Genomic DNA, 144179 nt, shown 5'->3' with positions numbered 1-144179 from the left:
AAATCAATACTTAGAAATATTACTGGGGGTGGAACCAAGAGAGAAGAGTGAAGTGAGAATTTTTTTCCAAGATCTCCCAACACATCTCTCTAAACAACTTTAAAAAGTATATCTAACCAAATCCTCAATGGAAAAAAAAAAAACCAACAGAAAGTCACAGTGAGTCATTTTTCCAGCCCAGGGCAACTTAGGAAGACAGAAAGTGAGATCTGCAGACACAGGGGTGGGGGCTGGTTGGGAGCATGGTGTGGCAGAATTGGGACAGACTGTGTGCCCTCAAGGTGGGCACTAAGAATACCCAGCACCCAATGCCCAGGGGCAGTAAAGGGACCAAACACCTAACCAGAAAGATATTCCATTGGACCCTGTGATAGCACTGGGTACAGGTTTCGGCTCTATCGCTCATTACAAAGTTCCAGAGTAAAGAGGAATGGCTGCAAATTTTGAGGAAGCAGGGGCTCTACCTGGATAAAAACCAGAGCTCAAATAAGGAGAGCAATGACCAGATCACTCACTGTACCTCACCACCTTAAAAGTGCTAAAAAAAAAAAAAAACTTAAGAGACATCTAGGCCTAGTTATGAAAGCAGTAGGACGTAAAAGTCAGAAGATAAGGCTACACATCCCTCCACCCAACCCCAAAGGTGAGCAAAACCTAACTATAACAGAAAGTCCAAAGTCAAGAAATAGGATGGTAAAGATGAGTAAACAATGAAAAAAAAAGAACCTTACTATAAAAAATCTACCATGGTGACAGAGAAGCTCAAGGCAAATTCAGTTGACAATTACTTGAAAATATTTACAAGCAAAGCCTCAAAGGGAAAAGCACAGATTGGAAACAAATCCAAGAAGGATTCCTTAGAAAAATATTTTTTTTAAAAAAAAGCGTAAAATATTATTTTAAAAATCAAGCAGTAGAAGAAAAATTGGGAAAAGAAATGACTTGGCAAAAAAGTCACTATAGAATAAGGAAATGGCAAACCATTCCAGTGTCCTTGCCAAGAAAAGTCCCAAAAAAGGTCACAAAGAATTGGACACAACCACAAATGACTAACCAATAACAACAATGAAACACAAAAAATACTGAATGTATCCTTAAAAATCAGAATTGGTCAAGCAGAAGGTAAAACACATTAAAACAAAGTTCAAAGATTGAAAAAAATAGAAGAAAATGTGAAATATAGGAAAAATTGACCTGAAAAATAAATTAAGGAGAAATATTTTAAGAATTATTGGACTACCTGAAAGTCATGATCATAAGAGCCTAGACATCATATTTCAAGAAAATTTAAAGGAAAACTGCCTAGATATCTTAGAATCAGAGGGCAAAATTGCTGTGTTTGTCCTTCATTTTCAAAAAGGACCATGACATCAGGAAAATGATGACATGACCTTGCTGTTGACTTTGATTTGAGTGAGGGAGGGCTGTGCAAGGTCACTTGCCTCACTTTCTGTTCCACAGCCAAATGGCCTGATATTCACCAGGATGACTGGAGGTGGCCCAGGATGCATTGGGAGACCCTGGTCCTTTCAGGCTAAGGTCTTTTCAGATTCTCACTTTGAGTGAGGTAATGCCCATTCAGTAAATAGGCCTCTTTAAGAAGTTAATCAAGGGATGGGTAAAACTCAAAAAAAAAAATCAAACTGGGAGGGAAAGACCCTCAGGGTTCCTGGCCAAAAGAGAAACAGTTACTATTTAGTGTTTACATTCACTCTGTGCTAGGAGGGCAGGGACCTATTATCCAATCTGTGAGCTCCTGAGTGAGTTGGGTTTAAGGCTTGGTTTTTGAGAAAGAAATCTAGCCAGTAAACCCAGAGTCAAGGAGGCAGCCTTCAGTCATAGAAATGTGCCTTTCTTTGGGCAGAACGCTAAGAGGAGAGACAGGGAGAGGGAAGAGGAGGGGGAGGAGGGGAGAGGGGGAGGACAAAATAGGAATTGAAAGAATCCCTGATCATTTCTGGAGATGCGAAAATGAAAACTCCCAGAAATATTACAGCTAAATTCCAGAGGGTCACAAATCAAGAAAATACTACAAGCAGTCAGAAAGAATCCAAAAGTGTTAAATATATATATATATATATGTATATATATATATATATATACATATATATATATATATATATGTAATGTTTGAGAATCAATATTTAGAGAAAAGGGAAATGGGATAAATTTGAGTCTGTGGGAATCCGATTATTTAGCCTTTAGGAATGTCTTTCTCCCCCTCCTTTAGATTTATAGATGTCACCTCAGCTGTGAATGGAATACAAGATTGTGAAAGCTTCCCTATGAATAACACAGGCAAGGCAATATTCAAATACAGATAGTACAAATTTGGTTAGGATGTGAACCTCACCAGGCCTAAGTTTCGTTTTCCTGTAAATCATATGTTTTTGGGGAAACCAGATGACATTCCCCTCTCCCCCTCCACTAGCCTACTTACAAACTGCCATCTTAGCATTAAAGTTTCCCTATAAGGTAATTCTGTAATTTCTGTGCTTGTATTGTAAAAACTTATTCCTGGTTAGATTGTGAGGCCACTCATCTCCGCAAATGGGGATGGGGGTCCAGCCTCTGGGGTGGGATTTCTTAGAATTGTTTGTACAAGGGCATATATCTCCCTGCTTGCCTTCCCCCCATGCCTCTCATCACTGCTATCTCTGCCCTGGTAGTGAAAGATGCCCAAATTCTCGCGCCACCTGATCAAATAAAGCTTCTGTTTTTTTTCTGCCTTGAGAAACTGAAACACTTTTGTTTTTTTTTAACTTGAGTCAGTGGCACACAATTCCAAAGAATCTCAATATGTTATAGCACCAAATTCATTTCTAAAGTATTTTTGCTTCAATAATAAACACCCAGGGCAAAGAACTGGAATCTTACCTCTGAAAGATTTGGTTAATGTGACTAGATATGTTTTTGCATCCTCTATCTCAGCCACACTGGCGTTAATAATTCATTTCACCAATCACAAGCTAAATTTAATATCTCATTGTCACCCCAGAAAGTAGTAATTTTGTTATTTATTCTGTGAATAGTTTTATATTTAAGTTAGAGTCCTTATGAGTTTTCAAGAACTTCTTTTGTGCCCTTTTATTACCTGATTCATTTTTCATTCAGTTCTGTTCAGTGACCAAGTAAGGTTTATTTGTAAAGGGAGATAAGTGTCCTATAGAGAAGCAGGTAAATGTCCTATGTAGTGAAAAGGTTCACCTGCTCCTTGACATCACCTTGCTTTCTGAAATTCTGAAATCCCCCTTAATGGGCCCTTTCTAATTACATCTGCAAAATAGATTTTCCCAAAGCACAGATCTACCCCAGGTACCTCTACCCTATGTAAACTCCAGAAGCTTCCTACTGCTTCCAGTATGTAATCTAAACTCCCCATTTGTTGTTTAAAGCCACTCACAACCTGACCTTGACTTACCCTTTCTGGGCTTACACGTTATGTGACAGTCTGTTTTCATTTTTACTCAAAAGTCCTCCATGCCTGGAATGTACTGCCTTCATATTGGTCTTTTAGGAACACCCATTTTCTTAAAGAGTTAGCTTAATGTAATGGAAAAGAGCAGTAGCTCTGGAGACAAGAGGCCCTGGTTTCAAATCCTGCTTCCAATACTTACTGTGCAGATACTGACCTTGTGCAAAGCACAAACTTATTAGGCAAGACAAGAAGCATTTATTAAGCACTTATTATTAAGCCAGGCACTATGCTAAGCACTAGTGATATCAGCATGTGGAAAAAGACAGTCCTTGCCCTCAAGGAACTCATGCTCTAATAGGGACAACACACAAAAGGGGGCTGCAAAGCTGGGGGATAGGGAAGGGAAGGCACCTGATATCATTGTATGGAGGGTAGTGGGGAGAGGACATTATAAAGAGTGTGGTGACATACTAACAAAATATGTACTATACTGTCAATGCTTATGTCAGGCTTCTTTTTAATGGGTGATCAACTGTAAGAAGGGATATTATGGTATCTTGTTTTGCTCCCACAGAAGTTATTCGGAGATAATCAATAGCTGTGGGGAAGCTGGCTTACTAAGACAATAAGTTAGAAAGGGAATGTAGGGAAATGAAGAATGTAAACTAACCCTAATTCAGGCAAAGAGGGTAGAACTGATTAACCTGCTTCTGTATCCTCACTACCATGCCTACAATGCAAACTACATAAGAGGGGAATATAGGGAAATGAAGAATGTAAACTGACCCTAACTCAGACAAGGAAGGTAGAACTCATTAACCTCACGCCTGCTTCTGTATTGGTGTGGGTGCTCCTAGTGACCACCACACCTGCTGTCTTCATAAGAAGTGTAATAAACACCTTCCTCTGCCCACTCTGTTTCTGAGTTCTTTGGGTGAGAGGGCTATCATATGGATTTTCCTAAGGTTATGCAACCAGAAAAGCAATGAGCTGCGGAAGCATGTCTCAGGCTTACTTCCTGAACCTGCCTAGGGAGTCCTGTGATCCCCACAGATTAAGGGGCTATAACATGGGTCTTCCTAAGGGTTTGACCCTGCCTATGAAGTCCTGTGATCCCCACAGCTGTGTTTCTCACATCACTATGGTTAGAAACAGGAAAAACAGAAGGTTGTGATCAATATATCTTTTTAAAACAACAATTAGAAGCCCCTCAAATTAAGCAGAGAAAAGTAGATATATAGGATGTTCCAAAAGTCTTGGAGCAATTTTAATCCAACAACAACAAAAATGTAAAACTGCACTAAGACTTTTGGGACTTTTGTATTTCACAACTTTGACTAGGGAGAATTCTTACCTAAATACAGAGATGATAAAAAAGATAATGTGGAAAACTTTAATTACATAAAATCAGAAAGCTTGTGATGAAGCAAAAAAATACAGTTAGAACAATTGGGGGGAAAGTTCATAGCAAATGAAGTTTACAGCATGTCAAATGTCCAAGATATTAAGTCTTCAAATCAATACATTTTATAGATACTTGGCTCTTAATCTTTTACTTTACCTAATTATTCAGGACTTTTACCCTGATGTCCCCAGAATTCATATTCCCTATTTTTTAATCATTCTGACATCATTTTAAGAGCTTCTAACTTAAATCTTAAGAGTTTAGTCTAACAAACCAGCCATCGAAGTCATTTCATATCTTTTATATAAGTAGAAACCACTTACTGACATTACAGTATTACAAAAAGATAATTCTGTGAGACTAATTCCAGAAGGAATTTTTATTATAAATGTAATAACTGCTTATGAAAACAATAAGCATACAAAACAAGGCATAAAATCTTACATAGACTTTTTTGCACTTAGGATAGTACCAAATAAATTCCATCAATCAATAAGCATTTACTAAGCATCTAGTATGTAGAGGGTACAAATACAAACAATGAAGTAGTCTATACATTTAAGGCACATCAAACAAAAAAGAAACAACAAAGTGCTTTTGCTCAGTGTCCCTTCAGAGATAGCTGGTGGTGCAGTAGACAGAGCTGGGCCTGGAGTTAGGAAGACCTGAGTTCAAATACAGACTTATTTACTTAAAATCTGTGTAACTCTGGGCAAGTAATTTAACCTGTTTACCTCAGTATCCTCAATTGTAAAACAGGGATAATAGCACCTGCTTTCCGGGGTTGTTGTGAGGATCAAATGAGATGTTTGTTGAAAGCATTTAGCACCTCCTAGGCACTATATAAACGCTTATGCCCTTTCTCCTTTCCCTTACAGGTAGCTTAGTTTCTGTTACCTCTAGATTTATTTTATTTTATGTATTTCCTGGTATACTTCATATTGCATCACTTGATAGAGATATTTCTATATTTTCTAGTATGCTTCACATTATACTTTTTTATACTACCATACTAAATCATTGTACAGGGTGTAAATGGTTGTAACTTGTAAATTGCACACGGACTTTATGGACAGCCTGTATTAACATCTGCACTTGTTGGATATGTATTTTTTCCTAAATTTTTGTGACTACAGAACTGTATATTGTACAAATGAGTGTTTTTTTCCTCTTTTTATGATGCTTTTGGGATAAAACTGGAATAGTTGGGTCCAAATGTGTTATTAGTTTTAAGACTTAATGAGTTTTGTTTTCCAAAATGTGCATCAATGTATTAGCATGCCTACTTCCCCACAGTCCCACCCACACTAGATTTTTTAAAATTTTTGCAATTTTTTTCTATTCAAATGAGTGGAAATTGATATGTAAGCTTTTCTTGACTTCAGTTTCAATATTAAAGATTCACATATCTTTTCATGTTTGTATTTCCTCATTCACAAATAGACTACCCTTCCTTTGGCCATTTTCACAACAGGCAGAGTCAATTGTCAGTTTTATAGATGTGTATAATTTCCTAACAGATTCTAAATGTAATACCTATATCTAATATATTTACTGCCAACTATTGTCCCCAACCTGTTTCTTTTCATTTTAGAGTTTTTTTGCTGTGTAAAATCTTTTTTTCTTCAGATAATAAAAGCCATTAAATTTGTCTCCAATTTCCATTTGTTTGATAAAAATATCCTTTCTATCAATGCGATGTTATTCCTTTTTATCCCCACATTTTTTTTTTACTGAGACCACTGAACTGATTAGGTTTTTTTGTGGTGTTTTGTTGTGAGGTATGGTTCCAAAACTAATTTTCTGGTTATAGGACTACCCAGTTTTCTTAGTTTTATTGATTTAATGTGATGAATCCCAAGTGTTTTTAAAAAACGAATTTATAAAAAAGTCAAAAATCTTTTATTTAGATTGGTTTCTATCTCTAGGTTCTCTACTGTGTTTCAGTTTTTTAAAAAAATGGATTTATAAAAAGACCAAAAATCTTTTCTTTAGATTGGCTTCAATCTCTAGGTTCTCTACTCTGTCTCATTAATCTATTTTCTCTATCCTTTTTCTAATACCAGTTTTAATAAATACTGCTTTGCTAGTGTTAGGACTCACTTTGGTGTCTTTCTTTTTTGGTGTTACTTAGTCTTGTCTGTATTTTCATGTGAATTTGGTTATAATTAACTTTAATTCTACGAAACAGCCTATTATTTTGTTTTGTAAGGTGGTGAGTCGTTGTTATCTTAGGAAGTATTTATAAGGAATTATTTGAATAAGGAATGGAGTATAATAATGGGTTCAAAAGTTATTGTCCCATTGGAAGAAAATTTTTTGAACAAAAATGCTGTTTTGGTAAGTTACGAAGATATTGCCTATTATGTCAATACTAATACAAATGTTATTAAAAATAGCATGTTTTTTTTAAAAAGTTGTATTAGTGACATTTTAAAACTTTTCCACTAAAATAAAATCATAAAGATGTTTCCTGATGTCGGTGTTTGGATAGTCAGGGGCTGTGATCTGGCTCAGAGAAATACCTGTATGGTACAACAAACTGATTTGTGGAGAATTTGGATCCTGAAATGATGCAGCATGCCTAACAATGCCTTCAATACACCGTAATTCACTTATTACTATACAACTTGTTTGGTTTAGCTAGGTAGATGATCGAAATACCCATAGAGAGAAAGAAACCTGCCGAGATGCTAAGTTCAAATACAATTAGAACCAACATGTAGGACTGTGTAGCATCTTAAGTAGAACTGTTATGGAACTAGCGATCTTTTTTTGAACTCTCCATTTCCCAATTCCTCAATTTGTTTTTGTTTGCAAATATATTAAACCTTTAATATGTGCTTTGTGCAAACAAAAAATGATTATGCATCTTCTGTACACTGTAGCAATAAGCTTTCATTATAACTTTTTTTACATTATATCACCTTAGAAATTTTTATAATTTTTCAAGCTCACTGAAATAGGATTCTGTTTATAGTAAGCAGTCTATTACTACAAAAAGATAAAAGAAAATTGACTTCTTGTTGAGGTATTAAAACAGAGGAATAGGATATAGCAAAAAAAAATTCATGGAAATCTTAAAGGAAAGAACAGAAATTATCCATCTAATGTGACAAACATTTACTAGCCTGAAAACAGGTAGGTTAGGCTTTATGATACATCTCCAACTCTATTATTTGGGTATGCAATGAAATTAGGGTGCAAAACAATGTCATTTTTACGAATTTTATTTTAAGGGAGCAGGATAATTTATGGCAATTACCTCTGAAAAAAACAAAAAAAATCCATTTTAGCCCATTTATGAACACTTTAAAAAGAAATCTCAATTTTTGCTGGTTAGACAGTTTTTTATGTCTTCATTTTTCCGTGATTGTATTAGGTTCGATTTGCCACGGGTATCTTCAACTAGTTCTCTCAGGCGAGACAAATGGTGCAAAGCCCTTTTTGAAAAAAATATAAAATATAATAAACTAATAGTATACAGTGAATATTCAGTACATAGAGGAAAAAACACATAGCACAGTTCTTATATAAAATAACTAAATAATAAGATAGACTACTGAATTTTGAGCATTTTCCCTCAAAGGAACTTTTTGTGTTTGTTTTAACTTAGTTCTTTAAAAAGGCATTTGAATACTATCTGGGAGTAATAAATAATTTATCTTAATTTCTATAAATGTTGTGATTAATTCCAAGTACATAAGTATTTTAATCTTTACAGCAAAAATGGTCCTGGTATTTAGGAAACATGCTTTTATATAGTTTCAGCAAATATAACTCTTTGGTGTGAGACAATGTGCAAATACTGTAACTTCTTGATCCTAGCTGCTGCCTCTTTAGTAAAAGAAATAATGTGAATCCCTTCTCTACTTAGCAAGGATATACTGAAGATTATTTAAGAAAATAAAAAATACTGTGCACTCCTCAAAACAAAGGTAATATAGAAAAATAATAAATGTGTTAAGTAGATATTCTCACTGAACCTCTACTTTTCTAGGCCTCTATTTTTCATCTGAATGCATAGTAGCATACAATCAATTATTTGAAAATATATCATACTTTCTAGGGCATTCATATGATGCTTACACCACCTATTATTACTGTCACATATGCCTAAGGTGTACAGATCATAGGTTTCTAGGATATTCTCCCAATGACAATTTCTTCAGTGACTTCAGTAGCTGGCTTACAAACTTCTCTCCCAAAACCTGCCATCATTTTCATGGATTTTAGTATTCATATTGAATACCCTTTTAACAGTTCCTTACTTCTTCAACTCCCATGGCCTCCATCTCCACTAAACTTCATCTGCACAAAGTGGTAACGACTTAAATCTCAATATCACCCCAAACTACTCTGCCTATACCTGCTCCTCATAACATTCTACCTTATCATGTATTTATTTATATGTATACATGTCCAATCCTCCCACTTCCCACACCCCATTGATAGCTCTGTTAGTTCAGGGATCAGGTTGATTTTCATTATATACCAGGTACTGTGCTAGGTGCTGGGGATTTACATTTTTAAAAAAGAGAAGCAGGCCCTTCTTTCAAGTAATTTACATTTTTATAGGGAGCGACAACACATACAAGGCCTTGGTGACCAAGGAAGGGGGTTTTGGTTTGGGCAGTCACAAGAATAGTGAATAGAGCCATAAGGTAATCAATTATCCTTTCCAGAAGTAATGATAATATTGTTTTGATAAGATGTCTGGGTAGCTTAACATAAGGCATGCTCTGGCACTGGCTAGATAGAATAAATGGGTTACACTTATTCACTCACCAATAATGACATTTCAGATTGATGGAGGAGAAATGACAATTGACACTGAGAGATAAGCCTCCCCCCAATCAGATTATAATAAGCAGACAAGAACTTGAAAAATCACAGTTGCTTGGAATTATTTTGCATAGGAACAAATAGCTCAAAACACTACTTAATCTACTGAAAATTGTTGTTTTATATTATAGCACAGTATAATTAGTGATATTGAAAATGATAACCTGAATCATCAAGAAAAAGATCGATTATGTCATATATGCTATCTATATGGTAAACACCTACGTAATACAGTGTTTAAAATTTTCTTTTTTAAATAAAAATTAGATTAGATTTTTAAAAAGATATTTCAGTATTTATAAGAGTTTAGTTTAGGGGATAGGACATTGGCCTCAAAGTCAGAACCACATGAGTCCACATTTACCTCAATACAAACTGGTTTTGTGACCTGCAAAAAATGTCAGATATGGTTCATCTTTAAAGAGATAATTAAAATAAAACCTGAAACAAAAAGCCCCATAAAGGTATTTATTTATATACCATATACATGCAAATGTTGTCTATATCTCAGATATATACATACCTTACCACCCCCTATTCAAGTTCTTTTTACCAACTCTTGTTGGTTCTATCTGGACAAGATCTCTCACAAAAATCCCAATGCTTCCTTTACATTGTAACCAGCCTAGTTCAGACCCTCATATTACATCTCACTTGGAAAATTATGATAGTCTACTAATTGTTTTCTGTCTCCAGTCTCTCCTTTCTCTATCCCATCCTTCACAAAGCTGCCAAAATAATCTTCCTTGTACATAGTAAGAACTTCATAAAAATCAGACTCACTGAATTTCCCAAGGTTTTCTATTTCATTCCCTTGCTCAAAATCTTCAACAGCTCCCTACTGCTTCTAAGACAAAACACAAACTTTAAGGCCCACCACAATCTTTCTAGCCATTATGCATACTCTTCTTCATAAACATTATGTTTCAGCCAAAATAGATTTTGAGCAGTTCCGAGACTCACCATATGATTCTAGCACTCATGGAGGCCATTTGGGGGCGCCTAAAATGCAACCTCCTCTTTGCATTTTAGAATCCTTCTCTTCCTTCAAGCTTCAGTTCAGCTACCACCTTCTCCATGAAGTCTTCCCCACTTACCCTCGAGTATAAGTATTCTGCCTCTCCTCAAATTTTCCTAGAGCACTTAGTCTGGATCCCATTACTCCCATTACGTATTATATTTTTCTATATGCATGTCCAATCTTCCCCCTTCCCAGTAAAATACAAGCTCCTAAAGTAAAGGACTATCTTAAAAAAATCTTTCTAGCTTTGGTAGCAAGCACAACCTTTACAAGTATTTTAACAAATGTTTGGTGAATGGAGAGGAGACATACATAAATGTAATGCATAAATTGCTGCCAGATTCCAATTAGTGCAAATAATGAATTCTGTGAAGTGGCCACACATACTCAAATTTTCACTTTTTAAAGTTATAATTATATAAATGTAAATTGTCCTTGTATGTACACATCAAAACATGCCATCTAAAAAAAATGTGTTACTCGGATATAAAAAAAGAATTTGCGATGATTTATTTATAGGATCCTTACATGGAGATACATGCCAGAAGAAGTATTAATAGCTTGCCCCAAAGAAAACTCTGTTAAGTCATCAATTAAAGACAAGTGCTCAAACACATTTAAATAAACAAGACAGATTTCTTGAAAATGTTCAATAATGTTACACTTAGGAATTTTTAATTTTTTTAGGCAAGGGAATAGCTGCTAAGTTAACTGCTAACATATTCATTAAATATTTTAACTAATATTAATATTTATAAATAAGAATATACTTACTTTTCAAGAGATTCAGTAATAGGAATTACATCTTCCTTTGTAGATCCTTCCTCCTCTGGACACTATCAATAGCAAGTCAAGTATTAAAATTTACAACATGTAACATATATATACATGCTTTTTATGTGTTTACACATATAAATATAATAAAAATTACAATGTATATTTCTAAACAATATGATATACATAATATTTTTGAGGAAACAGAACCTTCAAAAATATCTATTCTGAAGCAATAATACCAGCAGAATAGGTTCAATAGTACAACAAAAAGAATGTTTTTTAGATTATTCATTTTTCCACAGTCCTAAGACATTTTTGTAAATATCTGCATGCAATCTGATTACACTGGTAGATCCTTAATTTTGTAATGCGATTGTGTAATTGCCAATCTAAGGAAAATGATTCTATTAGAGTTAATAACTGGAAATAAAGAAAATGTGTTTCAAAGTAAATAGACTACATAATTTGAATATTATATTGATCCAAATATCGACCATAATTTTCCAAGACGCAGCTCGTTTATATAACTATAATCTTAGACAAGAGACCTAGTTATATGATTACAGGCAATGAATACTTATTTTCTGCAAACCTGTCCAACATTTTGAGCATGCCAAATCTAGAACAATTATTGCTGAATCCACAAGATAAGAAGTAAAACAGCAATAGAGGGAAAAGCCTCATGAAACAATACAAGAAACTAAGATACTTAATGCTTCCACTTACTCTCCCCACCCTCAGTCCACAAAGTAGTGGACAAAGCCAGTTTGAGCAATCTCCCAGGCTTGTATTTCCTATCTTAAATGTGAAGAACCCTGCCAGATTCCCCAATGGCAAGGATTCATGCTAAGTTCTCCTCCCCCCAACTCATAAGAGGTTGAAAATTTTGATGGTGCTCAGCCATGGGAATGAGGGAATATAACTTGGGTGGGGAGAGAGGAGAGGTGCAAAAGACAAAGTTTTATAGATCTGGCTCAACATGAAAGGGTTTTCATGTGAAAGGGAAAGAAGACCAGAAACCACCCAAGGATCAAGAGTTTACCCTGGGCAAAGATCCAACCAGGCAGGGTCCCACACCCCATAACCTGAGGAAGCTGACTGAGCCAATTTCAGGGGTCTGAGTGGGAGAAAGTACATCAGAGAAGTAGAGGCTGAAAGGGAAAAGAGGGAGGAGGGCTACCAGAGACAAACTATTTTGGACAAAAAAAAGGCTAAAGAACAAAAAGTCCAAGAGATAAAGGCTGTATAAGCATAGCTCCAGAACAGATAAAACAACAGCGAGACTCAAAGACAGGAAAAATTAGTAGAAACAAAAAGGACCATAAACATTGAACAAGTATTATACTACAAAGAAAAACCAAAAATACAAAATAGAAAAGAATCCTATAGATTTCTCAGAGATCACAGAAAAACAGCAAGAAACTCCAGAACTGGTCAAGAGAAATCAAATATTTAAAAGAAAGTATCAGGGTAGTAACTAGATAGTAATATAAAGTTCTCAATACAGAATTAAACAATACAAACAGCAAAGCAGAGAACCTAAAGCACATAATGGAGAAAGAATATCCTCAAAGTTGTAGAGGCTATGAAAAAACAAGTGAAATATTAGGAACTTTTCCACAAAAAAATGGAAATAAATTTTACAAAAGAAAAGCAAACAACAGTTTTGACCAAACTAATTGTGTACAAACCAAAGTGACAGACCATAAGAAAAGGATAAAGAGAAATAACTTTAAGGCTCACAGAATTCCCTAAAATACATACATTAAAAGACCTGAATACCACAAATACAGGAAACAACTCCAGAAAACTGTCCATAACTTTTGAATAAAGGCATTAAAATAACTGATGGATAGAATCTATGGATTGCCAACAGAGAAAAACCACACACTTGAAGCTCCAAGGCATGTAATTAGTTATATTTCAGAATTTCAATACCAAACAACAAATTTTATAAGCAGCCAGAATATTTGAATAATTTAGAAGAATTTTGTAGCCCAAAGATATCAGAAAAAAGAATAGGATATTCCAAAAAGCAAAGGACTAGAGTCACCCAAAAAGAAATAAAAAAAGGTCAAGAACATTTTAAACAAATGCACAGAAGACAACAGAAGGCAGGCAAGAAAATAGGACAGCTTTAAAAACTATATGTTGAATTTATTAAATACTTAAAGGAAAAGCAAGCTGTAAGTGTCATGGTTTCTTATTAAAAAAATCAAAGTAGTTCAAGTTGCAATCCCAATTTGCAAATCCCAAAGCTGAGCCTAATCATTACTGAAAAAGAGATGGACCTGCAACAATATGGATTTCTTGTTGTTCAGTTGTTTCAGTTGTGTCTGACTCTTCATGACCCCATGTCAGGTTTTCCTGGCAAAGATACTAGATGATTTGTCATTCCCTTTGGTTCATTTTACAGATGGGGAACTGAAGCAAATAGGGATTAAAAGTGATAGCTAGTGAAGTTGGGAACAAAATGGATGTATTTATCAAAAACAAAAACAGGGCTGCATATGTGAATAGCAAACAGGACAGCTATTAAGAGAGAAATGCACAAAGACAGAGAAAAAGGCAAGCATAGAGTTAACTCAAGAGAGAAGACATGCATAAGAAACAGTAAATGTAATTACAAAGAAAAGCCTAAGCAATGAAATAAACTCTCTTGTTTATGGGCAGTTGTTACCCCCAAAAAAGAAAAAAAAAGAAAGTTGGATTGAAGGGTAAAAGAAAAAAAAACATCAAGAGACAAAAAGAATACAGGTGTCTAAAAGATGAAAAGAATCTTAAACATCATATGGTAAGGATTAAGAGCAGTAGATATACTCAGTTGAGGGGAGGATCAGGATAGGTGGTTTAGAAAGTATGTCTCATGCTAGAAGAGCAAATAAAAGGCTTCCATTAAAGAATGTTCCCATGGCCATGGAGGGCATGGGTGGGGAAATGTAAGTCTGTGGTGAGAGTAAAGGGCTTTATAATGGATTTTGTACAGGAAGAATAGCCACAACACAAGACTACTTTTTCTAAGAGTTGTACTACCTAGGAAAAGGGATTATTTATTTATATGTTCCCAGGATGGGCCTGCAGTGCCAAGGTAACAGAGAAGACACAGACCTAGAGTTTAATTTTATCATGAATGAGAAAGACTACCCCCCAAAAAAGATGGGTCCATCAAAAACTAAATGAATATATACAAGGAGAAGGGAAAATGGAGTGAGATCTATAAAAACAGAAATATATAAATGAGAGTTAAAAATTTGTATCCTAAAAGCTCTACTTCTTACAACAGAAAATAAATAAGGAATAAATATGTCCAAGAATGGGAGAACAGGTTTCAGAATCAGAAGAGGAAAGAAATGAAGAGGGCAAAGTAAATGAAAACTTTTAAAAATTAATTTATTTTTAGTTTTCAACATTCACTTCCATAAGATTTTGAGCTCTAAATTTTCTCCCCCTCTCTCCCTCCCCTTTCCCTCCCCAAAGACAGCATACAATCTGATATAGGTTCTATAAATATTGAACATATTTTCACATTGGTCATGTTGTAAAGAAGGAAGGATTAGAACCAAAGGGAGGACCCCCGAGAAAGAAGAAACAAACAAACAAAAAAGAGAGCAAATAGTATGCATTGATCTGCATTGACTCCATGGTTCTTTTTCTGGACATGGATAGCATTTTCCATAAATGAATGTTTTGGAAAAAGGCATCACAATCAATCAAAAAACAAGTACTTATTGAGAGTCCACAATGTGCTCTGTGCACTCGGCTAAATGCTGGGAACAGAAATACAGAGGATGAAATAATCCCCACTCACAAGGACAGCTTACATTCTAATGAATGTTACTTAAGAATTATTACTTAAACAAAAAGGTTGGGGATAGAGATGGATGATTTTGATGATTTTGTATCACACGCTTACTTGGCAGGGAATGGCAAGGATGAAAAATAAGGATGACAAATAAATAGAAAGAATGCAAAATTAAAAATTTAAAGAAGTTTTAAAAACTTGGGATAGGGCAAATAAAAGAGAATGAGGTAGGGAAAACCTGGTGAGAATAGATGAGTACCAAATTAGTTTAAGTAGGGTCAAAGTACTGACTAATAAGGAGAAGATAAAATCATTACAAAAGAAATAAATGGCAGAAGACAAAAATCTCACAATCATAGCCTTAAATATGAATGCATTAAGTAACTCAATAAAATGAAAGAAAAACAGTGGAACACATGAGAAAAAATTCAACAATATATTAATATACCGTGCTTAAAAACACATGAAAAAATACACATGGAAGAAAAATAAGAAGCTAGAAGAAATTTAATATGCAACAGATGATTCCAAAGGAATCAGTCATAGTATCAGAAAAAGCAAAAATGAAAATTCAAAATGCTAAGACCAATAAAGACAGTTAGTTACATTATACTTTAGAGTAAATGTTCTTAACCTTTTGGGTCCCATGAATGTCTCTAGCAGTGTGGGGAAGCCTATGGATCCATTCTCAGAATTTTTTAAATGCAAAAAATAAAATACATAGAATTATGAAGGAAATTAATTATATTTAAAGTTAACAAACTATTTAAAAAACAAATTCATGGATTTCCCTGAAATCTATCTACAGACTCCTGGCTAAGAACCCCTCCTTAAAAGGAACCCTAGTCAATAAAACCAAAGCAACACTAACAAGTTGGTATAAAATATTATAATATCTAAATTCATAAAGTAAAAGTTAACTAAACTCAAAAAGACATTAACGATAACATAGTAACTAGAAACTTTTAATGTTTTTCAAAACTAGACAAATCTAACAAGTATAAGAAAAAGAAAAATAGAAAACTGAATGCACTGTTGGAGAAATCTTATTTGAAAGGTTTACAGTCTTCTAAATGAGAAGATTAAAGAATACAAAGATCTTTTCAGAATTATATACTTTTGCAAAAACAGACCATGTAGTAGTGCACAAAAATTAAAAATAAATGTAAAAAAGCACGACTACCAAATATATCCTTTATAGGCCGTAACACATTAAAATAAATGATAATTATAAATAATTAATAAAAATAATTAGAAATGGGGGTCATTATTGATTTCAACACAATAAAATGATCAATAATAATATAGGGAACACAAACAAAAGACTCAGATTCAGATATAAATGGAGATTTAAGAAATCCTGAATAATAAGAAAGTCAAAGAACAGTTTATGGAAAAAATTAACAACTTCATTACAAAAAATAGTAACAGTGAAACAACATACCAACATTTTGGGGATGCAGCTAAAGCTATCCCCAGAGTAAAAATTCTCTCTCTGAAAAGGTTAACAAAATAAGAAATGAGAAAATTAATGCATTCAGTATATAATTTTAAAAACTAGGAATAAATAACAAAAAACACAAAATACTGAAAATTCAAGGAGAAATAAATAAAATGGCAAACATACTATATAAATGTTTATCCCCTCCCTTTCCTTTCTCCCATAGATAATAAAGCTGTGTTTTGATTAAGTGGAAATTTCTGTGCTATGTGTTAATATTTTGATATTATAGTAAGCTCCAAATGGATATAGGACTTAGTTATAAAAGATCACAACAAAATAACTGGAGAAAAATTGATGAAAGTACTTTTCATGGCTTTGGCTAAGGGAAGAACTATTAACCAAATAAAGAGACAGAGGAGGGTACAAAGGATAAAAGAGAGGATTTCAATTATATGAAAATGGAAAGAAATCTTTCCATCAAGTACCTTTGGGTAAGGGTCTAATATCCAAGAAAGCTACTTGTATTAATTCCTTATATAGGATCAAGAGTTACTCTCTATAAGGAAGGGGTAAAAAGTTCTGATCAGGTCTTCTGGGTTACATGATCAACAAGATGGAGAAGCAGACACTTTTTTTTCTGAACCCCCTGACCTCTCAAACCTCTCCAAGCTAGAAATTATGTGCCACAGATAAAACAACTTCAATTGTCTCCATGATGTAGGACAGCCAGACAGCCAAAACAAGATTAAAAAAACCAGGAACTGCCACCTATCCTGACCTCCTGCCTAGAGGGGAGAGTCCAGAATGGGTACCTTATTGTGATTCCATGAGGAATACAGAGAATAGAGAGATACTAGATAATTATAGGGGTCATGAACCACAGAATGATGGTACAGTTTAGAAAGAAAGAGAAGATACATAATGAAGAAAGTAAGAGAAACCCTCTCTGGGAAAGGGGCACAAAAAAGTGAAATTTTAAAAACTAACGAACAGGACTAATTGAAAAAGAGATGAGAAAATCTACTTGGCTGAGAGAGAAAAGGAGGGAGGGAAAGAATTAAATAATCAGATAAAAGCAGTAAAGAACATCAATGTTGGTAATTAACTCATATGCTCCAAATGCTGAGCATCCTAACTTATCAGTGATGTATTAATTAATCTATAAGAAGACATAGACAATAACACAATAGTAACAGAGATTTATTTTGATATCCCTTTCTCAGTTTTGGATAAGTCTAAGAGAAAGGTCAACAAATTGTTGGAGAAACTGAAGTTAAAAGACTTATGGTGTATTCTAAATGGGACTGCAAAAGATTAAACATATTTCTCACCACCACCACATAGAACTTTTACAAAATTGACCTGTACTAGAGCACAGATATATTGAAAACAAATATAAAAAAGCAAGAAAAATTAATACATCTATCACAGACCATAACACAATAAAAATGGTTATTAGTTCAGGGACCACAAACAAACAAAAACCACAACAGACCTAAATAGAGATTTAATAATAGAATCCTAAGTAACAAATGGGTCAAAGAAAAACAACACAGAAATGATTAATAATTATTTGAAAGAAAATAATAATGAGGAAACAACATACAAAAATTTCTGAGATGCAGCTAAAGCAATCCTCAGGGGGAAAATCTTATCTCTGCAATCATACATTAACAAATAGAAAAAGGGAAGATTAATGAATTGGACACACATTTAAAAAATTGGAAAGCTAACAAATGAAAAATAAAATAAAACCCTAAAATAAGCACAAAAGATATTAAAAATTAGAGAAAAGGAAAAATTGAAAACAAAAAACTGAAATAACTAAAATTAAAAGCTCGTTTAAAAAGACCAACCTGGTTAAAAATAGGGCAGAAAATCAAATTAATAAAATAGCAAACATTTAAAATCACAACAAAATCAGAAGAAATAAAAATAATAATCAGAATATATGCAGTTATATACTAACAAAATTGCAAACACAAAATAGAGGAATGATTCCAAAAATACAAAATACTAATGCCATCAGAAGGCCAGATAGAGATCTCAAATAACTCAATCCCAAAAAGAGAAAAAGATTTAGCAGTAAAAAAAGCTACAAAAGAAAAAAAAAGGCTGGCCCTGATGGATTCACAGGAGAATTCTATCAAATTTTCAAAGAACAATTAGTGCCAATACTTCACAAATTATTCTCAAAAATTAAGAAAGAAAACACTCTACCAGAATCCTTTTATGAGATATAGTCCAAATACCTAAACCAGGGAAAGAAAAAATACAGAAGGAAACTACAGGCCAATATCGTTCATGAATATTAACTCACAAAATTTTAAATCCTGTCAGGCTACAATTTATTCAAGAAATCATTTATTATAACCAAGTGGAACCAGGGATGCAAGGGTTATTTTGTTAGTAATGTATACAGAAAGACTGGTGATTTAACTTTTTTATTCTGCTACTTTACTAATGCTAATATCACTATAAGATTTTTAAAAATTCTCTGGGGATCTCTAAGTAAACTATTATATCATCTGCAAATGAGATAACTGTCTCCACCCTTTCTGTGCTGATTCTCTAAACATCTTCCTACTCATGTTTAATAGTGGAAACATTTTAGTATCATTTTCAACTTTAATGGAAATGTCTCCAGTGTTTCTCCAAGTCGAAAAGCATGTTAGGTATCTACTATGTATCAGGAATTGTGCTAAATACTGGGCTTATAAAAAAAAAGGCAAAAACAGTCCCTGCTTTCAAGGAGCTCACAGTCTAATAGAGGAGACAAGATGGAAACAACTATGTACAAACAAGATATCCATCTATATGTGTGTGTGCATATACATATACACACATTTATGCATACATATATAAACATATATATGTATATTTATTTATATATGAGATAATTCGGTGATAATTAACAGAGGGAAGACACTAACATGAAGGAGGATAAAGAGACCAATGAAAGGCTTGTAAAAAGTGTGATTTTTAGCTGAGACTTGAGGGAAACCACGAAAACCAGGAGGAGGAAGTGAGGAGGGAGAGTTTAATTCATGAGTGACAAGCAAGGAAAATGTGTAAGTCCAGAGAGGGAGTGCCTTGCATGAGGAACAGAAAGGAAGCCAGTGTCACTAAACATATTTGGGGCAGAGGATGTGTTAGATTTCCTACTGGAAATGCAGGAAAGCGCAAGTTATGGGGGGCTTTATAAGCCAAACAGAGGTTTTTATATTTGATCCTGGAGGCAACAGGCAGCCATTAGAGTTCACTGAATAAGGGAAAGACATGGTCAGACCTGTGCTTTAGGAAGATCATATTGATAGCTGATAGCTGCAGCCTATCATATTGATAGCTGGAGGATAGGCTAAAATGGGGAGGGACTCAAGGCAGGGAGGCCAACCAGAAGGCTATTGGAATAGTCCATGTGTGAGGTAACAAGAGCCTGCATCAGAGTGGTAGCAATATCCACACAGAGAAGGGATTGTGAGTGAGATGTTCTCCATTATAAAAAATGCTAACTCTTGATTATAGGTTATATACTTTGATCATATTGAAGAACAGTAATTTTCATTATTTGCATTTTAGTGTTTTAAACACAAGAGATGTGTTTTTCCATAGGATTTTCTCTGTCTCTATTGACATAATCATGTTGTTTTTATTACTTATTATACAATTGTGGAAAAAATTTCCTATAATTGGAAAATCATTACATTCCTGGTAAAAATCCAACTGATAAAAGTATGTCTTTAAATAGTAGCTCTATGGTCTTTGTTAATATAGTTAATAGTGTGCAAAACAGAGATCATAGAGCTATTATTATATTTATTCATATTATTTATTGGTGATATTGACCTCTGCTTTGTTTCTCTGCCGTATCTCTCTCTGGTTGAGGTAATAACCATATTTGCCCCAAATAAGTAACTTGGAAAGTACCTTCTTTCTCATTTTTTTCAAATTTTTGTAGCATAAGAGTTAATTTTTCTTCAGATATCTGAGAAGACTTCCATTTTAAATCCATCTGGATCAGACTATTTAGGTTTTCCATTTCCTCTTGTTAAATCTGGTATTTTATACTTTTACATTCTTCTATTTCAGTGTGGCATAGTCGCACAGTCAGTCCTGAAGCCAGGAAGACCTGTGTTGGAGGCCTCCCTGCTTCCAATCTTCCTACCCACATATATACTGGCCATGTGCTCTTGAGTTTCTCAGTGATCTCTATTCAGGCTCTCCGTGTTGCTGGTAATTCTCTAAAGACTGTAACTTGGAGAGAAGGAGCTGACCTGCGATGGTAGAGGAAGTTTCCTCATCTAGTAGTTCCCTATAGTAATGAAACCATAGATACAATCCACCATCTCTATCATCATATCTGTAGTCTGTTTTCCTTTCCTCTCCAAACCCAGTCCTCCTCCTACAACCTGTTCTGTCCCAGTCTCCTACATACGTGAATGTATTTGTGCCACTATTTTTTTTGTTGTTTAACATACCCTTGCCTGGCTAGACAACTGTGAGGATCAAGAGAGCCCCACTCCCAACTCTATGTTGAAATAACCTTCTTCCAAGGTTAAGAAATAACTTCCTCTTTTCTTCTTCCCTGAAGTATTTCTTTATGAGGCCAAACACAAAGAGCCAAAATCTTTCTCCCTTTGTTCCTTACTGACACCAAAGGACCCACAATCTGTTCTCTTTTTAGAATCTAAGTCACTACAACTCTGAAGGACTTATAATGAAAAATGCCATTGCCAAAGAAAGAATTGATGGTGTCTGAATACAGACTGAAGCATACTATTTTGTTTTCTTTTTTACTTGAGGGTTTTTTGGTCTATGTTTTTCTTTCACAACATGACTAATATGCAAATGTTTTGCATGATGACACATGTATAACACATGTATAACATATATCAAACTGCTTGCCTTCTCAATGAGGGGGTGAAGAGGAAGGAAGGGTGAGAATTTGGAACTCAAAGTTTTAAAAAGAATGTTAAAAATTATTTTTACATGTAATGGGGGAAAATACTAAATAAATTCAAGAAAAAGAATCTAAGTCACTAGATCATAACACAGAACTTTTAAATTTTTCAAATTTATCTCTCATTCTTAAATTTCTTTTGCCTTCCTAAGATTGCCCACTTTTAGTTTTCCCAATAGAAAGGCTTGAAAATCAATTCCTTTAAAAGTCCTTCTTAACTTTTCAGGATAAGTTATTCTTCAGCGCAAATCATTGACTTTTACTTTTCAATATACCATATTCCAGTTTCTTTTCCTTGCTATACAATCCTACATAATTGTAGCTGACATGCCATGATACTATTTTTTCTTTGACAAACCTTTAAACCTGAATAGTCCCACCCCTGGGTATTATGACTAAGGATTCTCTCCAATGATGATATATGTATAATTCTATTAATTTAGACTTTGAATTCTTATTCTAATGCTTCTGGGAAGTTTTCTTTATGATTTCTTGAAATATGATTTTCTTCTTTCCACGCTATCCCACTGCTATGCTAAGATTTTCCACAATCTCTTCTAAGTTATCAATTCTCCCTGTGTTTCATTAACAGTTCTATTTTGTATCTCTTCTTTCATTATTTTGATTAGGCCATCTGACATCTCTGAGAATGATCATTCCTTTTTCTTTTCTCAGGTTCTATTTGTGTACATGTGAATCACAGTATGTGATTTCCAGAATCAGCATCTTGAAGTGTAGGATATCCTGGGAACTCTCTCCACTACCTATAAATCAGCAGTTAATTCTTAGAAAATTACCTGAAGCATTGAGAAGTTAAATGACTTGCCCATGGTGGTAGGAGTAACATCTACTAAGGTCCCTACCATATGGGCTGGGCTAGTTTTTTCCCTAAAAGACAAGAAAGCTGTCCACAAGCCTTGATTAGTCCAGTGTACTAGGGCTCATGCGGCTGAAGTGGCTTCCTGGTCTCCTGAGGCATACAAAGGCCTGTCCACAGGGTCAGTGATCTTTGGATTTAAAGGATGTTCCACTGCTATGCAAGTTTACATGCCCTTCTGACCAGACTTGTGTACTTGCTGAATATTCCTCCTATACTTTGTATAAGTAAACCTCAAACTGAATCAATTTGTTCCAATCCTGAACATGAACCAGCATGCTGGCCTGAGTAAAGCTAGGCCTACAACTGGCTATAGTTGGGAGGATTAAATTGCAACGAGTTTGTAGTTCTCAAAGTGGAGTAATAAAATGAGGAAGAAGCATCACAGGTGAGAGGATGGCCCAATACAATAGCTTGTAGGTGTTGCAAGTAAGCCTTAATAACAGCGGAAAACCACCCTCTCCCACCCAGCCTGCTGGATGCTAAAGGAAGCTAACAGAGGATAAAGCTATCCTGAGAGGGAGTATTCCAGAGTTACTGTTAATGGCCCTAAAAAATTAGAAGGTCCAAATAAGGATAATGAAAGTAATCTATCTTTGTGCAGCAACTAGACACTGCTCGTTTTTTAAACACTGTGTCCTAAGACAGAGAATGGCTAATGGATTTAATAATAGCAAGAATAAAAGGGGTAGGGGCAGTTAGGTGGTGCAGTGACTGCAGTACCGGCCCTGGAGTCAGGAGGACCTGAGTTTAAATCTAGCCTCTGACACTTGACACACTTTACTAGCTGTGTGACACTGGGCAAGTCACTTAACCCCAATTGCCCTGCCTTCCTCCCTCCCCCAAAAAAAGAATAAAAGGGGTAATATCAGTAACAGACAGGGATTATGGTCTCCAACCCAGAGATTGGACTGCAAAATGGAGTTCTGTTGAAATCAATACTGTAAGAATAGGAAAGAAAGTATTAGAACTGGGAATCCTCACTGGTGATAACAAAGCCTCAGGTTTAGCCAATTACTACCATCACTACTTCCCTCCACCCCACTTCCACCAACATGATTTTCTTCACAAAGAGACTGGAGAGTTGAATGAGCTTTTATTACCAAGAAACATGGACAGCCACAGAAGTTTAAATATCTGATGATCAATGGATTAATGGTTGCTGAGGGTGTGGTCTGAAGAAGCCAATTCAGCAGGGTTATATCAAACTGGGGAACTTAGAGAGGACTGGCTTTTGCACCAGTAAAATCAGTTAGAAGATGGGGACCATCCTTTGTCTTCTTTTAGGTAGGGAAAATGGGGAGCAATGCATACTTGGCTCCCCAAAATTAATTTCCTTTTGTAGCCGGTTCCCCAGTGGAATTCCCAGGGAGGAGATGTCTTGGACGGTGAACTGGAGAACAGTGAGAGGAGGGTGTTTCAAGGCAAGCTCAGTATATTCCCTGGCAAAGGGTTAGGCTACATGCAAAAGGGTAATGAGCTCTTAGCTACCCTTACTAAAGGCCTATAATTATAACTGGTGACTATGTCAGAAGCGTATTTATCTGTGCTGCGGCCCTGATATTCCAGGTACTAACTGTAATCATTTTACATAGGAATACTGAAAGATGCTGTGTCTACTTAAAAAAAACTGTATTCTTGAAGTATATCCCTTCCCTGCTAAGTAAATCTTCTTTTGTTAAGGAAAATGAAAAACCTGTGTGTATTCAGAAACTAGATACTACTTTTGCTTTTTAAGCGCTGTGGGCTAAAGGCAGAGAATGGCTGATAGATTTAGTAGTAATATTAAAATCAAAGGGGTAATACTGATAGGGTAGGAGGTGGGAGCCATCAGCGGCAAGGAGGAGGTATGGTCCCCAAACCAGAGATTGGACTGGAAATGGAATTCTATTGAAATCAGCACTACCGGAGAAGTGAATAGTCATTTAGCATTTATTAAGAGACTCCTATGTGCCAGGCACTATGCTGAGGATACAAAGAAAGGCAAAAAATAGTATCTGCTCTCAAGGAGCTCACAATCTGGTCAGAGGATTCGCAAATATTATAGTCTGAGGGAGCAAACAAAATGCTGACCCTATATATACATATATGTATATGTATATATAGGAAAGGGTCAAAGGTTGACAGCAATTGCAGGTCTCACAATGGAAAATTCTCAATGAGGCAAGATTTGGATGAAAACTGAGTCATCACTGTGGGATTTAATGCTACCAAAGGAAACTTTTACAAAACCAGACAAATAACAACATTCATCTGCAAGGGCAAAAAAGTCAAGAATTTCAAGGTCAATCATAGGAAAATAGCCATAAAAAAGGCATGTCTATCATCATCAGATCTCAAAATAAAGAGTAATAATCATCAAAACTACATCATAACAGTTAAATAGAAATTAGATCAATAGAACAGACTGAATAAAAGCAGAGGCAAACATATTAGCATAGTGTTTGAAAATCCAAGAACTCAAATTACTTGGAGGAAGACAACATATTCTTAAGCAAAACACAAATTAAAAGAACTTTCAGGTATTACCCCCCACAACCCTCAAATTGATAACAACAACAACAAACTGCCTACTACCACTTATGGCAGAAGCCGGATCTATAAAGAAGCCCAAGGCTACTGAATTTTAATAGTTGATTAGCTCAATTATTTCAGCAGCTAAACTGGCAGCTAAAAAAGCAATGCAATTTTACACTACGTTAAGAGAAGTAATATTAAAGACGCATGAGTCTAAGAGGGTTGCATTGTGTAGTCAATAGCGGTTTATATTTTTTTAAAAAAAAGCTTAAAAGGATCAGCCAGAAATTTTTTTTAAAAAAGATGGCTGGGATGGGGCAGAGACAAAATGGCAGCAGGAAAGCAGGGACTTGCTTAAGCTCCCCCTCCCAAATCCCTCCAAACACCTGTAAAAAAATGGCTCTGAACAAATTCTAGAGCTGCAGAACCCTCAAAATAGCAGAGGGAAACAGGTCTCCAGCCCAGGAGAGCCTGGATGATCACCGAGCGGAGCACAGCCCAGAGTGGGCTGCGCCAGGACAGACTAGACTGGTAGTCAGCCAGCCGGAAGAGGCCTTGGAGCCATGAAACAGTGAGTTGTGGCAGTTACCAGACTTCTCAACCCACAAATTCCAAAGAGGAGGTCAGGGGGAAACTGCAGAATTGAGTTCAGAGCGTCTGGCCGCCAGGTCTGGAGGTGGAGGAGGTGGTGCGGCGGTAGCAGCAGCAGGAAGCTCCTGAGGCTGCCTCCAGAGCGCCAGCAGCTTCCCGAGTCCCTGCCTCACATGGTGGGAGGACTTTAGCAGCAGATCAGAGTGGGAATGCAAGGAGCGCTCTGTGGGCACAAAGGCAGATTCTCTTGCTGTACCCTGCTTGGATCTGAATTGTGGTCCTGGTTGGAGGTTCTTGGGAGAGGAGGAGCACTGCTGTGACAGAGCCTAGGGTGACAGTGGAGTAGAATTAGCTCTGAAAAGAGCAGTGCTTGGACCCTAAAGCTTAGGAAAAAGTATTCTCTACTATATAAGCAGTCATATCCTGACAAAAAGCTCAAGGGTCAAGTAGTTGGCTGGGTACATGAAAAGACAGGGAAAACGAACTCAGACTCAAACTCAAAATCTAGATTCCTTTTTTGGTGACAAAGATCAAATCATACAGCCAGAAGAAGTCAACAAAGTCAAAGAGCCTACATCAAAAGCCTCCAAGAAAGATATGAATTGGGCTCAGGCCATGGAAGAGCTGAAAAAGCATCTGGAAAAGCAAGTAAGAGAAGTAGAGGAAAAATTGGGGTCAAGAAATGAGAGCGATGCAAGAAAACTATGAAAAACAAGTCAGTGACTTGCTAAAGGAGACCCTCGAAAATACTGAAGAAAATAACACCTTAAAGAACAGACTAACCCAAATGGCAAAAGAGCTCAAAAAAGCCAATGTGGAGAAGAATGCCTTGAAAGGCAGAATTAGCCAAATGGAAAAGGAGGTCCAAAAGACCACTGAAGAAAATACCACCTTAAAAATTAGACGGAGCAAGTGGAAGCTAGTGACTTTATGAGAAATCAAGATATTATAAAACAGAACCAAAGGAATGAAAAGACAATGTGAAATATCTCATTGGAAAAAGCCACTGATATGGAGAATAGATCCAGGAGAGATAATTTAAAAATTATTGGACTACCTGAAAGCCATGATCAAAAAAAGAGCCTAGACATCATCTTTCAAGAAATTATCAAAGAAAACTGCCCTGATATTCTAGAACCAGAGGGTAAAACAGAAATTGAAAGAATCCACTGATTGCCTCTTGAAAAAGATGCCAAAAAGAAAACTCCCAGGAATGTTGTCGCCAAATTCCAGAGTTTCCAGGTCAAGGAAAAAATACTGCAAGCAGCCAGAAAGAAACAATTTGAATATTGTGGAAACACATCAGAATAACACAAGATCATGACAGTCACAGCAATTCCATCCACCCTTCCAGATGTTGGGATGTTTCAAGATGTAGATTACAGGCTGGGTCTTATATAGCCACCATCTGTGGCCCTGCTAATATTTTCTATCTGTTCAGGCAATAGGGCCCCAGCACTTGGAGTCTATTTTATGGGGCATCTTCTATTTATAGCAACAGTAGAAATACGGTTTTAAATATCAACAAGTTAATATCTAAAGCAAATATGCTACAATTTTATAAAATTTTTGTTATATATTTCTATTTTTAAAAATTTTAGGCATAGTAAAATAAACTTAAAGCTAGGTACTTCTCATATTATTTCATTACATTTATTTCCTTATGGTCTTATCTCATATTATTTCATTACATTTATTTCCTTATGGTCTTATCTCCCTAATAAAAATATAAGATCAATGAAGTTAAGGATATGTCTTATCCACTTATTTTTTCTAACAACTGACACACTGCTCTAAACAGAGTAGGTGTTTAATAAATGTTTGTTAAGTTGAATTTACTGGATATAGGAATAAAAACTGGAGGAAAATTTTTTTAACACGTTCACAGATCTTAAAAAAATAAGTCAAATATTTGCTTACTTGTTTAATCTCTTCATCTTGCTCAGCATATGTATACCGATTAAAACTTTCTTGCACTGCTTGAAGGTTAAACAACATTTGTTTCAGAGCTTCAACAGGACCATGATGTTTACCTCCAGACAGCGTATTTGTCTAAAACCAAAACATATGCTTGAACTTCCAAAGTCATATAGCATTAATTAGAAAAATTCACTTACTAATTTTATCATAGAATTTTAGAGCTGGAGCAGGACTTCAAAAATCAACTCTTCCAACTCCCCTATTTCACCATTATTTATTATAATTAACAATAACAGCATATACTTAAATAATGTTTTACAGTCATAAAAGTGCATATTACCTGATTGTCACAACCACCCTGTAGGGCAGATAGGCAAAATATTATTACTCCCATTTTAGAGATGAGGAAATTGAAGTTCAAAGACTTGGTTCAAGGGTCACACAACCAGTTAGTGGCAGTCAGGACTAGAACATGGGTCATCTGACTTCCAAGTGCTCTATTATATTTAATACATCTGGATAAGACTTGTGTTAACAATATTTTAAAATTCACTCTCAATGCTGCTTAATCATACTGATGTCCCGATTCTTGATGCCTTCGCTAGTTGTAAAAACAAGACAGCTGCAAAACAGGACGGCCTCTGCAATCCCATATTTCATAAATTCCTTTTAAAAGTGTGTAATAATGATCAAGTCATTATTTTCTAACTTCCAGTGGAAGCGTTGAGTGCTCTAACCAGCTTGGTCAACAAAATGCTGAACAGGGCCAGAAGAAATGAAAGGACAAGAACGACTTAACAGCTCTTTTCCTTTCCCAGTCAGAATTTAGGTAGGTTCTGATTAACTGCCCTTTTGGCTTCTCAATAAACTGAGGAGGTACACAAAGAACGGAAAAGAAACCCTGAGTCATCCCTTACTAAACGTCTTGGAGTGGGAAAAACGTTATCAACATTTATTGTGCACCTACTACAGCACTTTGAGCATCAATTCAAACCTCCTCAAATAGTTTTGAGGCACAAATCTCCAAATAGTCATTTTTAATTTGAATATGAATCCTAATGTGTCAAGAAATGTGACTTAAATGTACTTGCAATGGCTAGCATAGTAGTTTCATTGTCATGTTGATCAAAGCTGAATTTTCATATTCTATATATAATTTTTGTTGTATACTCATTTTTCAAATAGTAACTGTGTACTATATATCATATACATATATATATGTATATATATGTATGTATCTATATATAAAACCACTTCATAAGACTGGACCACAATTTATGATTTGAAATTATTGTAAAGATTTAAAGAAACATGTCAGTAACATCTATGATTAATATGATGCCAAGTCCTTGGTCAGAAACAATCTCCTAATGATAACACTGTGACAATAAGAAAATAAAATTCAATTTACTTTCCAGCATTGTTTCCAGGAATTCAGTAAAAATGTAAAAAAGAGTCTGTTAGGAGAGTTACAGTCACAGTTCTTACACATTTTATAGTATATTAAATAGTCCCATTAGTTAAGTTGGGGTAAGTTTTGCTCTCTTTTGAAATTGGTATTGTCACAAAACCCCTTTCAAGTTAATAAAAATTCAACTTTACTTACCGGATGACCCTTATTACAATCCTCAAGGAACTCATGAACACGTTTCACTTTTACGATTTCCTGAGGTCTTTCACCACAATCCACAGGCACAGGGGATTTGCTAAATAGAAATACAGGGTAAACAGGTAATACCAGCATCTAGGAGTATAACTTTATTAGCCACAAATTGTGGTAAAGTCTTACGAATTTCAAACTAGAAACAATAATATAAAATACTGAAAAATATAAATTAGGCAAGGCCATTTTAAGAAGAAACACAGTTTTATTATTTCTAAAGATAGATGGTAGTTTAAACTAAGTTGACCAATCTTCGTGGATATTCTAACTGGGTAAATGGATACATGTGATGATCTTTTAAACAGTACTTCAGAAATCGAGTTTGTACAACTAGCACGCAATATAAAGATGGAGCTGCTTTAAGCAAAGTAACCTTGTTCGTCTCTGTTCGCCTATCAAAAAATTCAAGAGTGCAGTCTGAATTGATGAGTATACATGTTACTGAAAACATCTTCAAAAGCTCTGTAAATATGGAATAGAGTTAGAAAATCATATGGAAAAGAATGATGTGCTTCTTTCATATACTTAAAAAAACCTTATAGCTTTCAAATTCTAAAGGTATAAAGCAAATATACTGGTTTGATCTAAAGCAACTTGGATTCCGGAAGATAAGGACAACTTACTAGCTACATGGCCTTGGGCAAGTCAATGATAATAACAACAACTAGCATTTACATATAGATGTATATATATATATACACACGTATAAAACACATAATATATATAATTATATAATATTGTGTGTGTGTATGTACCAACTTAAGATTCTGCACAGAGCTTTAACTCAGCTATCTCGTTTGATCCTCACAAGAAGCCTGGGGCCTATGTGCTATTATTCTCTCCATTTTATAGATGTGGAAACTGAAGCTGAGAAGTTGGCTTAACCTCTAAAATCCTCAGTTTCCACATCTTTTTTTTTTCCAGTCTAATATCTTTTTTTTTTTAAAAGGTGTTTTATTTATTTTTAGTTTACCACACATGGTTCTACATAGTTTTGAGTTCCAGTTTTTCTCCCCTCCCTCCCAAATTATTTTATTTTGTTTTTTTGGAGGGGGGAAGGCAGGGCAATTGGGGTTAAGTGACTTGCCCAAGGTCACACAGCTAGTAAGTGTGTCAAGTGTCTGAGGCTGGATTTGAACTCAGGTCCTCCTGACTTCAGAGCCTGTGCTCTACTCACTGAGCCATCTAGCTGCCCCCGGTTTCCACATCTTTAAAAGGAAAGGGTTCAACTCTGTGGCATCTAAGGTCTCATCTAAATTCTAAAATTATAATAATATGATTTCTATGTCACAAATAAAAACAATTTCAACATTTTAGTGTCACATTGTTCATGTAAACAAAAATGGAGGAAGAAACACAAAAAAAAATACTTAAGTCAAAATTCTAAAGACCATCTAGAATCTGTAGAAAGAGTATCTGAAAACAAATGTCTAAAATAAGATAACTCTGTATTTTTTACATTATACTGGCAGACAAGTTAAATTTTAGATGTTAATACTAAATCTGTTAGACACAAGCAGACCCTCCTCTGTACCAGTCCCCAAACTGTATTCACATCTTATAGCCCAACACGTTAATTTCCCAGATACATTTTCCCAGAGTACCTGACCAGGCAAATTTCCTTGTTCCACATGAAAGCTGTCCTTTTCATAAAATTCCAAAGCCAACAGGGACTTTAAGAGGTGACTGAATTCAACCTCCTGCTTTCACATATTTCAATTACTAATCATTCCCTCATATCCTGTTTTCAAGACAATCATTCCATACTTCTTTAACCTTTATTTCAAAAATCAAACTGGTATTTATGGAGTGACTACTAAATGCTTAGAACTATACTGGGCCATGAATTAACCCTACAGAGTGGCCTACTTTCTATTCCCTCTCTCTCCTTGGGAACAGTTCTTGAACTTTCCCACTCTAATATTTGTCCACGCTGTTACCACTTCCCAGAATGCCCACCTCCCTCCTATTCTACCTATTCTTCAAGTCCTAGTTCAAATCTCACCTTCATAAAGCTTTCCCTTACCCCAAACGATAATAATCTCTCTTTTCTGCATTCTTACATCATTTATTGTCCAAACCACTTATTCATTTTCTGTGTAATGTTTGACTTTAAATTGTAAAGTCCTTGACAGCAACAAGTTTAAATCCCCCACAGCACATAACAGTTCTTACACATAGGTGCACAAAAAACTGATACTAACCAAAATGGAATGACATTCTGTTTTAAGTGTTCTTAACCTAGGGTCCATGAACCTGTTTTCCAAAACTATTTTGATAACTGTGTTTCAACATAAATGATTACCTTTGTAATCCCATGTATTTAAAAACATCATCCTGAGGAGTTCATATGCTTTATCAGAATGATATAAAGGTACATGACACAAAATAGGTTAAGAACCTGTTCTATTTGGAGAAGACAAACACAATGGAGAACTAAGTAGAAGTCAGCAGCCTTGTTGGGAAAAGCAAATGCATATACAACATCCTTTCTTATTCAGATTAACAATGACTTCTTCCTTCTCTATTTCCTTTATTCTTATCTATCCCTTATAGAATATAGGAGAACATACAGTAGAGTTGTACAATCTAAGTTCCAAGTCCACAACAAAGGAAATAATGAAGGAAAAGTTTATAGAATCAGATCAGAGATAGAAGGGTTCTTTCTGCCTTTACGATTGTTTCTGTACTTAAATTCCCTTCGAATGGAGTCATCAAGCTTGGCCTTTACAAAAAGAAGGCCCTCTTCCCTCCAAAATTATTAAATAGTTATAAGTCCTATTTTTCTTTATACCACTGTAATCTCTTCATACTCCTGATAATACATGAAACGTCACATAAAGGCATCTATAAAACAAAGTCTTTTGACTATTCGTTCAAAATAAGAATGGGCTTATTTTTGCACCTTTTGAAATAAAGAGGGAAAAATGTAGAAATTATGTTGTATGGAGTTATGAGCTATTACATCACCTTGTGGTACAAGAGAATCACAATTTAAAACACATAAGACTTAGCGCTAAAGGTATATGATGACCATTTTTGTGTTTATATACAGGGTGTCCTAAAAGTCTTAGTCTTAGACTTCTTGGTCATTCTGCATGAAGTCCTTTTATCCAAAAAACTGTTCCCAAGGCAAATTTCCTTAAGTGCAAATCTGACCACATGACTCCCCTACTCATTTCAGGGGCTTATTGCCTCTATGACAAAATACAAATTCCTCTTTAGCTTTTAAAGCCCTTCATAACCTTGCTCCACCATATTATTCCATCCTTACTACCCTCTGAAATGCAGCCAAAATGGCTTTTTCTCTGGTTCAACACACAGCATACACTATATTCCATCTCTCAGTCTCCATGTGTTTGCGCCGAGATGCCATGTCCCATACCTGGAATGCACTCCTTACTTCCACCTCATAGAGGCCATCTTTTCCTTTAAGATGAAGCCTAGGCCTTATCTTCTGGATGAAGGCTTTACTGATTCCTCAACTATAAGCACCTTACCTCTTAAATTAACTTGTATTTAACTACTTTATATGTGTATAAGTATCTATTAATTTTATATTTATGCTGTGTATCTACATATATATATATATATACACACATACACACATACTTGTGTCCCCCATTAGAAAGGCATTGTGAATATGACAGTATTCAGTCTGTCTCCCCATTAAGTGCTTAACAAAGACTAGTGGATTAATTTCTATTTTTTCCCATCCCAATGACATATTCCAATAATCATTATTGCTTACTCACAAAGTAACTGGAATATTTTCCCACGATCTTTCTGCTTCTAGTTTATCTACTGAGCAAGGACTGACATCATTTTTCAAGGTACTTGATAATCCTTCAGAAGAATGCTCTAGAGTTCTCCTGGCCTTCAGGATAAGCAATTCAATTTTGTCATCTATTTTTTTTTGAAAAATAAAATTAGATATTTAAGAAAAGCTAAATGCAATATTGTTACTCCAGAAAGATAAAATATCACTCAGATCAGATGCATACAATTTGAAATGTGTTACAAGCACTGATAATTTTTTAAAAACAAGCAATGTTAAAATGACATTTTAGGGAAACAAGAAAAAATGCATTCAAAAGAATATGTAAACTGAATTCCATAAAGGATTAAATATAAAAGTTCCTACATGTTATTGGCTTGTTTCTCAGTTTAGTAGCAAAATTGTAAAAGAAAAGAAAAGTTACCACTGAATGGCTTTTTGGATTTCCCTGAGAAAGGTATACGCTCATGAAATTGACCAAGTTCACAACTGTGTTTACAATTAACTATTTTGTCACTTGTGGAGTCTGAAATGCCACAATGCTCAAGTGAAGGTTCATAACAATCCAATTTATGAGCAAACTGAGTTTTTCTTTTCTCCATATAAATGTCTTGTTCTTTTTTTTGCATCCAAGAACTACTTTGACTGGATGAATTGGGTAACAGATCTTGATCGTGTAGCCAAAGAGGATAACTGTAATCAGGAATACTAGTTATCCCTGACACGTTAAGGTCAGACTTCTGGCTAGTAAGCCATCTTGGGTAATTTTTTCTACTATGGTCCTTTGAATTTTCTTTGGGCAATGGCATCTCTGAAGAATATTCTGATGATGCAGAAATATATTTGCAATGTTTATTTGAAGTATTTTTTATCACACCACAATGCTTTTCATTGGTATCTGAGAATAGAACGGGAGTAAATGGGTCCTCATTTCCCACAGGCTTGCAAGGATCTAGAAAACTGCGATTTCTTTCATTTTCTGATGAAGCTTTTTTAAGAAGTTTTCTGTCCTGTTTGTTATTTTGATGTAGTGATCCAACATAAGTATCGGTAGACAGTGATCCGTCTGGTGGAAAACGTACTAGATCATCAGTTGTTAGGCTAATAGAGTCTATGTCACCAATCATCTGGTTTCTACCAGATGACTTTGATCTTTTGCAGTCAAAGTCTAGAAAACCTAAAAAAAAAATCATATTGCATATTTGTGCTTATGCTTCTGTTTCATATTTATTATATTTATCAATTTCTCATATTATATTTATATATAATTTCAAAAACTAGTTATGATTAAAAAACCCGGGGTTTTTTTCCTTCTCTTCTCTCCCCAAAACTTTACAAGTAAAAATAAAGTTATCTATGCCTCAACTTTACAAGTAAAAATAAAGTTATCTATGCCTCACAATAACATTTCACCTTGTTTTCGTGGGCCACAGATCACTGTCATTCTCTTGCCTAGCATGTTTCCTTGTCTTACTTATTCCAGTTTTTCCTCTATTCTCTTTTCCGCTTCCCTAGGTTGTTTCTGTTTCCAGTTATTCTACTGGGCCTTTTTCTTTCACTCTCTGCCTTAAAGCCTGAGTATAAAGCCTCCCAGCCTTTAAATGTCCTCTCCCGTTCTCCTGTTGGTGCCAAATGAAGAAAAGTACCTTTGATTTTTCTGGAAGAGATTGATGGATCAGGCCAAGGATTTGGAAGAGCAATGTTTTTAATAATAGCAAAACACTATCATAGATTAATTGAGCTCTTAATTTTTATCTTATCAAAACTAGTGAGAGAGAATGGGAAAAAGCACAGAATCAAGCAATTATTGAATTAGAAAGGAATCAGAGGTCAAGTAATCCAAACTTTTTTAAAAGATGAGGAAATCAGGACCAAAGAAGGTAGGTTAAATGATTTATTAAAGGTTGTTATTAGTGACCAGGCCAACAACAAAATCCATTTCTAGTTCAGAATTTCTTCCTGTACACAGCAGGAAGATAATCAAATAGAAGACTTACTCCCCTAAATTATCCAATGCATTTTATCTTCTAGCTTCCTCTTCCTACTATCAATGAAATGAATCACAGAAATGTAAAAACTCAAAAAGTTAATTAGCATCGGAGTACAATGGACTCAAAAAGAATCTACAACTGAAAAAGCTTGGGAACCAAATAATTACATAGTGCTTTTATGTAAGATCAGGTTTTGTAAAATAATTCTTATCTAGCCTCTTCTCCCCACAAAAACTAATCCTCCAAAAGTACAATGCATAAAATTATTATACATAGTTAAAAACATAGCAAAGTATAATAAAAGCATACCATTTGGGGATTTAGAAAGAAATTTGGAGAACTTGGAATTCTGAGTAAGGTTAAACTTCCTAATACTTTTATCATGAGACATATAATTTAGCTCAAAATCATCAATGTAGGCCTGTAATGCCTGAGAAGCAGAGCTGTAAAGCTTGTCTTTATACTTTATAGAGGCACCGAAGTCAGAGGAATTACTGCTGTTCAAGCTGCAACTTGCTAGAAGAGAAGATACTGTAGATTTAGGAGGATAAATGCTGCATTTTTTAATTGGCTTTGCCATGGTTTTCTCAAAATGGGCTCCTATTTCATCTTTAAAACAAAACAGTAAACACACAAATAGGTACATGAGATTTGAGTTCAAATAACAAATGTAGCTACACTAATATAAACTATAAATGTTATCATTCCTTTAAAGCAGGAGTTCTTAATCTTTTTTGTGTCGTTGGCTTCTTTGGCATTCTGGTGAAGCCAGAATAATGTTTTTGAATGGTTAAAATAAAAAGGAAACCATGATTGAAACACAGTTATCAAAATATTAAAAAGACAAGTTCATGGACCCCAGGGTAATAACCCTGATGAAACAGTTATCCTTATTAAGATTCTCAAGTCTTATATAGAATGTCCCAAAAGATTTTTAGGATATCCCATATAGTAGCTAATCAATCAATGTTAACTTTATTGGTACGGATATCAGTAAATATTTTGGAAAGGGAATCAAGAACATAAGGCATATTTAATGATAAATAATAAACAGTTCTGATATATTTATGATACACTTTATTAAATTATTATAACTTGAATCTTTAGTTATCTTGATATAGTATGTTAAAACCTAGCTACTCTCCAGTGTTATGCTGTAGATCTCAATAGTCCTCAGGCAAGGATGGAGAAAAGGCCAGCTAGAAAGTAAGAATTATGGTGAAAGCCGGGGGGACCAGTGAAATCTGGGTACAAAGTTGAGTGAACTAACAAGAGCCAAAATGAAAACTAGTAGCAGATGGGGTGAGGAAAGTCTCCCATATATCTACTATTTTTTTCTACAGTACATAGGTGAGAATAACAGTGGTATTTCATAACCAGTACAGCATCAAGAAAATAAGCAGAAAACTGGGCCGAGGTTTCTGGCTTATCTGTCCTATGGCATCAGTATTTTGGCCAAAGGGTCAAACCTTATGCCTGAATACAATATGACCAGAATTATATGCCTATCCATTATAGCACTACTTTCAATCTAAAAGGTTTAAAGTCTTTATCAATGTATGTTGAAAAACAGCATTAATTTGATTTGGCACATAAAATAAGGGTACCAAATAGTACTCACTTTTTTAAGGTCCTACAAAATACAAGTGGATGCTCTGTTGTATTTTCATAGTGATGCATTCTATGACATCACAACAGAAAGCATTCCTTTCCAGCAATATTTTCCAACCTTTAAACGTTCCTCTAGAGAAAAAAAAAATGGAACTGGGAGAGGAAAAGAGGGAAAGGAATACATTTAAATGAGGGTGGGAGAGGAAACAATACTCAGAATACCTACTTGGCACAAAATCATAAAAACCGATTTCAAATAATCTGGGGTAACATACCGGCTGTGTGACCTGAGGAAATCACTTACCCTTTGTGCCCCAGGCAACTCTTAACAATTGAAGTCACAATTGATCTGCATAGGTAAAAAGAGTTCCCCACACTGGCATGAAAGCAGTTTTTGCCTGGGAAAAAATGTATTTGATGGTATGAAAGTTTCTAAAATCTTTCTCTCATATATTTTCGTAGCAGTAGATGCTTATTTTGAAAGTCCTTTGATTTTTACAGATTACTAGGTTTCAACATATATGTATTCACCCTCATTTTTATAGAGCGTGATACTGAGGTCAAAAAGCTTGTCCAGGATGGCTTAAAGGCCAAGCAGGCTGTGGAATCCAGGTCTCATTTCAGTATTGACCAAGCCCAGTGTCATGAGAAGCTATAAAAATAGTTCAAAGTTTCCATTTCCCTAGGTTTTATAAGTGGTCAATGAAAGGAATAGGGAGAGAAAGAAGTATTGTTATGTTATCACCTGTGCTAAGTAGTTTTTTCTCCATGATGACAAATTGCCATTGTTTAAAATTTATTTAATGTTCCATACATACCACAGTCTGTTTTTAACTTGAAGAATTATAAAAACATATGCTGTGTATTTGTGGAAACCATACCATTAAATAGTTGCCCTTTACATGAAACTAAATAGCCATGAAAAGAAATTTTTTAATATGACTTGTTTCTTTCTAGTTATCAGTCAGTAAACAAACATTTATTTGCTTGTATGTGCCAGAGACTGTGCTAATCAATGGAGATTAAAAAATATGGTCCCAGCCTTCTAGGAGCTCGCATTAGGAGGTAACATGAAAACAATTGTCTACACACAAAATATATACAGAGTGAATGGCAGGTAATCTCAGAAGGGACTAGCAATGAGACTACTCCCTTTATCTTTCATAGGTATCCTTTTAATCAATGTGAACAGCTCCAACTTTTTTAGTGCTTAAGTTAATGTTGGTGTTACCTACTTCCCTTCAAGGAAGCTTAAGTATTTTAGAAATAAAGTCATTTAACTCTTTTCCACTATTAAAATGAAGAGATGATCCCTGTCAACCTTACAGCACTAACAACAGTGCTTGTGGTACCTCAAAAAAATGAAGTTATCATGTCAGAGTTTAATGTTATTCTTATTCTATTTATAACATAGTAGTAATTAACAAATGTGCTATACTAAATGCAAAGGAACTTAATTTTTAGCATTTATATCCAATTGTGTTGTAAAATTAAAATAAATTTTATTTCCTTGTATTAATCGCTTATCAGCTAAAATGTTGCTTATAAATCTAATTTTATATAAAACTATATTAACGATCATTTACTTTTTATTAAATGTCCCAAGTCTATAACTGAGTAACAGGGTGAAAAAGCAAAATGTAGCTGCCTTAATGACAAAGATTATGGATATGACTGGCAATTAACGTGGCAGGCACCAAGGAAAGGATAAGATGGATGTAAATTATTCTCCCTCCAATTTTTCCTCTTCTTCCAACAAGCACAGAGCTGCAGGAGGAAGAGGTAAGGTATACTGTAAGTTACCTGACATCCCGATTCCCAGCATATTCTCCTACTGATACACAAGCGTGATTTTACCTGTTTCTCAAATGCTGCTTCCATACCCCATTGTTGCAACTCAGAAGCATCATCAAATGTTTTCTGGAGGGTCTGAACTAAGCGAGAGCTCACCAGACATCAAACAAAATTCAACTTTAGTAGTTGAATAGACCACCCTATGACACGCAAATGCCCAAGGAATGAAACAAAAACAGGCTTTCAGGTATTCCTTCAGTTTGGTTTCAGAAAATTATTTTTCATGGAATTACTCTTTTCAGAAAGTGCAAAAATATGTGGAGAGGCTCGCTAGCACTTTAGTAGGCAACCACCAGTATTTCTAGAGCTTTCTAGAGCAATTTCTTTTAACAGAGGTTACGTCGTGTATTAAACAACACGGATAAATACAATCCTCTATCGGGACAATACTAATTTGTACTTCCCAGTTTTTTCCTTAACTCCAGAGCATCCTCAAGACTCACAATTGCTACGCCTTCTCTTCAGGGTCTTGGATAACTAATCTCTCTTCCTGGAACTCCTCGCGCGAACTTACGAATACGTGTCTTTAATTTAATAACCACTTACTGAGAAGCCTCTGCATGTACACAGCTCTCGGACGAACTGATAAGCGAGGAGTCTCTGCACTCTGACCTACTCAAGCCCTTCTTCATCCTCCTAAACTAGACACTGGGGGCACCTCCCCCGCCCCTCCCTCCAAGCTCCAGCCGGACTCGTGGGAAGCCAAGCTCACAGCAGGTGCACCTCCCGCCCACGCCGTGCTACGTGCTACGGGCCCATCTCCTCCATCTCCCGCATCCTTTCTTTCTCTCCGTACGGGTTCTGCCCCTGCGGATGGTGCCTCCTTCCTCGCCCGCCCTGGGCGTGAATCTCGGGCCCCGCCCCCTCCTCTTCCTCCTCCCTCCGGGTCCCCGAGGGGCGTCAGCCGCCCCGCCCCCAGGAACCCCTCGAGCGGCGGCCTCGCGGGGAAGTCGTCGCCAGCCCACCTTCCCGGTTGCTCCCAGGCCCCAGCCACGGGACTACACCAAGCGGCACCCGCTTCCGCGACCCCGGCCCGATGCTCGGTGCATCCACGGGTCCGGGACCGGAGCGACGCATAACCTCCGCGATCGCCCCTCGTCTCGGCCCTTCCAGCTCCGTCACAGCGGAGGGAAGCGCGTCGCCCGCCCTTTCTTTCAAACCGACTTCCAAGTTGGAGCTCGGGCTGTACGCATGCGCGACATTCGTTCGCCTTGGGGGGCGAGAGGGTGGGAGTCTTGGAAGGAGGAGATGTGGGGTAGAGGAGGTGTATTAGGCGCGGCGCCTTCTGGGAGTTGTAGTTTATCCCCCCCCACTCCACCCCCACCCCCACCCCTCTTGCATTGGTGGGGGTGGTTCTGGACCACTACAACCTGCTCTGCCCTCCTCCCCACCTCCAGTTCATCATCTGCTCTCTTCCATCACGGCGGATCCTCATCCAGCTCGCGCTGGGGACAGGCCCTTCCTTCTTTTGCCAGATCCCAGAGTCTGTGTGAAAGGAAGAGGTGAGCGAGGGGTACTCTAGGGCTCTGTGTCTGCTGCTGCCGCTGCCGGGAGAGACCCAGCCCTGCAGCCCCAGTTCCTCCAGGTGAGCCTCAGTTTCCTCCTTACCCAGACCCCCTCCAAGAAAAAGAACCCCTCAATGAATGGAGACATCTCCACTTGGTCTCACCGACCCCCATTCTGTGGGATATCCAGAGATAGCCAACACCCTTCCCCATCTTCTCCCTCCTCCTCCCCACTCACCCCACCCTTTCCCTAGGCATCAAGCTCTTCGGCCTGAATCTTGCCTGACCAGGTGGGGCCAGCACTGAAGGAGAGTGGTCGGTGCTGGATTTTCCATAAACGCCTTCGAGAAGCTGACTCCCAGGAAAGGATGACAATGTCCCAAGCTCAGATTGGAGTCACCGGCATGTCAGAAGAGGGATTATGGCAAATGTTGATTCAAAAACTGCATTAAGAAAAAGTGTTTGCATGTTAAAGAGGGAAGGTGGGGGAGAGGTGCCTAGTTTCAAATGGTGTTGATATTTTAAAAAGCAGATGCTCTTTTTAAAATTTTTTCCACTTACTAAATGTGGAAAAATTACCCTTAATTTCAGATAAATATGGGTAAATTTCAGCTGATCTGACATAAATACCACCAGGTAAAACAATTTAGTTTTGCCCCTCCTCTCCTCTGACCTATACTAGAATCAAATAGCTGTGATTAAAAAAAATTTTTTTTGTCCTTTTATTCTCTTATTTTCTATTTGGCAAATCTCTCAAGTCCAAAGCTATAAAACTGTGATACCTCTTAATCTGGTGATTTCTAGATCAGTATTCAAGATCTGTATCAATATATATGCATATACGTTCTATTCGATATCTATTGGATGTATATGTATATAGACTTGTACCTATAGATACATATATATATATACACCTATACATATACATATATACACACACCCATTCTAAGACAACCACAAGCCAATGTTCAAATAACAAAGGTTGTCAAATATGTGAAAATATAAAAGTCAATGATGTGATTTTGAGAGGCTTATTTTGTTTTAATTTCAAATCAGATAACTTTTTAAAGAGATTGTATTAGGCATTTTATTATTTAAGGATTTTCCCCAAAAAAATCTTTCCTGTAAATTTTGTTTAAATATTTCCCCGTACACTATCTTTTTAGAATTCTTGATAAGATAGCTCTTCATTTAATTTTGCAGTCAGAAGGACTGCCATATTTCATATCCTTACTCTTCTTGAGGCCTGCCTTCCTCTTTCCCTTCCCTCCCCTCTTTCCTCCCTCTTTCCTCCCTCCCTCTCTCCCTCCCTTCCCTTCCCTTCCCTCCTTCCTCTTCCTCTTCTCCCTCTGTCCACATGGGGAATCATTCCCTGACTTGTGGATGCTCTGCCTAAGGGAATATAAATTTTGATCGCTGAAACCTCACAAGATATCTTGGGGTTTATTTTATAGGCTAGATTTTTTTCTCTCCACTGCTTACTTATTCTGTCATTAAAAAAAAAAACTGAAACAATTAACTCTTTTGACCCATGTAGTTTCATTTATGATTTTTTGAAATACAGCACTGGAAAACTAGGCTTTGATAAAACCCCTTAGGATTCAAATGGAGCTACTTAAAGGTGCCTTATACCCAAATCATGGTGGCTCTCAGTGATGGCCAACAGTAGGTCCCAACCCAAGCCTCACTTGGTCCTTGTTTGGGTTCCTGTGGCTCAGAGTGAGTGTAAATAGCAATTGTTTCCATTCTAGCCAGAAACCCTGAGAGTCTACCCCCACCAGCTTGATTTTTTTTTAAGTAGGCAAACTAGACTATCTTTTGCCTCATTTCTTACCTATCTTTAAATCACTGAATGGTTCTTGCCTCAGATAAACTGAGAGCTGGGAAAGACCATAGCTTAAAAAGGCCAAGGACTCCCACTGAATCTGAGGTTATTTCCAGTTGTCCTGATCTGTGCCTTGCCAGTGGGCTCAGATGACCCTGGAGAAGAGAGAGAAGCTGATGATTTTGCACAACTCTGCCTCCCTTAAATCCAATTTACTTGCAGGTCAAGACATCACACTCCTGATGTCATTGGTCCTCTTTGAAAGGAAGGACAAATAACAAGTGTCAACAAAGCTTCATTGTAAATGTATGTAAATGCCCCCCCCCCTCGTTAAAGTTGTAAATAATAGAATATGTTCCTTTATTTTAGAAAAACAGTACAAAAGAAATTATCAAATATACTAACAAAATTAATTCATCAAAATATATTCATTTTTAATTTAGAGAAATATGTAAAACTTGTAGAGATTCATAATACATATCTTTTGTAGCCATTGGAAATTTGATAAAGCAAACATTTATTAAACACCTACTGTATGCAAAGCACTGTTAGGTTAACCGAAAGTGGAAGGAGTTTAGATATACATGATCTAAGTCATGAAGCTTCCATTCTGGCAGAGAGATAAGACACAAATGCAGACAACTATAATATATAATAATATAACCTGGTAAGTACATCAGAGAAGTACAAAACAAACTGTTAGTGAAATCCAAGAGGAAAAATAAAACTGTTCCTAGCAAAGGGTGTGAAGACATTTGAACTGAGCTTTACAGGCTAGGTAGGAAATTCAACAGGCAAAGAAGGACATTCCAAACATAGGGAACAGCATGGGCTAAGATATGCAGGCATGAGCGCTCAGGGATTGATTGAGGGACAGAGAACCGTACCTAGTGGCTGTAGAAGCACAGAATATATAGAGGGTAATATTACAAGGTTGAAAAGATAGTGACAACAGAGAGACTAAGTACCTTGAGCACCATGCAAAGGAATTTAAACTTTGTAGATAATAGTCTCTAAAGCTTTTTTAGCAGAGACTTAATGTGATGTAGGCAAAAGAAAAATTATTTTGGCACTGATATGAAGGATGGCTTTGAGATGCCAGAAAGTAGAGGAAGAAGACCAGCTAGGATTTTGCAATAGTCTGGGCCGGGGGTGGGCAACCTGTGGCTTTGAGGCCACCCGTGGCCTTGAGGCTGTAGGTTCCCCATCCCTGACTCTGGGCAAATAGATGATACTGAAGCTTTGTACTGCAGTGGTCAGAGTGAGAATCAAGACGAAGGAAGAGAAGTTTCAGAGATGGAATTCAAAGGACCTGGTAACTGATTAACTTTGAAAGGTGGGCAAGAGGGAAGAATCACATATAACACCAGCATAAGGAACCCTGGAGACAAGGGTGTTCATGTTTTGCCACAGACAGTGAAGTTGGAAGTAGTGACGGAATTGGTGGGATGTTTAGGTTAAGATGTACTGTGTAGGGATTTGGAGTTGTGGGTCTGGATCTCAGGAGAAAGGTCAGGTCAAGAATGAGATTTGGGACTGTTCTGCAGAGACAGAGACTAAAAGAGTGAATGAGATTGCCAGGAGAGAATGAAGGAAAAGAGGAGGGCTGAGGACAGACTTTTAGGCAACACCTACATTATAGGTTCAAGCAAAAGGAAAAATGGTTGTTGTAGAGTGAGGAGTAGAACTGGGAAAGTGTAATGTCTGAAGCCAATGGATGAGAGAATATATAGGAGAAAAGGAATGGTCAAAAGCTTCATACGGGTTGAGGAGGAAAAGGGATCGGAAAGTTTTTGTGACATTTGAGAGGGCAATTTCAGAAGAGTGCTAGGGGTAAAAGCCAGATTGAAAGGATTTGAGGAGAAACTGAGTAGTGAGGAAGAATAGGAAGCAAGTATAAAAAATTTTCCCCAGAAGTCTGAAAGTGAAAGGAAGGTAAGAGGTAGAAGGTATAAGTCAAGGGAAGACCTTTTTTTCCCTCTTCCTTCATCCCTCCTTCCCTCCCTCCCTCTTTTCTTCCTTCTCTCTCTCTCTCTCTCTCTCTCTCTCTCTCTCTCTCTCTCTCTCTCTCTTTCTCTCTTTCTAGGATTGGAGACAGAGGAGTATGTAAACAAGTGGGAAGTATCTATTTGAGAAACTGATTGTAGGTGTGTACTAGAGAAGGAATGCCAGTTGGAACAATCTTGCAGAAGTCAGAAGTTGAATGGAATGAGGGGAGAGGTAGAGGGATCCTACCTGTTTTGTGAGTGGAGAGGACAAAGAAAAAGTAGGTGATGCAGTTGGGAAGGTTAGAGGACTAGAGAAGGGAAACTAGATTATATTCTTCCAAGTGGTAGGGTCACATGGAATTAAGGTGGGGGAGGGGCGGTGTTTGGGAGCAAAAGAGAAAAGCAAATGTTTAAATCAGTTGCTGTGATGAACGATATAAGAAGCCGATAGACTAGAATAGGATTGTTGAGCAGAAGCAAGGCATCAGTCAAAGTTACGTACCATGAATTTGTAATGGGTAAAATTGGGTCAATTTCAGGACTTCCTCCAGTAACACTCAGCAGCCCTAGGGTAAGAGCAAGGGAATCAGATGGTGAGAGATATATAGGGATGACGATTTGGAGACCAGGAAAGGAGAAGGATCTGAGGCAAAGGTAGATGCTGGGAGAAGATTAACTGGCAAAGGCCAAATGTAGAGGCAAGTTAGCAAGAGTAGTTATTTTAAATAGAATTACCCTTATTACTGTTCTTTCTTCCTCATTTTTGTTAGAACTGTACATAATGGTATATAATACATTTATCTTTTCCCAGGGCAGAAATGTTTGTGATGTTTCAATCAAACAGTAAATATTAAGCACCTACTTTTTGCCAGGCACCATGCTGGGTGCTGGGGATGCAAGTACAAAGAATGAAACCATCCTTATTCACAATAATGGGGGAAAAAGCAAGGATATATAAAAATGTGTGTGTACATACATATATATATATGCACACACATACATATATAAAACAAAAATATTAAGTTAATACACACACACACACACACACACACACACATATATATATATATATATATATATATATATGTTAAATGCAAGGTAGTCTGGGAGGGAGAGAACTAGGAATTGGACGGATCAGGAAAGACTTCATGAAGAAGTCCCTTGCCCCAACACCTGGAAAGGTACCTCGTACATAGTAGGAGTTTAGTAGATGTTTATTGTTTGGAATGAATAAATCCATCATCACTGACAAGGGTGAAAAAGCACTCAAAAGCATGTTAGCATTACGTGTATATGAAGAACAATCGTTTTTATTTAAAGAGCTTACCATTACTACCAATTTACTCCATCCTCTTATTTCTGCTACTGATCACTAGACCTGTTCTTCAAACTCTAGTAATTATTCAGTAATTAAATTATAAAGATTGTATGTAAGCCAATGCTAGGCCTGCACATGAATCACCATTATTTACAGTCATCAAAAGTTGTGTTACGAGAATATCAGAAAAGAAAGGGATGTGAGGGAAGACTAGAAAGCCAGAGGCTGGAATGAGGCACAGATTTAATATCTGTGAAATATGGAGTGTTTAAGGTAAAGAAAGAGAAAATTGTAGTTAAACATGCTTATATTATTTTAGCTCTCCATGCATACATGTAAGTACTGTGTGGATATGGAACTGAACTTAACTGAATTCCTAAGAATACCCAGATAAGACCGGGATGACTGACTTGGATAGGAAATATACACAGAAAAGAGTAGCATGATTATATTATTCAAAACACTATGGATTAATAAGGAGCAAAGTCCCAAAGTACAACATAACTGTGGAATATTTTCTTTTTTTGTATATGAGTTTCTTCTACCAATCGTTTGTTTTTAAAACTTTGCAGATAGATGGACTTTAAAAAACTTGCTGATGAAGTCTCCCAAGAGGTTTTAGCATTCAGCCGAGATACATCGGGCTGGAAAGTGACTAAAACTTCAGTAAGAAAACAAGTTACTATATTTCAAGAGATTTTATGATATACAGATTCATAGTAAAAATATTTTAAAATGTTTTTTCTTGTAACAAACAGAAAGAGATTTGTTTGTGTTTTGTTTTTGTTTTTGTTTCTTTATCTGACAGCTAATTTATTTTGTGGATTTTTATTCCCCTTTGAGAAAAAGATAACAGTTTCCTGGAAGCCTTCTAGAAATTACGATGGACATTTGTGAGTACTTCAATTATCTATTTGCAGTAATGATATTTGCAGTTTAAAAAATGTAATGGCACTGATATAAGTGGAATCCACAGTTGTTTTGTAAACGTAAGTCATATGATGGAAGTCAGAAGGTAAAAAGTGAATTATAAAATCATTATTTTTAAAGGGCTACTAAGAAAATATACTAAAATTATATCCTCTAGTCATTTATTTTCAGAGGAGAAAAAAACAACCTTCTGACAAACTATTCATATCAGAATTGCTAATTTCAAAAATAATTATTGTACATGGTTAAGGTTTAATTGCTTTTTTCCTTTTTCTGGAGTTAGACTCCTGTTCTTATCCAGTAGTTTTGTTATCTGCTTTATGGATGCTTCTGACCTTCCATTATATTAAACACTAGAAAGGAAAAGCTGGATCTCCCTATTTTATTTTTCTATAAGCTGTTTTTAGTATACGTTTTATTGTTTGATCATGCAAGGATTTGTGGTTTCAACACAAAGACTCCAGGGAAATAGTCAGACTTGACATTTTTCAACCACATATATTAATCACATTTGCTACAAAAAGTACCACATAACTATATCACATTAACATGTGTTCACATTTAAAAAATAAGTAGATTAGGTTTGTATTCATTCACATCTTTTTCCTTTTTGAGGTGTTATCCTTTTTCAACTATGCTTTATTCCCGGTTGTTGAGTTTCATCCTTTATCAGACACACCGTGCTCCATTGACATTTATCTGTCCTACATCCTGTCCCCTCTCTTGGTTTCAAGTTATCAGCTAGCCACATGGATAAATCATTTCCTGTTTATAGGAAAGAGCTAGATGCCCAGGTGCGTTTATTTTAGCTGTGGTCTTCTAGAAATGATAGTTCCAAAGGCATCACGATGTTGCAAAAACAAAACAAAACAAAAACCCCACCAAACTGGACTTAAAAGTTTAAATCTCAGAGTTTTAATATCAGTTTTGTGACTGGACAAATAATTTAACCTCTCTGTAAAATGAAGCTAAGAATACTAGTAATATTATTTAACAGAATTGTTGTAAGAATCTAATGATGTATTTTGTAAAATGCTTTGTAGGAAACATTAACAGTTGGAATTTTAAACCAGGTAGTAGTAGTAGTGGTGGTGGTAGTAGTAGTAGTAGTAGTAGTAGTAGTAGTAGTAGTAGTAGTAGTAATCCACATTTATATAGGACTTTGCCTCCCCCCTCCTCCCCAACCACCCTATTAGGTTAAGATAATAGTATGGCTATTGAACAAAGGAGAAAGCAGATCTAAGTCTGGTATAAAGTGATGTAAGTGGTATAAAGGGACATAACTGAGACATAACTGATAATAGGTGAAAGTTCGACCTGAATCCGAGTCTCCTAATGCTAGACTCAGTGTACTTTCCACTATACCCATGTTTCCAGTGGGGCTTTGCCTGGGAAAGGGGCAGGGAAAGAAGGCGCAGCTTGCATTTTAAAATCACAACAGTATAAATAGTAGCCTACTTGACTTATGTACCAAGGCAACCCGGAGTATAATTACTTTATTCACTCCTTCATTCACCAGATATTTGAATGAGACACAGTTGCATACAAGAACATGTAAGAGTCTGGCTCCTTTCTCAAAGAACCTTCCACTTAAAATCATAGAGCCAGCTTGAATCAGCTGATGAGAGCCAGTTAAAATTTCACTCATAAGCATTTATATGTCAGAAACTGGCAAACACAACAGATCAGTGCTTAATTAGTATCATCTGTAAATTTCTTTAATATGAAACTGAAAATGTGAATATAAACAAATAATTTCGTAGTCACTCAAAACTAAGGAAGTTCCCCCCCCCCCCCCGCAAAAAAAAAGCCTCATGAAAATCCTAGGAAGGATAAGGAGTGCTGGCACATCGTATATCCTTCACATTTTCAGTTTCATATTAAAGAAATTTAAAGATGATAATAATTATTATTTCAATTTAATATTTTTACTGATAGCCAAAAAAATCGATTGGACAAAAAGTGGACTGCTTTTTTCGGGTGGAAAGTTTCACACAGAGAATGAAATTGATCTGACACTTGGCACATTCTCCATTCCAACAATTCTCTTCCAGGTCTTCCTATACATCCTCCATAGGGGATCTACCCCAAATGCTCTGGGCCTTTCTCTAGATCTCTTGACAGATGAGTACCAGTGGAGCACACATATGGACTGTCTCACCTCATGCTCTCTCGACTTAGTTGTCCATCTTTGCTGGTCATGCATCCGTCTCTTCAGTGATGTCTTTTATGCCACTGTTTGTGGACAGTTTATTGTTGGTAATATGCAGGAATCTGTTTGTCCCCTCTTTGCCTTTGAATTGACCCAGACTCTTGATTCCTCAGAGATTGTGGTATGAAATGATAATAACATACCGGGTGGGACAGCTAGGTGGCACTGGATAAAGTGCTGAGCCTGACCTGAGTTCTGTTCTGTCCTCAGACACTTTGCTAGTTGTGTGACCCTAGACAAATCACTTAGCCCTGGTTGCCTCAGTTTCATCTGTAAAATGAGCCAGAGGAAATGGCAAACTACTCCAGTATTTCCGCCAAGAAAAGCCCAAATGGGGTCAAAAAGAATTAGACATGACTGAACAACAACATAATAACCAATGATGATGATAGCTCGCAAATGTTAGCTTGCTAGCTAAAGTATTGAGGGCACTGTCTCATTTGTATCTTTAGATCCCCAGCACCTAGCACATTGCCTTATACATATTTAGATAGTGCTTTAAGGTTTGTGAAGCTCTTTACAAATATTGTCTCAGATCTGATTTCAGGTATAAGGGATGGCTCTTTTCAGAAAGGATTTGTTTAGCCTGAGTAAAACATGACTTTGAAGGCTCCCCTCCAACAAGGTAGTTTCCCCAAGCATATATATGTTAGTTGATAAAAGATTCTGATCCTCAGAACAACCCTGGGAGCTAGGTGCCAGCACTGTCCCCCTTTTATAGGCAAGACAACTGAGGTAGGCAAAGGTCAAGTGACTTGTCTAGGGTCGCACAGCTATTAAGTGTCTGAGACTCTATTTGAACTCAGATGATCTAGACTCCAGACCCGGTATTCTATTCGCTGCAGCATAAAGCTTCCCTGGAAGGATACTGGCGTTAAAAAAGATAGATTTTTGTTTCAGAGGGAAGCTTGAAAGTGCTGTTCGTTATGCCAAAGGAAATGCAGCCAGCTCTCTTCCTCCTATTTAGTCTTGAGCCCATTTCATTTTCCATCTACAGTATCTGTCCAAGATATTAATGGACCAGTTCTACAGCCAGCTCAACCACCTATGTATGATAGTCTGGACATTCTCTTGTTTTTTCCTGTGTGAATGGATAGTTATGGCTGAACGCTTTTAAGCATTTATGGATCTCATTTAGGAGGCTCTGTGTTGTTCTGGGACTTGATGAAATCAGCACAATGTTATCTACCAGCAGAAACATCTGGTGGATTTCTCCAGCCATAGGGAATTCCTTTCCATTTGGACTCAATGCTGGACCTACAACAACAACTGTGACAGTGACGTGCCTTTGGCAAGCATATATTTCCCATCTTATGCTTCATTTGTTATCAATAATGAGCAGACCATTGAACAGCTCTGTTGTTAGCTCTGTTGAGGAATCTTCTATAAAGTAACATATGCTTGGGGAAACTGCCTTGGGGGAGGGGAGCCTTTAAGGGCATGTTTTACTCAACCAAATCAAATCCTTTTTGATCAGTAGGCTGAAAAGAGCTGTGCTCTCTGCCTGGAATAAACATCTTCCTCATCTCTAAATCTCAGAATTATGGTCTTCCCTGTGGTTCAGCTCAGATATCACTTCCTCCTTGGTGTTGTTTGTATTCTCTCCCTCAGATGTCTTTGTTTTTCAGATTTCCTTGTCCTAGACTTAATTGTGTATATCTTATATCTCTCCAACCTATAACCCTTCCCCCCCCTCCTCAGGAGAATAGAAGCTCCTTGAGGGCATAGGCTGTTTCATTTGTGTCTTTACATCTCTAGCAACCAGCACATTGCCTTGCATATATTGGTCACTTAATAAGTGTTAGTAAATTGAATTAAAGATTTGAGATGCCTTCTTTACACTAGGCTAAGCTACCAAGGTAGGTCTTTTAAAACAAAGCACTTACTGGTAATTACCTTCATGCCTTAGAGAGAGCATGAATGAGAGGGAACTTAACCTCAACATAGCTCAGGATGGTTCTTTGTCTTGGTCTGGAAAGTCCTGCTCCTGTTCTTCATGGTGAACTAAGGAAGAAGGCAAGGAAGTTTAGTTTTCTGACTTCTCCATCAGGACTTTATCATTTTCTTTGAAGTTCTGCAAATTACCCAGAAAGTCATACAAATTCATATTCAAGTGTAATAAATAATAAATGCTCATTGACTAAATACTAAATTAATTCTAAGTCCTGATGCCTTTTTGGATTACTCCCTGATATCTCTGCTACTGTTTTCCTTATTTAGCATGAGTAATTGGCAGTTGACAATCTACTTAACTTCAGATGCAACAAACTCTAGAGGAGAAAACACTTCTGTTCAGGAGACATAAATTTGTATTCTAATTTAAGCTCTATCACCAATTCTATGTATGAATATAAGTAGGCAGCTAAGTTTTCCCATATACAAAACTGGAATTCTTTCTTTCTCCAACCTGCTTCCATAGAAGTGCTAGGAGAATTTGTTATATGCAGTAAAGATTCAAGTACCCTTTATATCAAGCACTGAAATGTGAAAATAGTGGCCCAGGGGTGGAGAACCTGTGGCCTAAAGGCCAGGTATGGCCCTCTAGTCCTCAAGTGCAGCCCTTTGACTGAATCCAGACTTCAGGGAACAAATCCCCTTAATAAATAAATCCTGTTAATAAAAGGATTTGTCAAAAGGCCACACCCAAGGACCTAGAGGGCCGCATGTGGCCTTGAGGCTACAGATTCCCCACCCCTGGAGTAGCCTTTTCTAAGCTTTCCACATGGTATGGTAGAAAGAGCCCTGTATTTGGAATCAGAGGGAGCTATGTTCTAAAACTGGCTCCACTGCTTATTTCCTGGTGACCCTGAGCATCTCTTGGGAGCCTCAATTTCTTTATCTGTAAAATGAATAATTAGGACTAGATGATCTTTAAGGTCCCATTAGGCTTTAGAAGACTTTATGATCTCTGGGACCCCCCAAAATGCCTGGTGAGTATCCCTACTTCTGATAGGAAAAGAGGCCATTTTGAGCTATAAATGGCATCAGCAAACACCAGTGTCATCTTATATTCTCCAAACCAATCAATCATAATCCATTGGAGATCAGTCCTTTGCAGACTCCAGCTTGGCCAGTTATTGGTTTGGTAGTTGCTGTTGCTCCCATATGACTTGTGGGCATATCTAGCAGGGAAAGGGATATGGGTATAGGTAATCTTCGTGTCCCTCAATGCCAAGTCAGCCACTCCCCCACCAACCCTACCTTTCTTAAATATCATCATCACTAAATGACCCCAGAAAATTAAAAAGTGGTTCTCCCCAAGAGCAGATGGGGCACTGACCTATTGACCTGGACAATTTGCAAACATGATGGTGACAGAGGTAGCTGCCACCACTGCTGAATTTATACATTTTCACTGTATCCTTCCAGCTAAGGTACAGCCAAATCAGCCACTAGGTTGTCCTTGTGAGACCTGAACAGCAAGCTGACAACTTGAAATAACGTTCTTTGAAAACTGCCTTCTGGAATGTAGTTCAGAGGGGGAAAAATCAACAGTAATTTTTCTTACTATGCTTCATTACCTTTAACAATTTAAAACACAAAGGCTTTTTCCAGGTGGTTTCAAATAATGTGGAAAGTACTTGACCTGCAGTTTGGGATAAAAGCCCTTGGGGCACTTCTAGTATGGGTTCAGATACGCGGTAGACTTGGCATTACCTCCCTCTAGTGGCAAAATACAGTACTACCAGATTCCCAATTCTGTATTGGAACTTTCTTACCACAGTAAGACGCCTGCCTGTAGGCGGGTTAGGGCTTAGCAACATCCTCCAGAGAATGGATACGATGCACCATCTTTTTAGTTTTTGTGCCCCCCCCCCCGGGGTTCCTATCTCTTCAGCAGGCTACTTATTTTTCCTTATGCGCCTCTTATTTACATCTGGAAACAGGGATCTAATGGGTATAAACCCCTAAAAGGGAAATAGGATTAAAAGGAAATTGTGTTCCTTGCTTTAAAGAAAACGAGTTCTCCAGATCAGGAGATCTGAAACATTTGTGGCGTCCTGCACCCCTTTGGCAGTCTGGTGAAGCCTAAGGATTCCTCAGAATAATGTTTTTAAATACATAAAATGAAATATGTAGGACTATAAAGAAAATTACTTATGTCGGAATAGTTATAGAAATGTTTTTTAAAAAATAAGTTCACATGGGGCAGCTAGGTGGTGCAGTGAGTAGAGCACCGGCTTTGGAGTCAGGAGGACCTGAGTTCAAATCCAGCCTCAGACACTTGACGCACTTACTAGCTGTGTGACCTTGGGCAAGTCACTGAACCCCAATTGCCTTGCCTTCCCCCCTCAAAAAAAAACAAAAAAAAAATAAGTTCACAGACCCCAGGATAAGAACCTCTGTTATAAATAGATTGGGTGGAGTGACAGACACCAGGGGATGGAGTTGTAAAGAGCTAAAAAGGTATTGTGTTTTTTGTTTTATTTTTTAAAGTTAATGAAAGACACTTGGTTAGACAGACAGATGCTTGTGTTTGCTCTTGCTTTCAGTTCACTAAGTTGTTTCATACTGAATTTACCAGTGCCTCAGTGTGATGATGTGCCAGGGGTTCTTGCCATAGGGATGTGTTAGAAGTGAGGCTGTATTATGATGAGTTTCTTGTGGTACTTCCAATAGTAAACCACCTTGGGTGGAATTGGACCTAGGGTGCTGGACTTAAAATCAGGAAAAACTGAGTTCGTATTCAGCCTCAGACACTTACCGGTAGCATAACCTTGGACAGATGGCTTAACTTTCAGCCTCCATTTGCTTATCTGTAAAATGAGTAAAAGAATAGCCACCCACCTCCCAGGGCTAATACTAAGATTAAATGAGATAACAGATTATTCCAAGTGAGCCTTGAATGAATCAAGCCCTCTTCAATGTATGTAACTAACTCCAAGCCTAGCTTACCTAACATGGGGCCTGAAATATCTCCTGCCACATAGATGGGAGTAACCTCCTTGATTAACTGTCTGACTCTTTAAAAATAATGCAGTGAAACTGTTTGCTCTCTTTTTCACCAAAGGTCAGCCGGCTCTTAGTGGCTGCAGCCCAGCGTACTTGTTCCCACACCTGATGCAGAGTTAGGAGGATAAGATAGGAATTTCCATCTTTAGAAACTACATTGCACTTTGGTTAGTGACTTTCTGCTCCTGGTTGACTCCTCCTACATGGAATGGCTCAAGTGGTAAATACTCACTGGGATGGCAGCTCTCAGCATAATGGAAATTTGTAATTTCTTCACTATTGCTGTAAAGGTCTTAGAGTAGTTTAGGTCCTTTTAAGGGTTGAATTTTAGCTATCAGGAAAACTGATAGCTCTTGATTGCTACACTACAGGCTGGGATCAGTCCCAGAGAGCTGGAGAAATTGGTGTATACCTTCCTTACCTCTGATAAATAAACTTGTGAAAAACCTCAGCTGTTAGGTAATTCAATGATGCAAGAAGCAACCATTCTTTTATAAAGCAGAATTTGAGTTTCAAACCAGGACTTTTACACCCACTTCTGTGTTACACAACACACTTGTGTATATTGTTTTCAGAAGCTTTGCCAACAGGAGTAATTCTGGCTAATGATTCATGCTGGTTGTGGGAGGAGGAAAATAATCTCACAAATTAATAAATACCAATTGAAAAGGAAAAATATGATTAGAGCAAAGTTTTAATTGTTAACAGAGAATAATTGTAAAAGACCAAGTAACACATGGAATGCAATATTGGTTCTCCCTAATCACTCACAATTTCAGTTGTCATTACTGGGATATAGGAAAATCAAAGTTAGATGTCATTTTCACTTGGCAGGGAGAAGGGAGGAACCCTTTTATAACTGTATCTTATTAACATATACAAAACTAACTCAGAGCTTAAATCCCTTGAAATCACTAAAATCTTGAGGGTCCAATGTTATGTAACCTGACACACTCCACACATTATGCATATCAGTTTTACAAATGTCTCATATTTAATTAGCTGTTTATATACTGCCTCCTTGCCGTCTCACCCAACCTAAGGCTGCCCCACACACTTCTCTCCCTTGCTCCCAACCCCAGTTGTAAGGGACTTCAGTCCTTGCGCAAGTAAGTATACACTAATAATCCTAGAATTTATAGTTGGAAGAGTTTAGAGATCACCAGATCACGATTCCAAACCCAGCACACTTTTCATCACACTTTAAATAGGTCACTGTTGACAGAAAGCTTCAGGGACCCATGACACGATTAGAAGACAGGACCGTTTTCAAGTTGTATTTTTACATAGAGCTAATACGGGGAGCAGCAAAGAACTGAGTAAAGAGGCAGAGTTGTTAGAATAGTTTCAGCTTGCTCTGAGCTCACTTTTAATTATCACCAAGCTTAATTATAGTTATTAAGATACTATCTAGCTGAAAGAGAATTTTATGTTGAGATCTTTTATTTGAGCTTCTATGTTAAAATACATGGCTTTTAAGGCTCTAATGTACCAGAATTTGCACCCCCACAGTATCAGACACATCAAGTGCTCAATAAATCCTGGCTGATTTGAGTGACTGCTTCATCCATTTGGGGGCACAGGTACATGATACTTGGGGTGGTTGAAGGGGCAGAGCAGCTCAAGGTGCCCGTTTAAGAGGTAATTATGTAATTCTGGATGCCCCAGGCTCCACTGGGTGATAGAGTAAGATCCCAACATAATTATAAGATGCCAGAAGTATTTGCCAAATACAGAAATGCCAAAATTCAAAAGGCTTGTGTAGGTATGAGGGAAGGACTCATCTTTGTCTTCTCACATCTTTCTGGTGGAAGGAGGTTGGAGAGAAAGTACAGAGTGGAGCTGGAGAGAGTAGATTGGACAAACCTGAATTGGATTGATTGAACTGTTGGGAGGACAGTGAGGTTTCTAGCCTTTCCAAATTAGTCCTGACAGCTTAATTCAGGCATCTACAACCTCCCAAACTCATGCCAAAGTCAGGTCAGAGATTGCTTTTGTTGTCATTCAGGCTTCTGATGAAAGCATAATGCAAAGTTGCAAAGTAAACAATTTTGAATCACCCTTCCACCTTTTGCTGACTATTTTCTGATCCACATCTGGCTGCACCATGCTCCCTAATCCACATAAATTTGCTCTATGTCTCCTCAATAACCCCTTCTACCTTCCTTTTCCAATCAAAATGCCTATTTCATGAATGCTGCTGATTTCATCTATACATTGATCCAATTATCAAAGTTATGAATGATCAATAAACTTTATACTGCTTGGGGGAGTTTTGCTCTTAAAAAAAAGCTTCTTAAACAAAATGAATCTCCAGTTAAATGTGTGTGTGTGTGTGTGTGTGTGTGTGTGTGTGTGTGTGTGTGTGGTCATGGGGATTTTATTTTTTTTAATCAGGGAGCTTCCCCTTGCTCTTCTCATGCTCCTATCTTTTATCTATCCTGACAAAAAATGAAATACATAAAATCAGTATTGCATTAGTGCATCATTTACTCTCTTCCTTCCATTCCTCTCCCTCCCCCAAAAAAAACATTATAATTGGTTCTGACCTGCAAAGGTTTCAGTTAAACAAAGGACCATCCCTTGGGATGAGAACATAGGCTGTCATAGCTGAAGATGAAAACATTCAGAGGTGTTCTTCAATGCACAATGTCTCCTGTATTGTTTATTGAACTGTTTATTGTTCCTCCAGTCATGTAAAAATTATCATCTCCAACCTCATATCGAGGTGACAAACATACCTTTGAATTAGTGGTAGAATCTCTGGGAAGCAGGAAGGTGTAAACATTTAAGGACTAGAAATTTAAATATTTAGGTTGCATAAGTCTCTTAAGAAAATAATGTCTAATAATTTTACGGCTACTTAGAAGCCAAAAGAAGCAAGGAATAAAGGTCTATAAAGGCAGATTGGGGCTGCTCACAAGTGACTAATTCTGGAAAAATGATTCTAAGCCTTGACTTTCTAAAACCTAAGTTTTCCAATTATATAGAGGAATATCTTTATTTCTTTAGATGCTCTGTAGCTAGGCTGGTGATGCAGCTGAGATGACATTCCTCAAAGGACTCCTCGTTGAACCTCCGAGTCAGGGTTTGTGGGATAGAAACTTATTACCATGTGATGTCACATACAATGTCTAGAATATGGAGGTTCCTAATAATTTCCCATGAATGCTCATCTGGCCTCTGGCTTTCTTAGTCTGTGAAGCGCTGTGCTTGCCACACCTTGAAGGAAGGAGTCCACTCTTTCTTTGTGAATTCATCATATCCATTTATTATCACTGGAGGCAGCGCAGGGATAGGAGGTAGAGGTCACAAGAATAATGAGCCTACCAAAATGGTAACATCTCCATGGACTTTAACTAGAAAGCCACCTGGCATCACTAGCAAGAGCCTAATGTTTCTGTCATCTAGTTTCTAGGAATGATACTGGCATGGAGATTATGAAATGGCAGTCAGACCTAGTCACAGAGGGGTAAGCAGTCTAATGACTATTGGAAGTCCACTTGTATGTGGCCTTATTCCAAGCTAGGCCTTGACTTATGGCCCAGAAAGAGCTAAAGTATTCAGCCAGTGAGCTGTGTCCCTGTCAAAGCTTCCAGATCTATTAGGTATTTCAACAAAGTTTGTCCTCTGATATTAATTTCTTGAAGTATTCCAGTCTTGAAGTCTACATTAAATGCCATTTCCCATTTGCAGTGTATATACAGATGGAAGAGAGATCACAGATGTAGTCTTCACTTGGTAGCAAAGTTGTAGGGCCAAGGTTTTAGAAAATAGAATATCAGATATCTGAATAGTTACTTGTTTCAGCCTATCATCATCAGATCTCAGAATAAAGAGTAATAATCTTTAAAACTATTTCATATCAGTTAAATAGAAAATAAAATCAACAGAACAGACTGAATAAGAAACAGAGACAAACATATTAGCCTAGTGTTTGAAAATACTTGAGGGAGGGGGAAAAGACTCCTCATTCAATAAGAACTCTTGGGAAAACTATAAAGCAGTTTGGCAGAAAGCATATTGAACCTGGCATTGCACACCACATGCCACAGTAAACTCCAAATTGATAAGCATCCAAAATGAAAAAGATCACGCCACAAGGTAAGCAAGCTGGAAGAGAGGGAAGGGCAGAGAGGGAAAGAAGGAAAGAAAGCAAAGGGATGGTGGTTCCATGTATAATTATGATTACGAAGAGAATTCATAGTTAATCAGTGGGTAGTGGATATCACAAAAGAGAAAATTTTGATAAAGTTAAAAAGCCTTTTCACAAATGAAATTAATACAGCTAGAAGAAAGGAAACTTATTCTGAGAAAAATCTGCATTAAACATGTCTGATAACAGTTTGATATTTAAGAAAGAAGATTTAAACAAGTATGAGAGTAAGAGCTATTACAGCTTTCAAAAGAAGAAAAGCAATCAACTATGTGAAAAATGCATCAAATAACCTATTCTTGACCAAAATACAAATTAAAAGAACATTCAGGTATTACCCCCACAACCCTAAAATTGATAATAATGATAAAGGATAAAAATAGTGTTGGAGCTAGAAAACTAGAATTATTTGAAAAAAGCTACTAAATTGTAGCTGTTTTGACCCATTAGTCTTGGTATGGACATATACCTCAAGGAGGTTAACAACTGAAAGAAAAGCACCATACATATCAGGATGTTTAGAGCAGCACTTTTTAGTAGCAAAAAACTGAAAATGAAATGCCTATAGATTATAAAATGGCTGAACAAAATTGTGGTAGATGAACAAGGTGATACTATTACACCATAAAAAGCAACAAATGTGAATTATTTCAAAGAAAACATTAGAATATTTGTTCGCACTGTCATAGGACCAAGTGAACAAAACAAGGTAGACAACATTTACTATGACTACAATAACATAAATGAACAGTGTGCTAAAAAGCAACAGACACTGATACAGGTGTGGTGGCTTACTCCTTTAATCCCTGATGCTGGGGGAGACTGGAGCTTGCTAGTGGATCTCTTGAGCTTGGAAGTTCTGAGCTTCAGAAGGCTAAACTGATCTGTTGACTGCATTAAGTCTAACACCAATATGGTAAGCCTCCTGACTGACTGAGGAGGGGAGAACTGGCCTGTTTTGGAAATGGAACAGGTCAAAGCTCCCTTGCTGATCAGGAGTGAATGTCTGTTGGACTTTTAGCCTGAGAGAAATGTGGAGAGCCAGTTTCCAAAGAAAGAAAAGGAATTAGATGACCAATTAAAGGGCTGATGATGCATACTTCCTTCTCGGTAAGAGAGGTGGTGGTCCACAGGAACATAGTGTTAGATTTGCTAAAAGCTAAAAGCATGATTGTTACCTGTTGGCAGGGAAGTTTATTGTGAAGTAATTGTATATAAAAAATGAAAGCATCAAAAGCATTTTCAAAATTAAAAGAAAACAGAAGGTGGGAAGAAAAAAAGTACTTTGAGGCAGATAAAAATTAGGAGAGATTACAAAAGGCTGTGCTAAGGAATCAGGTAAGTCTATTTAAGTATTATGAAAAATTCAGAAAACTTTCTCTCAAAAAAGACACAGAGTCTGAAGAAGGTAGAAAAAAATCATTAACTGAAACAGGCAGTTATTCATAGTAAAGGACCAAAATAGTAAGCATTCTGCATATTGCCAAGAAATGAACATTGCCAGCAAATAATTTTACAACTGTCTTTACACTTCTCTCATTCCTGTAAGACGTCCAACACCATGTGTTGACTAAGAAGACATTCTGCATGCTGTGTAGAATAAAGTAGTAGCAACACTTACATAGACATAACTCGTAAATGCTCCTGAAATGACAAACCTTGTCCCGAGGACCTTTAAATTGGTAAAGGTACATTGTAGAAGACACTCTTAGAGAAGTTCAGATGTTACATTGTTAAGTGGTCAGGTACCTTCAGGCATGGAATATGTGAGGGATTTTTTCACTTTTGAACAAAGGCCATCCAAAAAAAATGACAGGATAATATATTTAGAGCCAGAGGGGAACACTGAAGTCATTTAGTCAAACTCTGTCATCTTACAGATCAAGAAACTGAGGCCCAGGGGTGTTAAGTAGTTTGCATAAGACCACCGCAACAGAGAGAAGATTTCAGCGTGGATGCTTAGACTCCATATCCAGTGATCCTTCTACTAACCATGCTATTTTGAGAAGTGCCATCCTATCTTTTTTTTTTGCAAATTTATAAGCTCCTTATGTGCAGGTTTCCTGTTCTGGAAAGAACTCCACCAATTTTACCTGCAAATTCATAGCAGTTTTTAACCTTTGACTGCAGATGAAACTTAAAGGAAAATGCAAAATATTGGCTTCCAGCATGCTTTGCAAGCAAGGATTGTAAAAGGGCATATGAGTCGGTGGAAACAATAGCAGTACTGAATCCAATACATAATACTCAAGCAAACACAGTTTATGTTGAAATCTTTGAGAAGATTAATAGTGAATTCTCAATAGAATCCATACTGTTTGCAGACACATGGCAAGTCAACATTCACAAAGGAATTTGGCAATGAGATGCAATGTCTCTGAAACTATATGCTGCTAGCTTGAACATGCTGTTTCATCATCTTGACTTGAAAACTCAGATTCAGGATCAATGAAAACACTTCCATTTGCCTTTTGAGTGTGATTGCTTTGTAGCATGTGCCATCCTGAGGTTCCACAAAAGCCTTAGCCACTACTGTGGCTTGTGGAAGCTGATTGGCCTAGAGATGAACCTTGATAAAACACATTTGGCTTATACAATGTACATTGGTCTCACAGGACATGGGTGAATGACTTGCAGTTTGAGAAAGTACGGCTGTCTACCTAATTCAGACACCAACATTAACAGCGTAGATAGAGAATGGCCCAGAAGAGGCAAAGTTAGCTATGCTAGTTTTGGCTGAATGTACCTAATCTGGTCATTGCAACAACCCTGCAAGGCAGTGAATCAAAGTATCACTATCCCTATTTTTCAGCTGAATAGACTGAGCTTGAGAGATTAAATGATTGACACAAGATCATATGGCTAGTAAGGGCTTGGATTTGAACTAAGTTCACTCTTTCTACCACACCATGGCACTGCTGTTTCATTTAAGGAAACAGTATTTTCTCTCTCTACACACACACACACACACACACACACACGCGCACACACACACACACATCCTTTTTCTACATTCTCCTCCCCACAGGCACTTAAGTTTTCGAGAAATGGGTTAGTACAATTTTGTCAATATTTGTCAGACTTTCTTCTAAGGATAAGCTTGTGATTAGCATGATCACATTTTCCTTACAACATCCTTATTTTATATATGGGTAACTGGAGCCTCCATATTGATAATGTGCACAAGGACATAGAGTAACCCAGTCCTAGAACTTGGACCCAAATTCAGGTTTCCAATTCCGTACAAATGCTTTTTCCACTTAAAACACATTGCATCCTTTAATTAAGAATTAAGGGCATACACTATACTGTTTATATCCACATAAGTCTCCCACTGATTCTTTTTATGTCTTAAGAATAAAATGATTAAAGGTAGACTTGAATAATTTTGATATATTTTAGGTAAATTAAAACTGGATCTGTTCTAATGGAGCTGTGTGATATCATTGATTTGAGAGTTCTTTCATTGATGCAGATATGCCATCCACATTGAAAACATTCCTTTTAAAAAGGTAGCTGTAGATACTCATTACTAGTCAGTTACATAGAGAATGTACTTTAAAATAATCAACATTTTTGTAAAGAAAACTAAAGTAAAATTGGCTTTTAATTGTATATGTTTGCTAAATGTATTTATCAAATCTGTACCTTTTCATTGCTTTATGGTGAGCTACTATGATGAACAAACTGCTGCTTTTGAAATTTAGTAAAGGTGATTCTGTAGCTTTAAACCACAGCTTGTTAACTTTTAGGTGTTTTTTTTCCTTGACCAACTATAGATACCGAGCAGAAGGGATAATACCAGAGACTCCAGCTAAACTCATTCAGTTTATGTACCTTCCTGAACACAGAATCAAGTGGGATAGATCATTACATACATACAGAATATTACACAGGATTGATTCGGTAATTCATTGTTTAATGTAGAAATTTACTGCATAGTTTAAATATTTGATGTTTCAGTTGCCTGATAAACTGTAAGATTTGGTTTTATCTTGAACTTGACTGCATTATGTGCACATACACTATTTAAAGAATTCAAACTGATGTAACTTTTTCATATGTAAGAAATCTTGAAGGTTCCGTTTTAGTAAACTAACAGGTCTTGATTCTTATCACTAAATAACAACAGAGTATGTTGCTAAAAAGACCAAGGTCAGGGATTCTATCCCTAGGTGAGCCATTTAGCTTTGTTTCCTTCCCTAGCTACTGTCTTAGCCTTTAAGTTTGCCCAACCATCTTGCAGATGGGTGCCTTTCATTACAAGGGGAATGAAGAGTGAATGCCAGTGCAAATCCACACAAGTTTCTTCCAAAACAATTCATAGCATATTTCCTCCTGATGGTGGGTCAATAGAATCATCATTGTAAATGAAAGATGGCATTGCCAGATAACAGTAGGTACTCAAGCACATTTATTATGAGTAGTGAAAAAAAAAAGTGAAATCTGAAAAAAAGAATAGAAGAGGGAGAGACAGGAAGAAAAAGAAAGAAGCATAAGTTTAAGAGCAGAAAGCAGGACAAAGATAAGGAGAAAAATAGCAAGGAATAAGAAATGGTAGCAAGAGAAAATGGCAGTTATCTCTTACATATGTATCCAGAAAGGAGAAAGTGAAGGGATAGGAGGATGATAACAAAGGTGGTGTATGACCTTAGAGATAGGAAAAGGGACACTGAACTTTTTTTTTGGAGGAGGGAAGGCAGGGCAATTGGGGTTAAGTGACTTGCCCAGTGCTAGTATATATGTCAAATGTCTGAGGTCAAATTTGAACTCAGGTCCTCCTGCCTACAGGGCCAGTGCTCTACTCACTGCGCCACCTAGCTGCCCACAATACTGAACTTTGGAGGAAGATTCTGTGTACCTTTAACTGCTCATTAAGGAAGCTGTAAAAAAGTAAGCCCTGGTACCTGTGGCATTAAGAGGAAAGCAAGCTGGGGTTATTTCTTTAAAATTACTTTGCCTCACTTACGTTTTTGCCTATTTTGTATGTTTATGTTATGGATGGTAGTATTTTGGTAAAAATTTGTTTGTGGGAGAATCCTGATGGTAACTCCTATAGGCAAATGCCTGTGGTCTTGTAATCCAGTGATATGGCCACAGAAAACAGGAACACTACTGCTAAATGTGGGTGGTGTCAAATAGAACTTTTGGAAGCCCAGCAAATTGTTCACAGTATCTGCAAACTGTTTCCAGAACAATTTTTTTTTCACTCCCTCGACCCTCTATATCCCACATTTCTCCTGCCTCAAAAAATTTCATTTTGGCATGGTTGCCACCATAATGCAACTACTTAGAGCTCTATAACTGGAAGAAGAGAGAAATGATAGAGGTCGACTTGTTTATATACCCTGTACTTCCCTGCCACCACTAAAAAATATCCTAATTTCCCTAGACCCCTTGGGGCTCTATGGCCCTTATGGATCCCAATACCAAATTTGAGGAAGATCCCCTCTCCTCCATTTGAAAAACAGCACAAAATTTTATTTATGGCTCTCTTGTTCATAGTACTCATAAGCATTTTAAGGAATCCCACTATCAATTTAATATGTACATTAATGGGGTTTAGTCTTTAAAGTATTGTACTTAAGTTTACTTTCTTAAAACGACTTTTAACTACATACTTGGGACATAAAAGGGGAAAGGAGGACAAGAGGTTAAAAAAAGTTGTAACTGTCATTCAATTTGGAATGACACAGATTGCCTTTTTGCTACTGATTTTTCTACTAGTTACTCCCTTGTAGGTACAAGGTAGGATCTGACAGAATTTTTCTTTCAGTCTGGAATAAAAAGGATAACTTTGTTGGTCCAACTCTTAGCTTTCCTAAAGAAATAAAAACCTCATGGTGATACCTTGAACGAATTTTACTTGGGGGGAGAAAATAGAATGATTCTACCTCCCTACTAGTGTCTGTTTTCTCTACCAAAACAGGGTACATCAGAGCTGAAGGCAGTGGTTGCTTCTGGACCCCTGCAAATCATTAATCTCTCTCCCTGGAGACATGTCTTTTAGGGGCATATGACAAAACCTCCTGTATTTAGGCTACCAGATGACAGGGAAAAAAAGTAGCCTACATGACTGAAGCAGAGAATACAGGAACAGAAAAGAAGAAAAAAGATTTTTTTATTGGGGATTTAGGGAGTCCAATCCCAAGAAGCCTTCCTGTGTGCAGGAAGAGAATAAGGTTCTGTATATTTCCAACTATATGTCTCATAAGATCCCTTTGACAAGTGCTATATTTAATTTGGTAATTTCCTATGTAATTTACAAGCCATATTTTTCTTTCAAAATAAAGTTGTTTTGGGAACACAAAAATCTAATTTTTACAATAACAGCTACAATTTTTATCTATTTTTGTTACAGGACACATTTATATTGCACACCATTACAAATAGTTTTGCCATGGGCTCAATTGCCCCCAGAGACTTTGTTGACTTAGTACACATCAAGTACTATGAAGGGGATAAAGTGATTGTCAGTTGTAAGTTGAAACATTTTGATCATATTTTGTTATAGTCATTTATTGGTTTTTCTTTTTATTTGGTCCTACCAAGAATAATTATGTTCTCAAACATTTGCTTTTGGCTTTTATTTTCCTAATGGCATCAATAAACTATTGAAATGGCCTCCCTTTGTTCTCCCATTGGTCTCCCTTCACCCAGTTACTCCCCTCTTCAATGCATCCTTTATAGAGCTGTCAAAATCTTCCTAACATATGGATCTAACTATATCACTCCCTTGCTCATAAAACGTCAGCAATTCCCCAGTTGTCTTTAGGATGAACCACAAACTCATTGGCTAAACATTTAAGGACTCTCACTACATGGCTCCAACCCACCTTTCCAGTCTTCACTTAACTACCTCTTTGTACCCTTGACATTTCTGTCAAACCATATACACTAGCTGCTTTCCAAACTCAATATTCCAAAAGAGATAGACTCCCTCAAGTTTATCTCCCCTTTGGGTTACCTTTTTTGGAAAGCGCACTGCAAATCCTTAGTAACACTGTCACAACTAGCTGTGCTGTTGGAGAAATTTCTTCTACTTATCCCTAGATTCAAATTAGGCCCTGTGGCTAAAGACCCTTAGATTAGGCTTTCATGATCTCCCTTTCCTGTGAATGGCTTTTCCCTGGTTCTAATCCTGACTCACCACTCAGGAGGGGATTAAGCAGGTTCCTCCATCTCCCCCTCCCATTCACTAAGCTGAACTACAAACATGCACTAGGGCCAATGGACATGGATCCTTCTTTTTTATACTCATGTTTTCCAACATCACAGCTCAGATCCCCTCTATAGAATGGTTATTTTATAAGATCTTGGTTCCACTGTAATTAGGAAGTGTTTTAATACAGAGGTGGGGAATGTGCGGCCTCGAGGCCACATGTGGCTCTCTAGGTCTTCAAGTATGGCCCTTTGACTGAATCTAAACTTCACAGAACAAATCCTTTTTAGATTCAGAGGGCCACATTTGAGGACCTAGAGAGCTACATGTGGCCTTGAAGCTGCAGGTTCCCCACCGATGTTTGTGTTGTACATGATACTAAATTTTAACACCCCCCTCCCCAGTAATTGTTCCAAGGACCATCATCATTCATTACTAATACTACCCCATATTTATATAGTATTTTAAGGCTTTCCAAATGCTTTCCTCACAACAACTTTGTGAATTGGGTAGTGTATTATCTCCACATTGCAGATAAGAAAACTGAAGCAAAGAGGGGAAGTACCTTGTCCATGCTCTTAAGTGGCAGGTCATATGGCCAATTTGGCCCATCACATTGTATGGCCACACATTTGTCTTTCTAGTACAAGTGGGTCCAAATGATAGCAACAGACAAGTAGAGGTTAGTTGCTCTCCAACATAAGGAGAGAGTAGGAATGGAGGGGCCTTAAGCAGGTTAAGAGGGGCACTGTATGTACCTGACAAATTGTAGATACAAGACTTAGCCAGAGACTGATTCCTAGTACTACTTGCCACATGCACCAAAACACTGCATAGCCTATGGGCTGCACTTTAACATAGAGGTCTCTCACTTGGTGCTTGATACAATAGATGTGACTTGAAATTTTGAGTGTAAATCACATTTTTGCCATTCATATCCAATTTTAAATCTGTATTTTAAGTAAGACTGCAATTAATCCTTTGGCAAAGCACACTCTTCTATAATTAGAATGGTTGTCCTTTAGTGTTTTATGATTCCTCATTTTTACATGCTGGTTTGTGTTTTAAACACTCCTACTAAGTGGTCCTGTTAATTTAAACATATGTAAACAGGCTTTCCTCTCTGATACTTAAGCTTTGGTAACAATTTCGATTAAAATTCAACCTTCAGCCTAAAAAAATATCTAAACAAACTCTAACATCTAGAAAAGTTATATAATAACTTACATTTGTATAGCATTTTGTTTTTATGTCATTTAAAGTGGGTGTTAATGGTATTACTTTTTAATTTTACATATGGAAAAACTGGAGCTCAGAAAGTAGTAATTTGCCCAAATACTCTCTTTTTAGCTTTTCAACATGTCTTTTGGAAGAGAGATGTCCTTTGTCTTTAAGCCTATAATCTAGGAAGACATCAGTGTATTTTTTGCTATAACTGTGCTATGAAGTGGAATGGGGCAACTAATGCTTAATATCAGGGGCTCTTTTTTTTCATCCTGAGCATTTAGTGCTTAGCAGAGTGTTTAGCACACAGTAAGGGTATAATAAAGGCTTTTCTATTCCCATTACAATCTCTTCAGCATCTAGGAATCAGTTAGCCTGGAGCTCAAGACAGTACCAAACTTTTTTTTCCATCTCTGCTATATTTACTGAGTTTCCTTTATGCAATATATCACATAAAACCTCTTCTTTCAAGATAAGACCAGATAAAATCAGAGATCAGCATCAGAGATTGAGAACTGGAAGGGACTTTATAAGAACTTATCCCATCCCATTTCCAAATGAGGACACTGAGGCCCAGAAATTAAATGACTTGCCCAGGGCCACACAGCTAGTATAATTTCAAACAGAAAAATAATTTTAGAGCTCTTTTGATATTAATGAAAAAGGACATCTTCAAACCTATATAACACCAATCAAGTTAGACCTTTTTTTGGCAAGGCAATCAGGGTTCAGTGACTTGCCTAGGGCCACACAGCTAATAAGTGTCTAGACTGATTTTTTTTTTAATTCTGAACCTGACCAACACCAAATTAGGTGAACATTTCCATACTCACAGTAGAATAGGAAAAAATGGCTTGTACATGGGGCTTCACAAGCATCTTTTCTTTTTAAATAATTTAACATTTTATTTTCAAAGTTGTTCTGCTCCTCTGTGTCTCCTATTGACCTTTGTTCTATCTTCTGTTGACTGGTTTTTTTTTCAAATGAATAGATAATATTTTGACTCAAATTCTGAGTTATTGTCAGGCCATCTAGGACATAGCCTTACTTTGACAATAGTAATAGACCCAAAGCAACACAGAATAAACACCTGTAATCATTCATTCAGCAAACATTTGCTAAGTGTGCGCACTATATTAGTCACCAGAAGATTTACAGAGTTTAAATAGGACCATTCCTGCCCATGTGGAATTTAGTTCATGATGTGAAAATAATTTTTAGGCAGAATTATCAAAAGTTCAGCACCAACCAAACTTATTGATTCTTTCTCATATAACTCCACTAGTTTGTCTAAGAATCACCTAAAAAAACACTTTAGATATTAAGTCAACCAGCTGATCTTTGTTCCTAGGGATACAAAATGAAAAAAAAAAACCACTTGCTACCCTCAAGAATCTTATATAAAACAAACTCAGATTCTTAATGACATTTAAAATTCTTAATTTTACCCCTAAAGATACCAAAACAATCATTAGAAATATAAAATTAAAGACAGTCTGAGAGACCAGAGTATACATATGTATATCCCTAAAGATGAATGCTGGCAAAGATTAAGTAAAACTAAATGCTGTTTCTTAAGTATTTTCTTTGGAGAATATATTGCTGTATTTGCCATGTTTGTGAAAAGGTTTCATTAAAATGCCTTTCTTTTTTAAACTACTTAGCTGTTAGTGTGGAATATCCACAATGTCCTCCAACTTCAAGTTATATCCGTGGTTATAACAATCCTTGTGGCTACGTATGTTCACCACTGCCAGAGTAAGTAACTGACATGCACATTTTAAAAAACAAAACTGTTGTTCAATTTATAAAATACAAAGTATAGATACTCCTTGCTAAATAGAAAAATGCATTCTAGTAATGCTAGTTAAATTCTGCTAAGTAAATCCTATCTTGCCCATTGACTTCTATTATAAAATTGGAGGTGTACTTTGCTGGGAAAAAAATCTGGTTCCTAGGTTTCAAGTCATTTTTAAGCATAAGTAGACCAGGAAATTACTTTAAAAGTTTTCACAAAAATATTACCTTACTAGATTGTAAATGATGTTTTACATTTCTCTATTAGACTCATTTCTTTGTATCACTAAATTGTTCCTGTTTTTAGAAAGAATGCAAATAGCCATGGATAGCTAATGCATTAAGTCTTAAGAATTAACACCTTACCATTAATGAATTTATCAAATCACTTCCATCTAACAGCTAACTGGGGGCAACTCCCTGCAGAAGCAAGCATATAATGGACAAGCTTGATAGGAGAAATGGGAGAGGGCCAGACCCTGGATTAAAGCAATCCTCGGGTAAAGTAGGCCTGAGTAGGGTATGATAGTGACCCAGGAAGCAGAAGGACAGCATGAAGAAATGGGTGCCCAGAAAAGGGCAAAATTTTTACCTGTTTCGCAGTTTTATCCAAGCTTATACAATCCTGCCTGGTTATAATAACATCACGGAAATACAGCCATTCTTAAAAATCATATATTTAACAGAAAAACCTCAATTAAAAAATTAAAAACAATTATAGTACTTAGAAACACTACTAGTACTATATACTGTTTTCAAATTAGTTACAGGAAAAAATACTTAAAAGTTATGTACAATACTAGAAACAATGGCAATATAATCTGCTTCACAGATGACTCCTAGATTTGATATAATTCATTATTTACTAATTTCTATCAAGTGAAAGATACCTGTGTGTGAAAAAAAATCCGCTCAATTACTCATTAGATATGAATCTTTTGTATTTATTTACCATCAACTTTATAGTGCCCAGAATCTTCAGTCATTTTTCTGAAAACAAAATGTCTTAAAATACTGTAAAATTTGAAAAAGGAATTCCAATAGATTTGCTTGACAATGAAGAATTTATGGTAATACCTTACAATGACAACTTATTTTAAGGAAGGCAAAATAAAGTTGAATTAGAAAACTACACTTCTCCATGCATTTTTTGCTATAACTTAATTTTGTTGATTATCTACACCAGGGCTGTCCAACCTTAGGTTTTTATTGAAACAACAGACAATGTATTTTGATTTGCCATATTAGTGAGAGCTCTGTGGTAGCTTGGCTTCGTTCACTAAAGCATTTATGTAAATTTCTGTGCTTGTAGGGGGCCACATAAATCACACTGTGGGCCACATTTTGGACAGCCCTCATCTACGCCAACTGAAAGCATTACTGGTTTAGATAAGCAATATCGTCAGGTATCCTGGACCTCTGACTCTGGTATACCCAGAAAGAATAAGAATGAAGGCATTGTCAACAGTTGTTAACCTGGTGGTATAAAGCCAACATCAATTCGCCCTTTGGTGGCTTTCTCTGTGCCAAAAACCTACACAGCTTGCAGCATTGACTTGTGAATGGGACAAGGCTATCTCATATGACTTTGCTATATTTATGTGTTGCATTGTAGGCAATCTCAGGTTAGGGCTCTTTATGGCTATTCATAGAAGCTATTAACTTCCTGCCCAGTAGACCTGTCTTCCTGATTATATGAACAAACATTTGTGAATTATCAACTGGCCTAGAATCTGCTATGCAACAGAGTTGTTGGTGGGGAGGGGGGGGTGGTCAGCCCTTATTAGAAAGTTGTGCACTATCATTTTATGTACCCTAAGCATCCTTTCCCCTAGGTAAGTCCTTGTTGCTACTGCAAAGAAGAGGGAAGTCTTACTGGCTTAAATGGGCAGCATGGAAAATAATTTTAATGTATTGTTTTATTACAAATTAGAACCTTCCTAGATCCTAATAGCAAGAATTTCTATAGGAAGAGAGCAGGGATGCTTTTACAAAAAGATAGCTCTGTAAATTCTGTGTCCTCCAAACCATTTCCACATAAGATAGTGGGGGCTGTAGACTAAACACCTAGCACCCAACATGGGTCAGTTTCCAAGTTATCCAGATAATCAATAGTTAATTGTACTTTTAAGCAAGGAACGTGAAGCATCCTTAGTTAGGAACCTGAAGCTCTAGAATTCTAAGTAACATTCTTAGCTCTAGCAATTAAGAAAACATACCTTGTCTGTTTCTAGCATTCCTAACGTAGCCATTCTGGAGCTCCACAAATGTCGGCAAATCTCCTACAGACATTAGATATCTCCTCTCCATTTCTTAACTTGTACATATTAAAATATCACCAAACTTTTTAAATGCCTAAATGCACTTGACAAGTAATACAGAATTATAAATTGAAATTATGGCGATAATTAACTTTGACTAAATATTTAAGCATGTTTAGAATAAAAAAATTAGGTAAATCCAAGACTTCTTTTATTGTTTTTCCTCCCTTGTTTACAGGAACCCTGGCCACTCCAAACTAGTGATGTATGTACAACCAGAACTGAGAGGAAATCTATCTCGGGCTGTGGTTGAGGCAACAATGCCTACCAACTTACTGAATTTGATCCATGACGCAAAAGATGGAATAAAAGCACAAAAGGCTCCTTCAGCCCATTCAGCCCCAAAAGGCCATCCATCCTCACTACTTCACAAGAAATGACGTGGTTCTGCAGCTCCTGAATCATGCACTTTCTTCAGTCCTCTTCTAGAAATGGGGAATGTATACATGCCTTTATGCTACGCTAGTCAGTGTTCTCATGCACATCAGCAGCGGTTCTTAAGGAAACTAAGAACTCAGTTACATAAGGAACATTAAATACAGCTTTTATCTCATAAACAATGATGTTAACTATCATGTTATTAAGAGCACCACTTATACCTTGCTTTCTTCCTGAGAAATGCTACTGAATAAGATTAGAATCAAGCAAACAAGTGCAGCAGTGAGTACTCAGCATAAACTAAAGTTAAGAGAATACCTTTTTCATTTACTTCACTGACTGTTCAAACTTGATAAACTTGTGTAATGAGCATAAATAATAAAAATTCCACTTAAACATATACCAAATAAAATGTAAAATTTATAACTGGATGTGACAAGTCACAAAATTGCAAGGCTATCACATATTGCATACCATTTCTATTTAAACAATTTTGATATTTCATTAGCTTGTGAGTTGCAAACATTTCAAAGATGTTTTTTTTTTCTGCACTGGCAATTTAGCTAGTCAGGATTCCTGATCCTTGTAAATCACTTATGATTTCTAGAGATAAAATCTCCAAGACCATTATCTATTTCTGTTGAAAAAATCTTGTATCAGTATTCTACCTACCCTTTGAAAAACTGCATTCTATTTTCGCACCTTGGCTTTAACAACTTTGGTATTTTTCCTTCAAAAAAGATGATCAGAATATAGGTGTGGAAAGGCCAAAATGTCAGGATGGAAACAGCTCCCTAAAGGAAAGCCATTTCCTGCCACTCTGGTGGTCTCCTGACTTTCCAGAAGACATATTCCTCTGTGTCTTTCCAGGATGAAAAGTAGAGAAGGAAGGATTCCTAAGAAGAAAATGTCACTTTTGAAGCCACTGTGACCTAAGAGAACAGGTCAACTACAGAGAATCTATTAACTTCAACTCTCTTAGCGCTGGCTGCTCTTCCTGGTAACTGTTGGATTCTGTTTTCTCTAGTTAAAATATTCAGAAGATACTAATAACAAAGTAATCAAAGGTGTAGTTTTGAATGTATCATGTTTTGTTATTGCACCAACTTTTAATGGAACCTGTTCTAAGAAGCACAGAATCATTTTACGGGTCATCCTTATAATTCGTTCATATAATATGGAAGTGGAAATATAATATCTTCATTTTGCCAGTAGTATAAGTGAAGATGGATGGTAAATTAAGTAATTTGTCTTCCATGGGATACAGGTAGTTAAGGGTAGAAGAAAAAACTAGAAGATCTTCTGATTCTTAGTCCCTGACCTCCCATGCTTTCTTTCTTCTACAGTATTTAAAATTTCTAAGGCAAGATTAAAGCTTTCCTGAATAGCTTGGATTTATATTGACAATGATAAGAAAGCTATATATCATAATTTTGAAAAGATGGGTAGTACTGGTATCCAAATAACAAACACAGGAATGATTTTATGACCTCCTACAAACAATTCCAAATTTATTACAGTCTTTTATTATTTTGGTTGGTTACACATTTTTTCTGATATTTTGAGAACTGTATAACACTCTGCCTTAACACTCTTATAATTCCCATACCAAAAAAATTATTTTCTTACATTCTCACTCCCTATTACCTATGATAAACTGGCTCTCACTATGCCATTAATAGAGAATATGAGAATAATAGTCTGCTGCACAGTAGAGGACTGATATAATTAAGCCTCTAACTGGAATCTTAAGACTATTGACTTTGTTGTCATTCAGTCTGACTCTTTGCAACCCTGTGGACTATACTGTCCATGGGGTTTTCTTGGCACAAATACCGAAGGAGTTTGCCATTTCCCTCTCCAGTACATCAAGGCAAACAGAGGTTAAGTGACTTGCCAGGGGTCACACAGCTATTAAGTATCTGAGGCCACATTTAAACTCAGGTCTTCTTGATTCCTGGCCCAGCTTTCTATCCACGGAGGCATCTAGCTGCCCCCAATGAATTGGTCCAACTATTTATATTTCAATACATTTTTCTCATTTTTCCTTCTCTTTCATTAGCATAACCACAGAATAATTTTGGTAACATTTTCTTAAATAAAGAAAAGTAGTAGTATTTATTTTGATTAGGTCAACTCCAAATGGAAGCTCGTTTGTAGGATTCGAGTCATAAACTTAAACCTCTTACTTTTCATTGAAAAACAAGTGAACGATGGAGCCAAGATGACGGCTGGAAAGTGGGGACTAGCTTGAGCTACCCGCCGAGTCCCTCCAAAAACCTATAAAAATGGCTCTGAACCAATTCTAGAACTGCAGAACCCACAAAACAGCAAAGGGAAGCAGGGCTCCAGCCCAGGACAGCCTGGATGGTCTCTGGGTGAGGTCTATCCCACATGGAGCTGGGAGCGGAGCAGGGCCCAGTGTGAGCTGAGTGGCTCGGGCCAAGCAGACCAGGAGCCAGGCGGAGCGGGCCCTAGTGCCCTGAATCAGTGAGCTGTGGCAGTTACCAGACTTGTCAACCCACAAACACCAAACAGAGAAGGTTAGTGGGAAAAGTGCGGGAGTGGAAGGAGTTCGCAGTTCGGCCACCGCCCCCCGGGGCAGCGGAGGTGGGACAGCTACAGCTGCAGTTGCTTCCGGGCCCCAGGCCCACCTGGTGGGAGGAATTAAGTGGTGGATCAGAGCAGGAGTGCACAGCCTGCTGAAGATCTAAGCCCAGTCCAGGTTGGGGGCTCTTGGGGAAGGAGGAGTGCTGGTGTGGCAGAGCTGGTGCATCCCCCCCAAATATGGAACATAGAACTCTTTAGTCTACAAGCAGTCATACCCCACTGAGAAACTCAAGGGTCAAGTTAGTTGGTTGGGAATATGGCCAGACAGCAAAAACACACTCAGATTCAGTCTCAGACTTTGGATTCTTTCTTTGGTGACAAAGAAGACCAAAACATACAGCCTAAAGAAGTCAACAAAGTGCAAGAGCCTGCACCAAAAGCCTCCAAGAAAAACATGAACTGGTCCCAGGCCATGGAAGAGCTCAAAAAGGATTTGGAAAAGCAAGTTAGAGAAGTAGAGGAAAAATTGGGAAGAGAAATGAGAAGGATGCAAGAAAACCATGAAAAACAAGTCAATGACTTACTAGAGGAGACCCAAAAAATATTGAAAAATACACTGAAGAAAACAACACCTTAAAAAATAGACTAACTCAAATGGCAAAAGAGCTCCAAAAAGCCAATGAGGAGAAGCATGCCTTGAAAGGCAGAATTAGCCAAATGGAAAAGGGGGTCCAACGGACCACTGAAGAAAATATTACCTTAAAAATTAGATTGGAGCAAGTGGAAGCTAGTGACTTTATGAGAAATCAAGATATTATAAAATAGAACCAAAGGAATGAAAAAGTGGAAGACAATGTCAAATATCTCATTGGAAAAACCACTGACTTGGAGAATAGATGCAGGTGAGATAATTTAAAAATTACTGAACTACCTGAAAGCCATGATCAAAAAAAGAGCCTAGATATCATCTTTCAAGAAATTATCAAGGAGAACTGCCCTGATATTCTAGAGCCACAGGGCAAAATAGAAATTGAAAGAATCCACTAATCGCCTCCTCAAATAGATCCCAAAAAGAAATCTCCTAGGAATATTGTCGCCAAATTCCAGAGCTCCCAGATCAAGGAGAAAATACTGCAAGCAGCCAGAAAGAAACAATTTGAGTATTGTGGAAACACAATCAGAATAATCCAAGATCTGGCAGCTTCTACATTAAGAGATCGAAGGGCTTGGAATACGATATTCTGAGGTCAATGGAGCTAGGATTAAAACCTAGAATCACCTACCCAGCAAAACTGAGTATCATGCTCCAAGGCAAAATATGGACTTTCAATAAAACAGAGGACTTTCAAGCTTTCTCAGTGAAAAGACCAGAGCTGAATAGAAAATCTGACTTTCAAACACAAGAATCAAGAGAAGCATGAAAAGGTAATCAAGAAAAAGAACAAGAAAAAGAAATTGCAAGGGACTTACTAAAGTTGAACTGTTTTGTTTACATTCCTACATGGAAAGATGACGTGTATGATTCATGAGACCTCAGTATTAGGGTAGCTGAAGGGAATATGCATATATATATATAAGTGAATGTGTATGTATGTATATATGTATGTGTGTATGTGTATATATATATATATATACATATATATATATATAGAGAGAGAGAGAGAGAGAAAGAGAGAGGGAGAGAGCAGACAGGGTGAGTTGAAGATGAAGGGAAGCTCTCTACAAGAAATAAAATCAAATTAAAGGATGAGAGAGGAATATATTGAGAGAGGGAGATAGGGAGAGATAGAATAGGGTGAATTATCTTGCATAAAGGTGGCAAGAGGAAGCAGTTCTGTGGGAGGAGGGGAGAGGGCAGGTGAGGGGGGGAATGAGTGAATCTTCCTCTCATCAAATTTGGCCTGAGGAGGGAATACCATACATACTCAATTGGGTATCTTACCCCACAGGAAAGAAGAGGGAAGAAGATAAAAAAAGGGGGGAGATGATGGAGGGGAGGGCAGATGGGGGTGGAGGTAATCAAAAATAAACACTTTGGAAAGGGGACAGGGTCAAGGGAGAAAATTCAATAAAGGGGGATGGGTTGGGAAGGAGCAAAATATAGTTAGTCTTTCACAACATGAGTATTGTGGAAGGGTTATACATAATGATACACATGTGGCCTATGTTGAATTGCTTGACTTCTTAGGGAGGGTGGGTGGGAAGGGAAGAGGGGAGAGAATTTGGAACTTTTAAAAACAGATCTTCAAAAACAAAAAAAAAAGTTTTTGCATGTAACTAGAAAATAAGATGCACAGGCAATGGGGCGTAGAAATTTATCTTGCCCTACAAGAAAGGAAGGGAAAAGGGGATGGGAGGGGAGTGGAGTGACAGAAGGGAGGGCTGACTGGGGAACAGGGCAACCAAAATATACACCATCTTGGAGTGGGGGGAAGGGCAGAAATGGGGAGAAAATTTGTAATTCAAACTCTTGTGAAAATCAATGCTGAAAACTAAATATGTTAAATAAATAAATTTAAAATAAAAAAAGAAAAAAAAAGAAAAAAGTGAAGGCTTTCAGTTTGACGGTTAAACATATTTTACAAATTGATTAAATGTTTAGTTTTTTAAAAAAGAATTTCAGTAATCATGTCAATTGGAATACAAAATAACTTTGTAGTTTTCTATAGATGTTTTTAGTCTATTATATATTTTTGAACTTTTGTCAAAGTTCCAACGAGTGCTATTCAGATAATCAAGAAAATAATGTAGAGATTATATGACTGTCAGAATTACATGATGTAAAAATTTAATGTCTACATTTCTATTAATTCAGACAATTTAATATGTAGCAAAGGTATCATGGTCTTGCTAAATTAATGGGATGTGGCTACTAAAATGGACTTAATTTATAGGTCAAAAGATATTATTCCAATCTCTCATTATTAATAGACACTGCTAAGGAAGTAAGGTAGGAATAAAAAAATCAGGAGATACTACCATGTGGCTACTGTTAGTAAGGAAAAACTAGGTAATAAGAAAATATAGATAATAAGTAAAAAGATAGGTATTGAGTAAAATAAGATTTTAAGATTTATCAAGAAAAATGAGTTCCTGGATTTGGTGCATATTTGTTAAAAAAAAAAAGGCAACCTGATAAAAGGTTCCCTTTTCAGTGCATTTTTCAATAGGCAAAGGGCATCCATCCGCATGGTAAATTTTTCTTGTAATACATATTCTATACCAACTATGATTGATCGGGCACACAGGAAAGAAAGCTAATTTAATATGTTCCTATTATATATGTTACTCCAGGATGAGATAGAGGTTGATAAAGAAGAGTGATGGTGGTAGACTAATTCATTTTTACGAAGAATTTTTTTAGCTTGCTGTTTAATATTCAGTAATATTATCTATAAATTTCTAATATAAAAAACCTTCCAGATGTTTTGTTACTTTGGAATAGAAAAAATGGAATTTGATATCTATTACTATTCCCACATGATAATAAATATGGTAAAAATTATTTCAAGATGAAGGCCATGAAACACCATTCATTCTCATCTAAGGATCTGGCTATCTAATTCTGTTCAATTTTAAACTTCCTCAGCAATTGGAAATAGATGTTAAGCTCATTGAAAATGCCATAGGACCCAACCCAGTCAGATAAACATGATGTGGACTACTGTTCTCCCTAGGATTTTACTTTTTTTCCTATGTAACTGATGCATCTCCTTGGGCTCCTCCTTGCCCTCCACTAAAATTAAGAAAAGCCTTTCAAAACAAAGGTCTACCCAATCATGTATTTCCTAAACATGGCTACTGCCATGACTCTAAAAATGAATTTCAATGCCTGTGTATAAATATACAGGAGTACCATCCGAACCAATGCTTTCCCCTCCATGTTCTGTAAAAAAGCAAGAGTTAAAAGTTTGCATTACTGAGTTTGCTTTATAAATATGCTAAAGTGTCTTACTATGACATAAGATCACCATACCTATACCACTTGACCTTACCACTGCTCCTACCTTAGCATCTATGACATTAGTGAATTACAAAACCATTGAGGTCATTGATACAATGTGGTACAGTGGAAAAAATACCAGTCTTAACAAACAGAATATTTGTGTTTGAATCTTAGCTCTGGAACTCCTTAGCTGTGGAACTCTAGGTGAGTGGCTTTACTTCTCTATACCTTAGTTTTGCAATTTCAAAATAAAGATAATTTATAATAACTGTTAGGGTTGTCAAAAAAAAGACTTCACAAAGTTATTGTGGGGTTTTTTTGCTATTATTGTCTTTCCTGGACTCAAAATGCTCATAAGATTTAGATCTGGAAGTAACTTTAAAAATCCAATCCAAATTTCCCACTTCGTAGATGAGAAAATTATAGCCCAGAGAGGCTGTGATTGGTATGAGGTTACTCAGTGATAAGTATGCAGTAGACATGATATTCAAATCCATGTATTCAGACACGAAATTCAATGTTCTTTCCAAACTACCACATTACCTCCTTAACCAGTTGTGTCTCTTCGAGAATATTTTGGAAAAAAAAAAGGTATTAACCACAGAGAACACAAGATCCCCGAGGGCAACAACAGCATCATTTAAAAATCTTTGTATCTTCAGGGCCTGAGTGCTTTTTATATAAAAGGATTTAAAATTTATTGCCCTGAATTGAAACAAGTTCATTCTGAGTAGTAACCTTTAAAAAAGACAATTGAGTAATGCAATTGGTCACGAACAAGATGCAAACTTCTCAGTCTGAAAAATCATAACAATTTTGAGGAAAAGGGTCTAAAAAGGTATAAATGCAAATAATTATATTTCCTCTAACTTCCTTTCAAGGTTTTTCAAAACCAAATTGAAAGTCATATGCATCCCTAAAAAGATTTGTTTCTTAAACCTAGTCATGGCCTATTCATATCTCCCACTCTTTTATACCTATTCCAAAGCCATCCATAAGCTAATTCTACTCACCATGACTTATGATTGACTGACATTTGATAACAATTGGTCAAGTACATCTCATATGCTATGTTTATCACTTGAGCCACAACTAAGAGCTTAGGTCAATATACTTTAGATAGCTTAACTGTGTTGTTAAACCCTGAAATCATCCATGATGATAGATTACTTGAATGTCAAAAAGAAAACAATGAGAGAAGTTATGTCCTCTATGAGCCTCTTGATGAGTTTAACGTTAAGAGAACTTTCAGCATTTGAAAAATTAAAAAAAATATTTTAAATAAAGGACATCTATAGTAGAGCTCCAAATCGTTACAAGATGTTAAGAAGCCTTTATCATTCCTGTTATAAATTTCATTTTAGCTGCCTTCAAAGTATTTGTGCTGTAATTTTCCTATGGGAAAAAAGTAACCACTCTCAGTAACCACTGACCCCTTAAATTTTAAGGAGTCCAAACACAAAGTTATGGGCTCTTAAGTGGAAGAAGGATATTAAGTCTTTCTTGTACTCACTTGTATGCATGTTGCCTTGTAAACAATCTCAGGTTTTTTCATGTCTATAGATTATTTCCACATAAACTGTAAATTCCTTAAGATGGCCCATGCTTGTCAACTCTTCTGTTATCTCCTCCATATCCTTAAATACGACAGTTTCCTAACCAGTGTTCCAGGATACTTTGACATGCTACAAAGGTACACTTATGTCAAAAGCATGGGGGTGTCCTTATTCTGCCAATTTTTGACCTGTAAGGTTCAAGATAGTAATAACTGAGATGAAAATAATAATTTTCTCATATTTGGTGGCAAGGAGGTTCCAGCTTCAAATATGCAGCAAAAGTTGTAGAAATATCATACCTATTCCCCATAATCCTCTGTAAAAAACAGCAAGCTAAAATCTCCCTTACTTACCATCTTGGTCAAAACAAGGGTTCTTATGAGAACCCCACCTTGTACGCAGAAGTCCTAGTGCCAGTATACCCTTAATCTTTCCTATGGAGTTTTCACCTTCTGGCACCCACCTGTCCCTCCCACCCCAGCCAATAAAAGCTAGTTGAACTATTTGAACTCATAGTGACTACTGCCATTCATTAAACCTGAATATTTTGTTGTCAACTTACGTTATGGAATATATATTAGTTACTTGAGGCAAAGTCAATGTTTTTAGTAAGTTAGCTGCAACTAAGATTTTTCATATTTTCATACCTCTCAGTGAGCTGAGATTCTTAGGCTGCTTCAAATTTCAAAAAGGAAACATTTACTGCTGTTCCTTAACTTCCTATAGCTCAGCATTATGTGGATATTTTAAATTTACATATGCATGCATACATTTCCCAAATTTATGGAATATGTACTAATGCTGACCATGATATTCTTTTTATTGAAAATCTTCAATATAAAATAGCTTTAAAAATGAGAGGAAGATAATATTTTACATTATTACTTCTGATATGAACACTTTTACGCTTTATGTAAGAGTTTACCTCCCTTCTGCCATTTGTGCTTTATCTGGAATGTTTCATATTAGTCAGATTTCTACATTATTGAATACCTAATAAACAGTTTAATATCAAACATCTTAATAAGCTGTTAGACTGAGGGGAACATAATGTTGATACTATTTGTTTGGCATATTTTTAGATTTTTTTCCATCATGCTTATTCATGTACAGTTTGGAAAGAGGATCCTGTTCTTTTCCACTCAGCCAAAAGTTCTTTTTGAACATCTTCTGGTAATTCAAAAAAAACTGCAGGGTCAATGCCAGAAGGAAAATGAATTTCCTCCTCTGCAGATTCTTGCTCTCTGTTTTCTGTAAGACTGAGATGCTGAGAAACTGAGCCTGTAAGCTGCTTATGGCTCTCTGCAGTGTGATTTTTGGAAAAGAGTTGCTGACTTTGTAAGTTTGGGAAAGAATGGTATATAGACACAGCAGGATTTGTATTTGAAAAATGGAATCCCTGGGATTCTTTAGGTCCTTGACTCATTCTTTCATCTCTCAGGTCACTGTCTAAATAGTGAGGAGAATCCTTTCGGCTGAACAGGTAAGTGGAACCAGTGCTACTTAAACCTGATGTGCCTGGTTCACTGGTAGATATAGAGGCTAATTGTTTGCTACTGGATAAATGATCTCTGGGATTTGAAACAATGTCATGCATTTGTTTTGAAGAAAAGAAAGATAATACTCCTTTAGAGGCATGTAATGGACAACTCAAACTTCCCTTTCCTTGAATTTTTTCTCTAGTTTTGCTAGAAAGGATTTCTTCTTGAATATCTCCTGGAAGTTGTTTAAAGACTTCATAGTCTATACCCTCAGGAAGTGAGTGAAATGGAAAATCATGAATTTCTTTTTCTTTAGTAAAATTCGTAGTATCTAATGGAGACTCTCCAGGTCTTGTGCTTTCAATTCTTCCACTTGGTAGAAAATCCCAGTTTACTTCCTTGTCCTGTGAAAATTCTTCCATATGAGTATCTTTCATTTTCTAGAATACAAAAAAATTTAAAATGTTAATATACGACCTCATAGATAAACTGCCCATGACACATCCATGCTCATGCTAGGATGTGTCTGTCCATATTAAGACATGAATTAATAGATTATTCTAGATATAAATCTGGGAGTATGCACTTTTTCCCTATCAGGCTTCAAAACCTCCTGCAGTTAGTTTCAAGTAAGTGTGATTAAACCACAGCAATCTAGCTCTAAGATCATGTAGTTCATTAACTCAACTAATCCTATGCTTCATGACCCGTCATCCCAGGCAGGCGAATTGCTAATGAGTTACAAACTAAACATGACTGGCTAAAACCAAATTTTAGAGCTGGATGGGGCCTTAGAGATCACTAAGTCTAACACCTTCACTTTATAGATAAGGAAACTGAGACCCAGGGAAATTAAGTGATTTGTCCAAGGTCACTTTAAAGATAAGTCCCTGCACAAGTGCAATAAGGGCAGTTATTTGAGAAAATTACTACTCTAAAGAATAACAGAAATACCAAGAGAGAAGAAAAACCATTACTATGATGTTTGTAAAACACCACTGTCAATATGTAAAGATAATTTCAAAAATTTATATTCTATGTAACTCAAGGCTAAGAAATTTTTAAAATTTTGTCTTAAAAGTTATCTATATAATCTCACTGAATTTTTCTTATTTATTGTCTCCAGCACCATGGCACATAAACAACTAGGTATTATTTATATCACTAATATTTTTAAAATTAAGTGCCTGCTTAAATTTATAACTAGCATAATCTCATCACATTAATAAATATTGTTTGATAAACTAGGCTTCAACTTCAAATTAGATTTTTTTTTCACTTTAAAACTACAAATTTAATATTTTAAAATAGTTTCAGTAACATTTACAATGAAAAATAAATTACTGCAAATTAAGAAGTGAATTGACAGCCTTATTCTAGATGTGAATCATATAGTTTAAGACAGTGTTTTTGTTAATCATTCAATTTTGGGTTGTCATAGCTAAGGGTCAATAAATTATTGTTGTATTTTTTTTAATCATCTGAAAACATCACTGACTTTTTCCAGATTGTACTATTGTTTACTTTTTACATGAGTGTCATTCAATAACCGATCTATATATATGCTGCTGTTAGAGCTCAATAAGATGTCAGGGTCATAGATAAGCGATTTAAGTGTTTTAATGAAAATTCATTAGCTAATACTAAATGGATTTCTATGAAAATGAAAATTAAAAGGCCTTGCTTTTTAAGCCTGTTTTATAATATCCAATACTTTCTGAAAAATTATTCCTACTTCCAAAATTATCTGTTTCTCTACTGTTTATATTACACAATGTGTATGCTCAACAAAAGAAACCACTGAGCTGTTTTAATGAATGGTGCAAGTGTTCCATTTCTAGATTAGATGAATATTTAATGTCTAAAATCACATGAATAAGACTTTAATAAAACACTAACATTTGGGAATATGAATGAATAAAAACCTAACCCACAGAAAGAAGCACACAGCACCAGAGCTGGACTCTCATGACCTTAGACACACAATCTAAATAACCCAGTTTATTTCCCCAAACCCTGCACTTACATAAGTGCGCTTGCCAGAGTGTGAAGTTGTTGATGATGACGGCGTTAAATAAAATTCAATAGATCCTTTCTTAGAGGTAGGTAGTGATTTAAGATTAGAGAAGCACACACTTAGAAGGGTAAGGTGAAATGGCATCTTCACGTTTACCATATTTCGAAATAGTTTCATAAGTATATCAACCATTGGGGTGATAACATCATAATTTCCTAAATGAATTATTTAAAAGAGGTAAGAAAAATAAATGCATTAACATGAATTGTTAGAATCAAAAGCTTAATTATGAATAAGATAGATTTAAAACATTGATAAAATCAAAAAAATAAAACCTGGGATACAAATAACTGAGGTTATCTCACAATAACATGGAAAGCCAAATGGATTACAAGTAGTATTTAATCCTAAAATTGCCAAGCGATTCAGCAAGTTTAATGAAAGAAAAAAAAAAGGATTTTTTGATTGCTTTTAAAACAAGCTAAAGTAACTGACTATAATAGAAATTAGAAGCAATGCAGTGCCAAAGAATAAGCAATTCTGACCCCTCTGAATTGGGAAAAAGCCTTTTTAACTGCCTCGTGTTTAAGTTTCAATATCTGAAAAAGAGAAAATAATTAGCTTGACATTTTCTAGGGAAAAGTGAGCTGGTAGCAAAACCCCTACTCTCCGATTTAGTTACTCTGATTTTCTGAACCTTGGGTTCCTTCCCTGTAAGACAATGATGGTAACACCTCTGGTGTCTGACTCACAGGATGGTTGAGAGAGTCCAACGAAATAAAAAAATATATAAATATAATATATTAAAATTATTTATATATGATACAAATATAAAATAAATACAAAAATTACATTAAATTAAAATAAAAATAAATAAAGATTCTGCAAAATGTCAAAAATTTTATATCAATATCTGCTGTTATCATCATTACTGATGGGGAAGAGAGACAGTCCCCTCATTCCTAAAACAATTGTTTCCCTTGCCTTGATTCCCTACTGGTACCATTGCTATCTTTATATTGATCTTCTTGGGAGCAAAACTAGCCCATATCTAAAGATGACAGTAGGGAACCTAATGAATAAGGCTTATCATTAAGTCTTTATGAGATACTTGGAAGGCAAAAAGGCCTCAAGGGAAGATATGAAAGGCCTAAAGAGCTGCTAGATAATTTCATACATAATATTGACTATTACAACAATCACAATTTCTGTTTGCATAGGATTTGAGGCTTACAAGCTGCTTTCCTTGCAATCATGTCACAACCTCACAGTCCCGAGAGGTAGGTATAATTGTTATCATTGTTATTCCTGTTTTTCAGGTAAGGAAACTAAGACTCTGAGCAGTGAAGTTGCTTGTCTAGGGTCATGAAGCCTACTTAGTGGCAAGATTTGAACCCAGATTTCCTGACTGCAAGTCCAGTGCTCCTTGCATCAGAGTATTTCCTCTAATATTTGGCTTATTCTAGAGAATCCTAAAATTAAGCAAGTGTTTAAAGCTGCTTAGTTAGCCTACAAGTTCTCCACATATGAAAACAGTCTTCCTATCCCCTGGCACAAGTTAGACCCGGACACCATCTATGACAGGGTTACCCTTGATCCCTGCCCAAAACTCTCCTCTACAATCTACTACTACAAAAACATTTGATTCTCTGGGGTCAGCTTCTGGAGCCTTGAAATAACCAAGCAGTCAGTCAAACAAATAGTTTCTGCTAGAGGAGCCCATGAAAGGAAAGGATGGAAAAAGCCCTTAGTTTTTTTTATATAAGAAAGTATTCTTTTTTACTATTTTGTTTAAAAATGAATACATCTTTAAGGGTATTTCTTAACTAACTTAACTAAAGAAAAGGTGGGTATCTGGTTCAGTTGTGAGATTGCAAGGGCACAGCAACAGGCTGCACTTACAGCATAGTTCTACTTCAATATTTAACTGTTTAAAATTCAAGTGGCACTGTGTACTACTGAATTTCTCAATATAGCAAAATTAAATGGATGCACAAGTATATTCACAGCAAAGAAAGAAATGAAGAAGTCAATAAAATGAGCCCATACCTGTCCCTAACTTCTGAATGACATGAGATGGGATAGGACACTGACGACTCTCACGGTTAAAATGTCGGTCAGATGAGAACCGACGGATGATTAATCTTATCGTATGCGGCTTCCTTCCATCTTTGCATACTCTGAAAATAAGGAACCATAATTCTTAGGAAATTCCAAATAAGGCATAGTAGCACCTCACTTAACTTTGGAAGTCTCATATCTACAAAATTGCAACTGTCTACAACATAGCCAAGAACTAGGAAATTAAAAAGACCATAGAGCAACAAAAATAATTATCACAAAGTACATATAATTCATACATAGGATAAGCCCTCGAGCTCTCACTCAGAATCTATTTAGTCTTAATTTAAATACAATTAATTCCAATAAGCTTGGTTATCTGCTTTCTCAGCCTCTAGCAAATTAGAAGCAAGAGAGTCAAGTAGCACTGCTGCTGGCATGCATTCTAAGACAAGTGACAGAGAAGAAAACACCTAATGAGGAAGGAAGCAAATAAATTTTTAAAAACAGGTATACAAAGAAAGCATACTATTTTAGGACCAGTTAATCACTGTGTAAATAGCCCTATATACTTTTAGGGGCATTGCTGTAGAAATAGAATATACTAGTAATGACCCTGATTTGTAAATAAATAATTAAACTATGTTCATTATACTCAATTTAAGAAGGCAGATAAATGTGTAACGTATTTTTAGAAAGAGTTCCAATAAAAATGGTCAAAACAAAAAAGTTTTGGCACTCAGAGGGATATATTTCAATTATTTGGAAAATCATTTAATTAGAACACCTCATTCCCGAGGAAAAAAATCCAGATAATGACTTTTTTCTTTCTACTCTACAACATACAGATTTTAATCTCTGACATGTTTTCTAGAGATGATGAGCAAATCACAACGGACAAGAACAGTATCCACTTTTAAAAACTTGCTCAAATTGAGTATTTTTAGCTGAAGACTTAAATAGAACACTCATAAGTGTGTAAGAAATACCTATTTATCTTTAATTGCTCTTCCATTGAACTTTCTAATAAGTATGACTTTGTTTACTCATAATAGAATAACTTTTTATTCTTTTCTATAAACATATCAGTAATTAACATCTTACAGTTAAATGTGTTCTAATAAAGATTAAACTAATTAAGGAAATAATCTTCTGCGTGTTTGAGGATATAATTAATTTTAAACTATCCAGGTCACAAAGAACTGAAAAAACCATGATGTTGTAAGCAATCATTCTGGCTCCTAAAAGATGGATGAAATATAAGATGATTTTAAATTGCCACTTATGCAATATTCATCGCCAAATACTTCAGCATTTTAAAAAACATTAGAGTTTAGAAGGATTAAAAGAGGAAAAAAACTACCGTTATTTTATGGAATTTATCCTGATTTTCCCCTTTTAAGGGAAAGCACAAAAACCCATGAATTTTCAACATGCTTCTTTAACTATATACATTAAAACTATTTGCTGATCTTTACATAAAAGAGATTGCAGTTTCATGTACCATCCTCTCCTTCTGTTCCACAATGAATGTGGAAATTCTTGTTTTATTCAGTTTTTGTTTAAAGTTCAGAATGAAAAGTAAAATTCTTCAGTGGATGGATAGATAGTATGTGTTTTCACATGGTCAAGATGTACAACCCAAGTTCTGTGGAAATGGCCATGGTCAGTTCTGTGAGTGGGAGACAATAGGAAAGCTGTACTTCTGTGGTTTCCCTGCCATGCATAATTGTTCATAAAAGTCAGGGAGTTTAGAATAACCTCGGATTTGGATACAATGATTTGCATGACCCAATTCCACAGTAGTCCTCCTAGGAACAGGCTGAGTCATAATACTGGAGCTGGGTCATATTAATCTGTCCTCAGCTGACTGTAGCATTCTAAGCTGCATGATTATGCTGAGCAGATGAGAGCCTTGCTTCAAGTGGTAGGGAAAACTAGAGAAATTCAACTTTTGGGGCTCACAGTCAACCCTCAACTGAATCTACAATCACAGCCTCTCTGCCTTTAACTACAGGATTTTTTGTTGCTGGATTCTCCCTTCAGTCCAAAGGTGGACCGTACCACTGTGGTTTATACCCTACAAATCTCTAATAGAGGAAACCTAATCAGGGAGTTGGGGATTGGGATGGGAAAAGAACAATTTTCTACAGAATGTACATGGTGTCCCTAAAGTATGGACACATAGGAAAAATGCATATTTTGAAATATTTGGAATGTTAACAGACCTTAGCCCCATTTACTTCTTTTTCTGAGGTATGCCAAAGAGAAGTGATTTCCATTCAGTACACCTTCTCCTTTGAATCTAGTGGCAAATGGGTCAGAAGGCTGAATTTACTTGCCAAGCCTATGGTATCAGAAGCAACTCACAAATTCATATTTTTGTACTTACACAGTCCCAGTCAAACTTTCATATAACTTCATTCATTCAGAGTTAGCAATTTTGTTCTTTTGTCATACTCTTACAATGTTAACAGTCTAAGAAATGGTAGAAAGGGGCTATAAACTGGAAGAATAAGCTTCAAAGCATTGTATATTCATCTCCTTAATTTCTCTTCAACCTAATAATCAATATACCTCTTCCAAGGGAGATTTAGAAAAATCTAGATTATAACAGGCTCAATGACCTGACTTCCCTAAATCCTGGTACCCACTGTAACCCTTTCCTTTCGCTGAAGCAAAAGCAAATTGTAATACTTTAGTTTCAGGGAAGGGAGGGCAAAGCAATTGTCACAGAAAAAAATTTCAAGTTCTTCCTTATTGTCAAATAGCAGATCAAGGGAGTCTTCAGGAGAGCCAGATAACTGCCAATCCTTTTAAGAGCCCTGGTATAGCCACAAAGTTACTAAACTCTAAGTGACAGAAGTAAAAAAAAAAAAAGAAGAAAAACCTTATAAAAATGGATATATCATTACTCTTGTTAGTACATCATAGAAATTTTACAGTTAATTTATCTCTTAATTTTTAGCCTCCAGCTTAATCTACAGCTTATAAAAAAGAACATCAATTATCCTTTCAATGTATGGTATACAGAATACAAACAAGATAACTCAGCAAGAAGGCAAATCACCTGTTCAAAAGACTAGCAAGTAGTTCTTCAATTTTTTTTTTAGCTTCCACTTCTGATGAGCACTTTTTAAAGGAATCTTCTTCACTAAAGGACTACCAAAATATACACAAATGTTAAAGGATTATCTCACACCCTGATAAACAATTTCTACTCTTAGAATATATGTCAAACTTCCAAATAGCATTTTTTATCTGTAAAATAAGGGACTGAACTATATGGTCTATAAGTTATCTTCCAGCTCTAAATCTAGGATTCTATGTTTCTAAGTAAAGGCATATATATATATATATATATATATATATATATATATATATATATATATATATATATATATTTTTTTTTTTACTAATATCTACCATGTTTTATTAATTCCTTAGGTTTAGTTATATTTAGCTATATTTTTAACACTATCTTTTTAACTCAATTAGTGTCCTTACTAAGAATAATATGCTCTTATGGAAAGCATTCCTTAATTGTAGTTAAGAAAGCTGACTGATTTGATGATGTGCTAGAATACCAGCCTTTCAGAAGCTTTCTGGAATGCTTGGGGCTCTGGTGTTAGCTCCAACCCTACTGTGACTTCAGGGGAGGTCTGTTTCAATTTCAATAAAATGAAAGTGATAGCACATCCTTCCTGTCAAACCTCACCTTACCTTAATTCATCTTACCTTATCACACCAGGGCTGCTGTGAATTAAGATAACTTGACTCAATAAATACTTAATAAGTACCTACTAAACAGAAAGCAGAGCATAACAGAGATTGAAGGCAATAAAATACATGTCCCATGATCACAATTAGTTTAAAATCTAGCAGGGGAGACAAGGTGTGTGTGTATATATATATATACATATATATACATATATATGTGTGTGTGTGTGTGTATACACATATACACACTCATGTATATATGTATATGTGCATATACATATACACACATATTTTATATACATACATATATACACACATATACTTATATATACATATATGTGTGTGCATATATATGTACATATATGTATATACACATAGCTCAGCAGCTGAGACTAAATAAAATAGATTATAGGAAAGTAAGATAAGACCAGAAAGATAGGTTGGAGCCATTTCGTGGAGAGACTTGAGTACCAGGTAATAAGGTCTGGAATGTAACTCATGGGCAAAGGAGAGCCACTGAAGATTTTTGAGCAGTAATAATAACAGCCTTTACAGTTTATAAAACACTTTCCTCAAAATAATCCTGTGAGGTAAGTGGTACAAATCCATTTTATATCTCTAAAAGCTTGGACTCTCTTTCAAAGGTTAATGATATGAATGTAGTTAATGGCTAGCAAACGGCAGGCAGGACTCGGATCTGAGAACACTGCTGTGTTGTGGGTTTGTTTCTTTTCCACTAGCCATGTTGCTTCTCTATGTAGAGTGATACAATCACATCTATACAGTAAGATTGATCTGAAATAGTGTATAGGAAGAATTAAATGGGGAAGAAATCATAGACGGGAAGATCAGTTTAGTAGCTTTTGTAATAGACTAGGCAAGGTGACCTGGACTAGGAATGTTGTGATGGCAAACAAAGATGGCCTCAAGAGCTATTCCAGTGCTAGAAGCCCTTGAATCACAACTAGTAGAACATAAGCTCCTTGAAATCAGCAATTATCTTGTTTTATCTTTGTATGCCCAATGCCTTCCACATAGCAGGCACACAGAAGATGTGTGCCAAGTCCAAATGAACATGGAAGGTAAAGGAGAAAGAGACAAATAAAAATTGGTGCTGAGAGTGCTTAGAAGAATGGCAATCCCATCAACAGAAATACAGAAGTCAGGAAGAAGAAGAGATCTGGAGACGAAGATAATCAGTTTTAATAAGCACTTATGAGTAGGCAATGAGCTAGATAACCTTTAACGTTCCTTTTCAATGCTGTGAGTCTCATGTTGGACATGTTGAATTTAAACAGAAAGCTGGAAACTGAGGTCCAGAGGTTGAGCTGAAGATAGAGATTTGAAAGTCATTCATTGGTTTTAATGTTACCACAGCCCAAAAAGTCAATGAGATCACCAAGAGAAAGAGAAGAGAAATAGACTAAGCACAAAATCTAGGAAAAGATAAGGCACGAGGAGGAAAGGAGTCAACAAAGAATTTTTGGAGTTACTCCAGAAGTAGCTGTAGAAGGAGAAGACAAAAAAGGTTGCAAATATTGTTAGATGCAATAGTGAGGCAAAGGATAACAAATGAGAAATGTCACTGGAATTGGCAATTTGAAGGTTAACAGTAACACAAGTTTCTGTAGAGTAGTGGGAAATGAAGCAGTTGCATGTAGTTGAGGAACTAGTAGCTGAGAATCATCTGTGAAAGACACTGGAGGGATACTGAATGATAAATCATTACAGAAGATCCTCCATATTACAGTGTAAGCCTGGCTCTCCCTTCCCCCCCATCCCCTAGCTCCTGCAAGATCTTTAAACTCTCCGGCTTGGAATAAAGAATCAGACATTCCTTTCCAGCTAGGAGACTGAGAATGCACCTCTCAGACATTCCTCTCTGACTGATAGGACTGAACAAAGGACAGGATACACTTCCACTAGGAGGCAGATAGGTCCTGAACAAAGAACAGGAAATACTTCTGAAGCTGCTTTTTGAGGACCTAGCCAGTTCTCAAAAACAAAATGCCTGACAGGATCTTCCCCTTCCTAGGGGAGTGGCTACCCTCTCTGGCAGAGAATATCTGGGGCAGTTAGCAGTGAGTCTCCCCTCTCTGGTGGGAAAAACTTTCTTTGTTCAGGACCCTATAAAAGTCACCATGTGGGACAGTCACATTGGAACCTCACCCATGGGGAGGATGCTTCGCCTGGGGCTACGTTCAGAAGGGACTCACCAAAGTGGCTGTAAAAGACAGGGTTCTCCAGCTTAGGAAAAGCTTTGGTGTAGGTGCTGAACATATGTATGTTGTATGTTATGTGTGTGTGTCCTTTGTCGGTTTCTTTGTTTTTTGTAGAGAAGAGAGAGATTCCCCAGCTTGGAGAAACCTAGGGCAGCAGTTTGCCTCTGAACAGGTGTTGCCTCTGTGCGTCTGTGTCTCTGTCTTTGTCACTGCATTAACTGTGTAGTAGGAATTGTTAAATAATGTGGTTGCAGGGTTAATAAGAGTATTTCCCCTGTCTTTCAATAAAAAACTTTGTTCTGTTGGGAGTATGCCTTATTGCCAGTATGAATCCGAATCTGAACCTAACTTAGCTTAATTGGAACAGATGCACAGACTGTTCTTCAAGAGGTTTGCAAGCCAAAGGACAAGGGAATATAAGATAGTGAGTGTGATCAGCATGGAAGAAAGAAAGGAGGGGCACTGACTAGGTAACACAAGGAAGGTGAGGAAAATTTAGGGGAGTTAGGGGAGACCTAAGCATTTTTATAGGTAAAAGGTATAGGGTCAGTGGATAAAAGAAAATCAAAATGTATGAAAGAGTATGGATGATGAAAAAAGGTCCTGAAGGGAGGAAGGAAATGAACTGGGGAAAAGGGAAAGGAGTAGACCTTAGGAAGGAATGTTCCTCTTGAACAGGAGGGAAGGAAGAAAATTTGAGGAGAGTCAAGAAATTTCGAAGTAGACAGATGGCCTTCATTTCAGTAAAGTAGGTTATCTGCAGTGTGTAGAAGTCAGGAATGGGTTATAGACCTGAAGAGAGTAAAATTGGTTTGGAACAGCAGTTTAGAGAATGTGATATGGAGTTAATTAATGCTGAATAAAGATTGCCACACAACAGAAGATAAATAATTGAAGAATGTTTAAATATTAAAAAACAAAGCCTGAATTAAAACCAGGTAAGGCACACTCAAAAAAGGAATTGACCTAAGGATTTCATCATGCAAGTGGTTGAAAAGATTAAGAATTGTAATAGTTTTCCCAAATGTCCATGCTCTTGACATTTACACTACACCGCTAATAATTTAATCTTCATACCATGCAACATGTTTTCCCCCTAGCTATTTTTGCCTTTTCAATTTGGTAAGTGTGGACTTTTTCATCCTTCTTCCTTTCAGTTTCCTTTAGGATATTAAAATTATTGTTTAATTTGACTATCAGTGAAATTTATTTGACTGCAGCAAAAATTATTTTCTTTTATGATGTCAAAAATACATTAAAATAAATGCATACATTTTTCTACATGTATATTTATAGAATACTAATAATAAGAGCTAACATTTATATAGTGCTTACTATGTGCCAGGCAATATGCTAAATGCTTCACAATTATTATTTCATTTGATTAATGTATCTATTACTTCCACCATCCTTTACTGTCATTCCCATCTTCTTAAGAAATCTTTTACCTTCTAAGCATATCTATTATAAAACACTAAGTCTTCATAAAATTTATTTTAGATACTTTAAAAATACTGTGTTTAATATCTATCCACAAAGTACAGTATAATCAAAGCAATATTACAAGAATAGAAATTTAAAACTTAATTTTGTCTTTTGCACATGAAATCTGGCTGCATTTTATTCAAAGTAGTTATATAAAACAGTAAACTCTTTTCTAAATTGTCTTTGATTTTAAAACAATTATTAATCTAATGCAACAAACCATATTTTTATGAAGAAAGGATTGTTTGGTTGACCCAGGGGCGGGGAACCTGTAACCTTCTAAATCCTTAAGAGCAGCCTTTTGACTGAATGTGGAATCCAGATTCAGTCATGCACTTAAGGATTTAGAAGGCCACATGTGTCCTTAAGGCTGGAGGTCCCCCAACCCTGGGTTAACCACAATCAAATTAGAAAAGTTCAGTTGTGACACACCAAAAAATCTTAAAATTTTAATTTACTATAAACATAGTATTCAAAACTTTCTTTCATTCTGAAAAGTTACATAGAACTTTACATGAAACATTCACCTGCGGTGGTCCTGAGGGAGTCACAGGGGAGTCATCTTCTCCAAAGCTGAGCTTCTGTATACGCTGAGCAACTGAAATTCCTAGTTCTTTCTCTAGTATTTCAGGTGAAAAGGTTTGGAGATCATGGACACTACTGATACCCAATGATTCAAGGCGTTTGGTAGTTTTATAGCCAATACCTAGGTAATAAGAAAAAGATGAAATAATGCAATATTTCACATACAGGATAATAGGGACTATATATTTTGTTTTCCCACCAGAGTCCAGCACAGTGCTATCACAATTGTTATCTTAATGTCTGTTAAACAAAATGAAACTTTCATCTTATTTTAAATAACACTGAAGATGTCAGCAATTCACAGGTATTTTTCATATTTGTTGCTGTTGTTTTAGTCCTTTAGTCTTGTCTGACTCTTCATGACCCCATGATCGATGGGTTTTTCTTGGCAAAGATACTAGATGGGTTTGCCATTTCCTTCTCCAATGGATCCAACGGTTCCTTTTGTCAGGCAATCAGAGGTTATGTAACTTGCCCAGGGTCGCACAGCTAGGAAGTGTTCTGAGACTACATTTTAACTCAGGTCTTCTTCACTCTACGCCCAGTGCTCTATCCACTGAACCATCAGTTGCCTCTATTTTTTCCTCTATTTTCAATAGAGAATTTAATTAGAATATCTGATATTAAAGTAAAACACAAAAACTCAAGTTTAAAAAAGGGAATTTATTCAGTATCTCATTTGATTTTATAATTACCCTGGGAAAGAGGCACCAAATATATTTATTAACCATTTTACAGATGCAATAACAGGCTGAGTTTAGGCGGCATACCTGGAATCATAGTGTGAGTGCTAAAAGCAGGGTATAATCCCACATTTCCAAATCAATCACTAGTTCAGCTACACAGTGCTCGCTTTCACATGGATGAGAATGATCTATATTTATCCACTACAATTATTGAGTACAGTAACACCTCATTTATCTAGAAGCCTTGGAAACCAACATGGTATAGTGGAAAAGAGCACTGGATTTGTAATGAGAGTGCCTAGTATTGTATTCCGGCCCTGCCACTTAGTTAGCTAGTTGTCCTTCACCTCTATGGATCTTAATTTTCTTAAGTGAAGAGGTTTCATTTTATCAGGGATTCTCAATTTTTTTTTTATCTCAGGAGCCTTTTCCACTCTTAAAAATTACTGAGGACCTCAAAGAACTTTTGTTTATGTGTGTTGTAAGTAGCAATATTTGCCATATCAGATATTAAAGCTGATAATTTTACTTGAACTGATAATTTACTTAAAATAAGAAACCTTCATGTAAACATAAATAGCATGTTTTTTGTGAAAAAAAAATTTTTCAAAACAAAAAATTAATGACAAGAGTGGCATTGTTTTGCATATTTTTGTATGTCTGACTCAATAGAAGACATCTAGAGTCTCTTATCCCTGTATTCTGTGGCAAAATGATGCGCTGGTTGAAGTATATTAAAAAAAAAACTCCAACCTCACAAAGATATGTAGATGGAAAAGGGAGGAATGTTTTAACAGAAAAATAACATTAGTATTATAATTATGAAAATAGTTTTACCCTCATACACCCCTTGGACCACATTTTGACAACCACTATAGGAGATAATCTCTGATGCCCCTTCCCATTCTAACACTATGATCCTATGGTCATATATTTGGTAGTCTTAAATATCTAGACAGAAACTAGGGGTGAAGTTGATGAGTTCTTGGCTTGGAGTCAAGAAGACTCTTCTTCCTGAGTTCAAATCTGGCCTCAAACAAGTCATTTAATCCTATTTGCCTCAGTTCCTCATCTGTAAAATGAGCTAGAGAAGGAAACAGCAAACCACTCCTGTTATCTTTGCCAAGAAAACCCCAAATGTGGTCACAAAGAGCTGAACATGACTGAAAATGACTGAACAACAACAAAATATCTAGACAGAAACTAGGGGTGAAGTTGATGAGTTCTTGGCTTGGAGTCAAGAAGACTCTTCTTCCTGAGTTCAAATCTGGCCTCAAACAAGTCATTTAATCCTATTTGTCTCAGTTCCTCATCTGTAAAATGAGCTAGAGAAGGAAACAGCAAACCACTCCTGTTATCTTTGCCAAGAAAACCCCAAATGTGGTCACAAAGAGCTGAACATGACTGAAAGTGACTGAACAACAACAAAATATCTAGAAAACAAATAAGTTCCAGTATATAAACACAAAAGGCCTTAGAGAAAACAAAATAAATGCCACTGAGTTGAAACTCGAAGCTTATTCACTTTTTTTCAAGAAAAACACCTTCTACCCTTGTTTAGAACCTTAATCAGATTATTTTAAGCAAAATTTTAATAAAGTTCGTTTATTTGTTTTATCAACCCATGGCAGTCAGAACTAGTGAATTAGAAAGGAAGGCTGCTGAGGGCACACAAGCTAAAAGTCATCAAGGGTAGTAGGTAACCGGTCAACAATAACAAAGGACACAAAAAATGTAAAAAGCAGGCCTCAGAATTCAAAATAATGTAGCAGGCTGTGGTCATTTAGTTTGGGAGCAAAGAGTTCAATATACCACTTTAATATCACTATACTCTCATAATTCTTATAATGAAGATGAGGAGGGGGAACGGAGGAAAGGAGTAAGTGTTAACACAATACCTACTACGTGCCAGCTACTGTGCCATATAAACACTTTACAAATATTATCTCATTTGATCATCACCCTGTGAAGATGCTAAGAAAAGTTTAAATTATGTTAATTTGAGGATAGACAAGTGTTTATTAGAATGATTTTCATCAAAAAATCTTTCAACTTTACTCTCAACAATGTTAGATAAATGTGGTGTAACTGCAGCCATTATGTGATGTTACTATCGCTAAATGATTCTAAATGATTCAACCATTTAACCTTCTGAGAAAATCAGAGCAAAACAGGAGAAGACAGTCTCCTATTTCATTATACTGTATTCTCTGAGGGAATGGAGAAGGGCCCAGAAGTGACTAAATTTAGCCAAATTACATTATGTTTCTTGTTTATACTGAATTTTATGCTAATACTTTTATTGACTATATACGTAGCAATGAGTTTAGAAATTGTCCCCATATTTCCTATGTATTTAATATGGGCTTAAATTGGATGTTTACTTATTTTTTTTTCCAAATAAATGGATCAAGTGAACAAGTATCCTAATACAAGCATAGAATACATTGTAATTTCCAAAAAGATTCAAAAGCAACAAAATACAAATAAAGTAAACACTTGAAAAGCCCATCTTTCTTACCAGGCATTTGCTTTATGTGGTCCAAACTACCAATGAGATCTTGACAACCTTCAGGCATTAAAACTGTTTGTTGATTTGGTTTAAAGGTACCAGAGACTAATTTGGACAACAGTTTATTTGAAGCTACTCCAGCGCAGCCTGTAAGGCCCAGTTGATTAAATATGGCTTCTCTCATCTCTGCTGCAATCTGAGATCCAATGAGTAATCTCACATGCAAAATGTCATTTAGGTTTACAGCTATAAAAACAACATACATGGTTAAATGTTAAATAAAGAGCTAGAAGGGGGATGGGAAGCCATCTCCCTTATTGAGTCTATATTTTTCCCCCTCATACCACCACACACTTTGTCTTATTTTCTCTGTTGCTCACAGGGTTGTTATAAGCCAAAGAATGATACTATCACCTCATTTCAAACACCTGTAACATTGCTAATATATTCTGTGAATATTCAATAAATAATTGTTGAGATTAAACCATTGGCTAATATGATTTTAAAAAGTGAGAAGAAAATCAAATTGCTAATATCAAAAATGAAAAGGTTGAATATACCACTAATGAAGATAAAATTAAAGTAATTATTAGGAGTTATTTTGCCCAATTATATGCCAATAAATTTAATAATTTAGTACAATGGAAAAATACTTAGAAAAATAAAAACTGCCTAGGTTAACAAAAAAGGAAACAATATCTAAATAAACCTATTTAAGAAAAAAGAAATTGAAAAGACAATAAATGAGCTTAAGAAAAAAAAAGCATCAGGAAATGGATTTACAAGTATATTCTGCCAAACACTTAAAGATCAATTCAATATTATGCAACATCCAATATTATTCAATTAATTCCAATATTAAACAAATTATTTTAGAATAATAGGCAAAGGAGTCCTGCTAAGCTCCTTTTATGAAAAAAATATGGTGCTGATACCTAAATCAGGAAGAGCAACAGAGAAAGTAAATTATAGACCAATTTCAATAATGAATACAAAAATAGTAAATAAAATACTGGCTAGGAGATAACCACAACATATCACAAAGATTAATGAAGGGATGGTTTAACATAAGGAAAACTATTAATAAACTGATTTTAACAATAACAAAAGTAACGAAAATCATATGATTATATCAACAGATGCACAAAAAGCTTGTGACAAAATACAATACTTGCTCCTATTAAAAATACTTGAAAGCATAGGCATAAAAGGATTTGTCCTTAATGATAAAAAGCATCTACCTAAAATCGTAAGTTAGCATTATTTGTAATGGGGATAAGCTAGAAGCTTTCCCAAAAAGATCAGGGGGTGAAATTGTCACCAGTGGTGACCACTGTCACCAGTATTACTCAATATGCTATTAGAAATGCTAGCAATAGCAATAAATGAAAAAGACATTGAAGGAATCAGAATGGGCAATGAGGTAATAAAATTGTCTTTTCTGCAGACAATATGATGATATACTTGGAAAATCCTAGAGATTCAACTAAAAAGCTAGTGGAAACAATGAATAATTTTAGCAAAGTAGTAGGATAAAAAACAAACACACATAAATCTTTAGCATTTCTATCTCCACAAAATCCTGCAAGAAGAGATAATAAGAGATACCTCATTTAAAATAACCAAAGACAGCATAAAATACATGAAAGTATATCTGCCAAGACAAACACAGGAACTACATAAATATAACTATAAAACACTTTTTACACAAATAAAGTCAGATTTAAATAACTGGAGAAATACTAATTGTTCATGGGTGGGCAGAACCAAAATAATAAAAATGACAGTTCTACCTAAACTAATATATTTATTCAATGCCCTCCCAATTAAGTTATCAAAAATTATTTCACTGAGCTAGAAAAAATAAAAACAAAATTCATTAGGAAAAATAAAAGGTCAAGAACATCAAAGGAATTAATGAAAAAAATGTAAATGAAGGTTTAGCAGTATCAGATCTTGAACTGTATTGTAAGGCAGTAATTATCAAAACTATCTGGCATTGGCTACGAAAAAGAAAGATAGATCAGTAGAAAAGAGAAGCTATACAATATACAGTAGTAAATGATTCTTGTGTTTGAAAAATGTAAGGATTTAAACTTCTGAGATAAGAATTCACTCTTTCGTAAAAATTGTTAGGAAAACTGGAAAGCAGTCTGACAGAAAAAAAGGTACAGACCAATATCATACACCATTTACCAAGATAAGGTCAAAACGGATACATGACTTAGATATAAAAGGAGATATAAATAAATTAGAAGAACATGGAACATACTACTTTTCAGACTTATAGATAGATAGGAGAAGAATTTATGAATAAAAAACAGATAGAAAGCACTGAGATGGTAAATGGGTAATTTTGATTACATTAAAATAAAAAAGATTTGTACATATAAAAACAATGTAGCCAAGGAAAACGGAAAACTGGTAAAAACATTTTATAGACAGTTTCTTGAATAAAGGTCTCATATCTCAAGTACGCAGGGAACTTTGTCAAATTTATGAGTCATTCTCCAAATGATAAATGGTCAAAGGATATGAACAGGCAGGGTTTGAATGAAGAAATAGAAGTTATATATAGTCATATGAAAAATATTCTAAATCATTATTGATTAGAGAAATGCAAATTAAAACAACTTTGAGGTATCTTCTCATACCTGTCAGATTGGCTAAGATGATAGGAGGAGAAAATGACATATTGGAGGGGATGTGGAAAAATTGGGATATTAAAACACTGTTGGTGGAACTGTGAACTGACCCAGTGATTTTGGAGAGCAACCTGGAATTATGCTCAAAGAGTTATGAAACTGTGTACACCCTCTGACCCAGCTATACCATTATTAGGTCTGTTTCCCAAGGTGATCAGGGAAAAAGGTCAGGAAAAGGAAAGACTTGTATGTTCTAAAATATTTATAGTGGTTCTCTTTGTGATGGCGAAGAAATGGAAAGTGAGGGGATGTCCATCAATTAGGGAATGGCTAAACAAGTTGTAGTACATCATTGTGATGAAAGAAACGATGAGCTGGTTTATTTTAGAAAAGCATGAAAAGACTTGCATGAAATAATGAAGAGTGAAATGAAAGCAGAATCAAGAGATGTTGGATACAATAACAGCAATATTGTTCAAAGAATAACTGTGAACAACTAAGCTATTCTGCATTATAAATATTCAAATCAACTACAAAGGATCTATGGAGAAAGATGCTATCTACTTCCAGAGAAAGAAATGATAAATAGAAATATGCATAGTATGGTTTTACACATACACACATACATACACACACAAAAAATTTTAATTAAAAAATAATGAATGACTTGATTAAAAGATCTTCCTATGAAAACCTTCTACGAAAATGTATATGTTATACAATTAGCTGTAGCTTTATGCTTTTTCTCTACAACATAATTTTAAAAACTGTGTTACACTTGATAATTTGAAATACCTTAATTATCATTTTGATAATCAGTGTGACAAAGTTAGCATATACATTCAATGAATATGAAAAATAAAAGGATTTTACCTCCCTTATAAAAAATTACCATCGTCACTAATAAAAATTTAGCTATAGCATTCACCTCTAAATATAACTGCAACCAATATAAATTTGACTTTAAAATACACATAAAAATAAACTGTTTACTGTAATTCTTTTCAAAATTATCTAATCTAGACATCTGGAAAATTGAGCTTTAAAGGAAACAGAATAAATAAATCATGCAAAAAATATGCAAAAAACATCTGATAAATTCTTGCCTTGGAGGTCTTTTCAGAATATGAAGGAAAAGTTAAGGTTATTGCTACTCTCTACCTTTGCTGAAGAAAAGGGAATAACTGGTTAATGAGAGAGAAGTACTGAAAACACTGGGAGAAGTTGATTTCACAAGAGTTAGGAAAAGAAATAGTAGGCACAGTCAGATTTTAGGAAACCAAGTTTCAAAAAGTTCAAAGAAAAGAGAGGTAATATTGTACGGCCAGAGTTTCTAATAGGGGGTGTCTAAAGAAAGATAGTTGGCTATAAAAAATAAAGGCCTGATATTATAATTACAAATAAGACTAATAGACAAAAGCAAAGGTTTAAATAGACTAATTTAATTGTACAAGGAACTCAACAGTAAGTTATGTGAAAAGTATAGATACAAAAGATAGTAAGGAGGGCTACACAAACTAAGGACAAATACTAAAAGCTGGCATGACCCTATAATGTTAATGTCAGGAAGGTTAAAGCCCCAAATGAACTTAGGCTTGTGAGAAATGCTAAAAACAATTTTCTAAAGGGCATTTTAGTAGCTATGGTGTTTCAGACAACTAACAAGGGAGTTCTAGGTCTTCTTCAAGGGTGAGATTTCCCTTTTTCAAAGGTGAGACAAGAGAAAGCAGAACTACTTGACTCTGTATTTTGTTTCTGTTTCTTCATCAAATAGGAGAAGGTAAAACAAATATGGCTAAAAGGTAAGTGAAACATAAAGCTGGATAAGAGACCACCTAGGTACTTTAATTCAAATTGCCAGGCACAGAAAAACACATCCCAATGAATTAAAAGACCTTTCAGATGTGATTCAGGAACAATTTTTGGTAATTTTTGAGAGATGGCAAAAGATGGAAATGATGCCAGAAGTAACTATTTTGAATAAGGAAAAAATGAGGTCTTGAAACTATGGTTTGATGTCAGAAGCAAAATTTGAGAATGTATTAAATGGATGAATTGTGGGCATTTAAAAAAGAAAGGACAGCTACCATGGGTTCACTAAAAACAAGTCATATCTAACTTAATTTTGTAGGATACTTCTACCTGCAGTTCAGAAGAACTGCACATATAATCTAGGTTTCAGGAATAAAAACAACAATAATCATGACAGTGATGAGGTTAGCTTTGTGGGAAAGATTAATAAATATGATTTATTTTGTCTGGCCCTTCTATCAAAGGTAGCCATGCCTCCCCATGCCAGAATGGACAGGGTGGGGGTGATACTGAAGCTGACAGGGCTGGCTGATACTTAGGAATATTCACAGCTAGGTATAAGAGGCAGTTAGGTGGCTCAGCAGATGAGAGTGCTGTGCCTGGAATCAGGAAGATCTAAGCTCAAATCCAGCCTCAGGCATTTACAACCTGTGTGATCTTGGGCAATTCACTTACCTTGTTTGCCTTAACCTACTAGAGGAGAAAATGGCAAACCACTCCAGTATCTTTGCCAAGAAAATCCCAGGGACAGCTATGTTCCATGGGGTCATGAAATATTGCACACAAGTAAACAACAACAAAACAGCTAGGTGAATGAATTGACCCTGATCTGTCAAAAACATATTAATGTTCACCAGCTACAGATGACAGAAAACTAAGAACAATAATAAATATCAAGATTCAGAAAAGCCACAACAATTTCGAAGTGGTAAACTAAGATGAAAAGTCAACTAAGATGTAAAAATGATTAAAATACCAAGATGCAAAAACTTGCTCTTGGGTTCAAAAGCAGGATGGGAAATATGATGTTTAGCACCACTTTATATGTAAAATATCTGGGGCTTTTAGTTGGCTACAAAGCCAATACGAACAAACAGTATAAATTACTTCCAGAACATCTAATACAATTTGGAACTGTAGTACCATAAAATACATTAACAAGAACAAAAGGAGTTTCACATAACATCAGAGTTGGAAACTATGTCAAGGATTCAGGTTCTTGGTGAAGACCCCTACCAATAGCAAATCTATTTTCTGAGGCCAACTCCATACTGGATAACTCTGGTTTCCTTATGTGGCATCAAGTTCACTTTGCATCTTCTACCCTTTGCTCTTAATTCTGACCTCTGAGGTCACTCTCAAAAAAGTCAAATGATATGACAGCCTTTCAAATACTTAAAGATCCCTATCATTTTTCTGCAGGGAAGGCAGGCTGAAATGAATTACTGTTAAAATGTGGGACTTTGAGCAACATAAAGAAACATGAAAGAACAGGTATCTACAGAAGAGAGGTATTAGGAGACGGGAGAAAGTCCCACAAAGTAAAGTAGAAGGAAACCAAAGACAAACTTAATCTACTTTGAAATTCTGCCTTTAGTAAGGCCTGGTGTGGGAATGATACAGTGAGGGGAAATGAAAAAGAACTCTCCTGAAGGAAAGGATGTTAGAATGTTAATTATTTTGAAGTTGGGGCAGGTAACTTTTGAAAACAGTATTGAAAACACTCAATAGTATAGGACTATCATGCCTAGCTATGACTTCCATATATCAATAATATTTGCTACAGTTTTCCAACTTTTAATGTAAAGATTAAATACTGCAGAAAGATTCTAAGGTTACCTTAACCACAAAGAGTAACATTGCCCCCAAAGCATAAAGTTGCAGTATAACAAAGTAACAAGTTGCAAAACACTCCTAATAGTTACTAAATGGGAAAATAAAAACTCACACTGATTATTGTAAATGTGACCAGAGACAGCCACTGAAGAATAGTCATCACTTTGTAGCTGATGCAGTCTCTTCTCAACTGTCTGGGTGACATCCACAAAATTTTCATCAAATCCCAGTCTTTCAACAATGGGACTGAATTCTTCCAATAACTCTAAAGGGAAATAATATTATAGTACTGAAGTGAAATTACAACTAAAATAGGCTATAATAATATAATTACACTATTTTAAAATAATCCAAACAGCATGATGTATATTTTATTAAACAAAAAAGTGGGTGAAGTTTCAAAATATAATAAAACTTCAGTTATGCAAAGACCAACTAACTTTGAGAAATTTAAAAAACTGCCAATAAAAGAAAGTTTACTCGAGGAATTTAGTAATAAATGTAATTTCAGGGTAGATCTTGAGGTCAGAACATATTTAATCCAATCTACTACTCTTCGATATTAAAATGATAAGACTGAGGTACTGGAAGGTCTCACATTAACGAAGAAAAATTAAGTTCTACTTACCAAATCAGGCAAGTAGATAAATACATTTTAGAAAAGGTTTTCAATAGGAGTTGAAAAGGATTTTCTAGTTAGCCCTGAGCTAACTGGCAAAACTGAGTAAACAAAGTAGACCACTACTCAAGTATTCCAGTTAGTCAAGTTTTACTGCATAACAAAATGATAAAACCAAAAGAACCATCAGATCTGATACATTAAAATGAAAACTCACTGTCCCTTGGGACTAATGTAAGACTTTACAATCGAATGCACTGAACGGGAATTTCCACTTTTCTCTGAGATATCCTACATTAGAAACAGCTAGACATTAGAAAGATAAATTGTTAGTCTGTGCTAGTGGGACAATTCTCAGGTTCTTTGTGTTCAATCATCTAAAAATGTAAAAGGTTATTTCTTTCTACTCATATTACTACTTTATCAGGAAAATATTAAAAATACTTCATATTTTATGCATTCCAACTTTGATGATACTAGGAAAACCACTTTCATAAAGCTAACAAGAGAATTTAATGATCATGAAGATCAGTTTCAGTCTACCTAGAGAACTTTTCTATTTATGAAGTGAGATTTTTTTTTTGCCGGCTCACATCTCTACAAAGTTTACCACTGGTGTCTAAGAGTCAAATTTATACTGTAAAACAGAATCCAATAAAAAGTAACAATATAAGAACGAAAAACTGGGTGCTAATACCACTTCAGTTACCTTTATTAACAAAAAATGGTTGTTATATATTTAATTGTATATATATCATTGAAAGAGAATCTGTCCATTAGAAGTTTACAATCAGTTACAACATCAAGGTGCATATCCTAATAAAAAACACAGACTTAGGATAAAAAAACATTAATCAGAGAAGGACTTTTGTTATAAACAGGTCAATGATAAGTATATCTGATATTTGAAGGATCTATGATTTCCTCAATGCAACAGAAAGTTTCTCCACCAAACACAGATCACCACCTATCTATAACTTGGTAGATAAGTCCTGGGAATTGCCAGAGAAACACAGGTTAAGTGACTTCCTGTAGGTAATACATGTAATAAGTGTCAAAGACCAGATTTAAACCTAGATTTTCCTGTATCCAAGATCAAGACTACATCACACTTCACAAAGCTGATATACTAAGTTCATTTGTAATAATCTGTACCCTGATACTACATCATGAAGATGGTATAAGGATAATTAAAATAATCTAAAGTCCATTAGTATGCCATTCTCAAAATTGGGAAATTATGCTCATGTATTTGCAATTCCTTCAAGTCCCTAAGATTCCTTTCTGTAAATTACTGCTTCAGTGAAAAATGTCATATTGATTTCTATAATCTTCCCTACTCCACACCCCTTACTTCACTCTGAAATGGGGAGAGGAGGACAGGATCTAGGGAAAAGATAACATCTAGATCCTACCCCAACACTGTACTTGGCAACCTTCATTAACCTTTGAGAATCCAACACTCGCTTAGTAAAGAAGTGACCACCCAGAATAAATAACTGCAAGTTAAATTACTAACCTTTCTGCTTTCAGCAATCATTACTGAGAACAATGAAATATTTTAAATGAAGATACGTAATTATAATAAAGAAGCAGAAGCAGAAAAAGACAAGGAAATTGCAAAATGTGGTGGTATATATTCATTTAAGATTTTTCTTTCAAGTTTCAAGACTTTTGGTCCAGGGAATCAAGAACCCGTAAGTTGCTAAAACCTCAGTTCACTACTAGTTGTACTACCATGGGGAAATCACTTGATTTTGGGCCGTTTCCTATCTGTTTAATTGTGATGATAAAAATTGCACTCAACTCATTTCTTTACAGAGGTAGGGAACTATAGGTGTATGTGTGTATACATACATACACACACACACACACAAACACACACATACAATATTACTAAGGATCGCTTGCTGGGTAGATTGGAAGATATATTCAGAAAAGAAAGTGATTAAATATATGTGTGTGTGTGTGTGTGTATAAAATTTTAGTCTCCTTAAAAATAATATTTGCATGATCTACCTCACAGGGTTGTTGAAAGAAAAAGAATTTTGTAAACTGTCATGTACCTATAGTATGAGTGGGCTGGTCTGTGAAGACCAGTCCTTAAAGTATGGAACTACTTCCTGCCTGGTTTCAGTCCCAGCTACCATGTGGATGACTCAGTGGTTGGTACTATGTGAGGATAGCTGCAGAGCTAAAACAACTTTTGACTCAGAGGTTGCTGAGCTGGATGAATATAAAAAAGGATCGACTAGCACTTTTCTCATTCTCTTTCCTTGATAGCTTTAAGTGAGGCCCACTTCAACTGGTCCTGAGAGTAGGGTAGGAAAGGGGTGCTAGCCCTGCTCCTCTTCCACACATGGCAACTAGGAGCACATGGACATCTTCGTGTTTATTTTTCTTCAATATTAGGTAAGTATTCCAATATGTACCTTTACAGGCAATGATGTTGTGAATTTGGGAGATCCAAAGGTCCCATCAGAATTAAATGTTGGCAGTAGAAGAGACTACAGGGATGATGATGGTTGATAGCAGTAGAAAGGGCTATAGATGGATGCAGAAAGACCTCAGGACAGAGGTAGCTTCAGGGAGTGTGACCCTTCAGAGTGGAGAGTGTGTCAGCTGTAGACTCCAGAAAGGGACTGACAAGCAGAGTAAGACCTTATAGGAACTTGACCCAAAGGGACGAAAGGCCCTTTAGTATCCCATGTGTGAGTAACCCTTTTGGATTATTGGGTTCCCTCTCCTTAAAAGTCTTCAAGCAAAAGCTGGATGGCCACTTGCTGGGCATGTTACAGTGGATATTCCTTTCATGTGTGGATTGCACTAGATGGCCACTGAGGTCCCTTCCAAATCACAAATTTTGTGATTCTGTGACCCTGTAGCCCCAGAAAGGATATTTCTCATGGGCTTCATCTGGCATAATTTTTTCAGCCCTTCACATTTGTAAGGACCAAAAGGAGAGACAATTCTCTATCTAGGGTTCTCCTTATTGGATACTCTAATTTTCAGGAATCTGTAAGGAAAAATAAGCATCTTTTTCACTTTTTTTTTTAGAACCTAACTGGGGAATCTGCTAGTGTGTTCCCTTTACATCATCCAAGTTTCTTTATGATAACTTCTGCTTGAGTCATTATATACTGATAAAGAGTTTGGTGATTAAGGAAGGTTAACAAGCATTAAGTGTCTAATATGTGTCAGGCACCATGTTAAACCTTGGGAGTACAAATAAAAGCAAAAATAAAGTTTCTGCCTTCAAGGAGCGCCATTCTAGTGGAGGAGACATGCAAATAACTATGTACATATAAGAAATATACAGTATACATGGAAGGTAATTACAGAGGGAAGGTACCAGCAAGTAGAAGATGGGATTTGAGTGGTGCCTTGAAGAAATCATTAGAAGAAATACAGGGGAATAATGGAATCAAGAGAAAGGGTTTTTTGTTTTTGTTTTTTAAGGATAAGAATGATAACTAACATTTCTACATTTACAAAGTGTTGGGTTTTTTTTTTGAAGTATATGGACATGTTTGCAGGAAGCAAGGAATGAGCCAGTAGATATAGAAAGAGGAAAGGTAGGAGAGACAGAGAATAATGTAAGGATCCAGAGCCAAGAGGAGAGCAAAAAGGACGAGATCAATGGCACAAGAAAAGAGGTTTCTTAAGGAGAAGGCTTAATTATTCCTACAAGACCACACCATTGAATGTATCCTCCAATCTTCTTACCTGTATTTTTTATATAGTTGTCTGGGTAAAGGCCTGAAAATGATAATATAGAACCAAATGCATGGGTTTTGAGACACCTATTTTTTCACTTTGACTTAATTCTACATTGTCTGCTGTGTTCCTGACATTTACGGTTACCAAAAAGTAGCATTTGAATACAGTTGTCCCTGTCGTAGGGCCTTTGGGGCAGTTTTTCCTTTTGCCTGAACACACTTTCCTTTTACCACAAAAAAGTCAATCTATAAACGATAAAGTAAGGAACAAGATTTTATACATGAAGAATGAAGTCTAAACAGCAGAGAATAAATCATTTTTTGATTTTGTGTTTAAGAGTATAGACTCACCTAAATTCCCATTTCCCCTAGTATCTTCTTTACCATACATAGGACTCCAGTAAATATTTGTGAATGAATATGGTAAACCTCTTACATTCTCAAATAGCACCAAGTGATAGCTCCCTATACTCTGGAATGGATCAGAAGCTGAACATGATAGCTATGCACATACGGTCTTGCCTTTTATCTCCATTTTCTCAGACTTAGTTTCAAACCATCTGTCTAAAGCAGGCCTTCACAACCTGCAGCCTGCCAAAGGATTCTGGGCAGCCTGTGAAAAATGTAGAGAAAAACATCCTCTGCATTTTTCGTGGGCTGCCCAAAATTTTTTGGCATGCCTGTGGGCCACTTATGGCCTGTGGGCCGCAGGTTGTGCAGGCCTTCCCTAAAGGGATGGAGCTACCCTGGCATGCCAACGGCTCAGAGGAAGGGAGAAGACAGAGATGGAAAAGGGAGAAAAAGAGCTGACAGTCATGAAGGAGTGAGAACTGACTTGCTTTCTCCAAGAAAGGGCTGCCACCTCAGACTAACCTGGCAATTACAGAGTGCTTTATTTTGAAAGTCTCTGAAGTTACTATTTCAAAGTAAAACTTTTATAAAGCAGAAGAATGGAAGACAGAAATATTATATAAGGAAAATATTTTTTCAAAATGTGAGCTATGAAAACATGAATAAATATGGTAGCTTTTTGCACCAACTGGTTGTTTATCCTTTAGCTTCTCATTCTCTCTTCAATCACTAAAATACTGCCAGCTCAGTTTTAATTATGTGGTGATTTTGGCTGCATTAGATTAGATTTAGTAGAAATTTAAAATCCTCAGAAGTAGATACTTATTTTATTTCAATGATTTTCAAAAATCAGTGAAGTTAATCAACATCTGCAGACTGCTGTAAGTACTGTCCACAACACAGTACATAATATTTCTTTATGGTTAATTTAAAAAATACATATGTTTACAATATCACATTTATTTAAAACTCAAAATACAAAGCTCTAAGTTATCGTTTCTATTTTAAGTTGTTTCACTTGGCGTTGCTCTTAATATTTATAAAGCACCAGTAAGGAAAAGCTCATCTGAAATCACTGAAAAAATTCCTATGACATTAATCTCAGTCAGCAGTATCTCCAACATGTAGATTTACCTTTAAGTAATCTCTTTCTACATAAAACTAGCAAGATCTAAGATGAAATTTTATGTGTGTGTGTATATATATATATATATATATATATGTATGTATGTCTAATGAAACTAAATAATACCACTTTACAAGCATTTGGAGAACCATCCTAGTCTATAAATTATACCTGTAACCTTGTATGATATTTCTCTATAGCGTGTCAGATCTTCTCCATTAACAAGCACCAGCTGTGGACACTTCTCTTTTGCATCTCTCACAGACATCAGTTTTTTAACTCCAAGCTTCCTGGCTTCATAGTTACAGGTGACAACCAAATATTTTTGCTGAACACCTACAGGGAAAAAAGTGTTAGGGGAAAAGTCAACAAGATGAAAGGAAATCAACTTAAAATTTTTTAAAAAAAATTAATTTTTTTGTAATACATTATAATGCAAAACATATTGGTAACAAAAATCTTTTTTCATTAGTAAAGTTGTAAGAAACAGAAACAGTGGTATCTCAAGCTATTAACTACTCAAAGGTTTTTAAGGTACCAAAATATTCCAACAATATTCTATATTAAATGTCTAAACTAAATTTTTATTAGCTAATCACAATCTTTGGGTATTATGCTTCAAAGAAAATTGGAGCATGAATCAGTTAAAACTCTGTAGGTGTTATCAAGAATTAGAGAGGGATAGAAACTGTATCTGTCATTTCATTGGTATAGAAAACACAAAGGTGAAAAAACTACCTCTACCATGTAGATCAGCACCTCTTCTCTCATAACTAAAGTTGTCTTAGCACTGAGAAGTTTAGTGACTTGCTCAGGATCACACAGCTAGTTCCTTTCAGAGAGAAGTTTTCCTGGCTTCAAAGAGACAGCTCTCTACCCATTTCACTACACTGCCTCCCTTCAGATATTATGAGATACTGACTATAATAGTGGAAAGTACACCATACTCACGTGCATCATAACACAAAAAGCACGAAACACTAATAGGTGAGCCTGTTTCACAGACGAGAAGAGTAATTTGTTCTATATTTGGGGGGGTTTCTTAACAGCCTATGACCTTAAAAGCCAGCTTTTTCTGGGGGTGTTTTCTTTGGTGAAATTTGAATAAAAGATGTCTAATATCTTCTCAGATGGTACAGAGATGTAATTAACTTTACTCTTAACTAATAATCACAGGCTATGCTCCACTAAAAATGTTCATAACTGTCAGAACTGTCAAACAAAATTAATTGCTAGTTGCTGCTAGTAAAAAATCACTTTCATCTTCTGAACATTTTGACACTGAATAAGGCAGTGTTTTATTTCAAGTACTAGCTTGTCATAATTATTAGGGATACCCCACCCCCAATCCTGATTACTATACTTGCTTCTTTGTTGGACTATACAGCAAAGTAAGATATTCAAGAAGAGTTACAGGCCAAGGGGAAGCAAAAGGTGAGAAGAATTTATGATTGGCAGCATAACATATTAAAAACTCAGTTTTACTCATTTTTTGAAGTCTATGTAAGTTTTACATGAAATATTTCAGCCAGGGCCCCATCTTCAGAAATAAATTATGTTGTAGAAGACAATTAGAGCTAAATTATTCCTAAACTTTTAATGATAAAAACAAGCTACTTTGCCTAGGTAGCAATTTACAAAAGATTAAAGTAGTATGAAGCACAGCAATTTAAAGCAAAACATAATATTTAATTCCTTTATTTTCCCCAAGAGTAATGACTAGTCGTTCTTCAGCTTCAAAAGTTCACTACAAGGTTCTTATGAACTCTTGTTTAAAACAATTTGCTTGAGGACCACAAGAAAAATATAAGACAGTTGCTTCATAATTTAACATGGATTTTTTATATGGTTTAAAATGGAATTTTACAGTAGCTTAAAGTATGTTTCCCTAGAGTATGCTTATGGAATTCCACAAGTTCCACTTTGAAGAACTCATTTTCACTCATGAATTTAACAAACATTTATTAAACACCCTTTATGAGTAAAGTACTTTTCTAAATCCAGCAAGTTCTATTCAAATATTAAGTAACAATTAGGTTGATATACAAGAAGCAGCTGGTGGCACAGTGGAATTCTGGGCCTGATTTCCGCAAGACTGAATTCAAATCTAGTCTCAGGAATTTAACAGCTGTGTAACCCTGAGTAAGTCATTTAACCTCTGCCTGCCACTTTTCTCCACTGTACAATGGGGATAATAACAGCACCTACTTTCCACTGATATTGTGAGGAACAAATGAAAGATTTATAAAGCACTTAGCAGTGTCTAGCACATAGTAGGTGCTATATAAATGCTTTTTCCCTTCCGTCCAAGAAACTCAATTCCCCAATTGCAATGAATGGCTCTGCATTGCCTTTATATTTCACAAAACTTCCACCTATTCCCGCACAGCTTTTTGCCTAAATGGTGAACTTAGACTCATACTGTGTCAGAGCCAAAACTTTTGAAGATTGGTTCCTCTAAGATTGGTCCTGTGAACTTTGGAGGTATTCTTCAGGGGATCCAACAAAGCCCAAACTATTCCCATTATGATACTTAGACATTTTAATTTCTAATACAGTATCAAAAGATATAACCCACATAAAAAGTGCTTTGGGGTCCTCAATAATTTTTAAGAATATAAAGGGGTCCTAAGACCACAAAGTCTGAGAACTGCTTGCTCAAATCCATCCTTCTTATTTCATGAAGAAATGAAGGTTATGAGAAAATAATTTGACTAAGGAAAGTCACACAGCTAGTGAATGGCAGAGTCAAAATCTGAAGTAAATTCTTCTGGTTTCAACTATGTATGTACTCTTACGTTTACTCCATTACTTCAACAATGCTATTTCTGTTGTTAATTTTCAAAAGTGCAAATATCCTGAATTTCACGTACAAGGATTGTGTTTTAGACTATTTTATACCCTTGGTGACGAGCACAGGGCCTAGACCATAGGAGGGGTTCAATAAATTGACTGTGGATGACAATGACTTTGATGCTGTAAGAAATTCCATTCCTTACCTCCAAATTTGTTTTAAAAAATCATTTAAACAAAATTTCAATGAACAGTTGTAGATGGTCTAAGAACTGATTAATTTTGAGCATATTCTATCTCCACCTTTTAGCCACTACCAAAGAAAATGATATATTCAGGGTTGAAGGCCATTTTATATTTTGGGCCACTGCAGGAGTTGCCATGGCTAAAAAACTTCACCATCTGGTGGCCAACCTTCTGGTGATGACAAAAGTGGCAATAATATCTGGTATTTATCAGGAATTATTTTTTCCCCACAAGAAATTTGAAGAGCATGCTGTTTCATTTTTTATCTCTCTTAGTACCTCATAGTGCATTATACACATAAGGCACTCAATAAAAGTTTTTGAATGACTATAGATCACATCAACCTCAAAATAACAGTGTTAGTAGTTATTCTCACTTTTTAGGATGGGAAATTCAAATTCAAGTCATTTACTTATGAATGCAAATAGAAAGTAAGCAGTGAAACCAACCTGAAGATCAATCCAGAAATAAAACTAAGCTATTTATTGGTTTTGCACTGACAAGTGTATGTACCCACATCTAAATTCCTTGCTGCCTCTGCTTCAGATGATCCATTTATAAAATCTATATGCCCTCATTACTATTTAATACTATTTAATACAGGACAGGAACCACTTTTAAAGTTTTACAATACTGAGCTGAGTAAAATGGAATGGAACACAGTAACAAAGAAAAACAATTCTAACAGATTTAATCCTTAAATATTAAAAAAGGAAAGAAAATATGTAAGTCCAGAAATACCTAAAGGTTTGCCTTTTAATTCTGGATGAGAGATCATTTCTACTTGTGCATAAAAGCAATCCAGGTCCACGTGTACTATGACTCTGTAGGAAGTACTTCCTGCCGGCACAACTTGGCCACGAACAGCTGCACCACATGCAAAAGAATGCAAAATATTTTCAGACTCCTTACGCTATGCTAACATGGTTGGGTGGTGGTAAAAGATGGCAAATGAAAAAAGTGGGGTCTGTCAAGCATGAGCTTTGTGTCTTTCTCTGATTTATCTTATGAGCCATGGCAGCTAAGTTACAGAATTTAGAATACTCCAATGGATAAAAACAAATAAAAAAACCTTTAACTTGACATTTATACATTTTCTATTTTTGAGCACAATTGCTTAATTCTGAAAAAAAAAATTCAACTTGATGTTACCCAATAATGAAAAAGCTGGTTAACTACCACCTAGACATTAACAGTAAAAAATAAATATCCTCTTGGAATAGAAAGTGATCCAAACAATAATCTCCAAAGATCTAAGTGTACCTGATTCCTTACAAGCTTCACAGTTCTTGGCCCACATCGTTAATATCAGTACCTCAAATGGGGGGGGAACAAAAGCTGTGTGTTTTACAGAGCTTAGCATCTCTGTTGCTAGACTTGAAAGCTCTTAGGCATTGGAGTGATAAGATCCAAGGCGAGGTTGCACCTGCTCTTTGGATAAGACTCATTCTGGCCCAGCCCTAGCCACAACAGAGCCAGATCTTTACAATCCAAGGCCCTTCTGGCTCGGGGAGCAAAGCCCTGGGTGGGGTAAAGTTGGCTGAGAAAGAGACTTCGCCAGGGGCGTGGGGGAGGGGACTGCAGCAACAAGCACTGCCCCTCCCTAACTTTTCACCCATCTTATCCTTGGCTTCCCAAAGCCAAGCTGGCAACAGACCAACTCCTGTGTGGAAGGTTTGGGAGGGCTTGCCGTTGGGCGGGATTTCACATATTCTCAAAACTTTAACTTGGTGGGAGGCCCTTTTATGTCTCGTTTTTTGTTTTTTTTTTAACAATTCTAAAAAATGTTTTCTGGAAATGAGCCCTTGCTTGCCTAACACGTGGAGAAGTAAAATGACCCTTAATCCTTCAGCACTCTGGGTTACAGTGGACACCCCGGCAACCTCTTGGCCTCACTCCTGCCCTCCTCAGGGCCGGGGCGACGCCAAGAAAACCAGAACCCGGGTGTGGGGCGCAGGCCCCGGCACCTCTGGAACCCTTGCTGGGGACTCCGCCCCTGGGGCGGGGACGCTCCCTCCACTTACCACCCCCCCCCCTCCCGCGCACAGGCCCCCTCCTGCCCGGCCTCCTCCGCTTTTCGGGGCCTGCCGCGCCCCTCCCCCTCTCCCCGCGGCCGCTCTCATTTCATTTACAAGGAGCGAGGCGGACGGCCTCCTTCGGCCCCGTAGCGCTCCGGGGGCCTCCTGCCGCCCCCAGGAGCTGAGGGTCCATTGTGTCTTCCTCCTCGTCCTCTTCTTCCTCGTCCTCGTCCTCCTCTTCCTCCGGCTCCACCCCCAGCGTGTCCATTCCGCGGCGGCCAACCGCAGCTCAGCCTTCCTGCCGCCTCCGCCCCTGTCGCCCCGGGAAACCACGGGCTTACAGGCCCCGCCCCCTCACGGCCTTCTCGCGGGCGCAGCGTCTGCGCGAAAGGACGAGGCCGACCACCCGGTTACCGGCGGGGCGCAGGCGCGCGCATGCGCTCGCTCCAGCCCGCCCACCTGCCTTAAGGGGAAACTGATAGTAACCCCGAAACATACGAGCTGTTACCTTTTCTCAGGCTGGGAAGTCCCTCTGGGACCAAGCTGGCGGTTAAGGTCCCCGCGAGAGAGAACGAAACCTCCAGACTAGCCATTTTTAGTTGACATCGGTAGAAATAGACATACATCACATAAGTACCCATCCTTTCTAAGGCCTCACCTCATCTATTAGCAAAATGGCCCAGTTCCCTAACTGAGGATTCGGGAGCATGCTGCCGGCTCTAGCCTAGGGTGCAACAGGAAAATCGGTGCAAAGTAATAGGAGTAACTTCGGTATCAAGAGATATTAGAGATCATTTTTTTTTTTTGGTTGTGAGTGGGGATTTCCCTTCCACCCCTCCCCCCCAAGAAGTCTCTCGGTTAATGGCTTTAACTCTCTACTACAAATACGTCAAAAAAATGTTATCAGAACAATCAAAATTTAGAGCTACATTTTACATATAAGGAAATTGAGGCCCATAAGCAACTTGTCTAAGGTCTTTGGCTTCCTTTCCACCACATGGAATTGCTGTTGAAAAAAGCAAAAATGCCTTGATTACCACTAAATAGCAAAATTGTTATAAAAATAGTGATGAAAATAAAACACATGAATCTCAAAAACTACATTCTCTGGACAAGTTCACAGCTGAAGAACCTCGAGAAACGTATGCAACGGAGTTAATGATGCTGTTGTGATAGAAGGAATGTGAAAAGAGAGGCACTTGAAGAGTTTGGTACTAAGAATTTTAGGTACCACTAGGATAGAATAATTTTATTGAAAAGTAGTCATGTAGACTTTTCTTGAAGAATTCCAGTTAGAGGGAAGCTACTATAGAGTCACTGAATTAAATAATTGGAGAGAAAGTCAGAGGCTATCAAATCTTAAAGGACTGCTCATATATAATATATTAGACTAGTGATCATTCTAACTGTTGTTTGAAGACCTGCAATGAAGGTAATCCAATTCCCTCCCAAAACAGCCTATTCCACCTTTGGATATTTCTATTAGGAAGTTTTCCCTTACATTGAAGCCTATATGCCTTTATCCAAGTCACTGGCAAAAAATGTTAAACTACCCAGAGACAAACAATACCCTGGTGCAGCTCCACTGGAGAGTTTCTTCCAAGTTGACATAGAGTCATAGATTTAGAGCCAGAAGAAACCTCAGAGGCCCTCAAGTGGTAGTTCTTTATTTTACAAATGAAGAAACATAGGCACAAAGAGGTGCAGTAACTTGTGCTTGTTCGGGGTGATGTGGCTAGTAAGGGTCTGAGTCAGGATTTGGACTGAAGTCTTACTGAGGTCAAATTGAGCACTCTGAACCATTAGCTACTCCATTAAACCAATGATCATAAGTTTTTGGGTCCAATCTTTCAGTGGATTCCTTAAAGCATATAATTCCTAAGGAAAATCATTTCACTTTCAAGCTACTCTAGTTGTTAAGACACCTTACTTTATATTGTTTATCTATGCCTCTTTACAATTTCTACCTTGACTTCTAGTGCAGGCCTCTAGCGCCAAACAGAAATCTAATGCCCCTTCCGTATGACAATCCTTCAGATATTTGAAAACAGCTTTAATATTTCCTCAGCAAATCTTCTCTTTTCCAGGCTAAATATTCTTTCAACTACTTGAAGACAGTTATCATGTGTCCCTTCAGTCTTCTCTTAACAGGCTAAACAGTGCCACTTCCTCAAAGTGATTCTCCTATGATACATACTTGAGGCTCTTCATCTTCCTGTTTCCTCTCCTGTTTATTGAGGTCTCTAAATTATAGTGCTCAGAAATTATCGTAATAGTTCCAGGTACAGTATGACCATGTCAGTGTATCGAAAGAGGATGAAGTTTTTATTCCTGGAATCTATGTATCTGATAATGAGGCAGTTAGGTGGTAACATGGATGGAGCAATGGACCTGGAGTCAGGAAAGTCTGAGCTCAAATCCAGCCTCAGACATTTGTTAGGTATGTGATCTTGCACAAGTCACTTTTTGTTTGCCTCAGTTTTCTCATAAAGTGGAAATAATAATAGCACCTATCACCTGAAGTTGTTGTGAGGATCGAATAAGATATTTGTAAAGCACATGTCACAGTGCTGGGCACCTAACATGAGTTATAGAAATGCTAGTTATTATGTGACTCAAGATCATATTTTCTTTTTTTTTTCTGCTGCTACATCTCACTCCTGACTCATTTTGAACTAACAGCTCACTGTAAGCCCCAGATAATTTTCAGACAGACTACTGTCTAACTGTGGCTTATACATCCTATACTTGTAAAGCTGATTTTTTGAACCCAGATGTAAAAATTTCACTTTTGTCTCTATTGAATTTCATCCTATTAAATTCACCCCAAATCCCTAGATTGGCATGATCCTTTGGGATATTGTCACCCATTGTGTTAGCTATTTTGCCTAGCTTTGTGTCATCTGCAATTTTGTTAAGCATGTCATCTATGCCTTTATTTAAATAAAATAAATACAAATATACAAAGTTTATCCACAGGTTCCTTTGCCACCCAGTGGAGATCTTTGGTCAGAGTGACATTAAACTATTAAGACTACTCTTTGAGACTAGCCATCTAATTCCAAGTCCAATGGCATTATTATTTTATCTGCCATAACTTCATATTTTCCACAATAATAATATGAAGTTCTTCACAAAATGCTTAGCTAAAATCTAACTTAACTCTAACTCCAGCATTTCCCTAATCTACTAGCTTAATAACTCTGTCAAAAAAAAAGAAATAAGATTAGTCTGTCATGACCTGTTCTTCATGAACCATGAAGGCATTTTGTAATTACTACTTCCTTTTCAAGATATTATCTAACCATCTCTTTAATGATTCATTTTGCCACATCACACTGCTGATTCATATTAAACTTGCAGTCCAACAAAACCCCCGTATCTTTTTCAGACAATCTGCCATCTAACTGTGCTTTTCCTATCGGACTTGGGGTACTGATATTTTTTCAATCCAAGTCTGTCTTTACATTTATCCTTATTAAATTTCATTTTGTTATGCACCATCCATTATTTTAACCTATTGAAATATTTTTAGATCCTTACTATTTCAGCCAGCATGTTAGCTATTCCTCTTTCCATAATGTTTAAATTGGATAAGCGTCTCATTTATTCATCTGTTAACTTGATTATTCCTATGGACTCTTATTTGATATCCCTGTTTCCAGTCTCTTCCACCTTCCATCCATCCTCCAGACAACTGGAGAATTAGTATTCCTAAGAAAAAGGTCTAATTATGTCACTCCCCTGCTCAAAAAATTATCAGTGGCTCCCTGTTACCTCTAGTAAAAAAAGGCAAGTTCCTGAAAAAAAATCTGACACTTAAAGCTTGCCACAGTTTGTTTCCTACCTACTTTTCCAGACTTTATTTGTAATACTCTCATTCAAGTGCTCTATATTCTAGACAAAATGGCTTACTAGTAGTCCCTGGAACTCAACATTCCATACCTCCTCTCTGTGCTGTTGCATAGGCTTTCCCTGAAATACAATGCCTTCTCACCTTAGCTTCTTAGAATGCCTAGCTTCTTTTAAGGCTCAGTTCAGGTGTTACATCCTGATGCCTTCAGTTATTAATGCTTTGTATATCTTTATATTAGCTTATATGTTTATCTATATAGATAGATAAATTAAATGCTTACTATGTAGTACCAGGATAAAACTGTCTTTTACCTCTTTTTGCATCCCCAGTGCTTAGCACAGTGCCTGACATTGATTGTGTATATTGATTGATTGTGCTATGTATCATATGTTAAATATATGTTGGATACTCCCGTGGAATGTAACTTTCTTGGCTATAGGGATTATTTCATTTTTTTCTTTGTATCTCTAAAACAGTGCCTTTCTTACACATGGCTTTAAATAAATGCTTTTTGGATTGGGTTAGATTGGTTGAGAATGGGAGAATATAAAATACTAATATCTGCAGTTCTCTAGAAAGGAAAATTCACATATTCTTAATACAGAGGAAAGAAGCTGTTTCATTATTATTTGACATCACTGCCCTGATTTCAGAAAACATGGAATGGAGGAGAGCTAATGACCCCCCAAATATAAATAAAAATACAATGAATTTGGTTAACATGTCTTTTATTCTGAATTTCCTCATGGTTTTAACTGAATAATCTCAGGAAAAAATATTTTGAGCCATAAGCATAATTCAGCACATAGAACAGCTGAGAAAAAAACAATCAGGCTAAATAAACCTTGTTTCAAACTTTAAAAATTAAATTGATTAAATAACATTTTAACCTTGCCTTTCCACCACCACAGAGGCAGAACAGTATATGAAAGTGTCATTAATAATGCATTTGGAAAAACTCCTGAAGGCCTGGAGAAATTGGTGTTGGTATTGTTCTGATAAAGACCAATGCTCTTAAAAGCACCTTCCAGTTCTTAAGAACATTCTTCAGTTCTAATGAAACAGAGGTTTCCAGATATTTGTGTAGTGCTCGTTTATTCTAAGTAGTCAAATCAAATTACTAGTATCAAAAATGAAAAATAAGAATTCACAACAAATGAAGAAAAGAAGCAAGTTACTAGAAACTATCTTGCCTAACTATATATGCCAATAAAACTGGCAACTTAAATGGATGAATATTTTATTAATATAAAAATCCCAAAGTAACAGAATGAGAAGCAAATAGTTTAAATAACTCAATAACAGAAAAAGAAGTTGAATAATCCATAAATAATTCATACAGAAAAAACCGCATAAGGAATTAAAAGTGAATCTTATCAAGCAACTAAAGAAAAAATAATTCGGATATTATATAAACTGAAAAGTAGGAAAATAAGGTACCTTACCAAATTCCTTCCATGATAAAAATAAGGTCTTGATACCTAAACCAGGGAGACTCAATACAGAGAAAGACAACTACAGACCTCTAATGAACATTAATGCAAAATTTTGAAATAAAATATTAGCAAGCTTAATGTATTACTATAATCAGGTTGGATTAATAGTAGGAATACAGGGTTGGTTGCCACATTAGGAAACTTCGTAACATAATAGACTATATTATTAATAAGAATAATAAAAAGCACATGATTATATCAACAGTTACAGAAAAAAATTTTCATAAGCTATAATGCACAGCCATACTAAAACAACAGGCAATACAGGAATAAAAGAACTTTCCCTTAGTATGATAAGTAGTATCTATCTAAAACCAAGAGCCAAGATTGTATGTAATGGGGACAAACTAAAGACCTTTCCCATACGGCCAGAGATAAAGCAAGGATATCTACTATCACTACTTTTATTTGATATAATGCTAGCAATGCTAGGTATAGAAATAAAAAAAAGGAATTGAATGAATAATTATAGGCAAAGAAGAAACAAAATTATTACTTTTTTGCAGATGACATCAGGTTTCTCTGAGAGAATCTTAATCATGTAAAAATTAATTGAAACAATTAAAAATTTCAGCAAAATTAGAAGATCTAAAATGAATACACAGAGATAATCATTTCTGTATGTTACAAACCAAAACCCAGAAGGGATAGAGAAATTTCATTTAAAATGCCTACTATATAAAATATGTGGAAACCATCTTGCCAAGCCACACACAAGCACTATATGAATACTACAAACCATTCTTTACACAAATAAATATAGAACTAAGTAACTGGAGAAATATTAATTGCTAATGGGTAGGCTGAACCAATATAATAAAATTTGCAATACTACCTAAATTTATTTATCCAGTGCTGTACCAGTCAAACTAAGGATCACTTTAGAGAAGAAGAAAAAAATAACAAAACTCACCTGAAGTAACAAAATATTAAAAATCTCAAGTGAAATAATGAAAAACAGTAGAAGGAAAGGGACCAGATTTGAAGCTATACTATACAATATTAATCATTATGATTATGATTATTATTATCAGTAAGAACTACAGAGTTTGAACAATGGAACAGATTAAGTACACAACATACAGCAGCAAATGAACACAGTAGCCTGGTGTCTAATAAAAAAAAATTAAAATCATCTTAGCTACTGGAGTAAGAATTCACTATTCAAGAAAAACTGCCAGAAAAACTAGAAAGCAGTCTGGCAAAAATTAGATATAGAACAACATCTCACATTGGATACCAAGATAAGCTCCACTTTATTGGACATAAAAGGTGACAATATAAACAAATGTGGGGAGCAAGGAAGAATTTGTCTTTCAAATCTATGAGCAAGAAAACAGTTTGTAACCAAAGAAAGGATAAAGAAGATCACAGAATATAGAATGGACAATTTCATCATATAAAATTAAAAAGATTCTACACAAGAAAAACCAATGCAGCTAAAATTAGAAGGGGATCAGGAAGCATCAAACTTCTCTGGGAAGAATCTCATTTCGTGAACAACACACACACACACACACACACACACACACACACAGAAATACAAACAAACACATACACATACATACATATTTACACACACACATATATGTCTAATTCAAATTTATAAACAGAAGAGCCATTCCCCAATTGGTAAAAGTTCAAATGACATAGACAGGCAGTTTTCTAAACCTAAGGTACCAATAGCCATATAGAAAAAAAAGTGCTTCAAAATCAGTAATAGAGAAATGCAAATTAAAGTAGTTCTTAGGTTCCACCTCATACCCATCAGATTGCAACATCAGAAAAAAAGAAAAATGGCAAATGTTGGGAGGGCTACAGGAAAACATTAACTCACTCTTGGCAGAGCTATGAATTGGTTCAGCCACTCTAGAAAAAAATTTGGAACTATGCCCCCAAAAGTTACTAAACTGCAAATAACCTTTGGCCTAGTAATACCACTACTAGGCCTATATCCCAAAGAAAGAGGAAAAGGTCCCATATTTCTAATACCTCTTTTTGTGGTGGCAAAGAATAGAAAACTAAAGGGGTATTTAATCAATTGGGGGAATGGTTAAACAAATTATGGTGAATGAATGTACCGGATTATGATTGTGCCATAAGAAAAGATGAAAGGGATGATAGCAGAGAAACCCGAAGAGACCTATATTAATTGATAGAGAGTAAAGTGAGCAGAACCAGGAGAATAATTTATACAACAAAAACATTGTAAAGACCAAGAACTTTGAAAGACTTATGACCTCTGATCTATGCTAGGACCAACCACAATTCCAAAGAACTGATGAAGCATTCTACACACTTCCTGACAGAGGTAATAAACTCAGGTTGTAGATTGAGACATGTTTTTTGTACATGGACAATGAGGGAATTTGTTTTGCTTCACTATACATATTTGTTTCAAGGATTTTGTTTTTCTTCCCCCTCTTTCCCTCCCCCTTCCCAAACAGGAAACTTATTTTCTCTTCCTCCTACCTTCTCTGATGCGTTGGAGGAGGTAAGAGGAAGAGAAAATAGATGTTTGATAGAAAAAAATAAAATTTAACTAAAATTATATTTTAAATAATCCATTTAGGGCAGAGAGATGTCGAAGGGAAGGGAAGAATAGATTTCTTTTGTAGCCATTCGTTGTTCTAATGCACCACTTTGGTCTAAAAATAAATTGAGTACATTTGATTAAAAAAAGAAGATATCTTGTCCTTTAACAGGAACATTAGCACTTTTATAGGGTTGCAAGTTACCTCTGGGGAAACAGATTAATGAGTCAGAAATGATTTATGAGGGTTGGAAGTTAAAACCCAGAAAGGATTAGGTGGCCAAAATCAGACTATAATTATAATACCTTGTAACAGCAAAGTGTGTGTAAGCATACTCAGTATTTATCTAATATTTTATATCCAAGGGTTCTTCGTCCCCTACAAAAATCTGTCAATATATTACAAACCTCTTAACGATGTACTTTTCTTTCTCTGCCTTTTTAATGTTATAACATTAGCTATCATTACACTGTGTTGTATGGGCAACACAATAGCTGCAATTTAAATACCTTTTACTTGTTACCAAAAAGATACACTGTATATAATGTAGTAGGGGCGGGGAGAGGGTGTGGTACCAGAGTGCAGTTTTTATAACAGCTTTTCTTTGACTTCAGTGGATATCTGATAAAAGGGTTTAAAGTCATTTTAGTAATGAAATTTCAAGTGTTGATGGTCAAATTGCATTTGAAGACATTACCTTATCATTCTGCACGATAAGGTAGAGTAAAAGAATAACCCTTGGATATAAGCTGGTTTCTATGTAATATGAATTGTAATAAGTTTCTGTGTAATATGAATTGTTCTTCTTTGTTCTGTGACACAAGGGTTTTCTGCTTTGTCTAAAGCTAGAATGAGGCTTGTTCATTCTATTTCTTGAGAGAAAAGGGAACAATTCATATTATGTAGAAACTACTATTGAAGAAGGCATTTTCCCCCTAAAAGCTGAAGTTAGAAGTACCTAATGTCAGTCTATTATCATGGTTCTTTATTTTTATACAGACACCAAGTCAATATTCTTAAACCAAGTTGAAATTTTTTCTGCCTGGCATTAAAGGCTCTTTTCTATCTGTAATAGCAATTTAGATTTGAAGATCTTTCCCACCCGTTAATAGGCCATGTGAGCTGCTTATGTCACAGGAAGCCTAAGTCACATGTGGTAGGAGGAGCTTCCTGAGAAGAAAAGAAAGTTGTGTCACAGGAAATACTGAGAGAGAGCCATTATGGCTGTTAATGACCATCATGATAGTTAGAGCTGAGGTAAAGAGAGTTGCCCTGTGATAGCTGTACTGTAAATTTGTTTTGGGGAAGGCCCCAGCAGGGGGTCCAAGAGGTTTTGGGATGGTGAAGATCCATGCTGAGATACTGTATTTTAAGTTCTTTGCTGTTATGATAAAGTGGGCTTACTGGTTGTGGGAGCAGATTGTTTGGTTATGGGATCTGGTTATCTGGTGTCTGAATAAATGTTTTACTTCTACCTTCTATATGTAGAGTCTCTTATACATTGTGATAGAGTACTAAACAGGCATATTCATGATCATCGTCAATGTTGTATTTATTGCCTTGCTGTTACACTATCTAAGGTCTCATCCCCAATATAGTTTAATTTCCTTTCTTTACTTCACCTAGCATGGTACAAGGGTACTGAAATAGATGTTAGGAGACCTCCCAGGTCTAGCACCAATTTGATTTGCAACCAGGGTAATTACAATTGGGTAGTATACCTTCCTTTCCTGTAAACAAATATAGTTAGAATATTGTCTGAGAGAAGCAATTAAGTTTTATATTTTATGTTCCTATGATATCCATTTTAGTGGAAATTATACAGGAAATGATGATAAAATAAAATTCTTTATAATTATAGAATTTCTTGTCATGGCTAAATGGAAAAAGCTATGGACTTTTGAGTCAAGAAATCTGGGTTGGTATTGCAACTCAGACACTTATAAGCTATGTAACCATGGACACTTAACCTGTCAGAGACTCAGTTTAACTACCTGTAAAATGGAGATAATAAAACTCATACCACTTATTTCATAGGATCATTGTGAAGAAAGCATTTTTCAAATCAAAATTCTATACAAATGGAAGTTATATAATTTAATTTTAAAAGTAAAAGAAAGAGGAAAGTAGATAGCTAATATTTCTGCTTTCTAATTTTAATAGGCTTATTCATATAAAATATCAAAAGGATGAAGACAGAAGGATAATCACAACCTAGCAGGTCACTCGACCCTGAGACTGTTTATGCTCTGATATACACACTTGGTTCACAGCAGGACTTCAGATCACTCAGTTCAAAATGATTTCAGAATAGCTGGTGCTGTTAGGTATGTTGTTTGTCCTTAGTTTTTGAAGGGGACTGGTAACATCACCCAGTGATATCTTGACTTGCTTGTCACCACCACAGGAGACCCCAAGGATTATGTCTGAGCATGAAGCATCCTCAAGAAGTTACTCTCACTTTTTTTAGGAGTGAACTCAACCCTGACCCTCCCACATCTACATAAGCACTGCCTTTCTTAGCTTAAAATAGCCACTTGTTCATAAGTTCACATTTGTTGCTATAATGTCCTAGCTCCAATAACTACAAGTACCTAGAAGATTCTTTAGTAGTACAGTTGTTCTACACCCACAAGAATTACATTTTGTTATTAATAGCAAAATTTTATAGAGAATAAGGGACTTCAAAATTGCATTGAAATTTTATTTTTTACATTATATGCAGAGAAAATTTGTAGTATCAACTATATAATATTAGTATTCTTTAAATTATGGTATTGGCATTCTTCATTAAAATATTTAAAAATAATTCTAAGTGTCAGCCTTTGAGTTAAAGTTGTAAGACAGACTATTTTAAAATCACTAAAAGATTTGATAACTTTAGGAGTTAATGCCAATTTAATGAAGGATATGCCTGAATAGATGTCATTAAATGGGTATTGCTATTAAATACGAAGTTTCAATAACAAACATAGGCTTTGAAGTAAACTTGATCTTTGTTCTGTATTGGCACTTGGTTGCTTGAATAAAACCCAAAAAGACTATGAAAAATTAGTACTGTATCAGCAAGCACTTTATAACCTTTCCCATTCACCAGAGGTGTTAAAAATGGAATGCTAAGAAATGGCAAATCTCTGAATTGGCTGCTGTCAGGTACCAACTAGCCAAAAAAATGTTGATGCAATTAATTAATTGATTCTTATTTAGGCAGATGGACAATCAGAATTACTTCGGTAAACTATATTCCGCAGTATCTTCAGTCATAACAAAATAATAAATGAATTATGCTAGAAATATTCTATAGCTTGTGTTTGACTTTAGAACAGATTTCCCATAGGAAATATTACCACAATAAACATATGAAATATCAAAAGGTCCATTATCAACTTTCAAAAGGTAGATATCCATCTTTCATGGGAGGATGACATTTGACTATTTCTCTGCAAGCTTTTGGAATTATTGACCATTTATCTCTTTTATCTCAGTTTCACGAGTATTTATTTCAACACTCCTGAATTCATTCTTTAGAACCTATATACAATATTCCCAATTTGTGCCTTTCATTTCATTGATTCAGTAAGCTGGTAGAATAATTAAGTATACTGGAACTTTTCTGTAATGCCTGAGTCAGCTTGTGGTGCAGTAGGCTGAGTGCTGGTCCTGCAGTTTAGAAGACCAGAGTTCAAATACAGCCTCAAACACAGCTGTATGACCCTGGTTAAGTCACTTAACCTGTCTGCCTCAACTCTAAAACAAGGAAATAATAGCATCCATTTTACAGAGTTGGTGTCAGGATCAAGTGAGATAAGAAAGCTTAGCACATTGTCTGGTACCTAATAGGTGCTATCTAAATGCTTATCCCCTTCCTCCCCCCAATTGCATGGTCTATTTGTAAGGCAACCTTTTAGATGAGACATTCTTAAAGATGTTTTTCTTGGTACTTAAGTTACTAATTTACTGAATAGATTCTCATAGCTGGACTTGGAGTTGGGAAAGATCTGGATTCAAATCCTATGTGTGACCCTCGCTATGTTACTAACGGCAAATCTCACCTTCTCTGAGTCTTTATTTCTATAAAATGGAGATAATAAACTCTGTTGTACCCCCATCAAAGGGATGCTGGGAAACTCAAGTGAAATAATGCATGTGTAAACTATTCTGCAAACATCAAAACAGCATATCAATATCAGTGTTTATTATTATTTGGAAAGAAGTCTTTTTACCTGCCCCATAATTCACTATTGAATAAAAATACTGCTATCCATAACTGAGTCTCTCATTGTCAAAGCAGAGATGGATAAATCCTTCTATTCTAATGTCATAGAGAATGCCTATATTACAAAATGAACTATATTTGTGGCTTTCTATATTTCTTCAATTATTCAGCTGAACTTTCTTCCTGTACACTATAGATGCTTCAATCTAATCCAATAAATATGTATTAAATGTTCATTATGTTCAGGGCACTCTGCCAGATAATGGAAATAAAAAGATGAAATGAGACATATTATTCCCTTGCAAGCTAATTTGGATGTTGAAATGTTCATAAGAGCTACAGACTTTTTAAAATTAATTTTTTAATCAGTAAAAAACTGCTTTCTCTTGTACCCTCCTTACCTGATAAAGAAAGAAAAACAAAACCCCTGTTGCAAACATATATAAACAAGAAAAACAAATTTCCAGATTAGCCATGTCCTATATATAATATATGAGTAAATACATGTGTATATTTATATATTTCTCTCTCTTCCTCTTTGTATATGTGCATAATACACATATCTCCATATAATATGTATACATATGTGTATATGTCTTATTTTTAACTCTCAATCTTTTGCCTCTGTATTATGAGGGGGGTATCTTGTTTCATCATGAGTCCTCTGGAATCATAGTTGGGCATTATACTGATTAGAGTGTCTAAGTCTTTCAAAATTGTTTCTCTTTACATTATGGTTGTTTTTATATAAATTATCCTGGTTCTGCTCACTTCACTATCAGTTCACGCGAATCTTCCCAGGTTTCTCCGAAACTATCTTTTTCATAATTTCTGATAGCAGAATAGTATTCCATCACATTTATATACTATAAGTTGGTTGACTATTTCTTAATCATTGGGCACCCCCTCATTCTCCAATTCTTTGCCGCTGAAGAAAGAAGTATAAATATTTTTGTACAGCTTTAGAGTTTGTTTCACTTAGGACTAATATCACTAATCTCTCCCTTAACCTACCTGTGCTCTAATTTCCCCTTCTCCATCTCCCCCTTTTCCTCCTATTTCCCTGTTGAGTGAAATGTACTTATGTACTCATCTTCACGTGTGTATTTTTCCCTCCTTTGACCAGTTCAGATGAGAGAGAGGTTCAAGCATAAATGGCTCCTCATATCCCTTTCTCCATGTTTGTACGCCTTGATTATATGTAACAATTTCCCCTGATCTTCTTCTCACTTTCCTTCCCCTCATCTATTCTTTTTATCTTCTCTTTCAATTCTTTAAGATATAATAGAACCATTCCCAGGCCTCCTGCCTAGCTAGTTTCCTCCATGACCTACCTAATGATGATAGGGTTCAGAAGGGCAATATTGCTGTTAGACCCAAGCAAGCTAGACCTCTGCCCCAGGCTCTAGGTCCCATGCTTCAGGGGGGCCTACTCCCCACTTTGGAGGACCCTGCTTATGAAAAGGAACAAAAAATCATTAAGATAAAAATTAAATGTACAAAAGAAAGCAAAATAATTTTGAACGACCTGTGCAACCAAGTGAATGTCACTTTATTTGTGTGCGCGATATTGTATGGGATATGGGAATGTCTGAGTATACCTAAAATAAGTTAACCAGTTGACCTGGATTATGTGGTGAAAAGACAGTGTGAGACTGTGCATGGGACAAGTTGTTTCCACACCAATCAGGATGAATACATGGGACTTACGTAGGGAGTTTAATTCACCCTCCTCTTCAGTCTCTGCCATAGCAGTCTTGAGTCTGTAGTGGAGCCAGAAGGGTGGGAATAGAAAGCATTTGACCTGCTCTAAAACTCTTGGGCCAAGGCTGGAGTGGACTTAGGTCCCAGTGAGTGTTTTTCATGAGTGTACCCAAGTGTGGTGCTGAAGAAGGGGCCAAGCCCTAGGGCAGGACCTTAAGTTGGAACCACGTCACTGCCACTGCCTCAGCATGATTTTTTCTGGCTGTCCCTGGAGCTCTCCATGTTTTCTGGGTTTCCTTGCCTGCAAAGTTGCCCCCTATACCAGGACACTATGGAGATGGCTTTCTATAGGATTTGCAAAGTCCTCTGCATGGTGACGAAAATAATGCAGTCAAAAGCATCACTCCCCAAGAGTAGGACAAGATTGGTAAAGGCAAGAATGGCCAATCAATGTCATGCTCCTGCTCCTGGTATCTCTTTCTTATCTACTCCCAAACTCCATGGAAAGGGATGAAGAGTATATATTATATGTATATAAAATAGTGGAGTGTGTTGGTAACCAAAAATGGGCTCCTTAGCACTTAGTTCAACAAGTGCCCTGGCCTTTGTTTCCTTTGATTAATTCAGTGTTTTACTAGGTGCTAAGCCCCAGGCCCAAACCGCTATTAGGTGTAAAACCTTAGTGGGTGTGGATTGGCAACCAAGGTGGGGCCCAAGGTGGGGCTAACTCCAGGGAGGGCCTAGTTTACATGTCTGGGAGAACAGAGGCTTTTAGACCACGTGGATTTAAGTCCACCTCTCTGTGACAATTCTAGGTCATGTGGGTGAGTTGCATGTATGACTCACCTCTGACGCTGAAAAAGATATAAAAACCAGGGGTTGGCTGCTTGTTCTTTGGAGCTCTCTTACCCACAGCAGTGGTGGCATGGGTGACTCTGGGCCAGCCCATGTTATGAGCTCCCAGGCTGAACCTAGATGTTGGTACCTATGAATCTGTATTTGGTCTGTCTGTTAATGTTTGTAATTTCCCCTGAACTAAGGGAATGGTATTTGTATGCTGAATTAAAGTAAGCTTGTCAGCCCCTTCACCTTGCTTTCCTTAGTTAAGCAGATCAAAAGAACCTGTGCTATTGGCAGCTTTCTGGGTGCTGGCTGTGGGTGGATCTTACACCCCCACAGAAGCTGCTAGCCGGATTGTTGAAACATGGAGACATAAATAATCAAAAGAAGGGCATCGTTTCTAGGTTTCAAATTGACTTGACTGTGAGAATGGTGGTGTCATCAAAAGACATAAGATTAGGAAGAGGGGCATGTTAAGGAGTGGAAATGTATTGCTAAATTTTGGATGTGTTTGAGGTACTAGAGGAACTTCTAGGTGAAAATATCTAGCAGGCTATTTGAAATGAGAGTTAAAAGCTCAGTGAAGAGGTTAGTACTAGAAATAAATTTGAGTGTCATCACAAAGGTAATCACTGAAGCCAAGGGAGAAATTGTTGAGGATATGGCTAAGTACTAATCCTTGGGGAATGCTGTTATTTAAAGGGATATAAACAGAAAGAAATGCCAGCAAAGGGACCAGATAGAACAGTTGGACAGGTCTTGCCAATGAAAATAATTTGTTAAGTAAATTGAAAGAAAAAAGCTATGGAGAATGCATGTTGCTTTTTTGCATTTTGACTTAATGTGATTTAATCACGTTTTGGTCACACAATAATGAGATACAAGTTTAAACCCAATCCCTTATTTCATCAAATGAACAAGTTTCATTCTGTGTTATGAAACAGTACTATTTGGTGAAGTATAAGAACATCAAAATGACTTATATTCAGACTCTATGCTAAAGAAGGAAAAACTAACTTGGCTAAGTTGTATGTTGAAAAATATACAGATTAGTATACAGTATATTTCAAACTTTGAAAGATTGTTGGTTTCACTGGTATGGATTTCACTGAGGAAATTCAGATTCCAATGTCTTACTAGAGAGTTCTTCTGTGAACAAAGAATCAATATGCTGGGCAGTCTTCCTCCCCACCCTGACTTAATAGTGTTTTGTTTTTTCCAACTACATGTAAAGATAGTTTTCAATAGTCATTTTTATAAGATTTTGAGTTCCAAATATTTCTTTCCCCTCCCCAAGACTGCAAGCAATCTGATATAGGTTATACATGTACAAGCATGTTAAACATATTTCCACATTAGTCATGTTGTGAAAGAAGAATCAGAACAAAGGGGAAAACCACGAGAAAGAAAAGACAAGACAAAAGACAAAAAAAGTGAAAATAGTGTGCTTTGATTTGCATTCAGACTCCATAGTTCTTTTTCTGGATATGGATAGCATTTTCCATCATGTCTTTTGGAATTGTCTTGAATCATTTTATTACTGAGAAGAGCTAAGTCTATCACAGTTGATCATCAAGATCATTTAAGAGCAACAGTGTTGCTCTTAAAATGTGCAATGTTCTGGTTCTGCTTACTTCATTCAACATCAGTTCATGGAAGTCTTTCCAGATTTTTCTGAAATATACCTGCTCATCATTCTTGTAGGACAATAGTGTCTCATTACATTCATATACCACAACTTGTTCAACCATTCCCCATTTGGTGGGCATCCCCTCAATTTCCAATTCTTTGCCACCACAAAAAGAGCTGCTATAAATATTTTTTCACGTGTGGGTCCTTCCCCCTCCACCCTTTTTTAATCTCCTTGGAATACAGATTTAGTAATGGTATTGTTGAATCAAAGAGCTTGCACAATTTTATAGCCATTTGGGCATAATTCAAAATTGTTCTCTAGAATGATTAGATCAGTTACAACTCCACCAATAATGCATCAGTATTCCAATTTTCCCACGTCTTCTCCAGCATTTATAATTTTCCTGTTTTGTCATGTTAGTCAGTCTGGTAGGTGTTATGTGGTACCTAAGAGCTGTTTTGATTTGCATTTCTCTAATCAATAGTGATTTAGAGCATTTTTTCCTATGACTATAGATATCTTTAATTTGTTCCTCTGAAAACTTCCTGTTCATATCCTTCGACCATTTATCAATTGAAGAATGACTTATATTCTCACAAATTTGACTCAGTTCTCTATATATTTGAGATATGAGGCCTTTATCGGAAACATTGGCTGTAAATATTGTTTCCCAGCTTTCTGCTTTCCTTCTAATCTTGGTTGCATTGGTTTTATTTGTACAAAAGCTTTTTAATTTACTGTAATCAAAACTATCCATTTTGCATTTCATAATGTTCTTTATCTCTTATTTGGTCATAAATTCTTCCCTTCTCCATAGATCTAACAGGTAAACTATTCCTTGTTCTCCTAATTTGCATATATCACCCTTTATGTTTAAATCATATACCTAGTGGCCAGTCTTAAGGTGATTAATCTCCCTATCTTTATCTAGGCTGGCCCTAAGATGACAGACATAGATTCCACTTTCAGGCCTTTAAGAACCCAGGTCATCTCCACACCATTTTGGAGAATCTAAGAATAGATCGGTGAAGGACTTTATATTACTGTTATTTGAGGAGCATATAGCTCCATTCAGAGAAATATAAGTGTCAAGAATATTCCCATCCTATTAAAGTCATGGATCTCTGGAAGAAATGAAGTGTTTCATTACATAGACAAATGCAGAAAAACATATGTGTTCATGTGTACGTTTTCTAATGTCTTAAAGTCTTAATGTCTAAAGTCTTAATCTGGTATATCCCGGGGTAGAGGTAACCCTGGATTCTCAAAGGCTATGCCACTGAAACACAAGCTCTACCAGATGCTACCAAGCTAAAAAGGCTTCAGATACTAGCCTAGAAACAGATTAAATTTTATCGTGAGGTTTTAGAGATAAAAGGGACCATAGAACTCAAACAAATCTTTCATTTTGTGAGAAAGCAGGCCCAGAGGATCAGGTCCCACGGATTCAATTATCATCTCTACATAGATGATACTCAGATTAATTTATCCAACCCAAACTTCACTCCTGACCTCCAGCCTTGCATCTCCAATTCTCTATTAGGCGTCTTAAACTGGATGTTCCATAGACACTATAAACTCAAAATGTCCAAAACTGAACTCATTATCTTTCCACTCAAAACCTGATTTTTCTTAAAGTCTTTATTATTTTTGAGGGTACTACCATCTTCCCAGTCACCCAGGCTTGCAATTTAGGTGTCATGCTTGGCTCCTCATCTTCTCTCTCATTCCCATGTCTAATTTGTTGCCAGGTTCTGACAATTTTACTTTTATAATATCTCTTATATGCTTCCGCTTCCCTCATCTGATGCTGCCAACAGGCTTATAACTTCACACCTGGACTATTGCAATAGTCTCTTGGTTGATCTCCCTATCTCAAGTCTCTTCCTACTCCAATCCATCCTCCATTGAGCTGTTAAATTGATCTTCCTAAAGCAGAGGTCTGACCATATCTATCCACATTCAATGAGTTCCAGTCATTCCCTATTACCCTCAGCATCACGTGTAAAATCCTCTGCTTGATTTTTAAAGGCCTAATTAATTTTTCCCATTCTTAATTTTCCAGTCTTTTTTATTTCCTTCCATGTACTCTGTGTCCCAGTGATACTGGCCTCCTTTTTCCTCCCACAATATACTCCCTCTACTAACTGTATACTTTTACTGGCTGTCCCTATGTCTGGAAGGCTTTCCCTCATCATCTCTGTCTCCTGGCTTCTCTGACTTCCTTCAAGTCATAGTTAAAATCCTAACTGCTGGAAGTGGCCTGTCCTACTCTCCTTCACTGTTAAGCCTTATCTCCAATTTATCCTATCTCTATCTCATTTTCACAGAATTGCTTGCATGTTGTACCTTCCAGTAAACTCTGAAATCAGGGACTGGTTTTGGCCTTTTTTATTTTTATTTTTTGTAGAGAACATAAGATATCACTATGTTTATTGTTGATTACAAAAATAATTTGACCCATTAGCCCAGACTTAAAGACAATCACCCAACAAAGCTGCATTTGGAACTCAAAATCTTATGCTAGGATCATAAAGGACTCCTTAATACTTGTGACCAGAGATAACTTTGTTCTAAGATCCCCAATCATCTTTTTTAAAGAAATATTTTATTATTTTAATCAATCAAGAGCTGTTTTCTCCCCCTCCCCCTCAACCTCTTCCTCAGTTGAGAGCACAAAAAGACCAAAATCTATTTTATGCATATATAGTCAGTCAAAACAAATGTCTGCATCAGCCATGTCTCAAAATAATTTGTTTCATCCTACATTCTGAGCCCTTTACCTTTCTATCAAGAGGTGTATAGCATGTTTCTTCATTAGTCTTCTGGAATGGTCCTCTGGTTGGTCATTACTCTGATTAGAATTCAGTACAATACTATTCCATCATGCTCATATACCTCAACTTGTTTTTCCATTTCCCAATTTATGGGTGTGCTCTGGAGATTCCCATTCTTTGCCACCTTGAAAAGAACTACAAATATTTTTGTATATCCTTAGAGTTTGTTTTATTTAGGTCTAATCTCTCCCTTAATCTAGCCGCCTTCTAATTCCCCCTTCCCGCTTTTCCCCTTTCCTCATTTTCCTGATGAATGAAATGTATTTCTGTACCCAGCTCTTTATGTGTGTGCACGTACATGTAGACTTCCTTCTTTTGACCAATTCAGATAAGAGTGAAGTGCAAGTATTAGTTGCTCCCCCTCACCCCCTTCCCCTTCTTTATAAAAACGTCTACTTGCATACCCTGATTAGGTGAGGTAATTCTGCCTGATCTTCCTTTCCCCTTCTTTCCCTATAGTTTATTCTTCTTTCCCTTTCCTTCTATTGTTTTTGTATTATCAATAAGACATAAGAGGATCACTCCCAGACATTTTCTAATTGGACTACCTCTATGAACCATAATGATCATAGAGTTGAGAGGGGACAAGTGAATCATCTACCTATAATAAATGTAAGCAGATTGTCCTTGTTTATCATTATATATTCATGTTTACCTTTTATGCTTCTCTCTTGTGTTGGAATTTCAAAGTTTCTCAGCAGCTTTGGTCTCTTCATTAGGTATGCTTGGAATCCTAGATTTCATTCAAGGTCATTCAAGGTCCATTCTCTCCTTCTTCTCCCCTCCCACACAGTATTGTAGTTTTTTCTGGGTAAGTTATTCTTGTTTGTAAGTCCATATCTTTTGCCTTCTGTAATATCATGTTCCAAGTTCTCTGCTCCCTCGTAGTGATGGTTGCTGAATAGTGTGTGATCCTGACTGTGATTCTCTGGGACTCAAATTCTTTCAGTATTGATACTTGCAATATTTTTCCTTTGACATAGAAGCTCTAGATTTTGGTTATGATGTTACTGGAAGTTTTCATTTTACAGTTTCCTACAAGAGAATTTTTCTTTTAGATTCTATTTCCACCTTACCCTCTGCTTATAAGAGATCTGGGAAGATTTCTTGTAAGATTTCTTGAAGTAGAATGTCCCAGATCTTCTTTTTTTGTCATGGCATTCAAGTAATCCAAAGATTCTTAAAATTTGTCTCTTTTCCAGGCCAGTTGCTTTTGCTATGAGATACCTTTCCCTATTTTTGACTATGTTTTAATATTTGTTGTTGCCTCATGAAGTCACTGGCTTCTATTTGTTCCATTCTAGTTTTTAGGGAGTCTGTTGCTTGGACAATTTTGTACCTCTTGTGTCAAGCTACTAATCCCCTTTCCAAATCTGTGTTTTTCTCTGAGGCATTGCTTATAGATATTTTGGAGTCATTCTCTTACATTTGAATCTTGAGTGTCCCTACCACCATAATAGCTCATTATGGTAGGTTGTTTGCCCATTCTCCTAGCTTACTTCCTGACTTCAGACTTAATATTAGGGTTGGATACTGCCACATTTCTGAAAAAAAGATCTGCATTGATTCTGTTGTTGCTTTCTTGGACTATTATGTTATTCCAGGTTCTCAAAATGTTCCAACCCAGGGCAAAGTCTGATTGCTGCCCACCCTGGTTTGAGTTCTATGAGTTCTTGTCCTGGGTTTGAGGCTATGCAAGAGTAGCCTGCTACTGGACTCTGCCCCTTTTAGCCAGTTGGAAAGCTCTGTTTATTCAAAGTGGCAGAACTGTAGGCTACCCTTTGGCCTGGCATTCCTGCCTTGGTTATTCTTCTGCAGACTGGGATAGATGTTGGAAATAAGACCCTGCTCTGAGCTTGGGACCAAAGCCATATAGCTGCTGCTGTTGGCCTCTGAACTTCCTCCTTTCTCAGTACACTTCTCAGGGTCTCCCTACCTGGGAACATTCCCCTCTGCTCAGGTCCTCTTCTCACTCTGCCCTGAATCTGTGACCCAGAACTGGGTAGTGGGAGACTGTCCCCTTCCTGGTGGTCCCTGTATGGGGGAGAAAGTCTGTGGGCAGTAGAGTGTTCTACCCACGGCATGCTCCTGTCCTGCCCAGTCTCCCATGTCCACAGACCTCCCTGCCTTTCTTTCTATATTGAGCTAGGCTGGACCAATGACTCACTGTTTTCCCATCAAGATTTGTTCTAGTACATTTTCCAGATCTCTTTGGAGGAGCTTGTGAAGGAGAGCTTACTGCACTACTTACTTTCACTCCATCATCTTTGCTTTTTTTGTAGCACTAGTGTTTATCACAATGCCTAGCACATAGTAGATGCTTAATAAATGTTGGTTATGGGGGGGCAGCTAGGTGGCACAGTAGATAAAGCACTGGCCCTGTATTCCAGAAGAACTTGAGCTCAAATCTGACCTCAGACACTTACTGGTTGTGTGACACTGGGCAAGTCATTTAGCTCTGATTGCCTCATTCCCCCTCTCCCCCCAAAAGTTTGCTAACTTACACAAGGTCACTTAAGTTGTAAACAATCCCCCAAAGTGGGATTTCAATATAGGTCCTCTGAATCCATATCTAGCTTTCTGCAAACATCCTCCTCCACTCCCCACTCCCACCATGACTCTCCTGGCTAAGCACATCAAGATTCATCATTAGAACACTAGCTACCAGTCAATGAATTTTTGGGCCTTAGCAATCCACTAATTAGACAAAAAGCAAAATGGCTCTCAATCTTTTTTGACCTACTTCCACTTCTGTTTAACAATGACAGAGGGACATAAATGAGGACAGAAGGTAGTAAACATTTCCAGACTCTTAGACTATCTATAAACATTCAACTGCTGGTACTCACAGTGACTAATGACCCTGATTGCCTCACCAAAGATCAATAACCAATGAACTGAAATCCTATTGGAAAAACTGAATCATGTTCATTTTAACATTCTTCACATAAATGAAGCCAGGAGCCATAAAGAAGTTTCAGATAAGTGAAAAGTAAGCTGCCAAGTTCTCCTTGGAAAGGAAAATAAAGGAGTAGATTTAATTATACACCCAAAGGCAACAAAACCCCCATCACTTCATGGGTTACTTTGTCATCTTATCAGTTGATAGGTTCCTCCAAACTAAATGAACACATACTTTGATACTTTTGGACTTCAATATGAAAAATGGACATGGAGCAGGATCAAGAAATGAAAGATACCAAGGCTTATAGACTACTTAGAATTCTCATGCCTACAATGATGTTTATTTTCTTTAGGAAGTCAGAAGGCTGTAGGGATGGCAAGCACTAAATGCCATTATTTTAAAAAGAAAAGGAAACTACGTCAACACACAAAGGGATAAAAACCTGTTTTATGTATAGCCTTTTTTCTTCCCTAAAATTAGCTACACATGAGAGGTTAGAGCAGTGACTTAGAGCAAAGGTCAAAGTAAATTAAAATTTCAAAGAATGATATAAAAAGACACTAGCTTTTAAAAAGTTACTAGCTTTTAAAAAGTTGACTCTTAAAATGGTGAATGAATATTAAAAAAAATTATTGCCTTTTATGTTAAAGGAGTTTAGTTGGTGAGAATAGTTGTCACAAGGAGGAAGTTAAGAGCCCCCAAATGACCTCCACCTGCTAACATTTAATCTTTTTATTGAGTAGAAAGATACAGCAATCCAGGACACTACCAGTCGGGGGTTTTTTTTACATTTTTTTAAAGATCAAGTTTCCTTATCTTGCCAGGCTAGAAGTTCATGGGCTACTCATGAGACAACTCCCACTCTGACCAAACAAGGGTTTTGGCCTGCTCAGGTTTTGACTTAGGCTGATTCACCCCTACTTAGGCAACTTGGTAGGTTACCTTAATATCAAACTTAGTGTCGACACCTATTAGAATTGTCTGCAGCTCAGAACTCTGGAGTTCAAGAGATCCTCCAGAGTCAACTTCTCTGTTAGGGAGATTACAGGAATGTACCACTATGCTCAGCACAAGTTCATTTGTAAAATATTGCAGTAGAAGATAAACAAAATATTATGGACAATACCATCTGATAGCATTTGAGAAACAGGGTGAAAGCAAGCTAATCTAAGTCATTCTAAAGGCATGTATATATGAAACAAGATGGACAAGAAGCGAATGTGAAGTGGAAAAGATGTATTTTTCTAGAAATGTGTATTTACTTGAGACAGTAGTGAAACTGCTTATAGCACTTCAGTATAATATATGTGTGTTTGGAGGGGGTATCATGCTAAGTGGGTAGTATTAATTGGTATAGTACTAAGGTGGATCATACTGTGTGTGCACATATATGTATGTATACACACATATACACATGTATAGAAAAATTCATTAACAGAAATATAGTATATATATTCTATGTAGATAGATATAAATATAGATTGTACATATGTGTATATTCCAGATCTAGGCACTCTTTGAAACTTCGTCTTTTCAAATACCAATGCCGCTACTTCACATCTTATCTCTATCTATCTCTATATCTTTAGCTATATTTACTTGAGACAGTAGGGACATTATTGTTCATATAGATAGATGCAGATTATTTTATAACTCTGTGTGTATATCATCCGAATGGGGTTCAGTTTCACTACTCTTTCAAATATACATATACATGCACACACATATATAGATATATATATGTATGTGTATATATATATATATTGGGAAAACACCATATCTGTTCCATTTAATGTCTGCTCGTTGTCTGTTTTCATTTACACATACCTTTACAATGATTTAGAATAGCTTGCTTTCATCCCATTTCTCAAATGCTACTAGGTGGTAGTAAGATTATAAACAATATAATCATGTTCATAATCTTATGTAATCATAAAATGATTATATAACATCATAACTATAACTGTGTGTATATGAAGTAATAGCAGTGGTACTTGAAATGACAAAGTTGGGAAGAGAGCCTAGATCTGGCAAAATATGTATAAATGAAATGCATTCTGGCAGCCATACAATTTTAAAGGTACTCAGAGATTGATTTTCAAGATATTTTGAAGAGGGTAAAGTTCTAAAAGAATGAAAAAGGTCAAAGATAGTACTTTTATTTTTTAAAAAAATACAATGACAATATCAGTAACTATAAATCCCTATGCCAACTTTTTCATCTCAATCACATCTTCATGATAATGGTTTATGTATGCATCAAAAGTAAATTTGACAAAAACATGGAATAAATATTTTACTCAGTAGAACAAAATTCAGACCAGATTTGAAGCCTTTCTTAAAACAATGTATATCTCACATCATACAAACTCTATGACAGATGCAAATATTGAGATGACTTTGTTTAACAATCCTTGCAGTATTGTTGAGCCAAGTATAAAAAGGGTAGGGCAGGGGCATATTCTCACTTAAGGTATATGTTGGTATTGTGCAAAATGTCCTATATGGCAGAGGCGTCAAACTCACTTCTCCCTAACCAGGGAAAACTTCCAAGTGTGCTTGTGGAACCAGATGAAAATGAATTAGAAAATGTTTACAATATAAAAACAAATACAATACAACAGAGATAATGTCAATTTGGGGGTTTCTAAGTCAATATGCAACCTGCAAGGATCTCTTCTATTTGAGTTTGACACCATTGCTGTAAAAAATAGGGGAAAAAAGGATACTGTATTATGGGAAGGCTCTTCAAGTATTCTTCTTCAAAGATAACATTATACTGATTGCCTTAGGTGCTGAAACACTATAAAGTCTCTTCAATGAGTTCTACAATAATGGACAGATTAGTCTGCCTATCCACAGTGCAAATAAATAAATAAAATGAAATAAAATATTTGGATGGCGTATATTTATGGTTTAGGATTTAAAATGTAACTGAATGGGGGGCAGTTCTTAGAGAGAGTTTACAGATGTATTACAGGCACTGAACAATACTGAAGGTAGGCTCAGGGTAGAGTAGGAGTGTCCAGAGTTGAGTCGTAGAAAAAATGGTATAAAGAAAAATTTAAGGTCAGAGGACCTGAATCTAAGTCTTGCCCTGAACTCCCTTCGTTGATTTACTTTGCTGTATCTTAGTTTCCTTTTCTGTAAAATGAGGCAATTGGTCTAGTGGGCCTCTAGATTTTGTGACAACAAATTTGGGAAATTATACAGTGCTTTGAATGATCTGAAGCTACTTGCTGCTGCTACATAAGCTCATTTTAAAAAATACCATTATTCTACTGGGTATGATATATGGTGGTGAATCATAGAACTCTAGTATCTCAGAAAAATCAAATTTACAAGTAATCTCAATTCTAAAGGAAAGATGGATGGCAAGTATGAGAGGGATCCAACATATAACCAATAATAATTTATGTAGAAATCTAGTGGAGGATACATATGGGTATACTTGCACACACACACGCGCGTGCACACACACACACACACACACACACACACACATATGAGAACAGAAAAAATGTTGGGCCAAATGCAGAAATTTGTGTTGCTTGACTGCTCATTTGTTACAAAGATTTTATTTTTCTTCTTTTTCGTTGTGAGGGGATTGTATGAGGGAGAGGGGATAGATTTATATTAATTAAAAATTAAGTTAAATTTTTAAACAAGGTCAAGCTTTTACTGGCTGATTAGGTTTCTAGGTTATTTTGTTATCCTCATTGTAGCAGCTGATTTAGAGTGATTAAACTACCTTTGTGATTAAATGAAAATGTTTGGCTAGCCATTTACTGAGAATGAGAACAACAGGTAGGAGCTTTGGTATTGCCTTAGTGCTCCCAGTGTTTGAAAAGAGGGGTCACTGTATGATTCTCGGCAAGTTACCTCACCTCTCTGGGCTTAAGGGAGTTTCCTCCTCTATAAAACGAGGAGGTTGGACCAAGTAGTCTGCAAAAGGCCCTTCCAGCTTGAAATCTATGATATTATCCATCAGAGAAAGGCTTCTAGTGTGTTGGATGAATCTTCTGTGGATATTATGTGGAAAGACATGGGCAAAAATAAAGCAATTAAATGTCATGTGGGGGTGGTGGTATTGCAGTTTACGTTATTAGAGAGAATTCTCAAGCTAATGTATCCATGGTCACATCAAAGTATTCATGTGCAGATACGTGTTTATATACATATATAACATATGGGAAAACATATGCCCACGTACATACACATTCGCATATATATGCATATGTGTGTACATACACATGCACTCTCTGTGTGTATGTGTGTATATGTGTATATATGTTGGTCGTCCTTCATATTTGAAGAGGACCAATGACACCACGATATTGGGGTCAGGGTATAGTGTGTTTGACCATGGCTAATCAGTGCAATATGAGTTTGTAAGACTCTACCACAGGTTGGACACAAATAGTCCATTTGAACATTTGAGATGAAAATGTCTTTAGATTCTTGCATCTGTTTCCTTTGTACTACTGCAATTCTGCCTTGCTCATACAACACAGCACCTTCTTTGATGGGGGCATGCCATGCTGGGCAGTCCTGTACCAGCATCTCCCATGTCTCACAATCAATACTAAAGTTTCTCAGAGAGATCTCAAGAGTGTCCTTGTACCGCTTCTTTCACCTGTTGTGTGAGTGCTTGCCTTGTACAAGTTCTCTCCATAAAACAGTCTTTTAGATAAACAAACAGTTGGCATTTGGGCTATTGTGGTCAGTCTAATGGAGTTTCTCTCTCTGCCATAGAGTCTGAATGCTGGGCAGTACAACTAAAGAGAGGACCTCACTGTCTGGTACCTTATCTTGCCAGGACAAGACAATCTTTCCAAGACAATTCAAATGGAAGCAGTTCAATTTTCTAGCACAGTGCTGATATTCACAGGCATGCAAAAATGAAGTCAGCATAACAGGGCTCTGTAGACCTTCAGTTTGGTAAGCAACCTAATACTTTTTCTCTGCTGAATTTTCTTTCAGAGCCTCCCAAACGCTGAGCTTGCTCTGGCAATGCATGTGTCAGCTTCATCCTCTACATGGATATCCCTGGAAAGTATACTGCCAAGGTAAGTGAATTTATCCACAGCATCCAAAATTTCTCCATTTGCTGTAACCAATATGTAACCACATATGGAGAATGTGGTGCTGGCTAGTGGAGAAACTCTGTTTTCTTGGTATATGTATATATGTATACACACATATGTGTACACACATACATAAACACACATGGTTTCTTGAGCTTCAGGGGCTTTTCAACCTTTCAAAGCTCACAAGGTTGCAGCCTAGTTCATTCTGTCTCCAACATTCATTCACCAAGAGTAAGAAAGAATGAAACACAACAGAGACAGAAAAACAGCCAAGCTGTGCACTCATGGCTGTGGGTCTGCCCGAGTGAAGAGAATAAACCACTAGCATTTCTCTCTCTCTCTCTCTCTCTCTCTCTCTCTCTCTCTCTCTCTCTCTCTCTCTCTCTCTCTCTCTGCGTCTCCCTTCCCCCTCCCTCTTACTCTCTCCCTCTCCCTCTCTCCCCCGCCCCTCTCTCCCCTGACCAACGAAAACCCAATCAGAAGTCTGGATCTCCTGGAAAGCCAGGGCATGGCTTGGGCTTTCTCAGTCCTTTCAGCGATAGATAGATAGATAGGTAGATAGATAGATACATAGATATAGACACAACATTCATTAAGTGCTTACTATCTACCAGGCACTGTGCTAAGTTCTGGTGATTGTTTCGTGTGCTTTGTTTTGAAGAGGACCAATGACACCATGGGGTGACGTCTTGACTGGAGCACGAATTAGATTTAAAGGAGGCAGTTTCACAAAGTTGTCAGCCTCATTCTCTCTTCCAAAGTCATCAAATCCAGTGGCAAGACAAAAGTCAAGATGACTGTTGATGGTCCAGGATGCAGTGGATGATGTTGGCATTTTCAATGTCTGATCAAGCTCTAAGTACTCTACTGCACCAGCTTCAGCTGCCTTCTTGGCCATTGGAAAAAACTGTTCTCATCCACCGATTCCACCACCAGGGTAGTCTTCACATCCTTGGGATAGATATTCCCCTAGCTTATATACAGCCTGTTGGTTACCCTCGACTTGGTTTAGCCCATCTGCCAAGGCAGTTTTGCTGGGGCGTGGCAGCTGAGCATGCTACAGCTTCTTGGAGTCTCAAGCGAGAGTTGGTGAAGATGTACACCAACAGTGGATGAGCAGACCTAAAAACGGGCTAAGGGCTAAAAAAGGGCTAAAAAGGGCTCAGCAAGCCCTCATATCAGAGATGCTAGTCCTGAACACCTCATAGACTCCAGTGTATGCTGGTGATACAAATGCAAGCAACAGAGACTGTCTCTATCCTCAAGGAGCTTATTTGTATCGAGGAAAGATAACACATAAAGAGATTTGGAGAACTGACAAGAACTATTCATGAGGAACCATGGCTATCAGGGATGAGAGGCAAAAATCCAGAGAGCAAAGCTGGGAGTGAAGTAAACATAATCTAAACACCTCTTGAAATGGTGGTCAGGTCCAGGAAATCTCAAAAAGATCTGGAGAGGGCTGCAGGAGGTAAGTATCTCCAGAGTGAGAAGGCTGCTGATGAGAAGATGGAACAGGCACAACCTCTTTCTGACACTATCTCCTGATGGCTCTTGATCTTCAACTGAGAAATGATGAAGTGAAGAAAGCTCCTTTTACTGGGCAACTGACTCTGAACTCTCAACCTCTCCAGCTCATCATTTAAAGCCAACAAGGCTGGAAGTGTTCGTCTCTCAGTATTGTGATTTGGTGAGCTAAGTTCTGGTACAGAAACAAAAAGCAGAAGCAGCTAAGGACTTGAGGCCCATTCTCACATTCATCCAGAAGAGTATATATTGATTGCCACTGCCACGTATTCAAGCAGAGGGCTGACTTTGTCCCGGGGGGTGGGAGTGGGTTTAAAGAAATCCTCCTTTCAGCCCCATAGTAGAATGTCTAAGGGAGAGTTGTCAACAACAGAATCAAAAGAGAGCAAGTGAGAGAGAGGCATGGCTTTTACCCTCAGGTCCTCTTAAAGACTTAAATACTTGTTGATTGATGGTTTGATTGGAGCAGTTCCTTTTCCCACCAGGGAGACTTATGGGTCCAGCAGAAAGCGTAGTAATAGCAGAGTTGGATGGAATTGCTCTGGTGTGTATACATTGGATAATTGAATAATTGTATACATTGGATAATTGAAGGGTGGTATGGAGTCAAGGTTAATCATCTATGTAGATGGAGTGAGCAGTTTCCTTTCTTCAGCACTTAGATGGATCTGTGGTCTCTCTTATGCATCTCACATGCATAAGACAGAACACAGATCCATTTATTCTTATTTCTCTAACAGTCATAAATGGGAGATAATAACTGTACCTGGTACTGATGATATTGAGCAGACATTAACAGGCAATTGATATTGTACGTTAGAATAGGAGTTTGAGCCAAAAGCATCGGAAAATCATCCCACTAGAAAAAAAATCACCTCTTGGGGTTATCCCCAGAACTCTGATAGGGAGTAGTGGCTGTTTTCTTGGGGTAAGTGGGGATTGAGATAAAGAGGCCCAGAGTTTGTATGAGCTCTAGTTCACATATTGGGCATCATCTGGGATAAAATTGGGCCCTTCACATTTGTGGGGATCCCCAAAGAAATTATCCATCTGGAATTTTTGTTAATGGGCTTCAGAATCCACTAGAGAAAAGTTAGCATTTCCCCCTCTTTTTTAGTTTAGGCTATACTTGAAGTAACTTTTTCCTCTATGCTTTCTTCACAAGTCAGACCAGTTTCCTTTCAGATGACTTTTGTATAGCTGAATATTTAATTACTAACAATATTTAACAAGTGTTGATATCAAGACTATTGTGAGAAGTAGGCATTTTGTATCCCTAAAATGCTACTGCACAGATGATAAATGTTTTGCTTTGTCTGAGCTCATGCTACCCCTGCCATTTTTACTTCAGGTGAAGCATAATAGATTCTGCTTCAGCCCTTTATTTTGATTCTGTGCTTTTCTTTCAGTTCCAAGTATGTCTCTTGTATACAACATATTGTTGGATTCTGGTTTCTAACACATTTTGCTATCTGCTTCTATTTTATGAGTGAGTTCATCCCATTCATATTCACAGATTATGATTATCAACTGTGTATTTCCCTCCATCTTATTTTCTTCTATTCATCCTTCACTCTCTCTCTTTACCCTGTCCTTCTTCAAAAGTCACTTTCGCTTCTGACCATTGCCTCCTTTCACCTGCCTTTTTATCAGCCCCTGCTCCTTCTCTTATCTCCTTCTCTTCCTATGTCCTTGTTGGGTAAGATAGATTTCTGTACCCAAATGAGTACGTGTGTGTGTATATATACATATATACATACCTACATATATATGTATATATATACACATACATATATATACACATACCTATATACATACATACATACATATATATGTATATATATGTGTATATATATATATATATATATGTTCTTCCCTTATTGATCCAATTCTGATGTGAATGAGGTTCAGGCATTTCCTGCCACCCCCCCCTCATTCTCCCATCTACTGTAAAAGATCTTCCTTGAGTGCTCCTTTTATGTGAGATAATTCTTCAACTCCGTTCTCCCTCCTTCTAGTGCATCCGTCTTTCTCACGCCTTCATTTTTTAGATCATTCTGAGATAATTGACCTGCTCTTATGCCATCTGTCTATGTAGACTTCTTCTAACTTCCTCAATAACTATAAAGTTCTTAGGAGTTACATGTATCATCTTCCCATACAGAAGTGTAAACAGTTTAACCTCATTGAGTCTCTTATGATTTCTCTTTCATGTTTACCTTTTTTTTGTTTCTCTTGAGTCTTCCATTTGAATGTAAAAATTTCTATTCAGCTCCGGTCTTTTCATCAGAAATGCTTTGAAAGTCCTCTATGTCATTAAATATCAATTTTTTCCGCAAAGGATTATACTCAGTTTTGTTGGATTGGTTATTCACAGTTGTGATCCTAGCTCCTTTGCCTTCTGTAATATATTCTACACCCTCTGCTCCTTTAACATAGAAGCTGCTAAATCTTGAGTAATCTTGATGGTGGCTCCACAATATTTTAATTGTTTCTTTCTGGCTGCTTGCAACATTTTCTCTTTCATCTGGGAGCTCTGAAATTTGGCTATGATATGTTCCTAGGAATTTTCATTCTGGGATGTCTTTTTTAAGATGATTGGTGGATTCTTTCAATTTCTATTTTATCTTCTAGTTCTAAGATATAAGGGCAGTTTTCCTTTATAATTTCTTAAAATATGATGTAAAGGTTCTTTTTCATTATGACTTTCAGGTGGTACTATAATTTTTAAATTATCCTTTTTAAATCTATTTTCTAGGTCAGTTGGTTTTTATGAGATATATTCATTCTTTTGGCTATTTTATTGTTTCTTGATGTCTTATGGAGTTACTAGTATCTATTTGCCCAATTCTGCTTTTTAAAGAATATTTTTCTTTAGTGAATTTTCCATTTGATCTATTCTAATTTTTAAAGAACTCTTTTCTTCAGTGAATTTTTGTGCTTCTTTCACCATTTGGCCAATTTTGCTTTTTTAAGGTGTTATTTTCTTGAATATTTTTTGAACCTCTTTTACCAAACTGTTAATTTTCTTTTCATAATTTTTTTTGCATCATTCTCATTTCTTTCCCCATTTTTTCCTCTGCCTCTCATATCTCTTTCTTTAACTCCTCTGGCTTGTGACAATTTGCATTTTTCTTTGAGGCTTTGTCTATAGCTATTTTCACATTGTCTTCTATGTTTGTGCCATTGTAGTAGCTTTCTATAACCAAATTCTTTTTTATTGTTTGCTCATTTTCCAATCTATTTCTTGACTTTGAACTTTATGCTAAAGTTGAGGTCTATTCCCAGGGTAGGAGTGGGGAAGCAGTATCC

At 36.4% G+C, this 144179-nt stretch overlaps 3 protein-coding genes across 4 annotated transcripts; 1 reads left to right on the top strand and 2 right to left on the bottom strand.

The window, feature by feature from the left end:
* Positions 1 to 8099: 8099 nt before the first annotated feature.
* C1H18orf54 (chromosome 1 C18orf54 homolog) lies at positions 8100 to 38430 on the bottom strand. Its single transcript, XM_036746265.1, has 9 exons — positions 38424 to 38430; positions 35319 to 35618; positions 33443 to 34195; positions 32996 to 33146; positions 29184 to 29283; positions 27578 to 27709; positions 16713 to 16763; positions 11464 to 11525; positions 8100 to 8266 (listed from the first exon to the last, which is right to left on the bottom strand). The coding sequence occupies exons 1-9, from the start codon at positions 38428 to 38430 to the stop codon at positions 8149 to 8151; spliced, it is 1674 nt and encodes a 557-aa protein (XP_036602160.1). The 3' UTR covers positions 8100 to 8148.
* A 7256-nt stretch (positions 38431 to 45686) lies between these two features.
* On the top strand, positions 45687 to 70665 carry STARD6 (StAR related lipid transfer domain containing 6). The gene is made up of 6 exons (XM_036743877.1): positions 45687 to 45775; positions 45902 to 46003; positions 61141 to 61267; positions 63723 to 63840; positions 67412 to 67505; positions 70044 to 70665. The coding sequence occupies exons 1-6, from the start codon at positions 45687 to 45689 to the stop codon at positions 70243 to 70245; spliced, it is 732 nt and encodes a 243-aa protein (XP_036599772.1). The 3' UTR covers positions 70246 to 70665.
* An 8428-nt stretch (positions 70666 to 79093) lies between these two features.
* POLI (DNA polymerase iota) lies at positions 79094 to 112596 on the bottom strand. 2 transcript variants are annotated; one of them, XM_036741374.1, is made up of 10 exons: positions 112344 to 112596; positions 110953 to 111078; positions 107344 to 107508; positions 101470 to 101622; positions 95074 to 95310; positions 91809 to 91987; positions 86925 to 87016; positions 83843 to 83973; positions 81803 to 82008; positions 79094 to 80216 (listed from the first exon to the last, which is right to left on the bottom strand). In XM_036741374.1, the coding sequence occupies exons 1-10, from the start codon at positions 112495 to 112497 to the stop codon at positions 79395 to 79397; spliced, it is 2265 nt and encodes a 754-aa protein (XP_036597269.1). In that variant the 5' UTR covers positions 112498 to 112596; the 3' UTR covers positions 79094 to 79394. The 2 variants fall into 2 exon arrangements, with proteins under 2 accessions (XP_036597269.1, XP_036597270.1); XM_036741375.1 differs by lacking the exon at positions 110953 to 111078 and having other exon boundaries at positions 79107 to 80216; positions 112344 to 112497.
* Between the last annotated feature and the right edge of the window lie 31583 nt (positions 112597 to 144179).

Source organism: Trichosurus vulpecula, chromosome 1, assembly GCF_011100635.1.
Source record: "Trichosurus vulpecula isolate mTriVul1 chromosome 1, mTriVul1.pri, whole genome shotgun sequence".
Classification (NCBI taxonomy): domain Eukaryota; kingdom Metazoa; phylum Chordata; class Mammalia; order Diprotodontia; family Phalangeridae; genus Trichosurus; species Trichosurus vulpecula.
This window is presented reverse-complemented; position numbering and strand designations above follow the sequence as displayed.

Coding starts and splice junctions, on each gene's coding strand:
- STARD6 (XM_036743877.1), top strand. CDS start 45,687: ATGGACTTTAAAAAACTTGCTGATGAAGTCTCCCAAGAGGTTTTAGCA. Junction 46,004..61,140: donor AGAAATTACGATGGACATTT/GTGAGTACTTCA, acceptor GACCAACTATAG/ATACCGAGCAGAAGGGATAA. Junction 67,506..70,043: donor GTATGTTCACCACTGCCAGA/GTAAGTAACTGA, acceptor CCTTGTTTACAG/GAACCCTGGCCACTCCAAAC.
- POLI (XM_036741374.1), bottom strand. CDS start 112,497: ATGGACACGCTGGGGGTGGAGCCGGAGGAAGAGGAGGACGAGGACGAG. Junction 107,509..110,952: donor ATTAAAAGGCAAACCTTTAG/GTATTTCTGGAC, acceptor TTTTCCCTGTAG/GTGTTCAGCAAAAATATTTG. Junction 95,311..101,469: donor TCACATTTACAATAATCAGT/GTGAGTTTTTAT, acceptor TTGTTTTTATAG/CTGTAAACCTAAATGACATT.
- C1H18orf54 (XM_036746265.1), bottom strand. Junction 34,196..35,318: donor TCTTTCTAAATCCCCAAATG/GTATGCTTTTAT, acceptor TTTTTTTTTTAG/GTTTTCTAGACTTTGACTGC. Junction 27,710..29,183: donor ATTGTAATAAGGGTCATCCG/GTAAGTAAAGTT, acceptor TTTTGGTTTTAG/ACAAATACGCTGTCTGGAGG.